Consider the following 144,179-nt stretch of genomic DNA (forward strand, 5'->3'; position numbering starts at 1 on the left):
TTATATGCTTAGAGGATGATTGCTAACGGATATCTTGGGGCGGGGGGGACAGAGATAAAAAAAAAAAGTTTCCAAAGGGATTTTTGCAGGATCTTGGAAGCGGAGCTAATGTCAAGCTAAGGTTGCTTTTTGCTTCTAGCAAAGTATTAACATCGAGGCAGCTGAGCTCCTTGAGGAAGGTCACTCTGCCTGTCTCAAGGACTTGTCAATGGGCTGCATGTTGCAAGGAAGTCTAAATTTTTCTAAATTTATTTTTCTTTTGCCTTTGTTCTGTGTGTCATTACTTGTCTTACCTCAGATATTTTATCAAAGATACTGATAAACAAGAAAGCCAACCAGTTTTACAGGTACTAGACCATAATTATTACGACTCTGATGCTGTTGGGGATCTTAATGAGGAAAGGAAAAGCACAGATAGAGGAGGAAATGGAAAGACCTAAAGAATCTATTAACTGCACGATTTCTGAATGATTAATCATTTACAATTTTTCCTTGAAATAAAACCCTTGACCTTGGCTTTGGCAAAGCAAGAGACAGTATATTTTCTTATCAGTGTGGTAGGAAATATCTATTACCACTTATAAAACTACTGCTTCCTTTCATTTCTCTTGTCTCTGATGGTTTTTTTCCTTCTAATTCCTACAGCTCAGAGCAGAAAAAACGATCGTAAATTTCCTCCAAAAGTACCCGATGACCTTTGCTCAGACTTGTTTTCCCTTTAGTTGAAACCAGGTGAGGCTATCAGGGGAAACCAGAACTTTTTCTTAGACTCTGGCATTACTCCTTGAAATACCACTCCCAGTGATATTTCCCAGCGATATATGCACTAACTTCCCTGCAGCACAGGGAGAGTATTTCCTCAAAGCTTCTTCACACCCTACCTCAATTAGGGCCTCACCTATACCCTCTGGGAACAAGTGTTTTAGAGGAATGAGATTGCCAACATCAATAGCATCTTCGGAAATGCTGGTGCCAGACCCCCTTGGTAGTCTGAATGGCGGGAATGGCCTCCCAGATAGCTTGGTCCCCTAGAAACGTGAAAAAACACAGCTGGTTCTCCTTCACACTTGAGATAAGCAGAGAGCACTGAGCCCAAGTCCTCAGCTCCCTGGGGTACAGCAGCCCCTCAGGGGCAGGACCACCCCACACCTAAGCTAGCCCAGAGCCTGCTCCAAGGCCACGCCCCCTTGGCTGCCCTTCTGAGGAGTTTCTGTTGGCTGCTAGAATCACCCCTGATTTCACTATTAGGTCAGACCTGGCATTCACTATAACTTCTTTATCATCCTCTTCTAGTCTTCAAACTCCTCCATTCTCCTTCCCCTGCTACTTGCCAAACAGCCAGAGAAACACTGAGTAGTTGTGTTGTACAATCTTCCCTAAAGGGAGCTGGTGAGGCCCTGAAAGCGGGGTGGCTTCCTGCCTTTGTGAATTGCAGGGTTGCCTCCCCTTCCCCCCTTGTGAAGTCTCCCAACACCTCTCCAACTGGAGTAAAAGGATTTTGGGGTCCTGACTTGGACATACTCCCTATAAAAAATAGGGATATACTCCCTAATAAATAATCCCCATCACCTTTTGTGGGTTCTGTTTTCCTGATTAGATGCTGACCAGTGCAAACTAGACCCTGCACCCTGACCTCAACTAGACTAGATTAGACCCTGACCTCAACAATGGCTATCTGCATGTGCTCCAGGGATTTGCTGGTGTTTGAAGAATGGATGGTCTGTTGTGGGCCTCCACAACATCCTCTGAGGTCCCTTGTGTCCCTTCTGGCCTTAGAAGGGGACTTGAGCTGATGTCAGCTACTACTGTCTATGATCCCAACCGTGTGCCTGCAGCTGACAGGTCCTCAGATTCTGCCTTGTTTCTCTGACCCCAAACCTCTATGATTCTCTGGCCTCTGAGCACCTCCAAGTCCCTTCTTCGGGGCACACGGGGTCTCTGAGGTCTCCTGCAGGCTGTGGTCCCCTGTGGCCTCAGGCTCGCATGCTCTCTCTCTCCCCCATTCCACTTTACTGCCTTTTTTCCTCTTTTTGGATATGGTGTCAATTTAAATACAGAGCGTCTAGAAGCTTGCAGCCTTCTCTAGGCTATTTCCATGGAAGTGGGCCACGACCTGCCATGTCATTATGTTCCCTAATTCTTTCATGGGTGTTTGCATACCTCAACCTTCAATCCTAAGAGAGTAGGAGAAAGCAAAGACTCTGTATCTCATTCTCCCCCCTTCCTCTCCTCCTCCCTCCTGTGTGTCTCCTCCTTAGATCAGAAACAGTCTCTTTTACTTCTTTGTCTAACTTGACAGAAACTTGCCCAGGATTATTTCCTTCTCCCCAAAGTGTTATTTATATTCCCCACTTTCCAGGGAATCATACTGACAGAAAGGAGGCTGCAGGAAAATGGGATTTCAAGTTGAAGGAAAGAGAAATGAAAAATATGTCTATTTAATATTTTAACATTTTACTCCTACTACATGCTCCCTCTAGTATATCTTTGTGCCCCTCAAAGGACATTTACTCTTATATAGGTCTCCTCTCTTTGTGAGTCTTTGAGAGCTAGACCTCTTCATTTACCCCCGGGGTTGGGGGTCGGGGGGTTGTGCCATTCAGTATGACGGCCATGAGCTCCACATGACTATTGAGCCCTTGAAATATGGCTCGTCCCATTTAAGATGTGCCCTGAGTGGATCAAATTACATACCAGATGTTGAAGACGGAGTGTGAAAAAAGAATGTAATATATTGCATTATTAATTTTTATATCGATTACGTGTTGTCATAACAGTGTGGATACACAGGGATTCATAAAATATGTTATTAAGATTAACTTCACTGGTTTCTTTTTACTTTTTAAATGTAGCTCTTAGAAAGTTTTAAATTCCACAGGAGCACAGGGCGTATGTCTATTAGTCAGTTGCCAGCTTCACGAAACTTAGGGTGGTAGCTACTCCTTGACTCTTGTACTCATGGCTGGTATCCACGCGCTTGCACAGAGTGCCCATCCCAGCTGTTTGCTGATGCTGTCAGTTTGGGTCAGTGACTTGCCATCAAATGTGACTAAGTACCTTTCCTGTCCCTTGATTGGATGGCCACTGGCTAGCTCGGCACGGGCGTATAGCACTCGTTGAGGGAATGAATACATAAATATCAGAAGGTACTTCCATCAGTTTCTAAAATTATCATGCCACTCTGACATGGCTGAAAAATACATAAATCCACCACACTGACCAGATTTCCATTCCCTGCCCTGTGACTGGGAAGACTAAGCTAGAGTGTTACGTTAACGTCAGAACACAGATTGTAAAAACGCCTGCTGCCCTATCTCTCGGATGAGAGATTTAATTTCCGCTTTCAAATGTGGTATCAGATGAGGGCAGGACACATCAGCACAGTGCACGGGAGTTGACTTCACTCCCACAAGTGGAGATAAGTGAGGCTACAGTGACAGGGTCTGAACAGCGGTGATTTAGACAGCATGACTGGCAAGTCCCAGGAGAAACTTCAAGGTCTCAAACATCTCCCTTTCTTTCCTTCCACAGAGAGCTCTTCCCTGCTGACTCCCTGTTATGGGCAGAATTTTCCACACTCCCCCCAAAATGTATATCTTGCACTCCTCTCCCCTGGTGGCTCAAAATGTGATTGTATTTGGGAAAGGGGTCATGATAGACAGAATTAATTAAGGTGAGGTCCTAGTGGAGTAGGGTGGGTTCCTAATCCAATATGACTGGTGTCTTTATAAGAAGGGGGAAATTTGGACTTGAATGCATACCCTGTGGACGTCAAGGCAGGGGACAGGGTGATGCTTCTCCAAGCCCAGTAACACCAAATATTGCCAGCACACCCCCAGGAGCTGGGAGAGGAGCGCTGAGCAGAGTCTCCCTCGTGGTCCTCAAAGGGAACCAATCCTACTGAAACCTTGATCTCAGACTCGTAGCTTCCAGAAGTGCACAATAATAACTTTCTGTTGTTTCAGCCACCCAGTTCACAGCACTTTGTTACCGAAGCCCTAGCAAATTAATATGCTCTCTCAGTCTAAATGAGATTCCCAGTTCTTTCTCATCTTGCTTCCTTCGTGCTAGTTATTAAATTTGTGGATTTTTTTTAGGTGTGTCTGTGTGTGTAACGTCTGCGTCCTATTTTTTTCCCAAGCTCAGTGAGACATCAGTGTCTGTTTTGTTCACCACTACATACCCAGCATCTAGAAATGAAGAGTCACCCCATAAGCATGTTACAATGAACACACGGACGACCACCGGAACCAGAAATGCGACAGTTACAGGACCACACAAATCTCTCTTCAGGTAAGAGGCACAAGGCCTAAGAACACACACTAACAGGTTGTCTCCGCAGCTGTCCTTCATATAAGGTAAAAGGTGGCATTCATCCATGACCTCTTCAGCTCAGGCTGGTTCATCAGATTAACTGGATGTTATCAGACAGGGACTGAGAGTCTGAGATTAAGTTCTTGAAATAGAAACCTGTGCCCCTGGAGACACCAGGCCTGTAGGAAGAATCCCAGGAGGCATGCAGTTTTCAAGAGGTAGAGAGGATGTACCCCTAGGATCACAGGAGCAAGTAAGCAGAGGGCACCGAGCACGTGGCAGTAGGAGGGAAGTCAACCAAAGGTAAACGAATGGAAATGATCACCGTAGCTACCCCGTACTGAATCTGAACCAAGTACCATGCCAAATGCTTGTCTTACATTATTTCATCCAATTCCCAACAGCAGACCCACCAGCAAGTTTTATTATTTCCACTCGACATAAGAAAACTGACATTTAGGGAGTTTAAATGATCTGACCAAGGTCACATCGTTAGTGAGTGAGAAGACAGGATTTTAAAACCAGGGATTTGCTGTTACGATACTCTCGCAGCTTCCCAGGCTAGCATACAGCTGCCCTAGATGACTTTCTTTCACACTGTGGTCACTAAAAGCTGAAAAACCCAGATACTTTAGAAAGTATTATTTACCCTAGTATTGTTCACCTATCTCCATCTCCTAGACAGCAAACATCTTGAGAGCGCAGAACTATGTATATACCCAGGTTTAATTAGCTGTGCATTCCCACTTCCTAACACAGGACCCAGCATATAGTGGGAGCTCAAAAATGTATGTATTATGGGGCACCTGGGTGGCTCAGTCGGTTAAGTATCTGCCTTCGGCTCAGGTCATGATCCCAGGGTCCTGGGATCAAGCCCCACATCAGGCTCCCTGCTGAGCAGAGAGTCTGCTTCTTCCTCTGACCCTCACCCCGCTTGTGCTCTCTCACCCTCTCAAATAAATGAATAAAATCTTTTAAAAATGTTTGTGTTATGAATAAATTAGATAAACACTTGTTGATCACTTATACATACTTGAAAAGAAATCCATCATTCTTAGGACCTTCTTGTCAGTGAAAGAGCACTTAGAAAAGTATTGGCCTAGAAAGAAGCATTTCTCTTCCAATTTTCAGTTTTGAAGTCCTGCAGTGTGGTTACATTTTTTGTGAATAAAGAAAAAGTCCTCCTCCTTAGTGGCCAAGCTGCCCTTGGCCCAAGCTGGCCTCTACATTATTCATCCTCTCTCTCCCTCTAGACTCTTGTACCTGACAGTCCATTCAGTTCCCTTTTGGTCACCTATTCCAATTTTTCTTGGCATTGTTTTTGTGAAATCAGGAGCTTTTTATTTTAATAAAATCTCCAAGGTGATCAAATAATTGATATTTTCAAATTAGGTCACTCTGAAAGGGAGCTAATTTTAGACAGGCAGCTACCAATGATCGACCTGGGGATAATTTCTCTCCCCTAATAAGGACATCAGAAGTCAACCGGTAGACAGACGAACAGGGTACAAAATTTCCATTCCCCAACCAAGGTCATGTGAAATCGCTTGGCAAATATCCTTTTGTTTCTTTTCCTTGCCCTTCCTTGCAGGGAGGACTGCCACATACCAACTGGAAGAGCCTTGAGAGTTGCCCGTCCCCAGAGAAGGTCCGAGTTCTCATTAGGAAAGAGATATGAGATCTTATTTTGCAATGGGATAGCTCACACATGGCTCAAGTCCTGAATAATTACCCACGCTGGGGTAGGCTCTGGAAGGGGAGGCCTTGAGGGGCAAAACCCTGGCAGAGTGTAATTTGCTATTTATGATGTTCTATCGCCATCTCCTGGAAGGAAAGACCAAGAACACAAAACAGAATGCTAGGATTTCAGGCTTCAGGGAAGTTAATTTTCTTCCATTCTCAAGAAAGGTAAAGACTGCATTCACTCAAGGTACAGGCTTACGTCACATTCCAGATGAATTAACATACTGTTGGGCAACCGGGAAAGCTAAAAGGCAAACGTTCAGAACTCCAGCGTGAGTTATTTGAGAACGAGAGATGACATCAAACCTGAGAGTGAGGAGCCCTTCCAGCCGCCAGTCCCCAGAGAAGGTCTGAGTTCTCATTAGGAAAGAGATACGCGATCTCATTTTGCAAGAGTCAGTTGCACCTCAGGAGCACAGAGAGATAGGAAAAGAATGATTTCCACACTTGGCTTTGGAAGTAATCATCCTTATCTTTGCTTTTTAAGTCTCAGAATTTGGCAAAACTGTTTTAAGGATTTTAAGATGTTATTAATAGGACTAAGCATTTTTCCAGATTAACTCTTTTTCCCAGGCTAGTTTGGGTTGGAGTTATTTACGCATATGGCACAAACACAACCAAATGAATTGAAGTGTTTGACTCTCTCTCCGCAAGATCCCATCAGTCTTCATATCTCAAAGTTTCGTTTACATAACAACAGAGGCACATAGTGCAATGCTTTAAAATATTGTTTTAAAACACAACTTTCTTTTGGTCGTTATGTCTTCTCCATCAATATCCTTGTGCAATAAGTGGAAAAAAGTCATTAAAACTTTAGAAGATGCGTTTTAGTCCAACCACTACATAGTCCCAAATTACAAGCTCCGTTCACACAATGAGGGGAACTCGGTGCTGTCAATTCCCATGAATCTTCTGTTATTTCTGAAATTGTTCTCCCATCCTGCCCCACTATCCTGACTTTTGAGAAGTTTTACAGCTTATACAACTCACCAACATACTGAAGTAGCTGATTTCCAGGGATTGCTGATTTCTTTTCTGAATAGACATTATGTGGATTCACAAAACATGGACTAGGCAAAACAGGCTTAGGGTTTTAGAGCTGGAAGGGACCTCTCCTTTGTAACTGATGAACGAGATTTGCTGGGGATACCTGATGGCCTATTTTGAAAGGGGGCAGGTTTGAACTATGAACACAACATTGAACTATGTCAGGCTTTTTTTTTTTTTTTTAATTCAACTTCTCTTGAGGGCTTACCCCACAAAAAGCACTGTGAGGAACCTCTAAAAGATTTCATTCGTAGTCCCAAAAAATTTGTCTGAATTTGACTGTGTTGTCTGAATTTGACTTCCCAAGCCACCCATAAACTGAAAGAAAAAGTATGGCAGTCCAGTAGAAGAACAGATAGAAAGAAGCCTCTTCCTTCCCTGTGCTCTGCCTCTTAACAGTGTGTCTCACGCAACTCAACACTTTGAGTCCCTAGGGTTACAGGGTTACTTGACAGAGCCAGTCACCCCATGGGAACTCTTCCCAAAGCTGATGGCCAGGAAGAGAATTAACCTTTGTGACTGCCAAGCTTCTTCTTATGGCAGGAGCTCTCCTCACACATCATCAGTAACAACGTTTCAGCATCCCAACCTCCTTGAATCCACATTTGGGGTCAGAAGTTCAGTTTTCATAAATAACCAAAAAAATTGAAATGCTTCACTGGCACACAGCCAAGTTCTCGGACACTTTTCAACCCATCCTGTCCTCTTTATTCCTCTTCCTCTCTCACACGGTGGAATCTGGATTGCTGTGACACTCGAGAAGTTTGGGATAAACTTCCTGTTCATCTTTCAGCTCCAGCTGAATGTTTGCGGTTTGCATTTGTAAATCCATGGAGTTGAGACATGTGACCAAGATACACAAGGGTTTGATACTATCAATTCAACAATTATCTTTTAACTTCCTGCAGCCCCTCCTGGATATGAGCTAGCCACACACTAACCCATCAGTAAGACTATGCAAAAGCAAACTGAGAGGCTGGCTACCTTCATAAAATTCATTTCAGACATTTCACAAATATATCTCCCTTGCCACTGACCCTTTCCAAGATTTCACCAGTCTTGCGGGTTGATTTTAATGATTTTACTTATTTATTTGAGAGAGAGAGTAGAGCCAGAGAGAGAGTGAGCCTGAACAGGGTGGGAGGCAGAGGAAGAAGGAGACTCCCTGCTGAGCAGGGATTTTTTTTTTTTTTTTTTCCCCATGCAGAGCTTGGTCCCAGGACCCTGGGATCATGACCTGAACCGGAGGCAGATGTTTAGCCAACTGAACTACCCAGGCACCCTCATGGGTTGATTTTAGACCATTTCTCATCTTCCAGTGTCACAACAAACTCAATTGCTAGCACACAGAACTACTAAACGTGCCAGGCTCCCTCAGGTCTCTGTGCTTCTCCTATACTCTTGCTTCTGCTTCAAGTAGATTCCCCTTGACATCTGGATAATACTTGCTTGTCCTTTAAACTGTAGCTCAGAAATTTCTTTCCCTTTATCTCCTCTAGGGAGTGTGGAGTTGCTCACCTCCATGCTCCTACAAGGAGGCCCTGTTGACACTTCCATCACGGTACCATTGCAAGCTAGTAAAGCTGTTTGCTTCCCCCTGCCCCAACCCCCCACCCCCACCACCAGCCATAGGCAAGGACCGAGTCTGACTACCTGAACATTTGGGACTGTGTCTAGGGCACACAGAGCACTATGGACAACCTGCCAACTCAGACGACTTTCTTTCCTCCTTCTCCCTCTTACCATCTATTTGGGGTTCTAAACAGTCCCATTTCCACATCAGCCAAAGTTTTGGACCCACGGAAGTAAATCTTTCATTGAAGTAGTTACAAATCCTCAGCTTTTCCAGGCCTCCCTGGAGAGCTACTAGATCTCTCTGAAGCCCACCAATGAATGGGCCATCCATACCCATGTGACCAGTCCCTCTAATATACAGGCACGTGGTGCTATGCCAGGCATACCGTTGACCCTCGAGTATTATACGAATCCAAATTTTTTAGTCATAGACCCAGAACAAACATCAGAACTTTCCCTCTTCTCCCATTACTACTCACTAAAAATCTAGGCTTCATTATTTTTTCTTCTGAAGTCAACTTTGTCTCTTTCCAGGGTAGAAATCAACTCATCAGTCCATATTTAAAATTTGTCACTGATGCTGGAAAGGCACCATTTCTATATCCAGAGAAGAAGGATATTCAAGCAGATCTCTTAACTTCTAAAGAGCATGTAACCATGGGAAATGACAGCTCCCCAAATTAACATGCTTTGGTGTCAATGTCAGAAAATTACAAGCTTGTTAGAATAAGGACTCGATATATAGTTTTCGGTATTATTTATGATATCAGTATTCCACATTATGAACTCTTAGCTTACTCCTTTTACCAATTTGATGATCTGCAGAGACTGGAGAGACATAAAGGTCAGAATGCACATATTTCAAAATGTCACTTTTTCTGTTTATTCATCACTAACACTTTGCTCAAATATTCCCTTTCAGGAAAGCCTTCTTTTTTCAGTCTCCAAGTAATTATTTTACTTTCAGTACATTTTTGCCATGTTATAATAATAGAGTAATATTTTAATATTGCTCTCTATATGTTTCCATTTCCTGTCCTCCCCACCACTGCTTCCACCTCCAAACCAGTAGTCTGGAGTCCTTTCTACCTGCTGCCCTTGATTGCAAAAGCCTGGCCTCTCAATTATAAAAGCCAGGACATTGGGAAAGAATGGCTTCTTTGTTTTTGTTTTTGTTTTATTTTGTTTTGCTTTGTTTTTTGTGGCTTTTTTTTGTTTGGGTTTGTTTTTGTTTTTGTTTTTTGCTTTGTTTTGTTTTGGAATGAGGGGAGTTGATTCTCTGTCTTGTTTTTAACTACAAAAACACTAGGACTTAAATATCCTAAGCCAAATCTTGGTGGACCTAGAGCATAGACTTTACATAATAAACCCTACAGGGTTACGACATGAGTTGCTACATTACTTCCGAAATCAAATAAGAGTTTGACTAGAGAGTAGAAAAGGGAGAATCAGAAGGACCTTGTTAGCATAAATTAAGTCAGGGGTCCTTGAGAAAAAGCCCAGCCCTCCAAGCCATAGACTTAATCCTGGAAGCAAGGAGACAACAGGACTACACACACTGCAATAGAAATCCTAGGAAAATGTGAGGGGATCCCAGAGCAGAAGCTTCTCAGATTGTTGTCCAGAAGGGCACAAGTCTTATGAAGAAGGCCACATTTAATCTGGCAGCAATGGACAGAGAAGATATGGAGGCTGCTGGGTGTGGCAGAAGTCCCACCAAGTTGCCCCCCTCCTCACTGGGAAGTGTACAGAAGTGGCTGAGAACAGCCAGCAGCAACCCAGAGCTTCTAAGGAATGCAGAGTGAAGGGAGCGGTGGTGCCAACCAGAGGCCTCAGTAGGATCAGAGTCAACTCAAGGCAAGTAATGACGGTAAGGACTGAAGCCCAAGGAACAGGCAGAGAACCATATCTCCAGAGAGACTGGACTGACGTCCAATGCCAGGAGGATGTATGAGGCCCTATCATTATCCGTTTCGGCTGCTAGAACAAACGTCATAGACTAGGTGGCTTATAATCAACAGAAATTTATTTCTCACAGTTCTGGAAGCTGGGGTGTCCAAGAACAAGACACCTATAGATTCAGTGGCTGGTGAGAGAGCTCTTCATGGTGGATGTCTATGTTTTCACTGTGTCCTCAAGTGGCAAGAGGGATGAGAGGGCTCTCGGGGGCTTCTTTTGTAAGGTCACTAATTTCATTCATGAGGTCTCCACCCTCATGACCTAATCACCTCCCAAAGCCCCCATCTCCCAATTCCATCGTATTGGAGGGTGATTTGATTTCAACATATGAATTTTGTGGAGCCATCAACATTCAGTCTGTAACAAACCCCTAGGAAATGTAGGCCCCCTGAGCTTCCTTTGAAAGAGACAGAGCCTTACACCAGAACAGACCAAGAAAGATTAGGCTTTCCATTACTCAGTAGAAAGGGAGACTTGGGACTTACATTAATTTTAGTTTTAATAAAATAAATTTATACTTTCTCAAGTAGAGTCTTTAAATATACTTATAAGTATATGTATACCTTTTTGAAGTCCTTAATCTATAAAAATGAAAATGCATTAACATCATTTATTCATTCAACCAAAAATTGAATATTCCAGGCACCGTGATGAAAGCTGGAGATATGAAGGTAAATAAGATGTCTTTAAGAAATTTATAATTTATTTAGTGCAGGAGACCCGATAATAACATGTGAGAAGTATTATATAAAGTCATGTGTATTTGTTTTCTGAGACTACTATAACAAATTGCCCCCAATTTGGTGACTTAAAGTAATAGACATTCATTCTCTCACAGTTTTGGAGGCCAGAGTCTAGAATGAAAAGTGTAGTTAAAAACAATATTTACTAAATCAAGAAATCCATGCACTAACAGGTAATTCACAAGTCATATAAAAAACTGTCCAAATAAGTTTCTATAATCTGCCAATCAAAATACAATGATTTTTTTACGTATTTTGTATCACCATACATAATTAAAATATCCAAACTACAAAGTTGATATGATGAAGCTGATGTTGAAGAAAAAATGATATTTTAGCAAAGCTCTATGCTTTCTCTGCTGCCTTTAATCAAGTGGGTTTTTTAAATGTTTCTTTAAACAAATTACTTTTTAAATCAATGTAAGGAGTATGCAATAGCATGAGACACTTTTGTAAACACATTTGCTAGATTTTGGGTGCATTTTATGTGAAAGTATTAGAATCTTTAATCAAAGCATTCAACAAATGGAGGATCAAAAAAACTTCAGCTTGCCAAATGTTTTAGGAAATTAAGGCTAAGTTTGCTAAAACAAAGACAGCAAGCAGAGAAGCAGTGAATTTAGTCCCTACAAAAGCAAGGAAGTGAACAAATGTAAAAATAAGCATTAAAGCGGTATACAGGATTAAATTTTGAAATCCCATAATTGCACTTCAAAAATGTCTTGACCTGGGGAAAATCTTTTGATGGGTCCCTATTTTTAATTGGAGGAATTGCATTCTGCTCCAGAATACAATGGAATATAGTTGAGATGCTTGTATTTTTGCAACAATTAAAATTGGTGAAACACTGGCCTGCCTAGGTATTCAGTCAGTTAAGCATCCCACTCTTGATTTTGGCTAAGGGCATGATCTCAGAGTCATGAAGTCAAGCCTGGAATTGGGCTCCATGCTGAGTTGGGTCCTGCTTAAGATTCTCTCTCTCCCTTTGTCCCTCCCCTGCTCACTCTCACTCTCCACTTGTCTCAAAAAAAAAAAAAAAAAATGTGAAACATTTCAAATAATCATAAAGACAACCACTTATAAAAATGTATGTCAAAGAAAGGTGTTCTGAATTGAAAGGAAAATATCTGGGCTAAAATTTTTACTCATTTTAATATATTAAAAAAATAGAATTGAGAAGATGTTCAACTTAGTGGAATTTGCTCTGAGCTTAGTAAGTAGCCCAGCACCTGGAGAACATATTCTCATTAAAAATAGGGTCTTGGGGCACCTGTGTGGCTCAGTGGGTTAAAGCCTCTGCCTTCAGCTTGGGTCCTGATCCCAGGATCCTGGGATGGAGCCCCACATCGGGCTCTCTGCTTGGTGGGGAGCCTGCTTCCCCCCCCCCTCTCTGCCTGCCTCTCTGCCTACTTGTGATCTCTGTCTGTTAAATAAATAAATAAAATATTTTTTTTAAAAAATAGGGTCTTAAGAGAAAAGCCAATAAAATGTCAAAAACTTCCAAGTTATATACCATAAATTCAATTTTGAACACTATAGCCAACTTTATGAAAATTTTAGAACCATATCGAAAAAAATGAAAGAAAAGGGAGAAACACAATATCATAGACATATAGACAGATGCAACTAAGAAACTAAAGACAATATAGTAGTGTTTCCAGAATAATTATGTTTGTGTATTTTAAACAGATAAATCAATATGGCTGCTTTAATACTTTTTAGAGAGACTTATAAAACCTAATTTTAATAGAATTGTTTTCTAGGTCCACCAATAAACATAAAACAAATTTGTCAATCCAGAAGTAAACCTTGTCAAAGTCACGTGATTTTAATTTTTTTTTAAATAATTACTTATTTTCAAAATAGTTTGGTTAATGAATCAGATTCTCACCTAAGCTCAGTCCAAGTTGCAACACTTGAGAATGGAAACACCTCAGGGAGGAAACGAGTCCCTTGGCTCTGACTGTATCCTGACAGTTCGGAGGACCAGAGAGGATTCGAGAGCAGTGAGCAGGGAAGCCAGGCAAGCACACCAGGCAGCTGAGCCTGTATCCATTTGACCTGTTGGATTTCCATGTAAACTCTGATTTAAAGAAATGGTTCTCTAACTAAAAATAAACCTGAGAACACCGCTGTGAGCAATGGAGTGTCAGGGATGAATTTTAATCAAGGGAGTAACATGATCAGGTTTGCATATTTAAACGTCACTCTGGCAACAAAAGAGAGGATAGGTACTTATAAAAAGTAAACAGTGGGCTATGTGGGTTTAGCACTGCGCTAAGGTTTAATGTCATGCCCTTGGCTTTGCCAATTACACACACACACACACACACACACACACATATGTATATGTGTGTGTGTGTGTGTCTAAAGCCTCTAATGCGAGATCTACACATTAAATTATGATTAGAATTCCATGAAAAGAAAAGTTCTGTTTCTGCAGACAACCTAATTGGATGTCAGATACAAATCAACAAGAACTATGTTACATAATGTGTTTCCTTTTTTTGATCTAGCTGCCTGGATGCTCAGAAGTAAATTAAATGTTTGACTGTAACAACTAATTTATTCTAGCTACTTGCAATACAAATTTTTCCTCTACTCTGTTTGTTTTGCCTTTTCCCCCCTAAATTGTTGTTTTCGACATCTTTTGGAAGTAGGCAATCTAGATGATAAGTAACAACTGTAAAGATTGCTAATGTTATATCAGGCCTACGCATGCCAGACAATGGTCTAGACTCTTTTTATACACATATTAACTCATTTATTTTCACCAGAACTAATTTGAAATTCTCTCTGGCTTTGGGATTAGTGAATTTATTTATAAAACATCAGTGATATCAAGGCCCTCTGTTTCTCTTTATCACCAAAATAAGCTTAACTAATCATTTCTGTGTTTAAAACCCATTGAAGTGTGCAAATAGCCAATTTCCAAAAAATAACTTCTGTGAACTAAAGAGATCACTAGAAGTTGCCTCTCTGATCTCCAATTCCCTCTTAGGTAAAATAAGTACAAAAATGATACTTAACAAGGATGTAGGGAGTTCCAGTGAGAAAACTAAAATGCAAAGTCATGTTGAAGATTTCAATGTGGCAAACAAATGCCGGTTATTGTTATTCTGAGAAAGATACAATAAAGAATTCTTTGTTACTGTTTTACATCTCTCATGGGCTACCGTGGCAAAAAGCTCTTCAGAATGCTTCCAGAATACGGCCGCTTCTCAGCACCTCTGCCCTGGCCCAGGACAGCATCAGCTCTTACGGTCATCACCGCCACTACCTGCTAGTGGGTCTCCTCCTTCCCATTCTATCCCCTTTGCACAAAGCAGGTGAGGAGATGCTTTAAACCTTCTGAGGCAGACAGAATATTGACCCCTCAGAAATGCCTCAGTCCTCATCCCCAGCCCCCTTTCATGGCAAAAAGGTCTTTGCAGATGTGACTAAGGTAAGGATCCTGAGGTGGGGATGGGTTATTCTTGATTTTCCAGATATAATTGCAAGTGTGCTTATAAGGAAGGAGGTAGGAGTGTCAGAGAGGAAGTGACAATGGATGGAGAGGTTGGAACCATGCCGTTGCTGAAAGGGGCAAAGAGCCAAGGAATGTGGGCAGCTTTTAGAAGATGAAAAAGTTAAGAAACAGTTTCTCCCCTGAAGTTCCCAGAAGAAAAGCAGGCTTGCCTTTGCTGTAACTTCAGCCCCACGTTACGGACTGAATTGGGGCTCCACACAGGAGTATGTTGGAGTCCCAATGCCTACTACCTCAGGATGTGACTTTGTTTGGAGACAGAACCTTTACAGAGATAATTGAGTGAGAATGAGGTCATCAGGGTAGGTTCTATTCCAAAAGGCCTGGCGTGTTTATAAAAAGGGGAAATTTGGAAACCCATATGCCCACAGGGAGAATGCCCTATGAAGACGAAGGCGGATGTCAAGGGAATGCTTCTACAAGCCAAAGAACGAACTCCAAAGATTGGTAACAAAATGCCAGGAGTTAAGGCAGAGGCAGGGAACAAACTCTTCTTCACATCCCCCGGGAGTAACCAGCCCTGCCCGACCCTGACCTCAGGCTTGGAGCCTCCAGAAGGGTGAGTTATGCACTTCTTCTGTTTCAGACACCCAGTTCTGGTATTTTGTTGCCGTAGCCTTGACAAACTAGTATACACCAAAGACCCATTTGGGATGTCTGGCCTGGCCTCCAGAGCTATAACATAATTACTTTGTATTGCTCTAAGCCACAAAATTTGTAGTAATTTGTTATAGCAGCAATAGGAAACTCATCCTTTCTCCAAGATTTCCCCATCAGAAGTCCTAAAATTTGAAGTCATCACCATAGATTACCATCTTCCAACCTAACTCTCCTTTCTGATTTAATCCCCTCCTTCTCTTCCCATCACTTCCTCTGTCCCAGACCCACTGGCGTCCTTGCAGTTCTTTGAACACCCATGCTCACTCACCCCAGGGCCTTTGCATTTGCTGCTTCCTCTGACTGAAATGCTCCTCCTCCCCTCATGCTCCCTTACTTCCATATGTCACCTTATCAGAGAGCCTTCCTTCCACATTCTATAGAAAATAGCACTACCTCCTTTCTCTGCTTTATTTTTCTTAGCATTTATCATCATTTGACATGTTTTGCGCTTGTTCATTTGTGACCATCTTCTCCCTTGGCTTCCAGTAGAACATAAGCGCCTTGAGAGCAGGGAATTGTTGGAATCAGTCCTGTGTCCCTACTGCCTAGAACAGGGCCGGGCACCTAGGAAGCATTCAACACATCATTCTTATTTGGGTGAATTCAAACTGCTGCTGTCTTCTGCCTCTGAAGTTCTTTCCATTTAAACTGTTTTCAGTATTTTTGTCTTTGAGCATATAAACAATGAAACCATACTTCTAGGATCATAAATCCAATATGCTCACTCCATGTGACCCTCATCAAAATAAACCCGAAGATGAACTCACGAGGAAAGCTCAGCTTTCCTGCAGAACTTCAAAACCTTTCAAACCAGATAGTCAAGAGGACAACGAGGCTGACCGCTCCTGACCAGAGAGACCAGTCAGATGTAATGACAGCCCTGGACTTATAATTAATCTCAAAAGGCTGCCTAGGCAATTAAGCCTGGGTTTGGAACTAGATGTTAAAATATTAATGCACTAAAACATTTTTAATGCATCAATAAAAGGGGGTAGGTTTGAGTTGTTTATAAGGTATTCAAAATTAATCATAGTTTTCAAAAGCTCTCCCATTTCCAACTTTAAATTTTACCTACTCGGTTGTGACTGAGGTGACAACATAGGCAGACTCGCATTGAGAGTGATAATGTGGGAAGACAGGCTGGGGAGTGCAGCTCAAAAGGAAATTGCTGCTCAATCCCACGCTCTCGTGATCTTCCATTTCACTTAGAAGTCAGATCAGGCTCCTCATCTGAATACAGGAGAAGATATAAGCACTTTTGTCTTAGCCATAAAATCACTGTTCTTTGTTTATTTGTATCATCGTGCATAATTGTATCATAGGCTTAGGACTTACAAAACCAAACATAAGCAAAGGAAAGAATGGATGTGTCCATTTCTAAACAAGCTTAAACAAAATGTCTTCCATTGCTTATCACTGCTGGACATACATCAATCCAGTACATGGCATAGAATAAATTCATCTCATGTCTGGAAAGATCCTTCTAGACTCCTCAAATCCCCAAATCTGTAATTGCCGTTTAGGAAGAGGCATCCTTCTGTCCTTCCCAGATATTCTCAAAGGAAGAGGAGGAGCTTATCTGATTGGTCAGAATACAACACATTTATTAATGTATTTCAAATAGCTGTTTGTCCTGTGTGAGTCTTTGGCTCCTGTTCATTCTCTAGAACAGGAATCATCCCTGATTCAGGGCTGCCCCTGGGGCCCAGCAGCCTCATTCTTTCCCATCACATGCCCACACCTGTTGGTCACTGATGAGAGTTCCTCTACTGGGAGGCCAAGCAGAGTTGGTAAGATTCCAAACTTTGGATGTAGGCTTGAGGGGAACTCAGAGGTCCCATTTAGGCCTCAAACTTAAGCTAAAAGCTCCCTCCATGTATACCACTGGGATACCGTATTGGCCTAGTCTCCCCTCTCCCCAACCGTGAGGTGACCCCTTTGTTTCCCATCTGTTATTGGTCCTTACATCTATCTCCCTCTTGCCAAACACTATTAGAACTCTGCCTTTTATTCCACTCTACATACAATCCTCCCCCGCTTCAGTGTAAAGGGAAATATACCGACTCTGACATGATCCCTTGGGTTCCTTAATGATCATCAGAGGACAGTAGCCATTGGCTAAGAACCACCTGGCCATTGGCAGGGTTCCCTCACCAGTTACTCCACTCTCCCTAATTTAAATGACAAAAATTACATTACAGCAAAACCACATGAACCTGTAGGGCTGCTGCTGCTTCTTCTTCTTTTTTTTTTTTTTAAGATTTTACTTATTTATTTGACAGAGAGAGAGAGAGATCACAAGTAGGTAAAGAGGCAAGCAGAGAGAGAGAGAGAGGGAAGCAGGCTCCCCGCTGAGCAGAAAGCCTGATGTGGGGCCCGATCCCAGGACCCTGAGATGATGACCTGAGCCGAAGGCAGAGGCTTAACCCACTGAGCCACCCAGGTGCCCCCTGTACGGCTTCTTGTGAGCAGACAAAACCACCTATGTGACATGCAAGAATGCTGTGTCTACTTTTTATTTTCAGTAATATCAACATTCTGTAGATTCCTGCACACAGTATTATGTAAGCATTAAATGTACTAGGAGGTAGGCAGCCTGAGATAGAATTCTCAATCCACCATCCTAAGGTATGCGACCTTGAGAATATTCCTTAGGACTTTGTTTCCTTAACTCTAAAAAGGGACTAATAATACTTACTTGATGGGGTTTTTCTGAGGATTAAACAAAAAGCATTTTGTACAACGTTTGCCATGTAGCGAGCACTCAGTAAAAGTTAGGAGAGATTGCTATTGTTGTCTCATTACCAAATGAATTAGTCTCAGCAAATACAGAAATGATGAAGACTTACTTAATAATGTTCTTAAAATTATTATCACATCTGGAAAGACATCTAAAAGTAAAGTGATCTTATAGTTTTATTAGCAGAAATAGCGTATATACTGAATAAAACAACCAACCAGTCATCACAGCGTGCCCCCATAATCCCAATGTCATGTCCTGAAGCCTCAGAGAGGGAAAAAAAAAAAAAAAATTGATCTCAACGCAAAAGAATACAAAGCCTGGCAAACCTGTTAGTTTTCTATTACAGTACAATAAATTATCCCAATTTAATGGCTTGAAACAATTCAAAGTATCATGTCACCTGGGTTAAGTGTCCAGGTTAGCTTGATACTCTTCCCTGGGTCTCCTGTGGCTAAAATGTCAGTCGCGGCCACAATCTCATCAGTGGCCCGGGTCCTCTTCCAAGTTCACTGGTTGTTGGTAGAATCAGTTCCTTGTGATCATAGGACTGAATTTTCATTTTTCTCACCGACTGTTGGCTGAGAATTACTCTCAATTACTAGATGCCACCTTCTTGGGCCCCTGCCACGTGGTGCCCTCCAGGAATAGTTCACATGACTGTTTGCTTCTTCAAGGCCAGCAGGAGAGCATCTCTCCTGCCTGGAATTTCCCTGACCTATAGATCATCCCCCCTTTAAAGGGCTCTCCTGATTAGCCCAGCACAATCTCCCTTTCAGTTAACTCAGTCAACTGATTAGAGGCCTTAATTACATTGCAAAAATCCCTTCACCTTTGTTATACAATATAGCTCAACCATGAATCACCGTGATAGCCAACACTTTTATAGTTCTTACCCACACTCAAGGGGACGGGAGTACATGGACCATGTGTACTAGGGGACAGGAAACATGGGGCTAATTTAGAATTATACCCACCACAATCTGAAATCAGATACTACAACCATAAAGCAGAATTCACAGACTTACTTATTCTCAGATTGAGTAAAAAATTGTATTTTTTTAAATAAAGATAGAAACTGAGAAATAATAGACTCTGGAATAAACATAGTGGGTTGAACACATTCACTTACCTCTTCAGTCTCCCCAAAATACACTTGAATGACAATAAAAGAATCAAACAGTGTAAAGCTTCCAGGACAAGGAGAATAAGGGAGCATGAACGAAGATGTTGACAAGCATTTGGAAGATGGAAATGGATAGAGACATGGTAAATGGCCCTAGTAGAAGAGAAAAAGCTGAACCCAGGTGCTCCCAGAGGCCGATACCAACAAAGAGAACCCCAGAAAGACCCAGGGATCAGAGGGCCCATATAGCCAGGAGCAGGTTAAAGAATGAAGAGGTGGCTGTCATCTCTATGAAGAACAGTTATACCCTTACATCTCCGCCCCCCATTCCATGTAGCAAAACAACATTTACAATGCCCACAAGAGATTCTGTATTCAAGGACAGCAGAGAAACTAAGTGACATTTTGTACATTGTTTTAATTAAGATGTCTCACCCCAATTACCTTCCCCAATGTTTTCAAAATTCTGAGAATACTTCATCCTAAAATTCTTCACTCAGCCAACCTATCTACCAATTCTAGGGGTAGTGTATTAGTTTTCTGGGGTTTCCAGAACAAAATCCCACAGACTGGAAGCCTTAAACAACAAAAATTTATTTTCTCACTGTTCTGGAGACTAGAAGTCCATGATCAAGGTGTCTCCAAGTCAGATTTCTCCTGAGGCCTCTCTCCTTGGCTTACACTTTTCACTGTGTCCTCAGATCGTTTTCCCTCTTTATGTGTGTGTGCCTTATCTCCCCTTGTGTGTCCAAATTTGCTCTTCTTATAAGGACACCTGTCAGATTTGGGTTAGGGCCCATCCTACAAATCTCATTTTAACTTCATTACCTCTTTGCAGCCCCTCTCTTCGATACGGTCACATTCCGAAGTACTGAGGGTCAGGACTTAGATATATGAATTTTGACTAATAGAGTCCAGCTCATAACAGATAAAATAAAGGTACTTTTATAGCAAGCCAAGTCTTTAAAAGGAGGAGGTGCTCCACCAAAATGAAGCTGAGGAAATAGAAGATCTAACATGGGAAAGAGGCAGAAAGGTTTTCCTAGAATGACAATGACAGAAGTCCTAGGACCAAGCCTGTGGAAGAGCAGCCAAACTGATCCAGGGAGACAAGGAGGGAGCCAGCATGGGGCAAATGGATGACATGACACGTTAGACTGCATTGAATGCGCTTCTGTGGTTCTAACAATGATAGGTACAAAGAGATCTAAGCAAACAAAGGAACTAAGCCATTATTAGATTCAAGGAAACCCAAAGTTGTGAAGGAAACAAGTGTCATCACAGAGTACTTCAGGGTTCAGGAGTGAACAATATTCATATATCCTAATCAGGTAAACCCAGAATATTAATTCAACCAAAAGTTGTGATGTAACATTTGGGGGAAGATAATAGGGAAAAAGTGGGAAAGGGGGTGGCCTAAATTTGTTAAATCCACATATTCTTTAATAAGAAGTTGGTAAAGAATGGCCAAAATTGGATCATAAGGAGACCACAGTTTAAGCATGTTAATGAGAAATCTAGAAGTAAATAGAAGAAAGAGAGATGAAAGTTGCCACCTCTGGAAATTCAGGGGTTAACAAAGGTGCAGCCAAGGGCTGACATTTTTATTATAAGTTTTAAGTTCTCTTTGCCTTTTTAAAACTACTTACATGCATCCCTTTGGTAATATATATATATATATATATATATATATATATATATATATATATGTAATTTTTAAAATATCTGAGACCAAAAAAGGAAAACATTATACAAAGAAAATATGAGAACATTGCCACAGGTAAGAATAGGAAGAGATATCCACCTCCTACATTTATTTTAATCATCTCAAAAACCATTATGGTGTAGAAAGTTACTTACTACTGAAATAATGGACATGCTAGTTACTATGTATTTGCCTCCTGTGCATGGGGCACCATGGAGACGAAGATGAAGAAAATGGTTGTGTCCTCAAGTAACAAGAGAAATAAACACAAAGAATAGCAGTTTAATGGGCTAGACATAAAACTGTATGTAGTTTTTTGAAATTCTAAGATATTCTCCTTTTTTTTCCCTATCATAAGAAATTGCTTAACTCTTTGCTATCTCACAGAGACCCCTGACGTCTTACTTCACTCTCCTCTCTTTCTAAGCCGACCTTAGATGGGTTTTTAGAGGGTGGTCCACACTTCCTATACCCATTTTTTTTCTTATTGCATTCAGCTTTCCAGTGCAATGAGGAACGCAGTATGGAAGCCCTAAATAAAAACCATTCACCATATCTTCAAATCTCTGAGTGCTTTTCAGACCTCTCGTTTGTTTTTGGTTTTGTTTTTGTTTTCCATTGACAACTCTGCTACCATTGAATATTTACTCTTAAAACTTACTTTCCTTGTGGCTTCAATGACACACTCTTTCCCAAAGTTTCCAAAGCTTTGCCTTTGAAATCTCTGGCCACTAACTCTTCCACCAGCTCATGAAATGCTGAGGTTTCCGCAAGTTTCCTACCCAGACTCACCTTACACCTCTCTCAGATGACTTCACAGCAATCCAAGCACTTCAAATAACTCCACGGTGACTTCCAATGTTCTCTTTTCCAGTCCCCGCATTCTTGACTGCATGTCCCGCAAACACATCAAGTATAATGTGTGTTTACTTGCAAAAACCGTCCCTTCTCTGGCATGCTGTCCATCTATTCATTCATGCCAGAAACCTGAGAATTAACCTCTAAAACAATTCTCACCCATTTCCCTGTAGGACACTAAGTCCCATAAAGTCCACCCCCTAAAAATTCCATACATGTCTTCCCATCTCCATCCTCACTAACGTAACTCTAGGCCCTTAGCGTTTCTTTAAGACTTTATTTAGACAGGGCAGATTTAGGTTCATAGCAAAAGTGAGAGGAAGGCACGGAGAGTCCCCATATTTCCCCTGCCCCCACACAGACGCAGTCTTCGCCATGATCAACATCCCCCACCAGAGTGGTACATTTATCAAAATTAATGAGCCTACACTGCCACATTATAATCACCCTAAACCCACAGATTACACTACAGTTCATTTTTGGGGTGTACATTCTATGAGTTTGGACCAATGTCTGGTGACACATATTCATCATTATGGGATCATAAAGGGTATTTTCACTGCCCTGAAGAATCCTCTGTACTCTGCCTAGTCATAACCCCCTGCCCCTACAAACCCTGGCGAACAGTGATCCAAATAATTTTGCGTCTTCCAAAATATCATCTCGTTGGAATCATACAACATACAGAATTTTCAGGCTGACTTCTTTCATCTTGTAATATGTATTGAAGCTTTCTCTAGGTATTTTCATGGCTTGATAGTTCATTTCCTTTTAGCACTGAATAATACTGTGCTGTCTAAATGTACCACAGTTCATTTTTCCATTCACCTACTGAAATACATCTTGGTTGCTTCCAAGTTTGGGTAACTATGAATAAAGCTTCTATATATAAATATTCATGTGCAGGTTTTTTTATGTAAATAAGTTTTTCAACTCCTTTAGGTAATTGCCAAAGAGCATGACTGCTACAGCATGACTGTAGTAAGGTATGCTTAGTTTTGTGAGAAACCATCCAAGTTTCCTCCAAACTGGCTGTCCCATGTTGCATTCCATCAGCAACAAATGTGAGTTCCTGGTGCTCCCCATCCTCACTAGCCTTTGGTGGTGTTGTGCTAGGTTTTGGCCATTCTAATGGACGGACAATGGTATCTCACTGTTGTTTCAATTTGCATTTTCCAAATGACATTTGAAGTGGGACATCTTATCATATGCCTTCTGTATCTCTTCTTTGCTGAGATGCCAATTAAGCTCTTTGGCCAACCTTTGGATTCAAGTTGTTTAATTTTTCAGAGTACAGAATTCTAGGTTGTTGGCATTTTTTTCTCTCAAGGCATAAAATATTTCACTCCACTCTCTTTTGTTGACATGTTTCTGAGCAGAAGTCAGCTATAATTTTTATCTTTGTTCCTCTATACTTAAGGTGGTTTTCTTTCCCCCTCTGGTTTTCTTTATCCTTGATTTACTTTAGTTTGAAAATGATATACCCAAGTGTAGTTTGTTTTGTTTTTGTCTTGGCATTTATCCTGCTTGATGTCCTCTCACCTTCTTGGAATTAAGTGTTTGATGTTATCTTGGGGGAAATTCTCAGTCTTCATTGTTTCAAATATTTCTTCTGTTCCTTTCTCTCTTTATTGTCCAGTGGTGTTCCCATTATGCATATGTTACATCATTTGTAGTCGTCCCACAGCCCTTGGATAGTCTACTCTGTTCTTTTCAATCTTTGTTCTCTCTGCTTTTCAGTTGTAAAGATTTTTATTGAGATATCCTCAGAGTTTCTTCCCTTAGCTGTATCCAATCTACTAATCAGCCCATCAAAGGCATTCTTCATTCCTTTTGTGTTTTTGATCTCTAGTATTTCTTTTTGGTTCTTAGGATTCCCAACTCTCTGCTTCTGTTGCCCATCCTTGGGTGCTGTCTACTTTATCCATGAGTTCTCCTGGCAAACTAATTATGGCTGTTTTAAATTCCCTGTCAGAGAAAGAAAAATACTGTATGACTTCATTTATATGTGGAATCTAAACAACAACAAAAACAAATGAAAAATAGAAACAGACTCACAAATACACAGAACTTGTGATTGCCAGAGGAGAGGGGGTAGGAAACAGATGAAATAGGTTAAAAGCATTAACAGGTACAAACTTCCAGGTATGAAATAAATAGGTAAAGGGAATGAAGAGTTTAACATAGGGAATATAATCAATAATATTGTAATAATTTTATATGGTGATTGTACTTATGGCTAGTGCTGTGTAATGTATGGAATTGTCAACCACTCTGTTGTAATTAAAATAACATTATAACCATAGTTCAATTAAAAAAAAAATGCCCTGCCTGATAATTCAACATCCTTGACAAGTCTGGTTCTGATGCCTGCCCTGTCTCTCCAGATTGTGTTTTCTGCCTTCCTGGATGCCTTATAATTTTTTCTCAATAGCTAGGCATGATGAACTGCAGTAAAGACGCTTTTAGTGATGTGGTTTTCAGGTGGAGTGGTGTGAGGAGAGAAGCATTTTGTCCTCCTATGTGATTAGGTCTCAGTCTTCGGTGAGCCTGGGGAATGTGAACTTGACAAGTGTTTCTCAGTTCCGCCCCCTTCAGGTGGGACAGGATGGCTGGACTGGCCTGTAGTTGGGTATGTTCCTTCTCCCACACGGAAGGCTAGAGGCAGCAAAACTGTGTATTTCCATTCTCCCAGGTTGGGTAGGTGCTCCTAATGACCCCAGCAGGTTAGTGTCTGGTTAATTAGTTTCCCCTGAAGGCAGGCCTTATTAAGAAGAACAGATTGCTCCTGGGTATTTCAAAATGGCTCCTTTTCTCTTCACCCTGCTGGAAGCACAAGAGTTTTCTCCAATATTTACTGTGAGAACCTGGCCAAACTCCTGGATGGAGGGAGCGTGGGGTCCCCCCTGTGACCAAGTTCACCTGGAAATCTTACCTCTCAGAGTTGTCTACACCAGGCTCCCAGCCATCCGCAGTTACCGAGCGCATTTCCCGACTCGGCACTCCTTCCAAGATGGCTTCCACTTGTCTCTGTTCAGGTAAGCTGTGACTCCTGGTGTTTGCCTGTCTCTCCAGTCTTAGGGGCAGCTGTTGGTCCTGTGTCCTCGTCTTTCTTACAGATCCCAGAAGAGTTAATTCTTCAGTCTCTTTAGCTCTTCAGGTGCTTGTCAGTTTTCATCTGGTCTGTTAAAATTGATCCTATTTTCCCTTTCTCCCACATTCTTTTTTTCCTACCCATCTTTCCACATCCTGCAGTTGAGGTTTCTCTTTCATTCCTCTATGCCCCTGCATATACTATTTTCATTTGCCGTTACTTCCTTTATCCACCTATCTAAATCCTACTGTGTGAGTTAAGATTCTAGTGGTGACTTGTGGAAGTAAAGAGAAATCAAGCTGGCGTTAATATAGAAAGGGAATTGTTTGGCTTATGGAGCTGACTTTGCAGGGTTTGCTGGTTTCAGGAATAACTGGCTTAAGGGCTCAAAATTTGTTGTTGGGATTCTGTTTTTCTCCTTCCCTCTGCCCATTCCTGCTTTTTGACATGTGTTGACTTAATTCTCAGTGACGCTGCTGCCCCGGCAAGTGGCTGCGATAATTCCAGCCTCCTATTCTTGAGGCTGAAGTCCAGCTAGAACGAGAGAATCTCTCTTTCCAGGCATCTAAGCAGCCCTAATTGACTCCAGTCATGTGACCACCCCTGACCCAATTGCTAAGCCTGGACAAACAGAAAGCATTTGTTGGCTTAGATCTGGGTTGCCGCATTTGTTGCCCATGAGCCTATCCCATCATCCACCAGACCCCAAGGACTAAGAATGGCAGAGGGATAGATCTCCCGCTAATACCAGGGGCTGTTACCCAAGGTAGGGTAAATGGCTGTTAGACAACTAAAACATGGTCACCCACTATATTATTTTAAGATTTATTTATTGAGAGAGGGAGAGAGCAAGGAGAAGGGACAGAGAGGGAGGAAGAGAGAATCTCAGCTGACTCCGTGCTAAGCATGGAGCCCAACAGGGTACTAGACCTACCCTGAGATTATGACCTGAACTAAACCAAGAGTCGCTTAACTGACGGAGTCACCCAGGTGCCCCCACTGTTTTATATTCTTAAGACTCAGCTTAAGCATCCCCACTAGCTGAGGACGCTCTTTGAGGTTAGAGGTTATATCTTTTTCATCCTTGAGCCTTAATGCCTTAAACATAGTAAGCAGTCAATAAGTATGTGCTAATGAAAAACGTGCCTACAGGAAAACAGCAGGGGTAACAACTAACTGCCAGGCGGAGTTGGGGAAGGTTTCAAAGAGAATGTATCACTCAGACAAGTCTGGTAGATAAGTCTGGCTGCGCCGGGAGTGGGGAAAATAGCAAAAAGGGCATCCAAAAAAGAATAATAGCTTATGAAATTGTGTGGACTAGCATGGGACGTTAAAACCTAAATCATCTAGATCAGGGGAAGTGGGAGATAAAGTGGCAGGACATGGGACAGGACAGGAAGATTGGGGGAAGCTTGTAAAAGACAAGAAAACAATAAAAAGCTCAAGATTTATATTTATGTCTAAGCAATGGGAAATTACCATGAGATTTTAAGTGAGGGATGAATACAATCAAATATTTTACTTTAGAAAAACAGCATTGGGGGGGCGCCTGGGTGGCTCAGTGGGTTAAGCCTCTGCCTTCGGCTCAGGTCATGATCTCAGGGTCCTGGGATCGAGCCCCACATCAGGCTCTGCTCGGCAGGGAGCCTGCTTTCCTCCCTCTCTCTGCCTGCCTCTCTGCCTCCTTGTGATCTTTCTCTGTCAAATAAATAGAAAAAAGAACATTGATTTCTTTCTTCTTCCAATCTGTCCTTCCCCCTACTGGGAGAGTCAAAACACCAATTAGAAGACTGTTATCAAATCAGGGCAGAGACTATGAGGGACATCAAAAGAAGTATTTTTAGGAGGTAGGACTAAGAACTGATAGTGACGACAACCATTCAGAGATGGATGCATGAGAGAATGTGAGAGATTATCAGATTGACCAGCTAGGAGACAATGCTATGAGCAAAGATAAAGAATACAGAAAAAAGAAAGGCATTCTGAAATCTGCCTCTTCTTTCTCCTTGCTTTTTTGTCCCATGCTGTTTTGTTTTGCTTTTCAATCCAAGAAAACCTTTGACCCATACCATGGGCATCACAGTTCAGCAATATTTCCCCCAAATTGATGAATATCTTGCCAAGACTTTAAGGACAAATATGGGGTAATGTTTCTCGAAACCTGTAAAGAGGAGTCCTGGTGAAAATTCTGCATACATTAATCATTTTTCCCAGGAGAGCATGAAGGGAAATAGAGAGTTGGAGAAATCTGAGCACACGACCAAGTCCTTGCAAAGGAGAAGGTAATGAGGGAAAGCAGCAAAGACGAGGTCTAATCCTCCTTTTCCCGCCAGTAACTAACTACCTTTTGCTATGGTTAGAGTATTGTGTCTCAGGACTCTTTGACAGGTCAGTCTGGGTACTAAATCTATGGAAAGAATTTTAAAGCACCTTTAGTAGAAAAATTAACTTCCTTTTTGGAGTCTGTGAAGACCAATTCCCTCTACACACAAGGGCATCACACTTCTGGAAAAGTAGGACTAAATGTTCTCCTGACAGCAGGATCTGCCTGCTTATCCAGTTTATAGCTAATAGCATCCTGCTGTTCAGGAGTTGGCCATGATGATAATACCCAGTATTAGTGGGAGTGGGGGCAATGGACGTGTTCAGCCTGCTGGTTCAGGTGGAAGTGCGTGGAGTTTTGCTGGCCATTTGGACACCACGTATTAAGTCGTCTTCCTGTGTGCATAAGCTTTTCTCCAGCAATTCCATTTTCAGGAAGTATTTATGCATATGTGCAGAAATTTACTACAAGTATGTCCAGGGTGTTCTTTTAATCATAAAGATTAGAAATACCTTAAATATCTAACAGTAAGGACATTTAGATTTTTTTTAAATAATGGACTTCAGACAGTGAATTTCAGTAAAGATACAGATGTATATGTATTGATGTGACAAATTCTTGACATTTTAGAAACTACATACATAACAGAGGTTATAATCTAGTGCTTTATTTTAATTTTTTTATTTTGTATTAACATATAATGTATTATTAGCCCCAGGTGTACAGGCTTGTGAATCGCCAGGTTTACACACTTCACAGCACTCACCAAAATCTAGTGCTATTTTTTGAAAGAAAAAAAGTGAACTAGAATACTACTTGGAAGTATTAATTATTTTCTTCACTCCCACCCCTGTAATTATCTCCCACTTAAACTTTGAAATGAGGGACCCCAATATACTAGGAGGAATTTTAGAATAAATTAAGAAAGAAATCAAAAAAATATATAAGAAATGCTTGTCTCCCAAGTTCAAGAGTGACAAGCATTCAAGAGTGACAATTTAAGTATGAAGAAAGTGAAGATTTGAAAATGGATCTGAGATGGCCAAACCAGTTTCGTCTTGTCCCTTTAAGAAAAGCCCTCAAGCTGAGGGGAGGGAGAGAAGATTCTAGTAAACTGGAAAAGCAGACTACACAGCACACTTCCTCTCCTCCTTGGGCTGAATTTGCAGGTGGACTCCCTCCCCCATTTGGAGATCCCACGGGAGAGTGACCAGTGCTCATCTTCCCGTCCGAATTTTGGGAAGTAAGTCCTCCATGTCCAGGTTGAGATGAGTTCTGCCTCACACGGGCAAGAAGAGGACAGTTGTATGAGAGTAGTCACTGGTGGGACAACCTTCCCCTCCCAAGTTCCCCTCATTACAGGAGTATCCCAGAAGGCACCCAAGGACTCAAGTGAGTGTATCCTTTTTGGCCCCAGAGAGTTGAAAAAAAGGTCGGTGGGTGGTGGGTCTGCGTGTGGTCTTACTGCCAGGACTTGGAAGGGTTCCTAAACACAAAGGGGTGGTGGGGTGAGGGGTCCCCACTAGGATTCAGTGAGCTCGCAGCTAGAGCTATTCAGATTTCTCATGGAGGGTGAAGAAAGCAACAGACAGAAGGCATATCTGCTTCTTACAGATATGGTTCAAGGTTCAAGGCGACATAGCTTACTTCTGCTCACCTGCCTACCCCCAACCTTCCCCCTAGGCAGGAACTAATCTGCAGACACACAGAGATGGAGAGAGGTTTGCAAAGGTAGCACACAGCTGGGTTGCAGCTTCCCATTGTCCCTTCCACACTGTGGAAAGAGCACAAATGTCTGGTTTCTCCTACAGCTTTAATCCTGGTACTTTTGAAAAACTTGCAGTATTTACAAAGAAAGTATAAAATGTTCCAGAAGCAATGAAAGGGATTTAAGTGGGTAAAATATGGAAAACTAAACATATACATTTAAAAAAAAAAAAAAAACGATAATAGCAAATGAGTACCTGCTTTTGTGTAGGGCAGCAATATAATTTTTATTCTTTGCACTGAAGACATCTATTAGAAATTGAAATATGGTTTGGGAAATTGAAGATTTAGTCTTTGCTTATGAGTTGTCGTCTCTGTGTACCAAATTTTGCAGCTTTTGATCTATGGTTGGAATTACTGGACTGTTTTTGGTAGTATCAACAAAACTTACATAAAAATCTTGAATAACCATTTGATCTAGTAATTTTACTCTTGGAAGTTTATTCTAACAGCAACCTCAGAACATGAACATTTTAACTGTAACTAGATAGATAAATGATTTTTTTTAATTTATACAAGAAGAAATTGAAACAATATAATTAACCAAAAATAAAAGGATCAATAAGTAAGTTATGTACATCCACTCCATGAACTACTAAAACGAAATTAGAAATGAGGTTTTTTTAATTAAATATATTTATTTGGCAGAGAGAGAGGGAGAGTGAGAGAAAGTACAAGCAGGGAAAGAGAGAAGCAACTCCCCCCAACCCCAGCAGAGAGCCCGATGTGGGGCTCAATCCCAGGACCCCGAGATCACAACCTGTGAAGGCAAACACTTAATCACTGAGCCACCCAGGTGCCCCTAGAAATAAGTTTTAATGAATGGGAAATTGATTACTATATAACAGTAAGTATAGACAGCATAGTTTAAAATTATATGTATTGCTTGTTCAAGATTGTATAAGAAAAATCAACGCATAGAAAATTCTGGGAAAAAAATCACAATACTGTATTTTAAAGGAATGAATCATAATTTTTTTCTTCGTATTTTCAAAATTTTGATGACATTACTATATTGAGAATAAAACATTATTTTGGACATCATATGTAAGCTTGCTTCTAACCATTAAAAGACACTTCTGAAGGGTGGCTGGGTAGCTCAGTTGGTTAAGTATCTGACTCTTGATCTCAGCTCAGGTCTTAATTTCAGGGTCATGAGTTTGAGCCCCATGTTGGGTTCCATGCTGGGTGTGGAGCCTACTTAAAAAAAAAAAAAAAAAAAAAAAAAAAAAACAAGGAATGTCTGGGTGTCTCAGTTAGTTAAGCATCTGCCTTCTGCTCTGATCATGATCCCAGGGTTTTGGGATCAAGTCCTGCATTGGGCTCCTTCCTCAGTGGAGCCTACTTCACCCTTTGCATGCCACTCTCCCTGCTTATGCTCACTCACTCTCCCCCTCTCTCTGACAAATAAATAAAATGTTTTTAAAAATAAAATCTTTTTAAGAATAAAAATGAAATAAAAGGTGCTTCTGAGTATTGTGATAATAAAGATGTTTTGTTAGAATATTTAACTTCATAGTGTTATCAATTGAAAATGAATTTTTATGCAACTTCTAATCAATTGTGGATGATAGTTTCCAAACTCCATTTATATTTTTTAATGGAACAACCTAGGGTATCACCTTCTATGGTTTCCTTTCAGTTAGATATTTTTAGCCCTATTTATCTTACGGAATCATGGAATTTTAAATCATTTCTTTTCTTGAAAGTATTTAAAAGCCTTATAGTAAATATATACTTGAAAGAAAAAATTAACTTCAATAAGCAAAAACTATAGAGATCTATAAAATAAGTCTATAAGCATTATGGAAAAGCCTTCAATTTTTCTAGATTTTGAAACATACTAATATCATGTTCTAAAGTTTCTTAATCTAGGAAATACTTTATTTGACTTTTAAATATCATATATTAAATATTTTCCCATTTCTATTACAGTATAAAAGTCCAACAGCTTAATATCACAATGGATGGTATAAACTATTTTTGATATTTATTTTTAGAAAAAATTCCTTTCTATCCCTGTTAATTACCTCAGTTCCTTCATAGTTAATTAGAAGTGGTTAGTGATATGTACTTATATTCCCACACCTGAGACTATTATAACAGTCACCAAAATAAAAAATGCTGACAAACTCATTTTTATAATTATTTGTCTGAAGCATTCAGAAATGTCATAGCCAATACTCAGTGAATATCAAATACTGGTAATTCTTTTCTATCAGGGCATCAGATCTACAGAGACCAGAGAATCAAGAGAAAAAAATAATTTCCACCACCACCCCTCTCACCACCATATCTTTGGTGGTGAGAGGGGTGGTGGTGGAAATTAATTTACTCAATTGACTAAAAAAAATTAATTTACTCAAAAATAGATCACAAGTCTTTTATCCTTATTTTGGTTGTTAAGGATAGAAAAGTCACATAAAGAGCAAATCAGAGAAAGATACTGGGGAGTTGTGGTGAAGGACAGGGGGCCAGCTGGGCCAGTGGGGTGGCCTGGGGTATATTTTGGTTAGAAAGGAAAGAGCAAAATAAGAGAAAGGAAGACACAGGGGTAGTCTCCAAAAAAGAGAGCCAAAATGACAAGCCAGGTCATTTGGGCACAGTATCAAAAACTCGTAAACCTCTGGGGTTTTATGCTTTATTTCAAAAATAATAGGCAAAACAGATGTAACTGACTTTCACTCCATTTACTAACCTAATCCTGACTACAGGAGACTTTTTATTAAGTTCTATGTTGTTTGGATATTTTTCCCATTGTAGGTGTTATTATCATTGTAAAATATATTTTAAAATATAAAATTATAAATATAAATTTTTATTTATATAAATGTAAATATAAATAAATTATAAAATATATATTATATATAAATTTTAAATATAAAATTATAAAATTTAAAACATTTTTAAATTATATATAATTTTTTGAAGCCCGTTAAAACTGACTTAGCCTGTAGGGCTATCCCAATCCTCTCTCCCAAAACACCATCTTAAAGGAGTTTTTCAATCTCAGATATAAAACATGTTTATAACTTAGACAAATAAGGTATCTGTTAAGAATCTGAGGATTGCCCGTGCCATCTGGACTTAAGAATAAGGTGTCCTGTTTTGCTCCATATCCAGCCCCCAACTTCTCACCCTCAGGAAAGGTCGATGACAGCATAATCATGACTTAGAGGATCTAGAGTCCATTCTGATGATTTTCAGATTGAAAATAATGTTTCTTTAAGCAATAACTTATTCGTAGAAATATACATTAATAATATTAAAAGAAACATAATTTACAAAAAAAAATTCTAGGCAAAAAGAAATGACAGGCAATGTGCCTTGAAACCTGGACAACAGTGCAGTAGCCTCCTGGGTGTCCAGCTTGCCTGCATCATGGCTCCCTAGTGAGGCGGTGCCAATGGAGCCAGACTGAGGATGAAGTTCATTAACAGGGAAACTGCAGAGACCATCTGACCCGTATTGATCCCCGTTCACACCCTAGGAACGGTAGCTGATGATGCAGTAAGACTAAATATATTGAACTTATAATAGGAACATTTTAATGTGGTCAAAACCAAAAAGGGAAGAAAAGAACAATTGGCTTGCAAATTATTTTAAAATGTTTTTTAATCACTTTATTTAAACTAAATATAAAAAACAAGTCACCCATTTGCCTGCCTACCTATGGTAGACACCAAGGTGTTCCCTGTATCTATCTGCTTGCCTTTTTTTCTTTTTCTTTCTTTTTAGATTCCACCTATAATAGAGATCTCACAGTATATGTCTTTGTCTGGCTTATTTCACTTAGCATAATGCCCTTGAGATCCATACATGGTGTTGCAAATGGCAAGATTTTATTCTTTCTTTTTTAAGCTGAATAATATTTCAGTGTGTGTGTGTGTGTGTGTGTCATGATTTCTTTATTCATTTATCCTTCCGTCCAACCTAGGTTTCCCTATTTTGACTATTGTAAATAATGCTGCGGTGAACATGGGGTTCATATATCCTTTTCTCAAGATAAATGCCCAGAAGTAAGAATTGATGGATCATAAGGGAGTTCTAGTTTTAATTCTTTTAGAAACTTCCAAACTGTTCTCTGTAGTGACTGTACCAATTTACATTCCCAGCAACAGTGCACAGAAGTTCCCTTTTCTCCACAGCCTCACTGACACTTGTTACTTCTAGTCTTTTTGATAATAGTCATTCTAATGGGTATGAGGTTGTATCTTACTGTGGTTTGATCTGCATTTCCCTGATGATGAAAGATGTAGAGAGTCTTTTCATGTATCTGTTGGCCATCTGTATGTCTTCTTTGGAAAATGTCTATTCAGAGATTCTGCCCATTTTTTAACTGGATTATTTTTTTTTTCTATTGAGTTGTGCAAGTTCTTTATATAATTTGCATACTAACCCCTTATCCGATACATGATTCGAAATATTTTCTCTCATTCAGCAAATGGCCTTTTCATTTGTCGATGCATTTCTTTGCTGTGCAAAAGTCTTTAATTTGATGTAGTCCTACTTTTGCTTATTTGCTATTGTTGCTTTTGCTTTTGTTGTAAGATAAAAAAAAATCACTGTCAAGATGATGCCAAGGAGCTTTCTGCCTGTTTTCTTCTAGAATGTTCTTTTTTAATTGGAGTATAGTTGACATATAATGTTGCTGGGGTTAATGTAGAACATGAACTCAGCATAATACCTGGCTTGCTAAAATGTAACACAGAGGCAGCTGAGGGCAGGGAAGGTTTCCGAGAAGGGTGCAGGCCTTTGGAATGCTGCGGAGAGTTCCCCCAAAGCTTTCTTAGCCCAAACAGCCACGCTGTGATCTAAGCAATGTATGCATTGTGTCGTAGGCTATGTTCAGCAGAACTCTTAGAACACAGATTAGCAGATCGTATCTTTCCCGTAAACAGATCCCCCCAGTTCCCGTAAGACCCCATGTCACACATCATGTGCTAGAGAAACAGTGATAAGGATTTGTGATTATCCTGAAGGACCCATAAAAGCAGGAGCAAAGGAGAGCAAAATGTCTTTGTCTCTGAGCGTTGACCCCCTTGCCTTCTCTCTTTACAGCAAAGTTTGGAGTAATCTTTCATCCATCGGTACAGGGATTGCTGGCCATTCCCAGCATTATGTTAGTTTCAGATGTATAGCATAGGAAGTCAACAAATATGTACATTATGAAATGTTCACCACAATTACCCACTGTCATTGTACAAATGTCAGTGTTATTGACTATATTCCCTATGCTGTACTTTTATTTATTTTATAACTGGAAGTCTGTCCTTCTTAATACCCTTTGCTTATTTCACCTGTGCCACCACACCCCTCTACCGTGAAAACCACCGTTTGCCCACTGTATTTATAAGTCCGGTTCTCTCTGTTCACTTGTTTGGTTTCTATTGTTAAAGATTTAGTTGGGGGGCGCCTGGGTGGCTCAGTGGGTTAAACCCTCTGCCTTCGGCTCGGGTCATGATCCCAGGGTCCTGGGATCGAGCCCCACATCGGGCTCTCTGCTCCGTGGGGAGCCTGCTTCCTCCTCTCTCTCTGCCTGCCTCTCTGCCTACTTGTGATCTCTCTCTGTCAAATAAATAAATAAAAATAATTTTAAAAAAAATAAAGATTTAGTTGGGAGAGAGTGTGACCATGGGGGAGGGGCAGGGGAAGGGAGAGAATCTCAAGTAGACTCCACACTGAACACAGAGCCAAATGCTGGCCTTGTTCTCATGACCCCAGTCGAGATGATGACCTAAGCCCACATCGAGAGTTGGACACTCAATGGACTGAGGCACCCATGTGCCCAGCTTTGCTTTTTAGATTCAAGATATAATTGAAATCCTACGGCATCTGTCTTTGCCCAACTGATTTCACTTAGCCTAATACCCTCTAGGTTCATCCATGTTGTTCCAAATGGCAAGATGTCATACTTTTTTGAGGCTGAGTAATAGCCCATTTTATGTATAATGTACATGCACGTACCATCTCTTCTTTACCCATTCATCCCCTGATAGATACTTCAGCAGCTACTTCAGTGTCTTGACTGTTGTAAATAATGCTGCAGTAAACAGGAGCGCATGTCTTTTTGAAATAGTGTTGTAATTGTCTTCTGAAAATACCCAGAGGAGGAATTACTGGGTCCTATATTATTTCTATTTTTTTTATTTTTTGAGGCACCTCCATAGCACTTTTCACAGCGGTTACACCAGCTTGCATTCCCATCAACAGTCCATAAGGGTTCCTTTTTCTCCACATCCTTGTGAACTCTTATTTCTGGAGTTATTTATATTAGCTATTCTGATTGGTGTGAGGCGATATCTCATTGTGGTTTTTGATTTAGATTTGCATTTTGCTGATGATCAGTGACCTGGAACATCTTTCATGTGTGTGTTGGCCATGTGGATGTCATCTTTGGAAAAATTTCTATTCCGGTCCTCTCCTCATTTTTGTTTTCAGTTGAACTATTGACTGTGGTGTTTGTTGTGGGTTTATATGGCCTTTATTATGTTGAAGTATGTTCCCTGTGTTCTCACTTTTCTAAGAATTTTTATCATGAATGGATGTTGAATTTTGTCCAGTGTTTTTTCTATATCTATTGAGATGATTTCTTTTGTTAATATGTACTACTTTGGTTGATTTGCAGATAATAGAACAATCTTGCATCCCTGGAATAAATCCCCCTTGATTGAGCTGAATTATTTTTTAAATGTATTTTTTAATTCTGTTTGTTAATATTTTGTCAATAACTTTTGCATCTATGTCCATCTATTCATCAGGGATATTGGTCTGTAATTTTCTGTTTCTTACTTTTTCTCCCCCCCCTTTTTTTTGGTTGTGTCTTTATCTCTAAAACGAGTCAGACTAAATGCTGACTTCACAGAATAAATTTGGAAGCATAACTGTCTCCTCTACCTTTTGGAATAATTCAAGAAGGATAGATATTAACTCTTCTTTAAATATTTATTAAAAACTTATCTGTGAAGCTATCTGGTTCTGAATTTTTTTGTTGGGAGTTTTTTTTTTTATTATTATTCAATTTCATTACTAGTAATTGGTCAACTCAGATCTTCTCTTTCTTCTTAATTCAGTCCTGGAAGATTGTATTTATAGAGTTTATTCATTTCCACAAGGTGGTTTAATTTGTTGGTATATAATTTTTCATAGTCATCTCTTATACTCCTTTGTATTTCTAGAGTGTGTGTTGTAATTTCTTTTTCATTTCTCCTTTTGAGTTCTTTTGTTCTTAATGAGCTTAACTAATGGTTTATTAATTTTATCTTTTCAGAAAACCAGCACTTAATTACAGTTGTTTTTTTTGTTTGTTTCTATTTCATTTACTTCCTTTCCGATCTTTACTATCTCCTTCATTCTACTAACTTTGGCCTTTTTTTCCCCACTAGTTTCTTTAAGTGTAAGGCCATATTGTTCATTTCAGATTTTTCTTTTTTTCTCAGGGTAGACCTGTATCTACCTGTATCTACTCTCTTAGCATGGCTTTTGTTGCGTCCCAGAGATCTGCAGCCATTGTGTTTCCATTTTCATTTGTTTCTGGGTATTATTTTATTTCCGATTTCTCCACTGATCCATTGGTTGCTCTGTATTGTGTTGTTTACCTTCCACGTGTTTGTGATTTTTTTCCCCTGATTGTTTTTCTTGTAATTAATTTCTAGAGTCATAGCATTATGGTCAGAAAAGATTTAGAATATGATTCCAATCTTCTTAAATTTATTGGGACTTAATTTGTGGCCTAACACGTCTTCAGTCCTGAAAAATGTTCCGTGTACACTTGAAAGTGTATATTGCTGTTTTGGGATAGAATGTTCTGTTTATATCTGTGAAGTCTGGTCTAATGTCTTGCAAAGCCACTGTTTCCTTATTATTTTTCTGTCTGCATGATCTATCCATTGATCAAGGGGGGTATTAAGTCCCTGCTAATATTTTATTACTGCCAATCTCTTCCTATAAGTCTGTTAATATTTGCTTTATCTATTTCAGTACCCCAAGTGCATAGATATTTACAATTGTTATATACTCATTGGATTGACCCTGTTATCATTATAGAATGGCCTTCTTTGTCTCTCATTACAGTCTTTGTCTTAAAGTCCATCTTGTCTAATATAAGTTGTATCCCAGCTTTTTTTTTTTTTCTACCTTTTGCATGGTTTTTTCCTTCACTTTTAGTGTGTATGTGTCTTTAGGTGTGAAGTGAGTCTCTTGAAGGAAGCATACAGATGAATCTTGTTCAGTTACCCTATGTCTTTTGATTGGAGCAGTTAGTCCATTTACATTTGAAATAATTATTGATAGGTATGTGCTATTGTCATTTTGTTAATTTCTGGCTGCTTTTATAGTTTTTCTGTTCTTGTCTCCTCTTGATCACCTCCCTTGGGATCTGATGATTTTTTCAGTGTTATGCTTGGATTCCTTCTCTTAATTTTTTATGTATCTATCACAAGTTTTTGGTTTGTGGTTATCATGAAGGGTACATGTTGGGAGAGTAGGCAGGAGCTGTGCCTCTATAACCCATGGGGAAATCAGCTGGATAACCAATTCCTTTGGCATTTGCATAGGGAACCCCAGAAGAACCAGGCCTATAAACAGGATTCATGATTTGAAGAACAGGCCATGTTGGAGGCAGCGTGGGCCTCAATGACCAGCATACGCCAGCCCAGAGTGGGCTTGGGGAGGAGCACATACCCTGGAGGCTTACTCCAATGGGTGGCTGAGCTGTGAGGCCCCAGTCTCTGCCACCACCTCCCCACACTATGCTTCCAGTCACTCCATTCTGTCCAGCCCACCTCTCCTCCTGGCCTACAAAGTTTCTGCTGAAAAATCATTTGATGGCCTTACAGTGTTTCCCTTGTATGTAAGTTTGCTTTCCTTTTGCTTGCTGCTCTTAAGATTCTCTATCTTTAATTTTTGCTATCTTAATTTTTATGAGTGTTGGTGTAGACATCCTTGGATTCATCTTGTTTGGGGCTACATTTTGACAGAAGTTTTAGGGTACTCTGTGTGTATAGTGTATTTTCTACTGCGAATAGTGACAGTTTTCTTCTCCCTACTACTGTTCCTTCTTTTCCTCACCTAAATGCTATGGCTAAGACTTCCACCATTATGTTGAATAAAAGTGGCAAGAATTTGGGCATCCTGGTCCTGTTCCTTCTCTTACAGGAAAAACATTGCACTTTGCACTTTTGAGTATGAGGTAATCACTGGCATTGCCATGTGTGGCCTTTAGTACACTGAAATACATTCCCTCTCCACCCAATTGGTTGAGAGATTTGGTTATAACCAGATGTAGAGGTTTGCTTTTAGATGCTTTTTCTGAATCTGTTGAAAGGAACATATGATTTTTGTGCTTTGTTTTATTAATGTGGTGTATCACATATGCTGATTTATGGATGTTCAACAGTCTCTGCATCACAGGAAGAAATCCCTGTGGATCATGATGTACGACTATTGTAATGTACTGTTGAATTTGCCTTGCCAATATTTTGTTGTTTTGTTTGTTACAGCGCTGTTTGCTGGGCATATTGGCCTCTATTTTTCTCTCTAGGGGGTGCCCTGGTTTTGCTTCCAGGGTGATGGTGGCCTTATAAGTTTGAAAGTGTCCTCACCTCTTCTCTGGGGACAAGTGTGAGAAGTTGTTTTCTTCAAGCACTAAGTAGAACTGCCCGGTGAAGCCATCTGTCCTGGATTTTTGTTGGGAGGCTTCTGATTACTGAGTCAGGCTGGTACTGGTACTCTGTCTATTCTAATTTTCTATTTCTAGAGGATTTGGTCTTGGGAGGTTATAGGTTTCCAGGAATTCATCCATTTCCATGGTGTCCCATGTTTTCTGAAAATAATTGCTTGTAGAAGTCTCTTATGACTCCTTGCATTTCTGTGGTATCAGTTGGAATGTCTCCCCTTTCATTTCTGATTTTATTCGAGGCCCCTCTTTTTTTTCTTGGTAAGTCTAGCTAAAGGTTGCGTCGAATTTGTTTCTGTTTTCAAAAAACCAGCTTTTAGTTTCATTGATCTTTCCTACTGCCTTGTTAGACTCCGTTGCCTTTATTTCCATGGGGATCTTCATTATTTCCTTCCTTTGCCTGACTTTGGGATTCATTTTTGTACTTCTCTTTCTAGTTCTTTAAGGTGTTGTAAACTTTGGGTGTTTGGGATCTTCCTGGTTTCTTGTGGTAGGCACATACTGCTCTGAACTTCCTTCCTAGAACTGCCTCATCGGTACCCCCATCAGTTTCAGTATGATGCCAGTCCATTCTCACTTTGTGTCAGGGTTTGTATTGCTTTGTTTAGTTTTCCTCTTGATTTCTTCCTTGATCCATTCGTTGTTCAGGAGCACGCAGTTTAATCGCTACATAGTTGTGAATTTCTCAGTTTCCTTCTTGTACTTCATTTTGAATGTCCTGGGACTGTGGTTGGGAAACATGCTTGACATGATTTCAGTCTTCTTAAGTGTATTGAAGATTGTGGTGTGGGCCAACATAGGGTCTATCTTGGAGGATATTCATTGTGCTTATGAGCAAGTGTGTACTCTGCTGCTTTGGGATGAGGTGGTCTACACATGTCCACGAAGTCCATCTGGCCTCTGTGTCATTTAAGGCTGATGTGTTTCCCTATTGATTGTCTGATGAATGACCTATCTCTTGATGTAAGTGGGGTACTAGTGTCCCCTGCTGCTGTTCTATCACTCTGTTTCAACCTTTTGCCCTTTAAATTTGGGTTAAGATATGTAAGATATTGGGTGCACAAATGTTTACAAATATCATCATATCTTCTTATGGGATTGACCCCTTATTATTATATAATGCACTTTGTTGTCTCTTGTTAGAGCCTTCCCATTCAGATCTATTTTGTCTGATAGAAGTATAGCTCCTTCACGTTTCTTTTGGTTTCCATTTGCATGGAATATATTTCTGCATCCATGCACATTCAGTCTGTCTGTGTCCTCACATCTGATGTGAGTCTCTTTTAGGCCACAGACAAATGAGTCTGGTTTTGCCAACCATTCAGCCACTCTGTCTTTTCTTTGGAGCATTTAGTCCATTCACATTTCAAGGAATTATCAAGAGGTATGTGTGTATTGCCATTTTGTGACTGACTATTTTCTGGCTGTTTTTGTAATGCCTCTCTGTTCCTTTTCTTCTGCCTTGCTCTGTTCCTTCATGATCTGATGAATTTCTTTAGTGTTATGCTGATACAGTGGATCCTTAACACCAGTTTGAACTGTGTGGGTTTATTAATACTTGGATTTTTGTTTTTGGTCAATATGGTGCTGAGTGTATTTTCTCCTCCTGATGATTTCTTTTAAATTGAATACAATTAATGTACAGTGTTCTATTAGTTGCAGATGCGCAATGTGATAATTGAACAGTCCTATGCATTTTGCTGTGCTCCTCAAGATAAGTGTACTCTTAATGCTTTTCATCTCTTTCACCCATTCGCTCCCCACCACCCTCTCCCCCTGCCATCTCCATCTGGCAACTATCAGTCCATTCTCTGTATTTAAGAATCTGTGTTTTGATATTTGTCTCTCTTTTCTTTGTATGTTCCCCTGTTTTGTCTTAAATGCCACATTTGAATGAAATATGGTATTTGTCTTTCTCTGGCTGACTTATTTCACTTAGCCTTATGCCCTCTAGGTCCATCCACGTCAGGCAGATGGCAAGATTTCATTCCTTTTTGTGGCTGCACACTATTCTATTGTCTGTAGATACCACATCTTCCCTATCCATTCATCTCTGATTGGATACTTGGGTTGCTGTCATATCTGGGCTATTGTAAATAATGCTGCAAGAAACATATGGGTGCATATATCTCTTAGTTTTAGTATTTTCATCTCCTTTGGGTCAATACCTAGTAGTTGAATTATTGCAGCCTACAGTAATTCCATTTTTAACTTTCTGAGAGACCTTCTGCAGTGGCTCCACAATTGACATCGCCACCAACAACACATGAAGGTTCCTTTTTCTCCACATCCTTGCCCAACACTCATTTCCTGTGCTTTTTAAGTTTAGCCATTCTGACAGGTGTGAAGTTGACATGTCTTGTGGGTTTAATTGGCAGCTCCCTGATGATTAGTGATGTTGAGCATCTTTTCATGTCTGTTGGCGGTCTGCTTGTTGTCTTTGGAAAAATGCCTATTCAGGTCCCCTGCCCATTTTTGTTTTCACTTAAGCTGTTAGGGTGTTTGGTGTTGAGTTGTATGCTTTTTTTAATCTATTTTGAATTTTAACTTCCCTGGCCTTCAGAATCAGCTGACAAATAGCATATTCTGGTCCTAGCCATAAAAACGAAGGCATCAATTTTGTGCAAATCTTTCCCTCAGGATATACCGATTCTGTTGATAGTGGCAGAAGTGGACCATGAAGATGACACCTCCTAAGATAAAAAAGAAACTGGCTCTTACTAGTTCCTTTGTTTTTCCTAGAGTATCAACAGGTCTCTGCCCCTACCAGTTATGCTTTAAGATTAGCCAATGAATCTCTTTCACATAATAATGTCTGGGGACCCTTCAAATGGCTGCTTTTGTGCTGAGCTTTAGGATGAGTAATTCATGTGTTAGCCTTTTAAAAGGCATTTCTCTACTGTCTCCTTTGGATCTCATCAACATAATGTGCTATTGGTTTTTAAAGCCTGATATTGGGGGGGGGGTCGTCCCTCATGTGCAGGTGATAAAAGTTTGGGTGTCTGATGATGGATAAAATTCTTCACTCCTCAAGGAGATGTTCCTTATTTATGCCTTCCCTCCCAATTGTGGGTTGTTGCACCAGGGGTAGGGGTTATGGTGAAACCATGTGTCAGCCTCTTAACACCCACCTTTATGTGGTCCCCTCTCCTTGTTGGCCAACGTGAATGAGCTGCTCCACTAGCCTTAAGGCCTTATTCAGAGCAAATTTTTTTATATGTACGTGTAAATCTGATGTGTGTATGGGAGGAGGTGGGTGTAGGACCTTCCTTCATTGCCATCTTGAACCACCCCCTTCTCTCTCTTTTCTAAATAATAGCATTCATTACCTTTTTTTGCTTTGTTTCATTTTTCTTAATGTGTGTGTTAACCTTCTTAACAATCTTTTGAGGCTGGTCTACACAATTCTATTTTACTGATGAAGAAACAGACCTAAGGACATTAATAATTTGACCAAAGTGTCACAACTAAGTAGTGGTAGAATCTGATTTGAACTCGGGTTTACAGGCTGAGCTTTCAACAACTGTTAAAATGTTTCTCATTAATGCATTAGAAAAGAACAAGAGATAACAGTAGCTGCAAGATGGCAGACAAATGTCACATACTATTTAATCAGTTTCAAAATTCTACTGAAATGACAGCAAACATTTGTAAAATATAAATATATATAGTATTTATATATTTTATAGATATTTTATATATTTATATTTATAATTATATTAATATATAAATATAATATATAAAATAAAAATATAAAATATAAAAGGAAATGTCCAAGTATTTCAGCAATTCTGGCAAATTTCTAGAAGACAGTAAGCATAGGGCATCAGAATAAAAGAAGTCACAAACCAGACAAAACAGGAATCCTTTCAAGCCAGCCAACTCCAGAGAGGACTCTAGGCAGCGAGGCGTTAAGTACAGAGTGGGCCTGGGATGCTGGCAGTATTTGGTTTTACATAAAGTCCTATCTGCCAACAGTTGTTTCAGTCAGCTCTTCCCTTTACCCTCCCCTACTCAGCAATCATAGGCACTGGAATGAAGAATAGCAATACTTTCAGTGTTAATAGGTGCTTTTTAAAGAAATTGGACTGTATTACAGGTATAAAAATGGGACAGGCTCTAAACATGGGAGCTGGCCACTAGATTATGCCCTCTTTGTCACTTGGCAGTAAGGAAAACATCCTGGAGTCCTTGACTCAGCCTACAAAACAGCATCCTATCATATAAAGGGAAGGAAAAAAGCAAGATATTCCAGTCAAAGGCATATTTTAAACTTGAGCAAAGCTATGAAGGTCAGGAACAAAGTGGTTGCTCAGGAAATACTTCTTGCCAGAGATAAAGGTGAGCCCTAGGTGTGACAGATGCTAAAGCTATAAGGGCAGACGAAGCCAGATCTGGAGATTGAACTTGCCCTGCAGGCAAAAAGGGACAACTGAAGGATGTACCCCAAGGTTGCAAAATGGTCAAGACCATTGTTTTGGCAATTGGGTAGAAAAAGGGAGTTGGGACTGAAGGCTCTCTGGTATCTTAATATAGCCATTTCCAAAGTGTGGCCTGGGAACTTATCAGAAATGCAAATTACTGGGCCCCACACCTACCTGCTGGACCTGAACCTCTGGAGGTAAGGCCCAGCCATCTGTTTTAAGAAGCCCTCCAAGTGATTGTGGTGCGTCCTTATTTGAAACCACTCTTCTAAGGAACACCTCTTATCTCAAGACATTCCATCTTGTACATGAACCTTTTCTGCCCCACCCATGTAGAATGGATTGTATCCTCCCTTGTCATCTCCTCTGTCTCCTACGCCTATTTACCCACAGAATTTTATGGTGCTTCTTTATGTCAGTTTCGCCATGGCAACCAGCACACCCTCTACCAGCTTCTGTCTCTCACCTGCCCTTGCAGTTCAGCAGGACCTAACAAAGCGCTTCGTAACTTAGCTTGCTGAGTGAATGAACACAAAAATACTTATTAGGAGGCCTTTGCAGTAATCCAGTCAGTAGATAAGGAGGAAACGAGGTCTTGAGTCAGGAGTAGTTGGGATGAACCTGAGAAATATTTAGGAAATAAAATGGGCAGGATGCTAATAAGAGCTAACAATTATCTAGCACTTACTGTGTACCCAGCAGTTTTAAGGGCTTCGGGAGTATTTCTAGTTAATCCTCACAATAATCCTATGAGGTAGCTACTATTTTTATCAATGAGGAAACTGAGGCTAAGTAATGTATCCGAATCAAACTAATAATCAACTGACACTCAAACCCAGGCCACATTTGGCAACAGAATCCTCATTCTTTGCATTATTCTGCCTCCCGACTTGTGCTGAGATTTCTCAGTGGTTGGGTACAGGAAGTGCCTTCAGCGAAGACCTAAAGACAGGAAAAGCCAGGAGAAGATGCTGAGTCCAGCTTTAGATATGTGGTGTCTGAGATGCCTTTACAAGGTGTCTAGCAATGACTTGATGTAACGGTCTGAAATATAGGATCATGGACTGGGCTAGGTATACAGATTTTTTTTTTTTTAAGATTTTATTTATTTGAGAGAGAGCACAAGTGTGGGGAGGGGCAGAGGGAGAAGGAGAAGCAGACTCCCTGCTGAGCAGGGGGCTCAATGGACACACTTGAGTCTGTGTGTGTCCCAGGACCCTGGAATCATGACCTGAGCCGAAGGCAGACACTTAACCAACTGAGCCACCATGGGGCCCCTAGGTGTGCAGATTCTAAAATCAACATGCAAACAATGAAGAATGGATGAGATGACCTAGGACGTATTTATTGTAGGTATTCCCACTATTCAAAAGTTCATGTTACACAACTGTGCTTATCTGAAAGACCTACATTAGTACCTGTTCTCACTAACCAGAGAAACCCAAAGAGGACTTTTGCATTTGTGGAAAAGCGAATAATACCCTTCAGTGGTAGTTTCACAGGAGCAGTTCCAGGGCAGTGCACACTGTCACCAACTCCCTCCCTGGTACCCATGCTCGGCACCTCTGGTCAGGCTGCCATAGCTTTGACCCATGTCCTTGGGCAACTGTGCTTTCTCTCCACTTATATTTTGTAACTGTTAGCAAGATGTGTCCTAAGCTATTAGAAAAGCCCAAGAGGTTATTTTTGGGTCTCGGGACACTCACAAATGTTTCCGTACAAGTTCACAAGAGTTGCGTCTTCATTTTACCCCGTCTCAACTTAAAAAGATTTCACAGGAAGCTTGCTTTCAGATAGAAAGGGAAACCTGTCTATACGAGCCTGGGGACTGAAAGTGCAGGGGAACGGTATTTGAGGGAACTGAGGATGCAGTGGCCTCACAGGTTTAAGGAAATTCTAGGAGACTGTAGAGTCCTAGAAGCCAAGGGAACAGGTAGTCTCGTGAAGGGAGTGATGAACAGTATTAGCATCAATGAATTCAAGTAAGGAAAAGACTGAAGGCCATTTTGACATCTTAGACGTCACTGAAGTTGGTTGCTGTGATGATCACCAACAGATGGAAGAAAGCCAGATTAGAATGCGTTAAGTGAAAAGAAGGCAAGAAATTGGGAAAGCAAATCTCTGCCTCTATAGTTACAGGACATCTTGTGGACAATGCAATAAAAACTTTTTAGATGAGACCTCAGTGTACATTTGAGTTGAGCAGATGGAACCACTGGAAGTGGCATTGAGAATAAAGGGAAGAAATGAGGAACCAATTTAACAAACCAAAACCTGGGAGAGGTTGGTCTTGAGCTACAGGGCAGCAACACAATCTCTGAGATAAGGACATGAGTGAAGACAAGGATGGATATGAGAATTTTAGGTGAAGGGACGACCTTAATTTTACCGATAAAATGAGATTAATGGTAGTCCGCTGGGTATGGAGAAGAAACCTAAGTGTAAAACTTAAAGGAAGATTTAGGGAATGGAAGAGTAAACATCCTTAAATGCCTTAAGAGGACAAGTAATTTTATAAACCAGGTCAATGCTAGGTGGAAAACGGAAGGCTAGGACGGACTGAGAAAAAGTAGTGGAAAATCCCGACTGCAGGACTCCATGAAGTCAAAGATCAGTTTAGGGCCAGTGAGCACAGAATTTGGACAGGAAGTTGTAGTTAAGAGTAGGTTACCAGAGGTTAAGTTTGAATAGCTCTGAATCCAAGTATCTGAGCCGTAGCCCTCAGAGTGTTTGGTTGAAATAAAGAAGTTGATAAAAGTAAGAATCATAGGGTTGGAATATGGAATAAAAGTACCTATGTATATATGTTAGAAGATACCAACATAGCTGGCACTTTTAGAGTGTAGTTGTTTGGAAAAATACACTTGAAATGGCAGAGGTGGGGGGAGGCACTTAAGGTAGGTGATCTATTTCTCATTGGCCTGAGTGCCAGTGTTAGAAATGGCCAACAAAATTTTTTATTCTGGAAAGGTTGAGGGTAGCTATGGATGATAAAGAAGAGAGGAGTCAGTCACTGACACCAAGTGAAGGAAAAGCTTGAGAGAAACTCACTGGCAGGGTGTTTGAAAACAACTTGTAATAGAAGTAGGAACATCTAATTTTGAGTTGTGGTGGACATGCAAAGTGACATACCTCCTCTACCTCCCTTGCCTCTTTAAAAAAAAAAAAAAAATCAGAACTCAGCTGAGCTTACTGTTTTCACAAATGCCTTGTGAGTGTTCAGTCGTTATATATGGCCACGACTTCATATCCACCAAAATGTGACCAGAAGTGATGTCATTGTCAGGCACAAGCACTAGGAGAGAGAGATGCGTTCACTTTCCCTCTGCCACAGCAAGGGACAGCATTCCAAGTGGTATCCTGGTCCTACCGGGTCCCAACGAGATGGGAAGCCAACCCCCCATGCTACCCACAACAGACATGTAGAATAATTTGTCGTAAAACCTCTATTTTGGAGAATGTTCATATTGCAGTATTAATTGTATATACTTCCAATACCCAGGCAATGGCTCTCCTGTCAGTTTTTATTTCAAACATCCTAACTTCTCTCCAAACTGTACTTCCTCAGCATAACCTTCCCTCACTGCATTACTGTCCCAATTCAACAAATGTCTTCCCTCCCATTTAATCCATTATCTAAACTACAGCTAATTTTTCAAAAATACAAATCTGATTACATGACTTCCTAGCTTTTAAGTCTTTCTATGGATTTAATTTCAGGGATGCTGGCAAGCCAAACTGTTTACAAAGCCCCATATAATCTGCCTTCCCTCGCCTCACTCTCTTGCAAACCACAACCACTCAGTTCTAAATACACCATGACCCCGTGTCTCTATGCTTTCACCAGCTCTGTTCCCACTGGGGTACACAGCTTCTTTAGGTTTGTTCTGAACCCCAGACGACGAACCTCTCCAGTACAAATCGTACAGAGTGTTCTGTTTTCCCTATTATAACACTATTTCATAGTAATTATGCAGGGTGTCTTCCCCAGTATCAAGCACATAGTAGTAAAGAGTAGGAGGTACCAAGTGTAAGGAGAGGAAAAGGTAATTAGCTCTGCCTTGGATTCATTTACGGAAATGGAAGCATGGGAACAGATCAGTCTTGACTGCAAAACATGTGAGTAGGGCTATGGCGGTACACAGATCGGCAGTGGGGCTTCTTATCTCAGCGGCAGCATGTGGTCATGGGATAAGGCTTGACTGTACTTTAGAGGGTGATCAATGCTGGAACGAATTTCGGAATCCTTTAAATGTACATTTTAAGGGCTGAATGATTTTCAAGGTTATTCTGGACTTACACAGTGGGCCAATCAAGCTCATTAGTATTTCAATAACATCATGTAAAAGGAAAAGAAACCTTTTTTGGGTCTATGTCAGTTCTCCCAAGTGGTACTGAGAAGGTTAGGAAGCTTCACAGACTACTTGCTCCGCTGTCTGGTTTTAAAGAAGAGGCAGTTTTGTGGTCGTTCTTCTGCCACATGTCTACCATCATCAGTCTTTAAAATCCTATGTGTGGGCATCAAGATTCATACAGGAGCATTTTGTCTCCTTACATCAACTACTCCTAGAAAAGTAGCAAAAATCTGCTATAGTCAGCTTGAGTTTAAGAGGGGCTTTCAAAATTCAAAAGACCACTGTTTGGCAGGACTTCACATATTATAACTAAACAGGAAACTACCTGTACTGCAAACAAGTCATTAGTTCAATCAAGTAAATTAATACACTACTCTCTTGAATAGAGTATGAACAATTTTGGAAATCTATGCATGAAGAACTCAAGGAAAATATACCAGTTGCACAAGGCTACCGTACCTAAACTTCATTTTACATAGCACATTGATCCCAAAGCACTCCCAACTGCTTCATCCTCCCCTGTCCAGTAGCAGCCCCTTTATACTCCTGCCAACTGTGCACAAAGCATTTGGTAGAGAAAAACAGTGCCTCAAGGGATTTAAGACTATCCAATCCATCAGAGGTTATAGAGCAGAAACCTATTTCCACTAAATCATGAGTTATACTTAATGATTAGGAAGAAAATAGGTTCATTAGAAGTAGTATTTAAGAAGATGGAGACAAGAAGGTCTGAGGTTGTACGTGTACCGTTCTGTTGGTTATAGCTGTAATCTCTGAAACGGGGGTTTTTAATTGGGGGCTATTTTGCATTAATCCCCTCCCCACCAATGTCCACTGTGGGGGACATTTTGGCAGTATCTGGGCAATTCTGGTTGTTAAAATACTACTGTTATCTAAGTGGGTAGAGATAAGGGAGTATCTTAACAATGCACAGGGTGGCCCTCCATGACACGGAATTATCTAGTCCAAAATATCAACTGTGCCAAGGGTAAGTAATCCTGATCTAAGAACAACATGTATTTTTCCTCTGAAGTCTAAATCCTGGAATGGATTTTATATCTAGAATAAGGATCCAGGAGTTGTTTTGTTGTTGTTGTTGTTGTTGTTGTTGTTGTTGTTGTTTTCCCCAGCCGTTTTAGGAAAGCCTTAGTTCATAGATCATAAGGATTCCAAACAAAATACACATTTCCAAGTCTTCTAAAAATATGACACTAGGAGTATAGTAAGCTATTACCATATTAAGGTAGTTAAGGAAGCAGTGGGGTTTATACTAAAAGCAGAGTATCTGCAGAACAAGTAAAACAGCTATTAATAGGGTAAGTACAGAGTATATAATAGAGTAATAGGGTTAGTACAGGCTATTAAAACAGGTTATTATGGTACCATACATTACCCAGTTCTGGAGTACAATTCTTTAGATTTATGTGTGGGGGGGAGAGAGAGAGCATTCTAGAATAAAATCAATGTGCATCAACCATTAGTTACTGGTAATGGCTAAATATACACTAATTTTCCTAATCTGGAAAAATTTTAATTCACAGAATGTAAGCTTTTCCTCCAAGACCTAAGTAAAAGAAATTTGCCAAAATCACCACTGATAATCATTTAAGATCAGAATTAAAAGGTATGAAGAGGTCATGGTATTAAGACTCCCTCTACTAAAAATTTTATTCTGAAACCTGACACACACTGACATCACAGGATCTAACAAAGTAAAATTACCTGCAATATTCCCTCCAGTAGTTTTAATTGAAGTTGGCTTTTATGTCCAATGAAAAATCACAATTTGTAAGCGCACAAACACGTTGCTGATAAATCTTGCTCTAACTTGCAGTAGGTGTTCACGAAATCTTATTTTTCTAGTACTACGCAGCAATTTCACTCTATCTCTTTAGAAAATGGCCTTATTTTGTAAGCTTTTGGAAGCCTGCCACCAAATACTTCTGTGTTCCATTTTAACCACCAACCAAAGGTATCAAAGGAGTTTTGTATTTAATTAACTGGAAAAGTCAGTTAAAACCAGAATATCCTTTTTCCAAACAGTAATATGAAGTGGTCCTGTATTATCCATTTTTCCATTCTACAAAGGATTAAATAAGATTTTAAAAAGATAGGACTCTAGGGTGGCAGTAATTTGAAAAGTAAAATTCAATTTAAGAAGCTAGAACCCAAAATCTGCGGAAAACTTTGAGCTCCTTAATATCAAAACATTTACTAAGCATAATATATACAGAGAATGGCAGTTAAAATTTATAATTTTTGGTAAAATTTAATGTGGGCAGAAAATGTTACTTCAAATTTTTAATTAAGTATTGCCATCTACTTTGTCATGTGGCTAAAGTTTACATGGCTTATCAACTGAATGTTTCAATGACCAGGGATTTTGAGTATTTATGAACTTCGATCATGCCTATGTATTTGCTGTCCAAGAGTGATCTATATATAAAGATACCAAAACATCCCTTAGAACTGGTTAAATTAGATATGCCCCTATTATTTACCATTTACCCAACAAAAGTGTTAGGGAAAAAAAACTGATTTGGTTAATTATGGATACATAAATTTTTTTGGTAAATATTCAAACATTTCATGAAGTCATCATACTCCTATCTTTTAAACATTCTAATTCCCAGTGGTTAGGAAGCTTCAGCCATCACTAATGTGAAGACCTGACCACCTTCTTAAAAATTATCATTCAGTGCTATTGATTTTATATGCAAATTTTTAGGTTAGGCCTTGTCATACTAAATTTCCTTTCCACTTTAGTTTCATAAAACAACCTCAAAGTGCAACACCCCATACTAACCTTAAAGCAAAAAAAAAAAAAAAAAAGTAGTTCTGAATAATTGTGTCCTCAAGAAAAATCAGCAAACAGCTGTTTTTCTAGTAACCTGTAGCTCTCCTGAGAGACCTGCATACGGAAACCTAATCAGAAAGTCCTAATAATACGTGTATGACAGGTAAGAGTAGTGTGAGTGGCAGACTATGACTGGACTCCCGTGCCTTGCAACTTCCATTCTAGTATTAACATGACCACTACAAGTACAGTGTTAATCAGCAGGACTCAGCATTTAAAATGAGTTCTTAATTTTGTCAAATTCTAATTTTGTCAAATATATATATGTAAATATAGCTCTCTCTTAAAAACCACTAAAACCGTATCTACTACTAATATTAAAAGATACTTTCAGCTATGTCAGAAAAATTTGCCAGCTTCCAAGACTTAAAAACCACACCATCTTGGAAGTTAAAAAAGAAAAAAAAAATCCAATACATGAAAAGTATCTGGATTTAACTTTAGACAATTAACTAAGACATTCACACAACATATGCATGTCAGTCTCCTATATGGTCCTAGAGCCTGCAGTATTGTAATTTATTGTGAAACCATGTAACCAAATACTTAAATATATCCACAACATCTATACCACGGTAATGCATAGTACATAATATACTGACATCTCAAAATAAATTTCTATTACAGTTTTATGCAAATTATGGTATAAGAGTATCACCTGCCACATTTTTGAAATGGCACCAACTTCATGTAACGTTCTATGTTAATGTACTAAAATCCTTACTGGTAATGATGTCTTATGCATTATCATCTGAACATTTGAAATCAAGCTGTTAATCTAATAACCACAGTATGTTATCAATTAAAATCACTGCATATTTGGATGTCAAAGCAGGAAGTTACACAGCAGGAAAAGTATTTCTAATTCACAGTTTCAAAAATAAAGGGTGCAGTTTTCAAATATCTGATTGCTTAAATTGGTCAATTTAACAACTGCCTCCTTCAATACATGTAAACTATGTTTGCACAGCATTAGATGTCTTTTATTTCAGAAATTAGTTCTTACTGTTACAGGAGCACCACAAATTTGAAGAAGAGGCTACAGTGTGAAATGAGTTCACTGAAGGATATGTTAAATAAAATTTTAACTACAATATAAGGTACTGCAAAGCTTTGTTTCCCCCCAGCACAGACCCCTTAATCAGGAAAAGTAGTCAACACTTACCAAATACAATATGTAAATTAGCTCTACAAGAAGTGGGGGGGGGGGATCTAACTCAACTAAAAGAAAATACTGTATTAGCTAACAAACCTGTGATAGTCAGCTTCAGAATTTTCCTAAAAATAAAATTCAAAAGCATACACAGTATTTGTATTCTTTGATAAGGAATGCAGGGATCCAAAGGGAATGAAAGAAAACATCTGGTTTTAAAAATTTCTAAGTGGAAACACACACACACAAATGGGTAACTGAGAAAAACTGAGTACTTAAATATTCAAATTTTAAATGTGTAAGAAAATTTATAATAGAAAAAGTGGCAAATTGTTATTGTGACTTGATTTGCTGAAAACATCTGCAAATTCACACTGGCATTAAGAAAACCAAAGTTTCAAAAATTTACTCCCCCCTCTCTCTCTCTCTCCAGATATGTTTTCTGTGCAAAAATAAATATCTGAAAATTGCACTAATACAATAATACTTATTTTAACTTTTGATATTATGAATAATCTGCACATGCTGCTTTACAGACAATACATATTTGTAAACTTGTTCATGCAAAATTAGTGTGCGCAACAGGGATATCATTAATCCCCATACTTAAAAAATGATAAACCTTATTTTCTTTTTTAAACTGCCAAACCCTTTGAAATGTAACAAATCTTACACAGATATTCTTGTCTGCCAGCTAAAAATCAATTTATGTTGCTGAAACAAAGTTATACAAGAAAAACATGGTTTTCATCTTGTAGAATTTTTGATTTTTAAAAGAAAATTTATAAAAGAAAGAAATTCATGGTCACAAAATTTTAACATTTTAATCCTAAACATTACAGGGCAAATAGATACTGGACCCTATCTCCATAAATCCTAACTTTTAGTTTCCATTTTTTAAATGTTGCCCTAACCACTAAGACATTAGTGGTTTTACAACCTCTGGAGATTATGGAAATACATGTCTCTGAAAGAAATGCTACAAAAACAACAATGGAAGAGAGCCAAACTGTCTCCATGAAGGGGAAAAAAAAAAAAGGAACATTTTGAAGCCTTAAATACTTCTTTCCATGTCTTATGATTAACCTGTCAATTCAGTGCATCATATGGTCAATATAATGGTCCCCATGTTGAACAAACATCTAACTAGTGTCCATTGATTCCAAGTTAGTAGATGATGAATCTTTTTGGATACTTTCAAAGATGGCCGCCAGCTCAGGGTTAGAACTGATCTGTGACTGGAATTCACTCATCAGTGGACTCTTCTCTGCTTCTGGAATGGTTAGCAGTGCTGCTACTGCTCTCATGGCAGATCGCTTTAGTTCATCTTGCTTTTCAAACTCCTGCTTTACTGAGTTTGCCTTCACCTGTAACATTGAGTAAATTTATACTGTGTGTTATAAAGACCACTCTTGAACAAAATTTAAGCATGTAGAAATTTCTGGTAAATAAAGCAAAACCATTGTTTTATAGGTCCAAAAGGTACATTCTTCTACTCTAAACACAGTTATTTTTTTTAAACGTTTTAGCAGTAGCTGTTCTTCCTTTGAGGGAACATTTTATAACAAGCCCCTTAAAAAACAAAATCCAGAGCCATCGGGTTGAAACAGAGTGGGACGCAGAGCCTTACCTGCTTATCAAGTCCTACTCTGGCCTCCAAGAAAACTTCTCTGGCTACCCTGTTTATTCATTATTCTTCATCATGTATTGACCAATCTTGTGTCTTAATATATATAGTTATTTTTGTATGAAAAGTCCTGTTTTACCTTCTGAATCTAAAAATTCTGACTTTCATTTTCAAGGTCCACTTTAAATGTCATCATTCTCATAGGAAGCTTTCTATGACTCCCACCCCTACCCATCTCCACCAGAATTCACCATTTCCTCTTTCATGGTCCTATCACTCTTTATCCTGTATCCGTATTCCAACATATGTATCATATTGTTATTGTTATAACATTACATAAAAGCTTGTAGAAACAGCATTTAACAGTGCTAAGTTTTCTAACTGCTACATAGGGGGTTAGCATGGTTAAATTTGGAAAACCAGAGTACAGAATCAACTAGGAATTTTGAATATGCCCAGTCCGGCCTCAGGTGATGTCAATCAATGATTACCTTAGTTGTACATGTGGCACGTAATGGCTCAACAAGTCGGTCCAACCTCTGCAGTACTGCACTTGGACAAAGAGTGGAGAGTCTCACCAACATTAAAAATGTTAGCATCTATTAGAAATTAAAACAAAAAGTTTAGACTTTGCACTGTTTTCTAAAGACAATATTCCAAATTCTGACAAAGTTTTGAACCTTATCTGAGGAGTATTAGTTAAAAGCATTAGCCAGATCTAACCTATAATGCGGTCCTAGAGTACAGAACTAACAGTGGTTCTCAAGCTTGGCTGCACATCAGCACTGCAGAGCTTTAGAAATATGCCCAAGTCCTCAGTCCCTTTCCCAGAGATTTTTCCCTGTCAGGATATGGCCATTTATACATTATTTTTTAAAAAGGTCGTGTGTACCAGAATGGAAAATCACGGAACAAGAAAATAACTAGGAGAAAAGCTTCAAAGTAAGTTTCTCGTGTCTTAGCAGATATCAAAAAAGACTGGTTATTCAGATCAATCCAGTAACCCATCGTCTTTTTTCTCTTTAGACCATAAGCTGTAGAATGAAACAGGAGGATTCTATTACTTCTTTTGGAGATTTGTTCATTGAATTCTTAGAGGATCAGGTTACTAGCACATATGGAAACATAGCAGTTGGGATTCTGATAGTATGCTATTACTGTTCAGCTGCCCCCTTTGCCCTGCTTGACTAAAGGAAGGCCCCAAAGAGAACAGACACAATGCACTTCTTATTAAAATCACCCTTTTATAGTTCATATTTAAAACCGACATGAGCAAATAAAACAGTTATGAGTAAAGTTTACGCTCTAAACCTAAGCAACAGTGATTTCTCTCTAGTTGCTTCTACAGACTGCTCTCTGCATATGCAAAGCGTCCTGTTGTGTTATCCTTTGACAAAACTCTTGATACTAAACCTATAGTATCCTATTGGAAAATAAAAATCCTTCATTACAGTAAATAAAATGCTTCATGCAGAACAGCGCTAAGGACAGTCCAAAGAATTAGCTAAGACCATGATGGGAGACTACTATCCAATATTAAGACAGGACAAAAATATCACACATTATACTCTAAAGAGCAAAACTTGCCTGGACTCTTGAGTAAGGGAAAGCTCTAGAAACTATGCGCTAAAGCAAGCTGGCACAGAATAGTTCTTAGGCTTGACTTGCTCCTCCAATGAGGTTTCTGGATTTTACCTGTATGGCAACTGGTGTTACATTGCATCACTATTACTTTTGCATATTATAGTTTACAACAAACTTACTAAATTCATGACAAGCAAACCGATTTTTTTTAAATAAACAATTACAAGGGTGAAAGTCATACAGCAATCTTCTCCACTATAGAAAGTCACTATAGAAGTCTTCTTCTAAAACAATCTATAAACAGCCACAAACATCTTACCTTAATATCATAATGGTCCTTCAAACCATCTTCAACATGATTTAGAAATTCAAAGATATCTAGTCTATCAAGACAACTGTCTAAAAGTGTGTACATACACTCAAAAGCTGCCTTTCTAATATCCAGTCCATCATCAACTGTATGCTTAAATGGACCCATTTCTACCTGTTGAAACAAAAAAGAATGTGTGGATATACTTAAAAGTAAAAGACAAGCTTAGATAAACAGTAATGCAACTAACTTACCTCTCTTATAAGCTCCTTTCTAACTTTTGTTTCATTATAAAGATGTGGCAGAACAGTATCTAGAAGATCCCTTATTAATGATGGTTTATTATGTGCTGCTGAATTGAATGTGACCAAGGCTACTCTTCTTACATTCAAATCTGGGTCTTCCAACGTTTTTAGGAAATCACCTGAAAATCGTTAAGAAGCAATATACAGTCACTGTAGCCTTAAAACAAAATAGGTATGTTTTTTCTAAATGGATAAATTTATTGTTTATATTGTTGTCATTTCTTCAATGCAGGTCATGGAAGAACATGACAACAGAATAAGAACATGAAGATAGATTAGATTAAGTGAACCACAGAGCTGCTTTTGGCAACAGGTAAGCTACCAATTAAACACAATTACATTCATTTATTTATGAATGTAATTGTGTTTAATTGGTAGCTTACCTGGGTGGCTCAGTTGGTTGAGCGACTGCCTTCGGCTCAGGTAGTGATCCTGGAGTCCCAGGATCGAGTCCTGCATCGGGCTCCCGGCTCCATGGGGAGTCTGCTTCGCCCTCTGACCTTCTCCTCGCTCATGCTCCCTCTCACTGTCTCTCTCTCTCTCTCAAATGAATAAATAAACACAATTACATTCAGACATGATAATCGACTCATAGCAGCATTCTATAATGAAGAGGATATGGCATGAGAGAGCCCAAAAAGTTCCCTAATTACTTCTACAGATATATGAAAAAAAGGTAGGCTACACAGAGAAGTGATGGAGCCAGCAGCTACAAAAATAAATGATTCTACTCAGAGTTCAAAATTAGTATTTTCACTGAAAGCAACAAAAATTGAATTAAAAACATTGAGTTCAAAAGAAGATAAACAGGATTAGGACTAGATCCATTGCTTGATAAACTGAATACAATTAACAAGTATACAATTTATCAGATGATAAAGAGAAATGTGCCTTCAAAATTTCTTTATTTCTATCATTAATGAAGAATATATGGGGGCGCCTGGGTGGCTCAGTGGGTTAAGCCGCTGCCTTCGGCTCAGGTCACGATCTCAGGGTCCTGGGATCGAGTCCCGCATCGGGATCTCTGCTCGGCAGAGATCCTGCTTCCCTCTCTCTCTCTCTGCCTGCCTCTCCATCTACTTGTGATCTCTCTCTGTCAAATAAATAAAATCTTTAAAAAAAATATATATATGAATCGGTAAGAGGGTTAAAAATACTAAAGGAGAAAACTGAAACCTAACATAGGACCCAAAAAAAAGCAGAAATAAGCTGGTTGGTCTTGCAAATGGGAACAAATTATAGTGCAAAGATGTTTGGAGTCACACAGATGGTAATCCAAACTGCTTCATTTGCCAACTATATGACTTTTGGCAAGTTATTTTAGGCAAGAGCCTCAGTTTCTCAGTTTACAAAATGAGAATTATAAACCTGTTAGGCTACACAAGTAGACTAAATTGCATGTATACTGCCAAAGAGTGTTTGGGACATCCCTAGTATTCACATGGAGTTACTGTTCATCATTATAGAATCTCAACCCTACAGTCAGCAATCCTTTGGAATACACAGGAAGAAAAGAGGTGCCAAGACTTGAATATATCACAACAGCAATTTGAATGAATGGGAAGGAAGTAAACTTTAGACACCATATACTAGTAAATTCAAGGCTGACCACCCAAGAAACTTCTGATTACAAGAAGTGTTCAGGAGATACCTTGTAATCAAAAAGAATTTAGGGGCACCTGGGTGGCTCAGTGGGTTAAAGCCTCTGCCTTCGGCTCAGGTCACGATCCCAGGGTCCTGGGATCGAGCCCCACATCGGGCTCTCTGCCCAGCAGGGAGCCTGCTTCCTTTCCTCTCTCTCTGCCTGCCTCTCGGCCTACTTGTGATCTCTGTCAAATAAATAAAATTAAATTAAAAAAAAAAAATTTAAATATACCAGACTAAACCTTCTTACCCCTCTGTTTGCTTACAATTATTAAGATAGTAAATTAGAATAAAGTATTTGCTTTCAGAAAAGCATCTATAATATTGCTATTATTACGGACAAATGGTGATATGCACTAGGATTACCTATCCCCAACTCTTTGGTTTAGTTATTACAATGTTTAAAAAGCCTCCTAGGTGATTCTGATGTTCATGTAGTCACAAATAATACAAAACAAGATCAAAATTCAATGAGAATGACCATCATTTGATCAAATAACTGTATCAATGACACACAAAGGTTGACCTGTCAACCTGGATATATGTCTCTAGAGATGTGGCACAGGACTCTTCACCTTTGTCCTATCTTGTACAACACAAAAAAATGTCAAATACATCAAAGTGGGGCGCCTGGGTGGCAGAGTTGGTTGAGAAGCTGATGCTTAGTTTTGGCTTGGGTTGTGATCTCAGGGTTGTGGGGTCAAGCCCTCTGTTGGGCTATACACTCAGGGGAGTGTCGGCTTGGGATTCATTCTCCTTCTGCCCCTCCTACTCATGCTGCCTTATTCTCAAAATAAATAAGTCAAACCAAAAACAGGTGAGGAGAACAGAAGGCAAAATTCTTTATTTCTAGGCCCCAACAATAGCATCCATTTATTTCTATGTGCCTCTTATTCTGAACTAATAATCCATTTCTGTAATTCTTTAATTTTTTTTTTTTCCCCCTTTCTGGCCTACTGCAGAATGGCCCAAAACTACAAAGCTTCTTTGCCATATCCATCTATCCACTTTGCTGGTATCTCCATTGCTCTGTCTTCAGGCATACACCAAACTAAGCTCTGAAGGTTTTTAGTATTACCCACTCTAGGAAAACTGATTATGAAAACAACACAATGAAGTTATAAAATCATTAAAAATAACCCTAAAAGGGACGCCTGGGTGGCTCAGTTGGTTAAGCAGCTGCCTTCGGCTCAGGTCATGATCCCAGCGTCCTGGGATCGAGTCCCACATCGGGCTCCTTGTTCTGTGGGGAGCCTGCTTCTCCCTCTGCCTCTGCCTGCCACTCTGTCTGCCTGTGCTCGCTCTCTCTCTCTCTCTCTCTGACAAATAAATAAATAAAATCTTTAAAAAAAAAAATAATAAAGCGATTATGTTTAAAAAAAAAAAAAAAAAAAAAAACCCTAAAAGCTAATTCTTGTCTTTGTAGATATAGAGACAGCCCTAGTCTCTGGCTCTCTCTTAATTCTACTGTTTTTTATTCTTACATTGTCTCCACAGATCTCCTTGGGAGCTGGAGGGTTTATAGGTAAGAACAGAAAATTGGGGCTCTAACAGATCAAATCAAGATTAATTTTCTGAAGACATCCCAGTGTATTTATTTGCAAAATTATCTGATAACTTCAAACTAAAGGTTGATAGAATATAAGTATGTAAGATCACACATTATCAATTATCAGACCCTTACACGCATTTTATTTTAGTTCCCTGGTAATATTTAGTTACTGAAATTATTACTCAGTATGTTTATCTTTGTTTCCACTTACCTATGCAGTTCTTTAACAGGGGGTCAATAGGTTGTGGATGATCAGAAATAGTAAACTTCACAGCTGTAACCACTGAGCTTCGGGCATATGATGAGCCTAATTAAAAAGAAATTTTAAGTCTACTGGTATGTAAATTCACTAAAATCCATGGGCAGCTTCAGCATTTTCAAACCACTTCAACTGACATCAGTGTCCTCAATTTCTTAAAATTCTCTCTGGTCAAGAGGGGAGGTACTGGGGCACCTGGGTGGCTCAGTGGGTTAGGCATCTGCCTTCAGCTCAGGTCATGATCTCAGGGTCCTGGGATCCAGCCTGCATTGGGCTCTCTGCTCAGCAGGGAGCCTGCCTCCCCCTCCCCCTCTGCCTGACTCTCCACTTATGATCCTTCTGTCAAATAAATAAATAAAATCTTAAAAAAAAAAAAAAGAGGGGAGGTAAAATTTACCCATAAAATATAATCCCATTAGATTTCAAAGAAATAATGTCTTCTGGGAAGGAAAAGACCTAGGAGAGCAACAGTGGAGATTCTAGCCCTCACAAAAGGGAAGTGTTTAAACCCATAAATAGCTGATAAGATCTTCAAATGTTTTCTTTAAAAAGCAGTTTCTAAAGAAGGCACTACTTTTCTTACCCACTACTTGGTCTAAAGGAATTGACACTAGTAAATCCGAAACCAAGTCTTCTAGGATCCTTCATTTGAACTATGTTCACTAATTTTAGTATTAAAATTAGTACTACCAAGGCTCCTTTGTACGTACTAATTCAAGAAACATCTGTCTTTTCCACATTTCAAGATAAAAGAGTAACATTAAAATATAATGAACAAAGGAACTACAACAGATTTAACCATGATCCTACTACCCTATCCTTTTTAAACAACGAAATGTCATTTGAATATGGCTCCACACTGCAACATAAGGCAAGAGGTTCTACATGTAACACAATACAAAAAGGGTTTACTTCTGCATTAGGCATCTTTCAAGGTTACCAACTGCCAATAAAATTTTAAGAAAATCTAGGTACCCACCTGATATCAAATACCCCTTAAGCCGTGGAAGGAGAGTTTCTGGATCAATTAGAGTGAGTTTCCCTAGACATTCAGCAACAACATTTCTGGTTCCTTCTTCTGCACACTCACAGTGCTTTAGCAGTAAGGCCCAGATGTTTTCAACATATGGTTTAAGGCCCACTACTGACGCAGAGCTAATAATTTCCTTCAAGGAATGAAGCAGAAGATACTGCCTTTTGGGCTGACTGGTTATTTCTTGTAAGACAAACGGTAGATACTCAGGAAGGTTGCCCACACTAATGCTGCCTAAAGCATAGGAGGCGGCTGATTTAACTTCTTCGCTAGGAGATGAGAAGGCTTCTAATATTACAGATTTTAGTTCCAGCTGCCCACTTAAGTCAATATGATGCCCAACTTCTCCGAGAGAAAGCAGAGCTAAGAGACGAATGGAATCTGTAGACCTTGAGTTCTTGACATCTTGAATAAATTGACCTACTACAGCTGGTCCTTCTTTAGGGCATGCTCGAGTAAGGGCAGCTACACATTTGGCAATAGAATAGTAAGACTGCTTGTGAGTAAGAGCGGTGCTCTGCGAATAAACTGGACCAGTCAGCATGCGCAACAAATCCATGTATCCTAGATTATTTGTTCCAGTGACAACCAGAGCTTGGAAAAAGTCTAGCATGGCGCTAAGAGCTCCCCCCTGTAATAAAGGTGATCTCACAAGTCCAATAAGTTCATTGAGAATGGATCCACTTATCTTTGAAAGGGAGGAGGGATACACTTTTGCCAGTGTGGTAAGGAAACTGATAGCCATCTGTGAAACATGCATATCACTTTCACTGATAAGAGGTGGGAGCTCATCTAGAACTGCATCAATCATGGCAGCTGTCAAGCTGTCACTGTAGTTTTTAATTAGAATATCTAGGGCAGAAAGGGTACCCAGTTTCAAAGCTCTCTGGTTTTTCCTGAGAAACGATGCAAGGATAGGAACCCCTTCTCCCAGGACAGGCCTCAAATCTATCTTCAAAGGTGACCCAGCAATCAGTGTCAACGCCTTCACTGTAGTTAACCGGGTAATTTCATTCTTTAGTCTCTCCAAGAATATCTGAAGTGTATTAGGTAAATCAGAACCCAAATTGTCTCCAAGGTTGCAAATAATTTGTCCCATACAGGAAATAGCCCTTTCTTTGACCTCCTGATCAATGTCAGCTGCTTTTAACCTCTTAATAGTACAGGTAAATAGATCTTTGATATAAGGAGTTGCATCAAACGAGGAAGGCTGATCTAAAGGACGAATTACTTTCACAAGTTGTTGGGTAACAAGAAGTGCTTCAGATGTAATCTTGTAAAATGGGTCTCCGACACAAGCCACAACTGGAGGGACCAAAGCCTGAACATGAGGATGGAAGACTTGAGGAGAGTGGTTACAGAGGATTACATAGAGACACGACAAAGCATCAATCTTCAAATTTGATGAGCTTGATTTATCATTCAGTGAGAAAATGATTCCTAAAAAGCCAACAAAAAAATAATTTTTATGTAGTCTTAAGAAAAATTAAAAACTAATCCCTAAAATATTAGTAAAGTTTCTACTTCATCATACTGTATCTCTAAAGTAGTAGAAATTCCACAATCTACGATAAACATTAGAGGTAAGGTAAGATTTTTAACTTGAAAATTTCTAATTTATGCGTTTGAAATGGGTCTATGTGCAAATTAAGTTGTCACAAATTACCTTTTGAAGGAAACAACTGTTTAAACTTATCAAAGACTTAAGGAAATCTCTAATTAGTCCCCAAAGTGATTTACTATTCTTTTATTCTTTTCATACCTGGTACGAGTACAGGAATGTGCTGTGTTAGGGCCCCAGGTAATACATTTACCAGTTCAGTTAACATGTTAAAACAACACTGTCGGGTCTTCACACTTTTTTCTTTCATCTGTTTGTGCAGAGCTTTAACAATGTTGGGAACCTGTAATTATTACACACTCATTAGCTGTTTTCAGCTAGTGGTATTTCCTCAGTACACTTAACACAAATTATCAGAGATGGGGAGAGAGGGAAGAATTTAACAAGACTGTTTCATACAAATTTTGTTGTACCTATTACATATGGTCTCTTGGAACTATTTGTTTTATACTCGTAATAAAGAAAAGCTATCATTAGCTTTCTACAGAGCAAGAAAAGTCTTCCTTGATTATGAAATGCACAAGGCTAACTAGAAATCAAACCAAATAATAAACTTTCAACCAAACTTTAAGGAACAAATTATAAATGGCTTTTTGAACAAAAATAGCACAGATATCTGCATTGAAAGAAAAAGGACAAATCATGGAAAAGAAACCATTAAATGGGTCTTTGTCTTTGCTCTGACAATCAAACAGACCTCACTTCAAAATGTAGCTCCAAGGAGCAAGGTTATGATTCAAAAACATCTGCTTCTAAACTTTGTAATGTGTTCTTAGTTGGTAAAACCTAAACAGATTATTTACTAATCCTACAGATAAGAGGATATACACAGACACATGCCAAATCAGTGATCTGAGAGCTAGAGATAAAAGAAAACCACCTAATTCATTACATCATCATAATTTCCCACATTTTTATCTGACTTCTATACACTTTTTCTCATTTCCTTCTGCAATTAACCTTCAGTGTTCACTTTTAGGTTCACCATGATTTTTTTGTTAATTTAAACTCAGTCTCACAACTGTTTTTGTATGTTATAAAAATGAACAAATATGTATGCCACAGGGCTGCTGTAGGGATTAGATATAAGATAGGGAAATGCCTAGCATGCATTACATAGTAAGTAGAAACTATATAGCTCTAATCTTTAGAATCTTAGAAAAGAGGTCCTGAAGTAAAAAATATCTGTACCAGTTGTTATTAGTAAATTAAGTCCTTACAATGTACTAGGCACTAGACCATTTACATAGGCCACGTCATTTCTCACTACCGTGGGTAGTGCATTCTAAGTAAATAAACTTATTACAAATGAGAAAAATGAGGTGTAATAAACTGGACTAACTTGTCCAGGATCACACAGCTAAATCAGGAGCAAAGTGAGGTATGAACACAAGTAGTGTGACTCCATAACTCTAAGATTTCTCTGTTAACATCAAAGATAATATTAAAATAATTTTAAGATTCAGTAAAATTATCTAGTAAAATCAAGAACACCTCAAATCAGAATAAACTATAAGTACCATAATATTAATGTATATAAACTACTACATAAACATATCCCAGAAGTCTGCTCACTCTTCTGAAGATGTTCTGGGACTCAGATTTCCATATATAAAAAAAATTTAATTTTGTATTTACAAGCATGATTTTCAACCATACTTAAACTGACCTGACTCTGAAGCATTGTTAAAGGTGTTTCTCCCTGCTCCATTGCATCAGGGTCACAGAGCCAACTCTGAACAGGACGAGTTTGCTTCAAAAGAGAAAGGTATGCATGGAAAACATCTGCCTTTACATTCTCTTCACGCTCCTTAAATCTGGATATCAGTGCAGGAGAGACAGTCTTGTAGAATTCTGGAAGCATTTCATGCCTTGTGCTAACTACAGCATCCAAGCACTTGGCAGCTGCACGTCTCACTTTCCAACTCATGTCATCGTCGTCACTATATTCATCATCGCTCCCTAAAAGAAGTTTTAATGTTAACAGGCTATTAATTATAAGAAAAGTTTATCATTTAATACAGAAAGTGAGCTGTTACTCAGTTTTATAACTTTTCACTGACATACAGCAACAGAGAAATTTTTTTTTTAAATAGAGAAGCTTTAAAAGAACAAGTACTTAACAAGATTATACAAATTTACACATAAATCAACCTTAAAGAATCCTGTTTTAAACTTGTTAATCATCTTATTTATTGTGCGTAATGAGCAGCTTATCAATCTTTATGGTGATTAACATGTGAAACTTCTTTACAACATAAATATTTGTAAAATCAGCCTTTAAAACAGTATGAAAAGAAGCTCAAAGGACTCACCTGACACTATAGGAAAATCAAACAATCAAAGAATTAATAAATAAACCAGGATATAAGATTGACGACTATAGATGAGATGTTTAAAAAAAAAAGCATGGTTACCAATCCCAGGACATGCTGGGGAGAAAAGGAATCTTGATATCCGCTTTCTTTGTGGCTCTAAGGCTTTTCACTAAATTTGATGATGGGCTATTAGGAAAAAACATGTGTACTTCCAACGTTTCAACATATTCTCTTAAGGTAGTTTAAAGAAACTATACTTCTGCAACAAGAAAATTCTGCTAAGAACAAAGCACCATGTAAAAACTGAACACCATCTTCTCCAAATTCCTGTTAAACTTAAAACAATGTTTCAATGCTATCAACTCCATTTCACTTATGTATACTTCATTAACTTTCATGTCGTGTGAAATCTCTGAAAATTATTTCCTTCTAACACTATAAAGCTGAATCAATTGGGTAAGTAACAAAGTCAGAAGGATGATAAAAACACCAGCAGTTCTCAGGACAGTCTAAAATTATCAAACAATAGCCCTGAAATGCTGATTCCTCACTGGGGGAAAAAGATGTTGCCTTTGCATTGGCTTATATTCCAATGAGCTTAGTGACAGCTAAATGTAGCCAGCTATGCCTTAGAAAACCCTAGGATTACATAACAAAATACTAACTAAACCCAAGGCATTTGACTTATTCACCAATACATATGTGAATAAAAATTAGAAGGTACTGTATCAAAATGGACTATTTAAAAGCAAATTAATAAATGAAGTTTTTCCCACGGCAACCCAACTATGGGAATTATTTTGCAGAAATATATACTTTGTTGAAAAAAGGGTTATTAAAACATTAAATACCTAATTACTGAAATTATGTTGCTTTTATGTTACAATAACAGTATGGGAGAAAGGTAGTTATTAGGTATAATCCATTGCAAATAGATGAAACAGCTGAAGGACTTGGTTAGTTATTCTACAAAAGTACTTGGCACATGAAAAACCAATAATCAAAAACAGGAAACATATACTGCCTAATGGTGTTTCAAAGGATATTATCTATTACAATCCCTCCAGTAATACAGCACATTTACTGAGTGTCTTCTATGTGTCAAGCACTATCCTAAGCACTAGAATAAAGGAGTCAATAAAGGGGCTGAAAGTCTCTGTCTTCATGAAATTTACATCCTAGTGGGTAGAAAATAATTACAGTATGTCAAAAGCAATTAGTTTTAAGAAAGAAAATAAAAATGTTGAGAAGGAAGACTATAAGGAAGGGGAAAGCCCGGACATGTGAGACTGAATGAAGAGGGTGTGAAAGTAATCACGTGTAACCCCCAAGCTTTTGGCATGAGAAACTAAAACAGGGGTACCATTCTGAGATAGAAAAGGCTAAATAAACAAGTTAGGCAGATTGGGGGGAGGAGGGGGATGTGGAAAGATTATTTTAGACACCTAACCAGTAAATCAATTAAGCAGATATATATACAAACTTGAAATTCACAGGAAAGATCTGGAATAAAGAAAAATTTCAGTTTTCAGTATACTGATATTAAACGCAGGAGACTAGTTGAGATTAACAAGAATATTAGAGTATCACAGAGAAGTCCAAGCCCTGGAACACTCCAAAGTTTGGTGATCAGGGTTATGAAGAACAACCAGCACAGGGACTGAGAAAGAGTAATCACAAAAACAGGACTAACATCATTACAAAAATAGGACTAGTATCAGGAGAGTGTGGTATCCTGGAAATTATATGAAATGCTGCTGATATGAGAAATAGGCAAACATCTGAGGTCACTGGTGATCCTGTCCATCACTTAAAGACTGGATTCATGAGAGAAGGACAAAAAGGAACTGAAGAGCATTCTTTTGAGTTCTGTTTTGAGAGAAACTGGGCAGTAGCCACCAGAGTGTAATATCGGGTTAGGAGGGATTTTTTTATAGTTGTTTCTGTTTTCTTTTTAAAAGATAAATTATTGACTTTGGAGGAATATAAATTTATTCAAAGAATCAAATTTAAAAGTATGAAAAATATCATCAGGAAATCCACCAACTCACATACCTCATCACTTACCCATTTAATCATCTCCACTATGATTCTTTTAATCCTAGCAGAAACAACTAAACATGAGCAACCTGTCTGTCCTTGAAAGTGCTATTCCTTTCCAGAGTAAATACTACAAATCATAGCACAATGACATCAATCTTCAGAGCCTCAGAAATGTTTAGATGATTCATGAAAGTTAAATGGAGCCTCAAACAACATTTAGGAGTTTCCAAGAAAAGTACATATAAAACCAACCATAACTGCTGAATATGTGTATCTACAATACAGTTTTAAAATAACATTCATTTTCCTCCTCACAAATACCCCTTGTAGAAAATACGAATAAAGAACAAAATTCTCTTGGCTAGCAATTATAAATGTACTAGTAAGGTTTTTTTCTGTGTATTTAAAAAAATAAAACTGGGACATAACTTCCATTACCCACCTTTTCACTCAACGTATTAGTAACTGCTTTAATATTCTTCTAGATTCTGAAAATGTTGCACAGCAGTTAAGTACATGGATGTCCCATAATTTATTTAATCAATCTGCTCTTGTTGAATACTGAGGTCATTTTCCCTTTCACTAGGTAAGGATCACCTCCATCTATAACACTGGGTCTTTCATGAAAATTTAACCAATTCCCTCTATTTAATTTGAACTACCTTGGTCGTCATCATCACCACCATCTGCATCCATGGCATTTTCATCTTCATCTTCATCATCATAATTATAATTTGGATCATAGGTAAGATATTTAAGACAAATATTTATAATGGTAGAAACATGAGGATATACTTCCTTAGGACATCTGAAGAAAAAAAATAAAAGCTGCCTTGAATAACTGCACTCTTCTCCTTGATTCACTATCTGACACATTCGATTACCAGATTTTTTTCTTCCTTATAACACAGCATAGGAAAGTGGTTCCCAGTCTTTCAAAACCAATCACTTCGTGTATTTTAAAATATTTACTTTTCAAATTACACTTAATTTTATGATGAACTTTTCCCATTCTAACATCTCTGAAGTCAGGATGATTCTTACAAGTAACTGATATATATAACTGATATATATAATGGTTAATGTTAATGTGGTGAGTACAGAGAAACATCTGTATATACTCTATCTTCTCAACATAAGACTAGAAGACTAAGCCCAAGTGAATATGCTCTTCAGCAACTAAGACTGTTTGTGAAAATGCCAGTGCACATACATCTAGGCTTGGTCTCCCAGCTATATGCTGAGAGACAGAACATAGACATGCCCCACAATAAAGGAATAACTTATGTTTCTCAATTAAAACAACAGAAACAAATCCCACAATTTCTGATTTTAAAAATTTGGTATAACCATAAGCTACTTTTTTTTTTTTTTTAAGATTTTATTTATTTATTTGACACAGAGAGAGAGATCACAAGTAGGTGGAGAGGCTGGCAGAGATGGGGGGAGAAGCAGGCTCCCAACGTGGGGCTTGATCCCAGGACCCTGAGATCATGACCTGAGCTGAAGGCAGAGGCTTAACCCACTGAGCCACCCAGCCGCCCCCATAAGCTACTTCTTAAAAAACCATGAGTGGGGCAAGGGATTACTGCAGATAACTACCAGTGAAGTCTCAAGACACTATGCTATATACCAAACTGTCAATTCTAGCCAAAGGCAAAAAAATCTGCTCCTCAGCCAGTATGGTTTTCTAGCACATAACTGATGATTTTAATATTAGAACCAAGGTTTCCAAATGGAGACTCACTACCCTAGCAAAATGGATGTGACAAACTTCAAAAAATGTTGGAAAGATATAAAATTCACTACATATTTTTGGACCGGTAATTTTTACCCTGCTGCTCTTTAAGACTACATTATTAAATTAAACCAAAAGATAACCATAAATACTTTTCCAAATTCTTTCAAGTCCTAACAATAAAAAGGAAACATATCAAATATAAGGACCATATTTTGAAATATAAGATCACCTCTACTTCAAATACTGCACTGGTTATCAGTTACTGTTTAATAAGAATTTATTCTAATCAGACATCTGAAACCAAAACTCATCCTGGCTGTCAGTAAAATAACCCATTTCTCCTCACCCACCTACTCTAGATCTTAATTATTACTCTGTTCTCAAGGGAAAATTTTACTTGAATATAGAGAGATCCTAAAAACTTACCTTCTCACAAATGACTCAAAGGCTTGAATGCAGTACTCTCTTAATTCATCATCATCTACATTACAAAATTTTACCACCAAAGGAATTATCTTCTCAAGGTATTCACCTAAGAAAAGCATATTTATTCTTAAAAACATTCTTTTTTTTTTTTAATTGAAGAAAATTTTGAAGTATTTAAACATTTCTTACCTATTCTATGACCAGCTTGCCTACTAATTGCAGCAATACATTGTATATAGGTTCTTGTTGTTGACATTGAATCATTTTTGGACAATTCTGACAACAGATGTTCAATAAGATCTACAAAAACTATATTTCCACAGCTCATAACCAGATGGCCAAGAGCAATAATGGTTCTTTTCCTCACTGCAAGTCTAGGGCTGGTCAACTGGGGGAGCAGACAGGTCAGAATTGAAGGATGGAAATTAACAAGAAGTCCTCCTTGCCTTAAAATAAAATAAAAAAGAAAGAAAACCATAAATAAATTCAAGAGGTCTGAGCACTACTGAAATGTCCGGCCTCTGACCTCAATGTATTCAAAGAGTAAAAATTTAGATGACGCTAATCCAAATTCAGAATTAGATTAAAACAATACTTTCTCTACCAACCCAACTGAAAAGTTGAGTCAATAAGTAAATGCAGTTTTAAAATCTGTATCCCAAAATTCACTTCCAGAATCTAGAACCATATCCCCTTCTATAAGATATCCAACCAACATGCTTGAGAATTCACCAAAAAACCAACAATCTTGTCACTTTTCCAAGATCTGTAAAGTGTTTTCCCTATTAATAGCTTTTTCTCTATGATAGCTTTCTGGGGGTTCAAAATCAAAATCTCAAATCTCAGAACCTCTTGACTACCCCCTCTTCCTATGGTCTTTCCTCAACATATCTATGTACTAAGTTGCATTGATCCTACTGGTCCAACCCTCTTCCAAATCATTTCACATGTGCAGTTTAGGCAGTCAATAGTAGTTAAACATCTGTGTGCCAGGACCTTGCAACTGATCCATCAACACATAAAACAAAAAGTCTGAGTATTTACTACCTACAAAATTAAGTATAAATTTCTCACCTTCTTCAACATGACCACAACCCATGAAAATGATTTCCTACTACTTTTCTATTCATTCTATGTATTTTGGAAAACAAGAATACAATGTTTCCCAACTCCAAAATGACTTATGCTGATATATTCTAAACCTGGGCATGTATATACCTGTGCCCTACCCATTCTTCAAAACTAAATTCAAATGTCATTTTTTCCAAAACAAACTTCTCCTATTTTAAATCCCGAAACACACCAAGAGTCTCAGTCTCAGTATTTAATTCCACTTTTGTTCTTCTCTCCTATAGCAAAATATAAGTTCTTGTGTGTACCAGGATGGTAGCGCTCACCTTCTACTGTAAATATGTACCATAGGAAGGCACTTAACTATTTCCAAGCTGCAGTGACTTGGGCACAAGTGAAGGCACAACAATGAAGACGTAATGATTTTGAGAATTAGGGATACACTATAAATGGTAGGTCTTTTAAGGTATTTTCCCCTTTGGAATTGATTATATCTTCCTATCTTTCAGATAGGAAGGAAAAGCAAACAGAGGACTTCCAGAGGAAAGCAAACAAGGAACAAATTATAAAGCCAAGCTCCATCCTCCCCAAACATACAGTATCATCATGGCTGCTGAAATTTATGCCATTATTTTAACTGGAAAATTTGCTACTCCTACCAGCACATCTCTTATTTAATAGAGAAATCCCAGTTATCAAGATCTAAGAGTAAAACAAAACATAAAAACTATGCTGACATATTCAAATCACAAATTTTATTACTTTTCAAAACTATAAAAAATGCCTTCTATGCAATATTATGTGATAAATATAATTAGCTTATTTCTCCCCTCCCACATATTTATAAACAGCCACAATTTAAACATGGACAATTTCAGACCAAATTATATTTATCAAAAGGTGTTTTTAATAAATGCACATAGTTTTTGTATTACAAATAATACAAATGATAGGCATGTTTACCTGCTCAACATATCAGCCATAATATCCAAGGCTTCTAGCTGAACAGAAACATCTTCCTGCTTTGCTATTGCACTGGTAAGACGTCCAGTAATCTTTTTACATACATTAGCAGCTAATGCAGAGCCTGCATGAATAATAAACCAAGAATAATTTCAAGGCAAGTATAATGACTCTACCTTATATTCATGGTGCTTACTAGATAGTCAACAACTTTAAACGATTATAATTGAGACTGACTTAAGAGATCCATGTCAGAAAAGTAAGTATTTCAAAATGGGTTGTTTTTAGCCAAGTAATTTATTAGACATAAGCAGAAATAAGAGATAATAACTGCAGAAGGAGTACATGACACAGGCAAAACAGTAACAATTCAATAGACTCTACTGGACAAGTATTCTATATACTGACATGACTGCCGACGATGGAGCCAATAGGAGCTGTAGTGTTTGCACCTCTAGACTGGAAAACAGAAATGAATTTTCTTCTACTTGAATACTCTTTACTAGCAACCTAGACTTTAAAATTTCAGTGAATTAAAAACCAAATATATTCTGAACTCTAACAACATGATCTCTTAAAAAAGAGAGAGAGCTGTAAACCTGTAAGATCCTTCCTATTCCAATCCAAAGACTCCAAAACTTCATTATGATGAACTAGAAATGCTGTTCCAGAGAACTCATAAATCAAGGTTATTCTATTTTGAAGTAGATTTGTCTTATTACTGGCAGGTGGGAGAAAAAAAGAACAAGAAATTAATCTAAACGGTTAACAGAATTCGTTAGAACCAGAAATCAGCTAAAAACAAACGTTTCAATGAAAAGAAATGAGGAAAACATCAAGATAACTAATACAATTATAAAAAATATTTTACAGAAATAATAAGAGTAAAGTCACACTGATAAGAAACAGCTGAAAAAGCATCATCTTTCGATTAAAAGATAATGGAGGATTTGAATCCTCACCCAAATAGGTAATCACAACTTTGGGTGCATTAACCTAATCTCTTTGCTTTTCAGTTCCCTCACCGATAAACTATGAATATTAGGACCCATACGGCTGATGTTTAGACTTACTGAAATAATACACACCAATCTAGCATGATGGCTAGCATAGCAAAAGATTAATAAATATTTGTTAAGTAAATGAGTAAAAACTACATACTTAGACTACACTATTTATTACCAGTCTACATCTCTCCATGAAGTAGATAATAATTTTACTTCACCTGTAGATAAGACCATCAACAACTTCAGCCTGCTGATTTTAGCCAACAGCTTGGTAGTCAAGATCAATTCTAAAATTTGCATTACCTAAATATTTGTGTCAGAGGCCAAATTAACAAATTCATTAATTGTCATTTAAAATTTTTTAAATTACCAAAGTAGCTAGAGTCAGCCTTCATAAAGATACTAGTAAACTAGACTATTTCACAACTGTCTTAAAACAGTATTATGTTTTACACATCATAAATTCTGATGCAAAGCAAAATTAATATTGAAAATAGCTAATCAGAAATAACTCAAAGTTTTGGTTACCTTTTCCCTTAATGCACAGGTTAGCATTAACTCTATTCTGTAGTCACGGTAAATACAACAATAAAAAATCTTGCTATTCCTAGAAGATACTTAAATTCAGTCAAGATAATATTCATTTAAAAGTGAAAACTGATTTTAAGCAAAAATAAGACTCTGGACATTTTTCCTCTTACTTGTTCAAAGAGATCCTTACAAAAATCCTCTGATAGACACTACTCCCCTTCCCTGGCCAGGAGGAAAAAACAAATGAAAGGAAGAACAGCTCCAGGTAAAAAGGAGCTAGGAAGAAAAAAGTGCTCTTGCTTACCACTGGAAGCTGGAGGAAGTTCTCCAATTACTGTTTTAAGGCCAATACTTGAAATATCTCGAAGTTGTTCCTTATCAGAAAGCATGTTAGTGCAGAGGGTATCTACAATCGTCTCTACTTGGTATTCTTTCACTTTACTCACTAAGGGACCAAGACTGTAATATAAAATAGAAAAAAAATTAATTTACATTAAATACAAAAACAAAAATAGACAAAAGCATTAATTTTTTCCGCCAAGCAACTATCAACACAAAGTAAATACACTATGCCTGTATCATCCATTGTATATGAATAAGGATGTAAAACAAATTTGGACTGATAAGCTCCTTGCAGTTGGTTTCCAGTTTTCCCACTGATATCCACCATGGTTTCATGAAACTTAAGATGCTTTTACCTCTCCCAATCCTTCATATATACAAAACATTTTTTAGTACTAAAAAAGCTAATTAGGAGTCTGCTCCTAACAAGGATCCTATGGTTTACCTGAAACAGCAATTCCAATAGATCACTTTGTCAACTCTGATCCTGCCTTCCTCCTATCATCTATCACCAACTCCACCTTGTGAACCAAAAGAATTCACATTCCTTCTATTTTCCTGTTTAAATTTTAAAAAGCATCAAACCACTGGTTACAAAAAGCAAACAAGTTAGTACTACTCTGTGTTCCCAAAGAACCTTGGATATTCTGTTCATATTAGTGTTTTATATTATTATTATAGGTTTGCATGAAGGTCCACTGATTGTCGACAGAGAAAAAAGTTCTTCCTTAGTGCCCTTCCCAAAGAATTTAGCACATAGATGCTTAGTACATGAATTTTCATTGAAGAGCCCTTATATTTAAGACTATACTGAATAAGAAAAGTAATGACCCTATCTCCAAATATTTACCACTGGTTGATAAGGTTAAGAAATTCACAAAGCTATTTTAGAAATGAAATGAAGATATGCACCACTCTGCACAATTTCTTTTTAAAAACTCTTAAATTCTATATTAGTATTTACAGGACAGAAGACTGCACCTAAGGACATATTTTTAGGTACTTAGTTTATAGGATATTGTTAAAAATGAGCATTTTAAATGGAAAGATCAGAGACCAGAATGAATAGAATGCATATTAAAAAAAAGGAATGGGAAGCAACAGCAAAAATGAATTACTGGGTCTTCATGAAGATAAAAAGGTTTTGCACAACAAAGGAAGCAGTTAACAAAACCAAAAGACAACCCAAGGAATGGGAGAAGATAAAAGAACTTATCATACTCAACACCCAAAAAGCCAAATAATCCTGTCAAGAACTGGGCATAAGACATGAACAGACATTTCTGCAAAGAAGACCTACAAATGGCCAACAGACACATGAAAAAAATGCTCAACATCACTTGGCATCAGGGAAATACAAATCAAAACCACAATCAGATGCCACATCACACCAGTCAGAATGGCTAAAATTAACAAGTCAGGAAACAACAAATGTTGACAAGGATGTGGAGAAAGGGGAACCCTCCTACACTGTTGGTGGGAATGCAAGCTGCTGCAGCCACTATGGAAAAAAGTATGGAGGTTCTTCAAGAAGTTAAAAATAGAGCTACACTACAATCCCACAATTGAACTACTAGGTATTTACCCAAAGGATACAAACATTGTGATCCAAAGGGACACCTGCACCCCAATATTTATAGCAGCAATGTCCACAACAGCCAAACTATGTAAAGAGCCCAAATGTCCACCAACAGATGAATGGATAAAGATGTGGTGTGTGTGTGTGGGTGTACACACACACACACACACACACCCCCACACACAGGAATATTACTCAGCCATCAAAAAGCATGAAATGGCACCATTTACACTGATGTGAATGGAAACAGAGGGTATCATATCATGGTAAGTGAAATAAGTCAATCAGAGACAATTATGGTTTTACTCATATGTGGAACTTAAGAAACAAAACAGAGGATCATAGGGGAAGGGAGGCAAAAATTAAATAAGACAAAATCAGAGAGGGAGACAAACCATAAGAGACTCTTAACTATAAGAAACAAACAGGGTTGCTGGAGGGGAAGTGGGTGGGGGAATGTTAACGAGCACTGGGTGTTATTTGCAACTGATGAATTACTGAACTCTACATCTCAAACTAATGATACACTATATGTTAAGTGAATTTAAATAAAATAAGTTTAAAAAATGAGGATGAAAAGAACTGTTTGACACAAAAGGCATATAAAAGACAATAGGAAAGGTAGGCCCCTGGGACATTATGGAGAACCTTTAAAGTTAGGATGGCAAATTTAAATGTGATGTGGTAAAACTGGGAGCCAATGCATTTTGTCAAGCATTAGTGACATGATAAAACTAGTTTAATTGAAAGAAATGAAATCTTGCCATTTGCGATGACATGGATGGAACTAGAGGGTATCATGCTTAGCGAAATAAGTCAATCGGAGAAAGACAACTATCATATGATCTCCCTGATATGAGGAAGTGGAGATGCAACATGGGGGGTTAAGGGGGTAGGAGAAGAATAAATGAAACAAGATGGGATTGGGAGGGAGACAAACCATAAGTGACTCTTAATCTCACAAAACAAACTGAGGGTTGCTGAGGGGAGGGGGGTTGGGAGAAGGGGGGTAGGGTAATGGACATTGGGGAGGGTATGTGCTATGGTGAGTGCTGTGAAGTGTGTAAACCTGGCGATTCACAGACCTGTACCCCAGGGATAAAAATATATGTTTATAAAAAATAAAAAAATCCTTTATTAAACTTAAAAAAAAAATTTTAAAAAATAGATTAATTGGATAAATGTCAGATCAACATTTATCAAATACAGATGTTCAATAAACTAACTGCTTGACTGGAGAAGCCATAGGCAGTGCAATTTGGGAAATTAAGAGAAGAAAGAAAAATGAAAAGGTTGGAGAAATCCAAGAACAATTCAATCCAAAATATAGCAGTGACAAAAGACATGGCGTATGTGTAAAAACCTAACATGAAACAATGAAAAAATTGGAGTGAAAATAAAGGGGATTCTAAAAATGAATGTGAAGAGTTCTAGCTTCTGGTAATGGCAAAACAGCTCTGTTGGACCAACCCTTCTGCAGATAAAGACTGTAAACTCTCTAAAACTGTATTTTAGAAAAACAACAATTTGAATGCCAAATAATGATGTTAACTAAAAACAGAAAAAGGTCTACCTAGAATTCCAAATCCAGTGAAATTATCCCTTGAAAATGAAAATAAAGGGCACCTGGGTGGCTCAGGTGGTTAAACAACTGCCTTTGGCTCATGTCGTGATCCTGGAGTCCCGGGATCGAGTCCTGCATCGGCCTCCCTGCTCAGCGGGGAGTTTACTCCCCTCTCTGACCCTCCCCCTTCTCATGCTCTCTCTCTCTCTCTCTCTCTCAAACAAATGAATAAAATCTTAAAAAAAAAAATAAAGACAATTTATGATAAAAACTGAAACTCTAAAAAAAAAAAAAAAAAACTGAAACTCTACCACTACCAAATCTATACCACAAGAACTGCCAAAGAAAATTCTTTCGGCTAAAGAAAAAGTAAACTAGATGGTTACTTGGATTTACAAAAATCACCAGAAATGTAAATATGTGTACATAAAAGGCTTTATTTAAGAGACTACAAGGAGTGCCTGGCTGACTCAATGGCAGAGCATGCAACTCTTGATCTCAGGGTTGTTAAGTTTAAGCCCCACATTGGGTTTAGAGATTACTAATAAGTAAGTAAATAAGTACACTTAAAAAAATAAAAGACTATATGATTTTCCTTCAAACTATAAATAATACTGTATTACAGATATATATACACACAAATATAAAAAAAAAACCAACAGCACAAAGACAGGAAGAAAGTAAATGGGAAAATGTTGCAAGGTTTATATAATTTGTATCAAGTGGTACAATAATAACCTTCAGTAGACTGTCATAATTTTAAGATGCAATTTATAATCCCTAGCCGAGAGTGACAATTCAAAAAACACTAGGAGATATCTAAAAAGTCAAAAGAGGGTATCAAAATTAAATATAAAACAGATGCCCAACCTTTTGGTTTCAGGAACCCTTTTAACACTTTAAAAATCAATGAAGACCCCAAAAACTTTTATGTGGGTTCTGTCACTACTTACCATATTAAAAATTAAAAGTGACAAAAATAAACCTATCACATGTTAACATAAACATTTTTTTAAATATTAACCTTTCTCAAAAAAGTGAGAAAAATAGCACTGATATCTATGTTTGCACTTCAAAAAAAATGGATTCTCATATTTGACTTTGTATTCGATCTGTTGTGATGATCACATCATGCGGCCTCTGGAAAATTACACTGTGCACTTAGAAGAAAACGAGGGTCAAAGGGAAAATAATTATTCACGTGATAAACTTTGACATTTTCAGGGTCACATGATGTTCCAGGGTCCCCCGAATCAAACTTTGAGAACTGTTGTTATAAAAGAGTTGATTAACCCAAAAGAAGGCAGGTGGGGGGCGGGGAACACATCAAGAGCAACAAAAGCAAAATGAAAATAAGAAGAATGACACACCTAAATCCAACCGTGCCAAATATTTGTAATAAATGCCAATGAACTATATAAGCACTCCTATTAAAGGGCAAAAATTATGAGACTGAATCAAAGCAAGAATTAACTATTCACTGTCTATAAAAAACATCATTTAAAAATAAACACAGATTAAACTGAAAAATAAAAAAAGGTACACTATGTGAACACTAATCTTAAAAAGTTGGGGTGACTTTTCCATATTAACAAAGAAGAAAATACACTTGTAGATAAGGTATATTTAAAGAGAAACATTTTATACTCCTAAAAAGGTCAAACATCAGGAAGACATAAATGTGTATGCATTTAGTCATTAGTTTTAATATACATGGAACAAAATCTGACATTACCAAAGAGAAAAACAGATAATTTGACAATCATAGTTGGAAAACTTAAACACTCCACTCTTCTGGGTATTTAATGCCAAAAACAAAAAAAATCACAAAGAATATAAAATCTAAACTTTATCAACTACTTTGACTTGACATTTCTAAAATATTATGCCCCTCTACCACAGAATATACTTTCTTCCAAGTATACATGGGGCATTCATTCACCAAGATGTATCACAATACCAAACCATAAAACAAATCCAAGTAGACAAAACAAACATCCTGAAATTTTAAAGAATATGGTTCTCTGAACAAAATGGAATTAGATTAGACAGCAATAAAAATAAACATCTAGGTAACTTCCAAATATTTGAAAATTACTTCTAAATAACCCAAGGATCAAAGGAAAATCACAACAGAATTAAAACTATTTCAATCCAGGGGCACCTGGCTGGCTCGCTCAGTTGGTGGAGCATGCAAATCCTGATCTCGGGGTTCTAAATTCAAGCCCACACTGGGTATAGAGATTACCTGATACCAGCAGAATTTGTAGAATGTAGCTCAAGAAGTAGTCAGAAAAAAATACATACCTTTAATTGCTTAAGAATTAGAAAGGAAGAAAGTGAACATTACAATAAAAGAGAATCAATGAAATAAGGCAACAACAACAGAGAAAAAACAGTTCTTTGATAAACTGGTAAATCCCTAATTAGATGACTTGAGGGAAAAAGGAGAGAAAACACAAATTACCAAAATCAGGACTGAAAGAGGGGGATATTCACTAATGACCCCTATTTAGGTAGAAAATCCCAAGGAATCTACAAAAACTACTGTGACTTATAAGTAAGTATGAGATACTATGGTTCACTGTTAAAAGACAATATTGTTATGATGTTCTCTTCAAAAATCTCTATAGCTTTAACACAATCCGAATCAAAATTTGAACAAGCTTATTTAGAAAAAAAAAAACAAACTGAAACTGACAAACCGATTCTGAAATTTACAATGGAAATACAAAAAACCAAAACTAAAAAACCAAAATTCTCTTGGAAAAGGAAGAAGGAAGCTAGACAACTTACACCACCTTACAACAGACTTGTATACATCTATACCAGGGGTTTTCAACAAAGGGCAATTTTTAACCTCCAGTAGATAGCTGGCAATGTCTGGAAACATTCTGGGTTGACACTCCTAGGGAAAGAAGGAATGCTACTAGCAAATAGTAGCTAAAGGCAAGATCCTACTAAATATCCTACAATGCACAAAATACACAGGTAAGCTCCTCACAAGGAATTATCACCCCAAAAAGTCAACAGTGGCAAGGTTGTCTAATACACTACACTACAACAGTTTTGTACTGGTATAATAATACACAAAAACTCCAATGAAACACAAGAGAGTGAAGAAATAAACCCACACTTTCAGTCTACTGATCTCTGGTATCAGTGCAATTCAATGGGAAAAGCAGTTTTCAATCAATGGTGCTTCAACAATGAGATGTCCCCATGAAAAAACTGAACTCAATTCCTATTTCACAAAAATTAATTCAAGACAGATCACAAGACTAAAAGTAAAAGCTGAAACTGTACGGCTTTTAGGAAAAAAAAAAGGGGAGGAAATTGTTGCAACGTAAGATAAACAAAGGCTTCTTAGGACATGGAAAGCAATTACCATAAAAGAAAAGCTGAAATTAATTTATAAGATAATCAAATGAAACTAAATTTAAAACTAAATTTAAAAACTTAAGCTCATCAAATTGGGAGAAAGTATTTATAAAATATATGTATCAGGGGCGCCTGGGTGGCTCAGTGGGTTAAGCCTCTGCCTTCGGCCCAGGTCATGATCTCAGGATCCTGGGATCAAGCCCCGCATCAGGCTCTCTGCTCGGCAAGGGAGCCTGCTTCTCCTTCTCTCTCTGCCTGCCTCTCTGCCTACTTGTGATCTCTCTCTGTCAAATAAATAAAATCTTTAAAAAAAAAAAAATATATATATACATATATATATATATATATATATATATATATCAAAGGGCCTATCTGGACTATATGAAGAACTCCTACAATTTGATAATAAGAAAACCACCTCTGGGGCGCCTGGTGGCTCAATGGGTTAAAGTCTCTGCCTTCAACTTGGGTCATGATCCCGGGGTCCTGGGATCAAGCCCCATAACAGGCTCTCTGCTTGGCGGGGAGTCTGCTTCCCCGCTCTCTCTGTGCCTGCCTCTCTGCCTACTTGTGATCTCTGTCAAATAAATAAATAAAATCTTTAAAAAAAAAAATAAGAAAACCACCTCACTTAAAAAAATTAGGAAAAGTCCAAAAAAAAAAAAAATCCAACACACAAAACAGCACTGGACATTACTAGTTATCAGGGACATGTAAATTAAAACTACACCTATACACTTACTAAAATGGCTAAAATTAAAGAGTGACAAAACCAAGCATGGATGAGAATGTGGTGACAACTGGTACTTTCATGTAAAATGATGCAAATACTTGGGGGAACAATTTGGCAGTTTCTTAAAAATCTAAATGTAGAACAGCAAATCCATTCTTAGGTATTTATCCATTAAAAAGACCATTTCCTAAAAAGAACTCATATAAGAATGTTCATTGTATCTCTATTCACAATAGCCAAACTCTAGAAAGAAACCAAATGTATGAACAGCCTGGTTATCGAGATGGCTACTAATCAATGATAGAAAGTCAAAAAATACTAATACACCCAACATGGATGAATCTCACAGATGTGAGGAGTATGTCAGCTAGACACAAAAGAGAACATACTGTATAATTCCACTTATATGAAGTTCTAAAACAGGCAAAACTAATTTAAAGTGAACAGTGACCTTCAGTAAGGATGTTGTATGTGAGGTAAGGATACCATTATATCTTTTCCAAATAGTTATCCAGTCCTTTAAAAAAAAAAAAAAAAAAAAAAATCCGGGGCGCCTGGGTGGCTCAGTCAGTTAAGCAGCTGCCTTTGGCTTGGGTCATGATCCCAGGGGCCTGCTTCTTCCTCTCCCTCTGCCTGCTGCTCTGCCTACTTGTGCTCTTTATCTCTCTGTTGAATAAATAATAAAAAGCTTTAAAAAAAAGAATCCAACTTTCTATCACATACTTTCTATTTTACTCCACTTGTCCATTAATGCCTCACTACTGCACTGCTTTGATTAGAGAAACATAATAGCCTCTTTTCATATCTAGTAGGGTTAAGCAACAACTCCTACTTCAGCAACTGTTACACTTTTTCAGTTTTCTTGACTATCTTGAGAAAACAAACTCCTGCCCTTCTCCCTCCCACCAAAATATACCTTAAAATCAACTTGTCTAGCTTGTGAAATAATTTTTTACAATTAAGTTAGCATTGAATTAGCTTGAAGAGAACCAATAACTTTGTTGATTTATCCAATCCAAGGACATGGAATGTCTTTCCATTTGTTCCAAGTACATTTTTTTAGGGGTCAAGAATATTTTAAAGTTCTCCTTAAGTTTTGAAAAAGATAAAATTGTAACCTTACCTACACTATTCAATACCCTCACTCAAGGTCACCATTGTAACATTTCTTGTTACATTTAATTCCTAGGCATTTTGTCTTTCTGTTGCTGTAATAGATGGACATTTGATTCCATGAGATCTTCCAATTGATTATTGTTTATATGAGAATTACACATTTTTCTTCATTACCTTCCCTGACTTCCCATTACTTCACTGACTTCTTACTGTCCACATGAAATTTTTTTCTTGACTGACTTATTTTCATGTACCTTTTCCAATTCTTATGCATATCATTTTATTCTCCCTTGTCCTATAGTGGCTAATACCTTCAAAAAGAATGTAGTCGAGGGGCGCCTGGGTGGTTCCGTCATTAAGCATCTGCCTTCAGTTCAGGCCATGGTCCCAAGGTCCTGGGATCAAGCCCAGCATTGGTCTCCCCTGCTCGGCGGGAACCCTGCTTCTCCCTCTCCCATTCCCCCTGCTTATGTTCCCTCTCTCACTGTCTCAGTCTAATAAAAAAATAAAATCTTAAAAAAAAAAAAGAATGTAGTGGATAAAGAAAACCATCTTTGATTTGTTCCTGACATTAGTGTAAAGGTATCTGGTAATTAGTGTAAAGGTATCTGGCTTTTGGGTTAAGGTATGTGTATGTGTGTGTACGCCTGATGTTCAAAAAGATCTTATCAACTCCGTTATTAAATGTTTCCCTAGAAACAGGTAGGGAATTCTACCAAGTGAGATAAAGCGTCCCTGATCCGTTCTTCACTCCAGTGACATATTGAGTATGATGATGGTCTTCGGAAGGTGTTTCACTCCTAATTACATTAAGTAGCCTAAGTAAGTGTTGTGTTTTGGTGTCTTTGTTTTAATCAAGCATCAATGTTGAATCTTAATAGTGCCTAGACAACTGTTTTTTCTTCCTCTTATCTACTAACATAATGAAATATATTAAACAAAGCACATAATACTAAACCGCCCTCATTCCTGGAATTAATCTCACTTGGTCATGGTATGTCACACTTACTGTATTGCTGGATTATATCTGAACGTTTAAACAGTCTGTAGTTTTCTTTTTCAGTGTTATCCTCAGTCAGGATATGTTATCAGTAATTGGTTTAAATAAAAGATTGGGAAGTTTTATGTACTGGAATAGTACTAGAACTCTCTGTACTGAATTATCTGTTCTTTGAGGTTTCAAAGACGTGTGTTAAAGACTTCTGGGCCTGAGTTTCTTTTGGGTGATGAGTTCTTTGACAATTTTCCCTATTTCCTGATAAGGCTAGTTAGTAATTTATCTATTGTGATTTTCCCTCCTCTAAAAATCAGTTCTTGGGTTTTTATCTCCTCCTATATTACTTTTGTTTTTATCTTCGTTCCTTTTTTTCTTGAATATATGCCATTTCTTCCCCCCCAATCTGTTACGTTTTAAGAATAAAAGGTCTTCAAAAGACCAAAAGCTCAGGTTCCTAATGAGAAGATTCCTACACAAGTGAGTAAGACCTATGTACCTCTCAACTCTCAATTTCGGACAAAGACTACCTTATATTAACCACTTTTAAAAGCTGGTAGATGTTCATATATTTTGAACAATATTTAATTTTATTAAGCACAGGCAAAAAAATTAAAAGATGAAAAATAACTAAAGTAAAATTATACTCACTGCATTATCCTCCAACTTACCTTTTTAAGACTTATTTTAAACTTGCAAATGTCCCAAGTTAAAGAAAATTGTACTGCATGTCTAGAAACTCTATGCTGACCAATGATTTCTCACGTTTTTATAGCAGGTATGTAAAACCTAAGCCTAAAACAAACTTAAAACCTTTGTAATAAAATGCAATGTTGGTACCTGGGTGGCTCAGTCAGTTGAGTATCCGCCTTCCACTCAGGTCATGATCCCGGAAAACTCTCTGCTCAGTGGGGAATCTGCTTCTCCCCCTCCCTCCACCCTTCCCCACTCCTCCTTGTGTGTGCACGCGCGCGATCTCTCTCTCTCTCATAAATAAAATCTTTAAAAAAAATTTTTTTAAGTGCAATAAGGGAGGCATAATGAGGCAATGTTTTACTTAAATTGTTGCCTAATTATTACAGGACATACAAAATGATATAAAATTCCAGTGTTTGTTATATGAAACTAAAGGCTATACTTTCTAATAACTTACTATGTAAATTGTTAAGGTTTTCTAGTATTTGATACACATAAATGAAATAAATCCATTAACATAATTTACTGAGAGCTCAAATTCTGTACCCTATTACTAAAAGTAGTCAAACTGTCAATACCATGTCTAATAATATGCTCCTACTGCACTGTACACAAAGACAATTGGAATTCCCACCATTTTTAGGAAAAATTCTTTGTAAATGCTGTATCCTCAGTCTGAATTTGTGCTAACTATGATTTTAAATGCTGCTGTTCTTTATAAAGTCTTATTATTTCTTACTTCCCTTGATCACTGGTTCTTATATTTTCATACAGAAATGGACAGAGGCAGGTAGGCCTTCTAAACTGGGCTAAAAAAAATCAGGTCAAACAAGTGAGATAATCACTCTGTCTACAGTTTCCATTACGTATTTCGTATGAATCAAAATACCATAAAAGACTTTAAGAAATGTATGGGACATCTGGGTGGCTCAGATGGTTAAGCATCTGCCTTTGGCTCAGGCCATGATACCAGCATCCTGGGAAGTCTTGCATCGGGCTCCTTCCTCAGTGGGGAGCCTGCTTCTCCCTCTCCTTGTACTGTTCCCTTTCTCCCTCTACTGTTTCAGCTGCTGTGCTCTCTTGCTCTATCAAATAAATAAATAAAATCTTTAAAGAAAAAAAAAAAAAGAAACTTTAAGAAGTGCACCATACGTACCATATACAAACATTAAACATTCACCACTCATCCGTAAATTCTAAAGGAAATTCCAGAAAGACATAGTACAAGACTAAAATAATTTACCAACTATTACACTGAGTCTTTTAATGGGGCTGGTAGGGGTAGGAAGCAAGTAAAAAACACTTACCATTTGACAGCTAAATTCTGTACCTCTCCATTTTTATCTTCCAGTAACTTCAAAATCATTTTCACTACTTTCCTTTCACTGTCATCATCCAACTTGATGGAATCTTTCTGCAGTTCTGTCATCAAATCATTTGTAGCCATAAACCTATCAAAAAATTAAATTTGTTGATAATTTAAATTTTTTAAGCACAAAGATCGTATCTTTCAAATCTAATGCTATCATCCTTACCTAACTATCTTAAGTCCTAACAAACTCTTTTAAATAAGGTACCATCACTTTAAATTATCTTTCCCAGGTCAGTTCTATTTCAAGTTACTGATAGGATCTACCATGAGTGCTCTTTCATTTTCATAATTAATTGTATCACTGCTTTTAAGAGCACAAAAACTCCTCTTTACCTTTTCCTTTGCATGTGATTTGAATTTTATCTAGGAAGTCTTTAACTACAAACATAATACCTTCCTATATAATATTCTCTATTGGATTGATGGGCGGGGGTCACATATTAAAAAATTACTGGGAAATTTCCAAAATACAAATTCTCACTTCCACTCCAACTCCCATCACAAGGTTTATCAGGTGTATTTTCAAGATGGTGAAGAGGCAATTCTAGAACGTTGTTCCATCTGACATCCAGCCCCCTCAAGAACTACTGCCAAAGACAAGTTTCATACTGAATAAATAGCCTAACAAAAACCCCAGAGCGATCAACTGTCTAATCTCAGCTTCAAATGAAAGGGTTGAATAGGAAACAAAAATAAGGTAAATAGACTCTCATTTTTTTCTCATAAACCTCACTAGCCGATTGTTTTTTAAAAGTAATTTCTCAAGAGTAACAGATAATCATACTGAAATAATGCCTCCCCAATCTGTCTGAAGGCCAAATGAATTTTGCCCCTAATTCTGGCTCTTCTCTACCTATTGAAATAACCTAACTGCAGTAACAAATACTTAAATGCCTTTTTCATGTATCTGAACAGATCAAGTTTGAGTAAAAGTGTACTATTTATATTACATATAGAAATGTCAAAATCTGTCTTCAATTAAATCAATCAATTAAAAAACACTATTGGAGCTGAAATGATAAACAGCTATGCAGATAGTCTGGCAATACAGGCAATAAACTATGTGGTAAGGATTGGCAAAACAATTTATTAATTTAGCAATTCACTATTTGTTATTTAAAGAGTTAGTATGTTCATTTAATGTTAATTTAATGAAGTTTTAAACTACAATGCAAGCACAATTCCTACCAAGTTTTGTGAAACAGCTTAAAAAGTCTGTGTTCAAATTGGGATTATACAAGGTAAAGTAAGCATGTACTTCTTTTAAAATGAACACAGTTGTAATTGATAGCCCCTCCCCATTTTATATGACAAATGAAATTAAAACCACACAATATTCTAGAAAAAAACAAAAAACTGAGTAATAGCATATTAATGCAGGAATTCTACACACAAAGCATTAAAAATAGCCATTTTAGTTCCATAAAATCATGAAATAAAACCAGAGTAGTTAGGACCTCTAAAGACCCCTGAAATGCTCATCATCTGGTTGAAGAGAACATGGCCATTAATTTAGGTAAAAAGGTAAATAATCCCAATGCAAAAAGTTGTTTTAAGGTTCTGAAGGGCGTCTACTGGTAAACAGATTCTTTCCTTTATTTGCCACTTACTTATTCATTGCCTATTATGCTACAAAGGCTGGACTATGAGTGAGCAAAGGATAGATAAAAAGTAAATAAACCTTGGCTCCTGACCTCAGAGAAGTCTACTGATTTTCAAAAATCTAGGATTAATACAAAACCACAGGATATCACCTCACACCAGTCAGACTGGCTAGTATCAAAAATACAAGAAATAACAAGCACTGGCAAGGATGCGGACAAAGGGGAAACCCTGTTCCCTGTGGGTAGGATGTAAAATGGTGCAGCCACTGTGGAAAATGGCATGGATGTTCCTCAAAAAATTAAAAATATGAATACCATACAATGTAGTAATTCCATTGCTAGGTACCTACCAAAACCAAAAACAAAACACTAATTCAAAAAGATACATGCACCCCTATGTTTACAACAGCCAACATATGGAAGCAACCTAAGTGTCCTCTAACAGATAAAGGGATTAAAGAACAATGGAATATTTTATGAAATAGCCACAAAAAAGGATGAAATATTGCCTCTCAACAACATGCATGGATGGGCCTAGAGGGTATTAAAGGGGATTAAGAGTCACAAACTTCCAGTTATAAAATAAACGGCAGGGATGAAAAGTAAAGCACAGGGAATATAGCCACTAATACTGTAATAATTTTGTATGGTGACTATACTTAGCATGGTGAGGACTGTGTAATGTAGAGAATTAGAACTGTCAAATCACTTTGTGGTACACCTGAAACTAATATAACATTGTATATCAACTATACTTCCATGTTTTTAATTTAACAAATTGATGACTAACGTTAAACATTTTTGAAAGTTGAAATGAATTCCAGTAATATCAGCAATAGGTAATATTTTTAAAAATCAGAAAAAAATGGATTGAGATAGTATGAAGTTATACTAAGAGTTACTTTTTAAAAGTGACCCCCAACCAGAAAGTTCTAAGAATTTCTTCCTTCTTTAATTGGATATAAAAATTTGCACTATAAATCATCCTGTTAAGAAGTTGTTTAACCAGATAAAAAGCTGTTCATGGCAGATTCAAAAGCCAATTTGTAAAATGTCTCTTAAGCACGTAATAATGCTCTAGGCATGGTGTTAAGACCTAAGATGATAAGACAGACCCGGTCCCTTCCTCCTCATCTTTTCACTTACTATGGCAGACAGGCAGGTACATGGACAAATCTCAATCTTACAGATTTTTAAAAATATTCAAGGACATTTGACACTGATCACACCAAAGAACTGACAGTTAGTTTGGATTTCAAAAGATTAACAGGGGTGTGCCTGGGGAAAGCTGGTTTGGAATTTTAAATTTTTATTTTTGTCTGTGTTGGGGTGGGGGTGGTGGCAGCAGCAACAGTGCCGAGGGACTAACACTTTCGAGTGAAAGGCTAAGAAGCAGTTAAGTGTGGCTGGGACAGAGGCAGGTAGAAAGAAATCTAACAAGAAGATGGAAATGTAGGCTGACGTCAAGATAAGAAAGATCTGATATACTCACTGACTATGTAATGAGAACCTATTATCTATGTATCAGGTACAATGCTCACCCCTGTATAAACAAGAGATGGCAAAAGCAAACAGGTCCTATTGTCTTGGAGCTTACAATACAATCACAGAGACATATTAGTTTTAAAAACTACATATATGGGTTAATGATATATGTAATTATGAACAGAGATAAATGCTAGGAAGGGAAGGAAAGGAATAGGGCACAAAGAATACTCAAAGGTTTAATAAAGTAACCTGATGTAGGTTGCACTAAGTGTCGTGCATCAGGAAAGACTGAACTCTGAAGCACAGGCAGGAATTTGCGGGGAGTGGGGGTGGGAAATGACAGACATGTAAGCAAGGGCCAAGAGACTGAAGAGAGTTGGGGGTCTTTATTTATTGTCTTTATTCTAAGAGCAATGGGAGGCTATTGAAAGGCATCTAGGTCAGAGATGGGCAGTATACTGAAATGATCAAATGTGTATTTCAGAAACATTACTCCAGCTACACTATCATCAGAGTGTAGAGAGAACCAATCCTCATTTACCCAAAATGAATGGAGAAAGTTAGGAGAATTACTGTAGCAGTCTAAGTGAGAAATGATGGTAGCTACAATTAGGATTATGACAATCTATGGAGGGAGAAAAATGGACATACAATCAATTCTTACATTACTAGCAGAGTAAATGCCTTCTTGTTTCAACTCACATACCATAAAAAGTATCCTCTAGCTAGTGCCACATCTTTCACGTTTGTGCTTTTTGTTGCTGGTTAATTCTACTGCTTAAAATGAGCCCCAAGCACAGTGTAGTGCTGTCTAGTATTCCTAGGTACAAGAAAGCTGTGTCTTTCAGAAAAAAAATACATGTATTAAATAAGCTTTTCTCAGGCATGAAGTAATAGCGCTACTGGCTGTGAGCACAATGTGAATGAATCAACAACATATATTAAATAAGGTTGTCTTTAAACAGAAATAAACATAAAACAAGGTTATGAACTGATCAACTGTGAAAATGCTATGAGTAGAGGCTCACAGGAACCTACCACCATATTTCCCCTAGAAGTAATGGCTCAGTATCACTAATTCAATGTTTATGGTAACTTGATAGTACTACCTACAGACAATAATGAGAACCAACTATCTGAGTTTTAAAAGGTTAAAGTAAGTCTTTGAAATGGATTAGATATGGGGATGGGATGGGATGAGCTAGAAAACAGACAAAGAAGTAGGAGGAAAACCACGGGACTTGGGTGTTATAGGCAGGTATGTATATATCCCTTCCAGAGTCTTACTGTTACCGAGCCACCATTGTCGTATCAGATGGTTCAACCACTCACAAGAAGAAAAAGGATTAATAAAGCTGGCTCAACTACAGACTACACGGAATGGCCATTCCTCTGATCCTATTCAACAAAGTCTCAGCAACAGTGAAGATGCAGACATCATAAATCAATGATGCCCTGCAGCTGGTCAAAAGGGAGGACTAAGAAAAGGGAAAAAACAAAAACAAAAACAAAAAACAGTAGCCCTACCGTCCAGGAACTGATAGGAGGCTCATACCTATATCTGAATGTTATTCCAAACTGATCTGATGCTTACAAAGAAAGTGTACTGTTTTCCTAGACATCAACAACCTCACAGAACAACCACTTCAGACAAGTCCACTTAACACAAAATACCAAACACATCTTCCTCTCTACTCATTAAGTGACTGCTACTTCTTCACCAATTACAGCTTTTCCTCTGCTTTAGTCTTGCCCTCCTCGTATTAAGATGTCAAACGATGGAATTGTCCCAACTTTCCAACAATACAGTTTGGAACTCCACTTCCTTAGAGCCTTCCCAAAATTACCCAAATGAATGGGTCCTAACACTCTTTAACTGAGACTGCCCATAGCATGTGTTCTCTCTCCCTCTATGGAAATAAACCCGATCTGTGACAAGGATGCCTATTTTAGAGAATTTCAAGAAGGAAAGAGTGATAAACAATGCTTGTCTATCAAACAGGTAAGCAAATAAAAGATCTACTAAATTATTTACACAGAGCTTGTTAGAAACTTGGGGAAGAGTAATTTCAATGATCTTAGTGCGCAACAGCTAAGAAGTTTAGAGTTTATCTTGTAGTCAACGGGAATTAGTGAGGAAGGCAATGATCAACTGTGGTATTTGGAAAGAAAATTCTAATGGAAGAGTTAACAAGACTGGATTAGAAAGAAGCCTGAGACAGGAAGACTCATTTTGAGAAATACTAATCAGGAAATTAAATGAGAGAGAAAAAGGTAGAAAGGTGACATCGACGTTTTTCCAACTGGGACATTTGGTACATGGTAATACGATGGGACAAACTAGGAAAAAAAAAAAAAAGGCTTAAGGTGGGAGAGCGGAAAGTTAAAATGCTAACTTTCAAGCTTCTAAGGCAGTCCCAGGTGGGCATAACCTACAGACAATGCCATCTCACGTATTCAATAAATGGTCCAGGAGTACCATCATGAGGAACTGTGCTAGGCTCTGCAAACACAGTTATGAACAAGACAGTCACAGTACAGAATTTATACACCTGGCTTATTCCACTGGACTGAAAGTTCCTTGAGGGGAGAACTTATTCATCTTTAGTAAATCCAATGCAGAGATGTGCAGAAACAATGGCAGAAATAGATACCTTGTATTGCACAATGAGCAGTCTCACAACCCTTCCCCTCATACATATAGAAGCACAATTTTACCCGTTACTAACAGAAATCTAAGTAATTAAGAGCCAACTGCACCATCCAGTGAGTTATCTTTCAAGGAACTCATACACACACCACCACTATCTCATTTTTTCTAATTTATTCCCTTGGAGTATTAATTTAGGAGGGTCTTAATATTGTTCATGTAAGTAAAATTAATTTTTAGTCCTCTTCTTTCCAGTTTCCTCAATGAAGTCTATTTTTCAATGGTGAGCCTTCATCATTGCTTATAATCAGTGTTAGCAGTACACCTTTATCAAGAAAAATCACATAAGTGAAATCCAGTAACTTACCGCCATCAACCTGCAAAGTACCTAAAGGGTGCCCAGAAATCACCTTCTTAAAAACTCTACAAATCGATTTCCTCTGATTAAAACTTACTTTTCTTCAAGCACAGGTAGTACAGAGAACTTTGCTAGTATTTATTGTTACATTATTATAAATACCCATACATTACTTTCAGCTATGTTATAGGATCCTGAAGTCCCTTCCAGCTCTAAAAGTGAATTCCATATGAGGCCTGAGATTTTTTTTTATTAGCATTTACAGTTTCCAAGAAGAAAATACCTGCTAATATCCAAAACACATACATACATAAATTTGGTAACATAAACCATTATCAAGCTAGGAAATTCTGCAATGTAGTAATTATTTTAAGATTGTATCAAATGGTATTTTAAAAAATTGACTGACAGATTTTTACAATGGTTTCTGGAAGAAATTTCTCAAAATCGTTACATGTTTTTCTCTTAACTGTAATTAAAATCCAACTAAAACTATCACCTGAGAACCCGCAAGTCCAAAACAGTGGAGGACTCAGTTTGGTAAAACAAGTTCCCTACGTAGCCTCAAGCAGTTCCCTAAACAACCAGCTCCAGTCAAGATTATCTACTTGTATAGTGACCTTTCACACCTGCGCTCATTTTCTCTACCTACAATTTCAAGACCTAAGTCACATGACTCCACCAACAGGAATCTCCTTGCTATTATCTTCTCTACTTAAGACTGAGAACTACATATTGCTCTGGGTTATCTTTTTGTAAAAGTGTCTTAACCATTCAACAAGTATGTAAATATTACTGAGGGCAAGCACTAGATCTTAAAACATTTTGCAGTCCCTCTCAGGGAATTACTTAAAGTGTCTTCTAGCACAAAATACTCCTTAAGCCTGAGAGGGAAATGAAATTTAAGTTTAGTCTTATGTCCCCTAGTCAAAACCCTGGAGAAGTAACATAACACAGTAGCTAAGAGTTCAAGCTCTGGGGGCACCTAGGTGGCTCAGTGGGTTAAGCCTTTGCCTTTGGCTCAGGTCATGATCTCAGGGCCCTGGGATCCAGCCCCACATCCGGCTCTCTGATCAGTGGGGAGCCTGCTTCCCCCTCTTTCTCTCTGCCTGCCTCTGCCTACTTATGATCTCTGTCAAATAAATAAATAAAATCTTAAAAAAAAAAGAGTTCATGCTCTGGGGGTTGGGGTTGGAGTTGGGGGTGGTCTGGAAACCCCAGATCTAATGTCTAACTCACCCTGGACAAGTATTTAATGAACACCATCACACCTGAGTTTCCTGGACTGGAATAGAGATTGTTAGTATCCACTTTACTAGAGTTATAAGGATAAACAGGATCCAGTATATAAAGCTGACAGTAAGCATTAATGTTAACTACTATGTAGATAAAGATAGAACAGTGGTAAATTTTCTTCAGCTCCTTAGTCCTTGGAATACTTAAATTCAATTGGTGGTGAAACATATGAGCAAACCTTAAGTTATCGCAACCCAGTTTTCAATATTAATATTCATAAATAGAGCATTCACATGGTTTATGCACATTAAAGTTTTCATTCTGGTATCTACAGAATGACCTACCTACTAGTAGTAAACCTTAAAATATGGCCTTCAAAGAGTGCAGAATACTAAAACATGAAAGAAAAAGGACATCAGATGTCCCTCACCAATAAATTGAACCCATGATTTAAATCCTACAAAATGATTCTTTTAAAAATGCTAACATCTGAAAAATTTTTAGCCTGTACCCATTTCTTTACTTTCCTCATATGAATGGACTATTTATTCAGACACCTAAAATTTCAGGCCTATAAGGGACCTTTTGTAATCACCCAAGAACAAGTTTCTCAAAGTAAAAATTTAGTCCCAGATTAAGTAGTCTCCCCAAGATCTCACAGACAGTTCCCAAGAAAGAATCCTACTACACTAGAACATATGACTAGAGCCCATATTTTGTGACCGGTAAGTCATAGTCTCTTTGGCGTCTAGCATGAGAGGAGTAATTTTTTTTTTCCTTTTAGATATATTACTGTTTTTGTCTCCCCTTAGCATAAGTAGAGTGGTTTGCACTAGATATCCTGTAATATTAACTCTGTCCTCAAGATCTTTGTTAGTAGCTATTTTAAAATACATAGCAACTAACTGATATTTACACCAAAATAAACAAATTCCAAATGAGAAAGTAGAAGGGATAATTTTAAAATAGAACACATATATTCAAATAAATGCCTATACTGAAATTATACAGAAAAATATTCAAAATACTTGATTTTAAATGCTTACTATTTTAGTTAATCTCTATCTGTAACTTAATATACAGAGTAGTTTCAAAGACTTGTCTGTTAACTGGATGGCTTCAGCATATTACAAGTCTTTAAAACACAGTTAATAAAAATACCTTAAAAATGCCAAATAGCTGGAAGTCACAGTTCATACACTTAACTTCTTTATCAACTATTAGAAATATATCAATATTACACTTTTAGAACAATCTTCCCAGCAATGTTTTGATTTACTCTAGTTGAACCTGGTAGATAATTCTTATCAAATTCAACACTGACTACAGCTTAACATCAAAGCATTATTTCTTTCATATAATTTATTTTAAAAAGAAAACAAAATCATGTATAGATCATCTTTACAAGAAATTAAGTAGCTTGAGTCAAAAATCACATATGCAGTATAAACAGGGCTTGATCTGTTTATTCTAAGCATATTACCCATACACAAGTCTACCCAGTTGAACAAAATCATGCCATTACAGTATTACAGCAAAGTGGTATCTTTAGTGTGAAATTGAATACAATCAGAATGATATTTAGTACTTTTACAGAATGAGCCAAATTGACAGAAAGGCTGGCGGGGGGGGGGGGACGGGGAATCACACCACACATTCTACACAGCTGAAAGTTCATATATATGTGTATATACATTCCACTCAAATGTGTATTTAAATTTCAGTGTCTTGCACTGGGAGCAAGCGAAGCTCCAAAGTAAACGGCATTCTAATCCTTAAAAAACACACAAACAAAAACAAAAGCAAAACTTTTATTTCCTCCAATAAACCTTGATTTTGATCTACACAAATCTAAAATACCAAAATAACCAAAGAGAGCCATGTCTCTTCCAAAAAGTCACAACACTAAAATTTTTCATATTAGCAAATTGGATTTTAAAATTTTCAAATGCAATAATTAATAACGTCCTAGGCAGCAAAACTTTTTAAAAATCATTTCTGGCTTTGAAGTCACAGAACCAAAACTGTATTTCACTGACCATGTGAATACATTGACACATCAATTTAGTTAGGAATACGATTATTACAGTTTTCATGCTTCTCTTTTCACAAATAGGAAAACCCCTTCCTGGCAGATGTGGTCTGGGCATTTTCAGGCATTCAGGTATTAAAGGGTACTGTGCATATACACACAAATAAAACAAAATAAAATAGGCTTCAGCTTCAATTTTAATTGAAGATATCTGTTCTTTTCTTTAAAGTGCTCACAAAATACAACCACCAAGCCTTAGAGAATAAAGCAAATATCAAAGAAATAAAAAAGCTTTTTTAGACTGGGAGCTTATTTATTTTGTGATGGGACAGGAGGTGGGAAAGGAATGTAACCACCACTGTAGCACAAAAAAAAAAAAAAAAAGAGAGGGAGAGAGGCCAAGATAATCTGTAAAAATATAACAATTCTTCAATATACATATTACCAAGGTTTGGAACAGTCAGTACTAGTCTCCTAGAACAGAACTGCCATAAAAAAGCCTCATATTCACCACCCTCATTTTCGAAAACTTCCATCAGTAAGATCCATTTGCTTGCTTTACGTTTAAGGTCCAGAAATTCACCTTTCTAGCAGTAGTTTTGGATATAAGGAAATGAGAATGAAACCCCGAATTTCTGCTTAGTTTTCACCTGACAAGGAAAAATGACAGAGATGCTGGCGGGAAAACCCTGCGAGTCAAGTTTCCTCATCCTGGCTCCCTCCCCACCCCACCCCCTTCTTCCCACCTTCACGAAAGGAATTGTCCAAAGAAAAAGTTTATAACACAATCCGTGGAAAGCTCAAATAAAGCAGATCGTTCAAGCTGAATGCACCTAGGCCCACTCCATCTGCGGGAAAAGAGGCGGCAGCTGGGGCCCGGAGAGGGCAGCAAGCCTCAGCCCTAGCCAGGAGGGCGGCCTAGCGGTAAAGGCGGGCTGGCCGGTAGGCCCGGGCCTCCTGGACTCCAAGCCTAGAGCAACTCCCTTGCCCACAAGGGTCGGTGATTCTGCCCCTTCACACACCTGGGACGCGAAAACGTCTCGGGATTGGGGGTGGGGAGCAGGGAATGCAGTGAAGGCGTCTGGGGACGCAGAAGGCGCCTCGGACCCGCAGCGGGCAACGGCCTAGAGAAACGAATGGGGGGGAGGGGGTTGGAAGGTGGGAGAAAAAGGAACTTGCGGGATCAGGGAACGGGTGGTGGGCCGGAGAGCTCGGGAAAGCTCACAAACCGGCTAAGGCCAAAGGGGTGGGGCAATGCCCGTGTGAGGGCCAGGGCCGCGGATAGGGGACCCCAAGGTAGGTTTACGGTCGGATTTCGGCCTCACCTGAAGTCCTTGTCGCTGGATGTCATTTTTTCCAGCAAATTGGAAATGTGGTACGAGGCGCTCGCCATGTTGACGGCCTCGATCCCGCCCGCTGGCGTTGCTGGTGCTCCTGCCCGCTGCCGCCGCCGCTGTTGCTGGCGCTCTTCCTCTCGCTCGCGGCGGCTCCCGCTTCCAGGGTCGCAGCGCGACGCCGACGCTGACTAGGGAGGCGCCTCGACCGGCTGCCCCCTCCTGGGAGAGGCGTGGGCCTGTCCTGGAGGAAGCAGAGGCTACGGGGTCGGCCTAACCACGGCGCCGCTCGCTGGGAACCGAGCTCATGGGCAGCGAGGAGTACAGCAGGGCCTCTCCGCAGAGCCAGACACCTCCACTCGGGTCGGTCTCGCTGCCACTCTCACCGCACTCGCTCCCTCGGGCAAGAGGCCAAAACCCGCCTCCTTTGCTCCGGGGGCGGGGGCGACAAACGCGGGACGCCACGGAGAGCTGAGGTCAGGGTTCATGGAGGTCTCCCCACGCACGCGATTGAGACGCTAGTTAAAAGGTAATTCTGTTGGCTGAGGCCTCCGTCAGTCTTCGCGTGAACCGCCTTTCAGGAGGCATGACAACGACCAAAAGGATTTGTTCTCGCGAGACTTGAAAGCGACGGTTAAAGGACGGGGGGGTGGGGGAAACAAGCGTGCTGTAATCTGAGAATAACTTGCCTTTTTCCCGTATGACAGTAAAGGAAAGGTTTACGATTTTTAAGGGGTAGAACGCCAGGAGTAATGCTAGTTAAGGGGTAGCGTGGGGACCAACATAAGAATTATCAGAAAGAGCTTTCATTCGAATCGGACGCGTGGCCTACTTTGCCTTCACCACGGTGAAATAATGTTGCCACGTGAAAACCACAAATCCCAGAATTCAGTCGGGGTATGTCCCTGGGTCAGGATGTGATTGGCTGAAGGAACTTGGAGCTTCCTCATTGGCTCCACGCGAGGAGTGAATGCTGGGATTTGTAGTCTAGACAGTGAGTTGTGGTGGATAAAATCTTTGGCTCCCCGCGCAATTGGTTTCGGCCGCGTATTCGGGTTTCCTCATAGAGCCCCTTTTGCTGTTGTGGGATGTCTGCAGAGCTAGGCTGCTGCGGGTTGGGCAGGCGCAATGCGGATCAGTTAGTGTTCTTGGCAGAGATATAGTAGAGATTTCTAGCGCCGATCCTGGAGAATGATGGTAGCTTCATCCTCAAGGCAGATGAGTCTCTGCTGGGGACAGTCTCTCTTTGCATTTAAGAGCTCCCTAAAGCAAGAAAGGCCACGACTGTTGATGGTGTTCAGACCTTTTCGTTTTATTCAGAGTAGCTAAAGGTCTACCCTCTGTAGTTAGCTCGTGTGGATTTGTTAATCTTGCACCTGTGTTTGATTGTTCCCAGAGACATACACACACAGCAGTGGGAAATCAGATACCAAATCATTTGTTTCAGTGCCCACGTTTTCTGTGTTTAATTGGAATTGGAGCTAGCTCACAAGCCTTTCTAAAAGAAGAAAGAGAAAGCCCAGTCAAGAGTCAAGGAAAATTGTGTCTCAATCTGTTACTGCTCCTGTTAAACAAACAAAACACCTAAATAGCTACTTTCTTCCAAATATTAAATCTGACGTTTCTCCACTGTTCTTTCCCATAGTTCCCAAATGTTATTGTGTGTCTATTAAAAGCCAGACACTGTTATAATCAATAAGAGTTAAAACGGATGAAATGTGATCTGACCTCATGATTCATACGTGAATTTCCCCCTCATTACCCTTGCCCCAATGTATCCTTTTACTTAATGCTATTTCTCCCCAGTAGTACCATACCTCTTTACTCATTTTACCCAAGTCAGCCATTGTTAGGTTCCCAGCGCGCTTCATCCACAATTAACTCCCTTCTGCTCAGAACAACCTTTCCACAATATTTAATAAAAACTATGCACATACACGCCACACACAAGCTGGTCATTTATCTTGTGTGGTCCCCAAGGCTTAAAGTCTCAGTCATCTGGTGATAACCCCCCCTTTTTTTTTAGCCTGAATCCAGTCAGACACCCAAGTCATGTTTTTTCCATTTGTGTGTAAATCCTTCCACTTATCAGTTTTCAGCTGAAGTAGAGTATTTGTAGTCAGATACCTTAATATAAATCCTATTTACTGCCACTTATTAGCTGTCTTAGGCAATTCACTTCAAGGTCTCTGCACTTCGGTTTCTTTATGGATAACACTATGATCATCAGGGTACAGTATTACCCCATCTGGCTGTTTTAAGAGTCAAATGAGCTATTGCCTGAGTCTGCCAGTAGTGCTATAACTAAACTCCTTTGATTGGGTGGCTGAAACAACAAGAATTTGATTTCTCATAGTTCTGAAGGCTGAAAATCCAAAATCAATGTAATAGCAAGGTTGATTTATCCTAAGGCCTTAGCTTACAGATGGTGGCCTTCTCATTGTGTCTTTGTGTAGTCTTTCTTGTGTGCATACACACTAGTATTTCTTACTCTTCTAAGGATACCAGTCCGATTGGATTAGGACCCCCTTCTCTTAACTTCATTCAACCTTAATTGTGTCCTCATTTCACCTTGTATATCTCTTTAAAGGAACTTTCTTCAAATATTGTCATATTGGAGGTTATGTCTTCAACATGTGAATTTTGGGGGAGACACAGTTCGTTCTATAACAACATCCCATGTAAAGTGTTCAGCATATTACCTGAAATGTAATAATCTTTATAAATAACCATATTTCTGGTAGTTACAGAGGTCATGGGAAACATCTAACAAAAGTCAGCTATTGGTGGTAGTATATTCCCTCAGTCTTTCACTTGTCCCTATCCCAGACCTTTCTGTTTAGAGTTTTTTAAAACATTGTTTTTTTTTTTTAAAGATTTTATTTATTTTTTTGGCAGACAGAGATCACAAGTAGACAGAGAGGCAGGCAGAGAGAGAGAGAGAGGAGGAAGCAGGCTCCCTGGTAAGCAGAGAGCCCGATGCGGGGCTCGATCCCAGGACCCTGGGATCATGACCTGAGCCGAAGGCAGAGGCTTTAACCCACTGAGCCACCCAGGTGCCCCTAAAACATTGTTTTTATACTGCTCCTCAGCAATTTAAAAAGTTCAGTGGCTCTCTACTACTGAATGAAGTTCAAATGTTTTGGCAATCAGTGTCCGCCTTCATCTGTCCCTAGCCCTTTTTTTCTGACCTTTCTCCCACTATTCTAATATAGAAATTGCTCCCATCAATTTTTTTGAGTTTCTCAAAGACCCAACTCCAAATTTTTGTGTATTCACTATTATAATAACCTTACTTCCAGGTCAGGTGCTACGCTGATTCATTTAATCCACATTTTAAGTATGAGAGGCACAGAAGACTTAAGTAACTTGCTAAAGGGGCAGTCAGGATGAAAACCCAGGCAATGTGGTTTCAGAGCCTATGCTCCAAATCTCTGTACTAAAGCGCTTGTCCCCACCTGCGATGCTGTTCACGTCCCCTATCTCTTTCTAGGATCTTGAACCAACAATAGTATTTATATTCTAGCTTCCAATCAGAGTGTAAATTCCTTAAGAGCATAAACCAACTTTAAACCACTTCTGCTTCTTTCAAGTACTTAGCCCATGCCAGATTCGTAATAGGCACTCAAAAGTACTTAATTTTATTCTGTATTCTTGACCTCTTAGAGATTTGATCTATGTATCACTGAATATAGCTGGTTACTAAACAGTGCGGAAATGCTTTCCTTTAAGGATCTGTAAATGCTAAATTAATTTTAAGTGCAAAAAAATAATAAGCCTACATAAGGCTGCCCTCCCAATAGTTTTCTTTAGTCAATGGTCATAATGGAAAACTGAGACAAGAAAAGAAGAAAAATGGAGTCCTTCAGCTCTTGGAAGTTTCTTCAGATATCAACCAGTAGCTTAGCTGAAGTCACCAACATTGATTGAGTGATTGCACTGTTCCAGGCAGTGTACTAGTACTGGGGAGGCAAAGATGAGCAAGACATTGTCCTTAATTTGGGGGGACATTCATATTGACCAAATCTTAAATTTCATATAATTTTTTTTGTGTGTTTTTGCCTAATGGAACAGATCCTGAAATTGTCTTTAAAATGTTAATATGGTAAGGGGCACCTGGGTGGCTCAGTAGGTTAAGCCTCTGCCTTCGGCCAGGGTTATGATCTCACGGTCCTGGGATCGAGCCCCACATCGGGCTCTCTGCTCAGCAAGAAGCCCGCTTCCCCCCCTCTCTCTGCCTGCTTCTCCGCCTGCCTCTCTGCCTACTTGTGATCTCTCTCTCTGTCAAATAAATATTAAAAAAAAAAAAAAAAAAAAAAAAAAAAATGTTAATATGGTAAGACTGAGGTGAATTGCTTATTGCTTTTCCCTCTCCCACTCCCCCACGTGTGTTCCCTCTCTTGTTGTGTCTCTTTCTGTCAAATAAATAAAATCTTTAAAAAATTTTTAAAAATAAAGTAAATAAAAATAGGGTATTTAATGCCTAAAGTTTTCAACTCGAGGGCTTCTAAGACAATAGAAATGTCTCATTTTATACATATGTGGAGGGAATGTGTGGAAAGGGACCTCGAAGAATGTGGAACAGCAACAAAGACAAGTTTAAAATGACAATGACTCTTGTATAGAGAAGTGAAAGGTCTGAAGGGGTATGACAAAAAATGAAGTTTTCTTTGTCTGTTTTATGGCTATTGAAACCTAAATAAGAAACGTGCAATTTCCCAGTGATTTGAGAAGAATGTTATTCAGTTCAGGTTATTTTTCTAAAAGATGCTTGAGGGCTTGATCTCAATTTCCACCCTTCACCCCATTATTACAAGGAGGCTTTTACCGTAGCATTTCCCAAACTGTGTACTGGTCCCAAACACTAACAAACACTTTCCATAGATATCAATAGAAGCAGATACTATTGGGGTGTATGTGATGGAGAGTAGAGTTTTAGTTTAAGAAACATTTAGAAAACAGTTTTTCTTAAACTCCAGAGAAATCTCAGGACATTTCATAAGCTGATGTGCTGTGAATACCCAAGAGGAATATATAGAAGCCCTATGGACTGACCCTGTGTGTTTCATTCCCTCTCCTCCTTTACAAAGATAGATTCATATGTTGAAGAACCAAATTCCAGTGGTATGTATTCGGAAATAGGGCCTTTGGGAAGTATTTTGGTTTAGACAAAGGTCATAAGGATGGGGGCCTTATGATGGAATTAGTGCCCTTATGGAAAGAAACACCAAAGAGTTCTTTCTCTATTTCTGGGCCATGCAAGGACATGGAAAGAATGCAGCCATGTGCAAGCCCAGAAGAGAGCTCTCACCAGCACCCAATCATACTGGCTCCCTAATCTGGGACTTCCAGCCTCCAGAATTGGGGAAATAACTTTCTGTTGTTTTAAGCCACCCCAGTCCGTGGCATTTTGTTATGGCAGCCTGAGTTAACTAATACAAGTGTGTAGGTACCTGACACATTTGTGTATACAGTTTTTTAAAGTCCTACCCATTACCATCTCAAAGAATGAGAGTACGATGAAACATTGGAAATCATTGTTCCATGGGTGACTTTTCCTTCTCCTGCATTGAATGCTGAATGGGTGACGGGGAGGAAGAGAGTCTTGGCAGAAAATAAGTTCATTCAACATTCATTTTAAAACAACCTTCTGCCAAGTAAATGTGGATTGTGCTTAAGTCATAGATTTGCCATAAACTGAGTTAAAGGACATAAAGAAAATAGAGCTGCACTTATTCAACCAGTTACTAATTTCTGAAATAGAATTCTCTGTCGAATGTCAAAGCTGCTATGTTAATAGTGGAGGAAAAGGGCAGCTGTGATTCATGTTTCAGCAGAGACAGCTTTGCACACAAATAAATAAAATGTGCCTGTTACAGAACATTCGTTAATAATGAATTCATCTTAGATGCAAAAGGAAGTAAATGCTGTATAAGATTGATCTTAAGAAGATTTATTTCTAATTGTTCGGAAACGATTCAACAGCTAGACTTTTTCCAATGATCTACTTTCTTCTAAACAACTGCTGGAAGCTCTTGGTTAATTTTTAGTGGCACTCTAAATCAAACCTAATTGTTATTCCATGAAGGGATTATTCTTTAAGAGTTAGAAATACATTTGCAGCATATTAGAGAAAATGACAAATATTATTTATATCACAAAGGTGCTTCTTTTAGAACATCTACCATTTCATTCATACTTTTGACTTTTATAATAATATTAACCATTGTGTGTCATTTTAATATCATAACACCTTCTGATATACATTTTTAAGAGGATTGTCCAGGATTTTCAGAAAACTGAAAATATAACTTTATAAATATAAAACTGGTTATCCGTTTTTACAGAAGAATGCAGAAGAAAATGCTAGTATTAAGCAAATGCTGCCTTTTGCTTTAAATATAGATGCCTTGCCAATGGGGTCTTATCCCATTGCTTAAAAAATGTATTCTGCTTACTACCAGGTACAAGTTTTGACTTTTGAGAAATGGCATAAAAGGGTAGTTAAAGGGAAATCATGAGCCAACAACTTCAGAGATTAAAAAAGAAAGTACAGTAAAATGAAGCTGGAAAAATAATTTTAATGAAAATAAATTGAATGAAATAGTCCTGGGATTCTTTCAACCATGGATATTTATGCAATGAAATCAGTCCATTATTATTTATTTTAATAGGTGAAATGGTAAAATTATTGCATTCTAGAAAAAACAACTGCTGGTTTTATAAAATACCTGCTTTTTATTAGGGTCCAAGTAAAGAAACTCAAACTCTCTTTGCATTTCATGGAAACCTCCATAAAAAATTTGCATAATTTCCTAACAAATGTGAGAGTTTTGTTATAATGGATATAGTTGTTAACACTTAAGATGTCTCACAATCTAGAATTGGTTTAAAGGAAAATGTTTATTGATTGGGGCTAACTATTGCTTTTAACAGTACAACAAAGGCTTAAAACAGAAGAAAATACTTGCAGAAGATATATTTGACAAAGGACTTGTATTCAGAACTCATACAGCTCAAGAAGACAGAAATTCCCATTTTAAAATGGACAAAGATTTGACCATCACAAAAGAAGCTACAGAATGACAAACACATGAGTACGTGCTCAATATCATTAGCATCAAAGGACAAAGTAAAGCTACAAAGAGACACTGCTACAGAGTTTTTAGAATATTAAAATCAAAGAGGTTGATCATACTAAGTATTGGTAAGGATATGGCACACTCATATACGAATGCTGGAAATCAATTTGGCAGTTTCTCAAAGTCTAAGCCTACATCTTCCATACATCCCAGCCACTCCATTCCTGTTTCTACACAAAAGACAAAGGACATTAGTGTTCTCACCAGATCACTTCCTAGTAGTGCCAAACTGGAAACATCCCAAACGTCTGCCAACAAGCCAACAGATACACACTTTGTAATATATGTACATAATGAGATACTTCTTAGCAAAAGTGGGATGAGCTATTAATAAGCACACCAGCATGGATGAATTTCAAAAGCATCATCATGAGTGAAAGAAGTCAGAGGAAAAAAGAGTACAGATTCTGAGTCTATTTATATACAATTTTAGAAATTGCAAACTAATCTGTAAAGACACAAAGCAGATCAGTGGTTGCCAAGGGATGAGGGTGGAGGACAGATCAAGGCTCCAAGATAGGTTTGGAATTGATGGAAATGTTTGTTATTTTCATTGTGGTAATGACTTCACAAGTGTACACGTATGTCAACATTCATTAACCTGTACCCTTTAAATGCGTGCTGTTTATTGGATGTCAATTATACCTCAGTAAAGATGCCAAAATGATGATAAAAATAGAAGCTAAGTTACCTAAAAATAGACCACTTTTTAGAAATATAGTCAGAATAACTTTAGTTTCTTTCATGGATTTTCCCCCAAAGAGAGCATTTGCTCTAAGGTAGAAGAATCAGGATGCCTGGGTGGCTCAGTCAGTTAAGTGTCTACGGTTGGCTCAGGTCATGATCCCAGAGCCCTGCGTCAGGCTCCCCTCTGAGCCCAGGCTTCTCCCTCTGCGGGCTGGTCCCCCTACTTGTGCTCAAAAGTTCTCTGTGTCTCTAACAAATAAAATCTTAAAAAGAGAAAGAAAGAAAGAAAGAAGAACTCGGTCACCACTGGAGAGCAGGAGATATTTACTACAAAGGATTTGTATAAAAAAGAGTATGTAATGACCATATACATGTTTAGAGCCTTGATGAGAATTTTTAGAAAGTAGTGATACTGTATTTATGACACTTAAAAATGTTGATGTGAAATAACTTAGCATATATATTTATAAACTATTAATGACAAACATAAATCCAATCATTTTGCCTGTGCTCTAGTCCCATATGTCCAACTGTTCTGGTACATTTCTGCTCAGATACTGCACAGCCACCTTAAACCCAATTTGCCATATCATGCAGCAGGGTGATTCAGAGTACAGGCTCTAACTCAGAGACCTGGGTTCAAATTCTGGCTATAACCACTTATTCTGTGATCTTGGGCAACTTCTTTTAAATGAGAATAGTGCTAATAGTACCCAGGGTCATACAAAGCTTAAATGAGATGAATATAAAATGCCTGTTACCGGGTACCAGGGTGGCTCAGTTGGTTAAGCAACTGCCTTTCACTCAGGTCATGATCCTGGAGTCCCAGGATTGAGTCCCATATTTGGCTCCCTGCTCAGCGGGGAGTCTTCTTCTCCCTCTGATCTTCTCCCTTCAATTGCTCTCTCTCTCTCTCTCTTTCTCTCAAATAAAGTAATTTTTAAAAAATGAAAAAATAAAATTCCCATTACAGCTACTTTATAAATATTAACTATTATTATTTAAAAACAAAATTTGTTTTCACCAAAAATTTAACCCTCTTTCCTATCACCATTTTTTAATTAATTAATTTATTTGAGAGAGAGAGAGAGCATGAGTGGGAGGGGTAGAGTGAGGGAGAAAGAATCTCAAGCAGACTCTACACCAAGCACAGAGCCCAACATGGGGCTCAATCCTATGACCCTGAGACTGGGATGTGAGCTGAAACCAAGAGTTGGATGCTTAACCGTCTATACCACCCAGGTGCCCCACCATATTTCTTTTCTTTATTTTTTTTTTCTTATATTATGTTAGTTACCATACCGTACATTGTTAGTTTTTGATGTAGTGTTCCATGATTCATTGTTTGCATATAATACCCAGTGTTCCATGCAAACTGTGCCCTCCTTAATGCCCATCACTGGTCTCACCCACCTCTCCCATCCCCCTCCCCTCTAAAACCCTCAGTTTGCTTCCCATAGTCTATAGTCTCATGGTTTTTCTCCCTCTCTGACTACCCCCACCCTTCATTTTTCCCTTCCTTCTCCTAATGTCCTCCATACCATTCCTTATGTTCCACATATTTTCCTGGCTTATTTCACTTAGCATAATCCCCTCCAGTTCCATCCATGTCAATGCAAATGGTAAGTATTCATCCTTTTTGATGGCTGAGTAATATTCCATTATATATATATGGATCACATCTTCTTTATCCATTCATCTGTTCAAGGGCATCTCAGCTCCTTCCACAGTTTGGCTATTGTGGACATTACTGTGTGAACATTGGGGTGCATGTGCCCCTTCTTTTCACTACATTTGTATCTTTGGGGTAAATACCCAGTAGTGTAGTTGCTAGGTCATAGGGTAGCTTCATTTTTAACTTTTTGAGGAAACTCCATACTGTTTTCCAAGGAGCCTGTACCAACTTGCTTTTCCATCAACAGTGTAAGATGGTTCCCCTTTCTCCACATCCTCTCCAACATTTTTTGTTTCCTGCCTTGTCAATTTTTGCCGTTCTAACTGGTTTAAGGTGGTATCTCAATGTCATTTTGATTTAAATTTCCCTGATGGCTAATAATGTTGACCGTTTTTCATGTGTCTATTAGCCACTTGTAAGTCTTCTTTGGAGAAGTGTCTGTTCATATCTTCTGCCCATTTTTTGACTTATTATTTGTTTTTTAGGTGTTGAGTTTGAGAGGTTCTTTATAGATCTTGGATACTAGCCCTTTATCTCTAGTGATATTCACAAATATCTTCTCCCATTCCGAGAGTTGCCTCTTTGTTTTGTTGACTGTTTCCTTTGCTGTGCAGAAGATTTTTACCTTGAAGAAGTCCTAAAAGTTCATTTTCCCTATTGTTTCCCTTGACTTTGGAGACATGTCTTGAAAGAAGTTGCTATGGCTGATGTCAAAGGGGTTACTGCCAATGTTCTCCTCTAGGATTCTGATGAATTCCTGCCTCACGTTGCAGTCTTTCATCCACTTAGAGTGGTGTAAGGATCTGGCCACACATTTTTGTGTATGGTGTAAGAGAATGGTCAGGTTTCATTCTTCTGTGTGTATGTGTGTGTGTGTGTGTGTGTGTGTGTGTGTGTGTGTGTGTGTATACACACACACACACACAGATTTTCATAGCTCCCACAAATATCCATTAGCCTGAAAATCTTGGGAAAATATTTGAATTTTGTATTTCCTTTATTATCTATATTCACTTTAACACCAGCTCTTCAAGAAAATATCACTTCGATCTTTCCTTTCTAATAAGCTCCCAGTACACTTGGTCTCTCCAGGAATTCTTCAGCTCATTACTGTCTCATCATTCAGTAAACCCTGACCACACTAGATATTAGCTGGGTGATTTAGGCAAGTTGCTTAGCTTCAGTAAGCTTCAGTGTTCTCCACTGCACACTGGGGGTGGTAATATCGACCTCATAGAGTTAATGTGAGGATTAAACTATATAATGCACTAAAAATCCTTTTTACTGTGCCTGATGTAAGAGTAAATGCCTGCCAAAGGGGGTTACTTTTACCATTTCCTAGTTCTTTGATATTTACAACTTAAGAGCATTTTAGCTTTTTAAACTGCCACATCTCACTGTTGCTTCTCTGATCTTGCATCCACAAAGCCTCCAAACCCTTCCACACGTGCACTGGGCTCTGGTTATTCCACATACCACCCTCCTCTACTGCATAGAATCACTATTCTCAGCTGGCTCAACTTACAATCAACTGAAACGCCCCTAAAAAATACCAATGCGCAGGCCACTCTAAGACCCATTAAATCAAACTCTCCCCAGGTAATTCTAACCTGCAACTGCTATTGAGGAGCACAACTTTGTTTTCCTGGTTTAGGTTTGGTTTTGTTCACATTTTGCTTTGTTTTGTTTGGGATCTGTACAATTTTGCTTCTGTTTCTGAAGATGTTTTTGGGTCTTGATTTAACCTCTTGCTGCTCCTGAGTTTCTGCAAATTTAGGCATCGTGTCAGCCAGATCCTTAACCAAATCACTTGTAAAAATTAGAGAATAAGACAGTAACATTTTCCTGGAGAATTCACCGTAACAATGCATCAATTCATTAATCAGCATTTTGGGGAATATTATCAATCGAGTACCCCAATTATGAACTTGCATAACTTCACTGATAATATTTCTTGATCTGCAAACATCACTCCTTCCAAATCTTTTACTTCTAAGGATACTATAAGAGAGCCTGTCAAAGGACTCTCTAAAATACAGATGTGTATTATGATCCTATCTAAAAATGATATGTGGTTTTTATCAGGCCTGATTTTTCTAGTAAACCTGTTCTCTTCCTGATCACAAGTCCTTTCTCAGTTCTTCTTCTTTTTTTTTTTTAAAGATTTTATTTATTTATTTGACAGAGATCACAGGCAGAGAGGCAGAGAGGCAGGAGGAAGCAGGCTGCCCACAGGGCAGAGAGCCCAATGTGGGCTTGATCTGAGGACCCCAGGATCATGACCTGAGCCAAAGGCAGAGGCTTTAACCCACTGAGCCACCCAGGTGCCCCTCCTTTCTTGGTTCTTAAAGACTCAACAATTCATCCTAGAGTCTCATTGGAAGTCATAGCAAGTTCTCAGTCTGATAGTCGGCAGCATCTTTTTTTTTTTCCTTTTTAATCTGAGGCTTTATTTTTCTAACTCTATAGTTTAAGGCCCTTTCAGTTCTCTCCAAATTCCTGAAGATTATCAATAGCCACTTAGTAGTCATCTACAGCTTTTTGATAGATTGAGATGATGGGGGTTTTTTTGCTTTCTTTTTTTTAAAATTTTTAATAAACATATAATGTATTATTAGCCCCAGGGGTACAGGTCTGTGAATCACCAGGTTTACACACTTCACAGCACTCACCATAGCACATACCTTCCCCAATGTCCATAACCCAACCATCCTCTCCCTACCCTCCCCCCAGTCACCCTCAGTTTGTTTTGTGACAGTAAGAGTCTCTTATGGTTTGTCTCCCTCCCGATCCCATCTTGTTTCATTTATTCTTTTCCTACCCCCCATGCCCCCCACGTTGCATCTCCACTTCCTCATATCAGGGAGATATGATAGTTGTCTTTCTCTGATTGACTTATTTCACTAAGAATAATACCCTCTGGTTCCATCCACGTCGTCGCATGGCAAGATTTCATTTCTTTTGATGGCTGCATAGTATTCCATTATATATATATATATATATACCACATCTTCTTTATCCATTCATCTGTTGATGGACATCTAGGTTCTTTCCATAGTTTGGCTATTGTGGACATTGCTGCTAAAGACATTCGGGTGCACGTGCCCCTTCGGATCACTACGTTTGTATCTTTAGGGTAAATACCCAGTAGTGCAATTGCTGGGTCGTAAGGTAGCTCTATTTTCAACTTTTTGAGGAACTTCCATGCTGTTTTCCAGAGTGGTTGCATGATGTTATCTTTTTAATATATTGAGCTATTTTTCACCCAGTACTGGGGATGAACTAGACCCGGTGGGTATTTCTTTGCTATTTTACTCTCTTGATCTCCCTTTCTTCTTATTACTATTTATTTTGTTCTTTCCGCATGATGATAAAGCTTCACAGGAAAAAGAAAACACAGAAACATGCTTAAGGAGTTAGTAAAGACAGTTAAATAACTCAATTTAATTGTTTCTATTCAGTAGCATTATGTCATTCACCCCAAGGGGTGGCCTTATACCCCATTCTTGTTTCCCTAACTCAAAAACAAGTCCTTTTTTTTTTTCTATTAGTAATTTTCGCAAGCCTCAGCATCTTGTGGACTTTTAGCCTCACTGACATCATTCCCATATATTCCCTACTACTTCTCCGAATTATTTCTCTTCCCTCCTCCTCAATGAATTCCCCTTCCTCCCTCTCTTCCCGCTACCTCTCCTCTCCCTCTTGCTGCTCCTCCTCTCATTCCCATTGTTGTTTTTGCTCTTCTTCTTCTTGCCTTTCCATCATATTTCCTTTTCATTTTTTTCAAGAGTCCTTTAAGTATGAACTTGCTGGAGAATTCTTCATGGATTCACATCCATCATTTATATTTCTCCCCTTCCCTCCATCAATGTAGATGAGAGGCAGAAAACTTTTTCTGTAAAGAAGCACAAAGTGACTATTTTAGGCTTTGTTTGCCTACAATCTGCATTGTATCTGCTCAACTCTGTCATTGCTCAACAAGTGTGACAGAGATAAAACTCTGTTTATGGACATCTACTTATGAATTCTACATACATTTCACATGTTATAAAATATTCTTCTTTTGATTTATTTAAAACCACTTAAAAATGTAAAATCTATATTTTTAGCCACTGAACCTTATAACAGGTAATTTTACAGAATTCTCATGTAGGCTGGAGTGTGTCAGTTCCTGCCAGAGAGGGTCAAAATGTACAATATACCCTACATCAACAGGGAAAATGTGATAATAGAATTAATCGCATAAATAAACTCAACTAGCTCTTAAATCCACATTTCCATTGGATCCACTGCTACGGGTTGAGTTGTGTCCCCTCAGAAGGCTCATTCAAGTATGCATCTCCGGTATTAATAATATATGATGACTAGATTGGGCAGGCGGGGTCCTGTAGCACACAGCACAACGCCTTGTACAAAATGGGGAATCACAAATGTTTGGTAATTTGAATTAATAAATGCAAAACAGCCACTCAGAGTATATGCATTCAAAGCATCAGTATTCATGGGGCACCTGGGTGGCTCAGCCAGTTGAGCCTCTGACTCTTGATCTCAGCTCGGGTCTTAATCTCAGGTCTGTACCCTGTGGGTTTGTACCCTGTGTTGGGTTCTGTGCTGGGCATGGAGTCCACTTTTAAAAATTTATATATACTCATATAATTTAATAAGTCCTTTCAATGGCATTTAAAATTCAGATTGTTCTTTAATATATGTGTGTTATCTTTTGAAGGAAAAGAATATGGGAAAAATATAGGAAAAAATATCAAAGGACTACAATAATGTACTATTCTAAAGAAAAATACTGGAAAACAAGAGAATACAATTTAAGTGGAAAAATACTTGAAAGAAAATAAATTCATTGCTTGAGAGATGCATGGTGGCTCAATCAGGTTAAGTGTGAGACTCTTGAGTTCAGTTCAGGTTATGATCTCATGGGTCATGTGGTAGAACCCTGAATCAGGCTCCATGCTCCACAGGGAGTCTGCTTGAAATTCTCTCCCTCTGCCCAGCCCCTCATTTAAATAAATAAATAAATCTTTTAAAAAGAGAGAAAAGAAATTCATTACTTGAGAGAAAAATGAGCTCATTCTGTGATGTACACTGAAAACTTCTGTTTGTTGACTTTTTCTAATTCACAGTAGACAGTTAATGATGTATATTAAAAATAGAGAAGAATTCTGCAGAGGAAATTCACTGCCAAATAGTAGCATTTGTATACCCTTCTCAAGAAACACCAAGGATTACTGGCAGCACTAGAAGCTAAGGGAATGGCATAGAACAGCTCCTTCCCCAGAGCCTTCAGAGAGAACATGGTACTATTGACAGGTTGATTTTGAACTTCTAGCCAGAACTATGGGAGAATAAATTATTGTTGTTTTGAGCCACCCAGTTTGTTTTACATTGTGATAGCAGCCCTAGAAAACTAAAACAGAGGCAGATAAAAATTCACCCTGCAAATGATGATCTCTCAGCCTCAAGGTTTATAAAGGTCTCTTCTTGGTATCTGTTTATCTCCTCAGGGATTCTCTCTCTTCTATCCTCTCCTGCTTCCCAAGATGGCATCTGGCCATACAAGAAACATTTATATGTCATGGCTGCATTAGGAAAGGAGGGGCTGGTCTTCTAGGACCTATGGTTGATCTCAGTTAAGATTTCTCAACCCAACTAAGGTTTCTTAACCCAGAGTCCTGGTGTCCAGTCTCACAGCATTCATTTTGGTGCAGCTTGGTCTTCTCATTTCTGGGTGTCTTTTCTAGCATTGACTGAGGTATAGTTGGTCCTACCTGGTGTTTTGGGCCTTATACCTGCACCCATTGCTGATGAACAAAACCTTTCCCCTGACTCTTATTCCAAAGTGCCTATTCTCTATGGCCTGCCCCCATTGAGGCCTGTTTTGTTATCATGGTCTCCTTCCTATTTACACTATCCCCTTGTAGGCTCAGGACCTCTCAGTTACTTTCTCTGTACTAAGCAGACTGTCTTAGACTTTGGGAGGCTGCCTTTAGGTCGACCAAGCTAGGCCCCTCCCTCAGCCTTTCACCTGACATCTAGCCTGATGTGTGTGGTGCTACATTAACCATGGTTTCCCCCGAGAGGCATTAGAAGTATTTTCAGCCTGCATCTGAGGAAGTCAGTTTTGGCTTCAGACATGGAATTCTCCTAAACATATCTGGGTATGTCTGCTGATGTGTTTTCCTCTGAAATTCACCTCTAGGCTGGGGATGAAGAAAGCCACCCCTCTCCTTGTTCCACCCCTTAGTAGCAGGCAGACCATTTCCTTCCCAGGGTGGCAGGAACTTTTCCACATTACAGTCTCATTGTTTCTTCTGCATATTCTGTATATTCAAGTTACAGTCAATCCTTTAAGCTTTGCTTCTGGAATAAAATCTAAGCTTTGACAATGGTGAGAAAATCCTTTTTTCTCTCTTGAAAGCCATATTTCAAGACTATAAATTTTTTAAAAGTCAGATTTGGAACTCATGGCTAATCAACGACTTCTTTTTTTGAAACTCTACTTTCTCCTTTTCCCAGAGACAATGTGCCCATAGGCAGGCCAACTCTACCTGGCAGAAGGACTATGGAAGGTAAAGCTAAATTGTTTAAAAAGGAAAATATCCCAGGTGATATTTTAAAACAGTTCTACACAAGAGTCACTCATGACTTTATTGTCAAAATTGTATTTTTTTTGAGAGCTTCCCTAATCTGTTGAGCTTTGTGTCTTTTAAAGTCCAAGAATTGTTTTGTTTTGGTTTTGCTTCTTTGCTTCTCTTAGACGACCTTGAATTGACTTTACCTGATGAATACAGCTATTTGGGCTCCTATGAGTTAGCCTTACTCTTTCAGTTTTAGAAGCTTCTCTCTAAGCCTTTTAGAACAAGTTCTCAAGAGCTACCCTGGGCGCATTCAGAAACTCTTCAGAAGCATTCTCAAAAAAGCCCTTTTCTACCTAAGCTGAAATCCCAAGGCCAGACTCATCTCCTGTGACATACTTTCTCCTGTCTCTGGAGGGAATCTCTGTCTTCCTGGGCATCCGCTGGTATCCTGCAATCCCCTCCACTGGCATTCCCAAAGGTCGCAACAAAGGAATCTCCATTGCTTCTCCTGGGAAGCCTCAGTCAAAGAGGATTTCTGATGGCCTATTCTGACCCCCCAGAATTCTTGAGAAGGGTATGCAAATACTACTACATGGTGGTGAATTTCCTCAGTAGAATTCTTCCATATTTTTTATGTGCATCATTAACCATCTACTGTGAATTGGGAAAAATCAAAGATGAACAAAAATTTTCGATGTACATCACAAAATGAGCCCGTTCACTCAAGCAATGAGTATCTTTTAAGTATTTTCCCACTTAAATTGTAATCACTTGTTTTCTAGTATTTTTCATTAGCATAGGACATTATGGTAGTCCAATGATTTTCTTCCATTATTCCTTTCCATATTCTTTTCCTTCAGAAGATAAAAATATACTTAAAGAACAATATGAATTTTAAGTGCCAGTGAAAGGACTTGTTAAATTATACGTGTATGATTTGAATGCATATATTCAGGGTAGCTGTTTTGCATTTATTGATTCAAATTACCAAACATCCATGATTCCCCATTTTGCATAAGGTGCTGTGTTACATCTACAAGACCATACCAGCCCTTTAAGAATCCCAATCTGGTTATTAGAATTCACAAGGTATGGTATGGCAGAGGGGCATGGACTTGGAAGTCAGATGCATTTGAACTCTTCCTAGATCTGCTGTTCACAAACTGTGATCTTGGACAAAATAGCTGTTATTATTATTCAATCAGAGGATGAAAAGTCCCACAATGTTCAATGTGTGAACTGAAGGGAAGTGACAAGTTCTGACTGTAGTAAGGAGGGATTTCAAAATACTTGGTAAAGATGGGGTGCCTGGGTGGCTCAGTGGGTTAAAGCCTCTGCCTTCGGCTCAGGTCATGATCCTGGGGTCCTGGGATCAAGTCCCGCATTGGGCTCTCTGCTCAGTGGGGAGCCTACTTCCACCTCTCTCTCTCTGCCTGCCTCTCAGCCTGCTTGTGATCTCTGTCTGTCAAGTAGATAAATAAAATCTTTAAAACAAAAATAAAATAAAAAAATACTGGGTAAAGAAATGGACTTAGAGGAGAACTTTGAAACATGGGTAGGATTGCCGAGGGTGAAACTGGGGTGGGGCCAGGAGAAAAAGAATATTCTTTGGTTTATAAATAAAACACGCGAAGTTTAAAAGTAGGTGTGTCTTATTTTTTGACTCAACCATTAAATTAATATAAATGTTGTTTTATGACTATGTGTAAATGTGCCATTTTGTTGTTTGTATTTTTATGAGATATCCAAGTGAATACGCTGTGAAAATGTTCTGATATGATAAAACCCAAAGTACATGCATTTTTTGACTCGCTGTTATATATAATTAACCAAAAGTGATCTTTAAGGTAAACAATTAAGGAATTCTATACACTAGTCCTACTTTTATCCAGTAAGTTCTTTTTACTAACCTTGTATTAAAATCTAGGAGCACCTGGGTGGCTCAGACCTGCCTTCAGCTCAGGTCATGATCCCCGGGTTCTGGGATCGAGCCCTGCACGGGGCTCCCTCCTCAGCAAGGAGTCTGTTTCTTTCTCTCTCCCTCTGTTCCTCCCCACAGCTTGAGCACGCTCTCTCTCTCAAATAAGGAAATAAAATCTTATAAATAAATAAATAATCTTGCATTGCTCCAAATCTATTCACCTGGCTTTTCTCAAACAAGGTTAACTCTATTTCAAGCAGAATGCTTAACAATTCAACAAATAGCTGAGATACCAGGGAAGTTCCTATTCACTGTCGCACACAATCTCTCTAGAAATGTTGTTCCTAATTAAGTGTCAGTCTTTTTTTCAAATATTCCTTAATCTTGTTCCTAAAAATTAAATACATTAAGATAATTGCTAATCAGGAGACCCGTGGGTTCAAAAGAAAGGACAGGCCAGGCTGTACTTGTCTAGTCCAGACCAGCAGTGTGCTAAGTGGGAGGAGGAGGGAGTGCTCAAAACCACCCGCTGAGCTCCAGCTGGAAAACAGGACAACTTAGGTTCAGGTACATATTTTTAAAATTCAACTTGTATAATTTTTATCGTGTGCATATTTTATTAACATAATAATATATACGTATACAATTTGTAAACGGAGACATTTACCTGTGTTGGGGGGACGTGCTGTTATTTTTAACTATTAGGGATAGGAAACAGAAAAATTGAAGCACTTGCCTTTGAATGCCAGGGCTGGTCACACAGCAGAAATAACCCGAACCTACATCATTTAGACCCTAGGTGGTGGGTTTATGAGCCAGATGTGGACTTTCATACTTGCTTCACCATTGTTGGTGGGGTTGTTTTCTTAAACAACAACAACAAAAACAAAAGTGCTCTGTATCCCTTGGCCCTAGTTTTAGTAAATATCGTTGTACTGTTTTGATTGATCGGCTTGCGATTGGCAATAGCAAATAATTAATAGTAACTCCATAATTACTACAGTGCTATCATTTATTGAATAATTTTAGACCTCAAAGAAAACATAATGGGTAATGGTAACTGGGTTCTTTTACCTGACTTGGTTTCAGAAGAGGAGGACTTTAATCTCAAGCACGGAAATAATTTGTTAACTTTCCTTACGGGAAACCTACCCCCGCACTCCCTAACTTCCCTACTACCCACACAGACACACACAGACACACACACACACACATACACACACACACAGGCTGTTAGAGATACTCTCAACTCCTAGATCAAGAGCCACACTCTCCATTGACTGAGCCAGCCAGGTGCCCCTCTGATCCTATATTCTGACTTTTTCCCTGATCCTGTATTCTGACTTTTTCCCTGAAAATTTAGTTATGAGGACTTTGAGACTATTTTACATATTCTTTTCACCAGAAAGGGTAGGAATTCTCTGGGATTAAAAAAAAAAATAGAGAAAGATCTTACAGCCACAAACATTTGGAAATCCTAGGTATAAAGGAAACTAATTTTCTTCTTGGTTTTCAATTTCTACCAACACACGCTATCGTTTGTTTTACATGATGAGCCCACTGCCTGAGTACACATAATCTGAGATGAGAGGGTTTATTATCCACTTTATAAGAGATAAGACACACCACATTTATTTAGGTTGGGCCCTCAATAGAGGTGAGCCATGACACTTCCTTCCACTCTTTTCAGAAAGAAGCATTGAGGCCTTAAAAGGTGAACTCAAAGAATGTAATTTCCATCCTAGTTATGGTATTGTTTGAGTGTTATCTAACACCAATCTCTCCTAAAATTATTTCTGGAAGAGTAAGCTAAATTTCAGCATGAAAAACATCACCTAATATTTTTTTTTCCAAGGGTGGGCCCTAGTACCACAAATTGTTAGAATACAAGGTGCTTAATAAAATTTTTGAGTGATAATATAAAATATCGCACTTATTCGTTCTAGTTTATAAACAATAGCTATTGTGTACACGATGGCTTTTGAACAACTACATAATTATATATGAGCATTGTACGATTTCTTAGATATAAATGTCCTCTTTAAGTTATTTGAAGTTCCCCAATATGTATTTATTTATTTATTTGTTTACTTATTTATTTTGTGGCAAGAACATCTGAAGGCACAGAAGTAAAATGCGTCAAATTGTAGCTGATGGCAGTGATAAGGCTCTGGAATTGGACAGAAATGCATGAGTTAGAAAACAGAATCTGGCACTTAATCAGCCTTATTTTATACAAGAACAACGACCTCTAGTCCAGGGTGTGTTTTGAAGCCCAAATGGAAACGTGCAGGTACAAGACTTCACACAGTCTCTGGCACATGGGAAGGTCCTCACCTGGAGGGGGCTATTAATAGTGATGTTGTGCTAATTTGTCGGAGGTCTTAAAACGACTGTACATTCCTTCCAGAGACTGAGAAAGATTGTGGAAAATTAGCAATTGTGTTTGTGTCTTGGAACAAGGCAGTTCCTCTCCCTCCAAATGTTTTCTGTCTTCATCAGCCGTATCCAGCCTATCATTCAGAAATGGAGCAAACTATTCTCAGCAGTTAAAACACTTTATTAATGTCATCCCCATGGAAACTTCTGCAGGAAAGAAGTCATGCTGATCAAGGGTAATTGATTATATTAGAGTCAGATACAAAATTCAGCTCTCGCTACATTTCAGTGTATGCCTGCGCCTTTACACCCATTTGGGACTCAGCCAGGCCCTTGCATGGTCTGGCAGAACTCAAGAAATTAGGAAGATACCAAGCCCATTATGTTCACAAGCAGAAAATCTTTCTTCCTTTTTATCTCTACCAAATCATTTCGCAAATCTTCTTCATAACACGCACACATGTTTTCGCATTTGTAAAAATTTGGGCCAATAGACAACCAGTTCTTACCTCCAATGTAATAATGAATATAGTTTTGTCTTTATTTTCAGCAATCGCAATAAAAGAAAATTGAAATGTATCACACGGATTGCTTATGAAGTGTTTATTTATATCAGAATTTCTTTATCATTAGCTCCTTGGAGAAAACCAAGGGCTGGCAGAGAAGCATGAAGCAAAAATTTTAGGGGCTCTCGAGCAATGAAGCAATGAAAATATCATCAGTTTACCAAATTTTATTTATATATAGCCTGCCAGGGAAGATTTACATCTGGATACTCTTGGGTCTATTTTTTTATTTGTTTTAATATTAGCTTTTTAAAATATACCCCAAATAATTCAATATATAAATAAGATCATTATGGCAAAAAGAGAAACACGATTCCAAGTTGAGATACATTTATAATCTTTCTCATGTATGAAATGAAAACTAACCTCTGTCTCATTAGGAACAAAGATAAGCATAAATCACTGAAAAAAATAGAGTTGTTAATAAAGAGAAATATTTAAAAGACATGATGAAGTTTCTGCTTCATTGGGCTTTTCAATAGACATCTGTAACTGAAGTTCAGTAACCTGAGTGGTTCTAAAGTCTGGTGGTAGTTAGGACCGGTTAGAGGATTAGTCTTCAGTGCACCTTGGCGCAAATCTTGTACTCAGCTGTGTTTTCCTTTGTTGCCGTTGAACAAGATTATATAATAGTGTGGAATAGTTGTTCCTTGCTTGAGTTTAATGACATCACAGAGTTTTCTAGCTCATGTTGGTCAGCTAGCTCTCTACTTGCTCCTGGGCTGCTATCAAGTTCCTGATTCAGATGAATTAGGTGCTGTGATACATGCTGCAACACACCATTGACTCCAATAGTTCTTTCCTCAATCTGAATTATTACAAAAGTGAACACATAACTGTAGGCACTTAACACAACTCATAGAGAAGAAAACTATCGTCTAAGCGGGGGTTTTCAGATATATTTTTCCAAGACATGCATTAAGAAAAACATTTTATTTTATTTATTTGTTTTTAAAATTTTATTTATTTATGTATCTATTTGAGAGAGAGATAGCAAGAGAGAGCATGAAGGGTGGGGCGTGGGCGGGGAGAAGCAGGCTCCCCACCCAGCAGAAAGTAGGACTCAGGGCTTCATTCCAGGACCCTAAGATTATGACCTGAGCTGAAGGCAGATGCTTAACCAACTGAGCCACCAGGCGCCCCATACTCAATACATGCAAATTTATAGATATGTATACCCACACATGTGTATGTGATACTTTGATTTATTTTATATATATATATAAACATATATATATATATAAAATCTTTCCTTTCTGGCATAGAGCTCCTTAAACTCTTAGAATTTCCTGAGAGGAGGGTGATAAAGTTATCTTTTGTTCTTTTGATGAGGTGACTTTTGGAACACTCCTAAGGATGGGGGTTGGTTGCCAGTGGAACCAACCATGTGATTAGACATTTGGAACTACCCCACTCCTACAGCCCAACCTCTAGGAAGAGGAGAGGGACTAGAGTTTGAATCAATACCAATAGCCAATGAGTTCATCATTTATGCCTATATAATAAAGCCTCCATAAAAACCCAAAAGAAGTTCGGGTCCAAGATGGTGACATAAGAAGACCTTAAATTCACCTCCTCACAAAACACACCAAATTACACCTATACATAGAACAATTCCTCCTAAAGAAGAATTGAGAGCCAGCTGAACAGTTTCTGCAACACAAAAGACAGAGAGAATGGCCAAAGAGAATAGTGAGAGCCAGAAACATGGTAACAAAAGGAATGCCCACACCCCTCACTCCCACCCCACCCTCATACCTCTCCTCCTCTGCACCCCCCCACACACACTCTGCTGCAAACTGCTGAGGGTTGGGATAGTACTGAGGGGACCAGGAACAGCTGCCTTGATCTTTGGGCACAGAAACAAAGCCACAGTTTAAAAATGCAACTAGCATAGAAAAGAGAAAGCCCCAGAACTTCGCCAAATGAGGTGCTACAAGAATGCTCTCTGTTGTCAGAGGGACTGGAGAAGGACATGGTTTACATTCCTACTTCACCTTAGAAGCCTACTGGTGGAGCAGGGTCAGGACCACATCACTTGGCGGGTCTGGTCTACACAGGGAGCCAGCTGCCTCAGCAAGTGCCAGGTTCACAAGTCCACACCAGCCCTGGTTGCCCTAGGGCACAGAATTTAAACCATGCACATTTTGTTTTGTTTTGTATGTTATTGCTTGTTCATTCCTTTTCTTTTCTTCTATTTTCTTTGTTTATTCTTTCTCTCTCTCTCTCTTTTTTTTCTTTAAAAAGCCATGGTTTAAAAGAGCAACTAGTATATGAAAGAGCCAGCCCTAGAACTCGGCCAACAGGTATGTGTGTGTGTTGGGGGGAGGGAGGGTGTTTTGGAATGCTCTCTGGGTGGGAGGGACTGTCGGACGGAGTATACGTTTTCTCCACCTTGAAAGCATCAACCCCGTGTACCATCTGGGTGCTGTAACTGTCCTGTTGCTTCTAGCCCGCACTAGCCCAAGACTACCAAGGTGGCCACCAGGCGGTGCACACCAGAGCTCCCCTGATTAGGGCTTACTGCAGCCCCAGGCTTTGTGTCAAGGTGACACAGGCACAAAGCACCCCAGAACACTCCAGGCCTCCACAACATTAGCTTCAGATGGCTTGTGAAAGCACCCCTGGTGCAGAGCACTCTGGAACCTCTCAGCTGACAACTGCTTCAGATCCAGCTACCCTGCCAGGGTACCCCCTGCCTGGAGAGCTCTGGGACACTCCTGCCCAGGCTGATCTGGACTCCAGACACCTAGCCCAGGCAACCCCTGTGCTGCACACCTTCTGACACCTTGGTTTGTACCTAATTCAGCTGTTGCTATCTTGCCAGATGATCCTCAGTTTGGAGAACCCCAGGACAGCCCAGCTTGCAGCTCCTTCAACTTTGGTTGTTCAGGGTGCATTTTGCTGGGAGAGCCCAAGGACCACACCAGCCCATGTCCATTTTAGCTTTAGCTGTCCTGCCAGGATACTCCCTGCTCAGAGTGCCCCCAGGACCTCCCAACCTGTTCTCTGCCTTGGCTCCAGCCTCCCCTTCAGCTTATTACCTGTGTGGAGAGTCCTGGAATACCCTGGTTTACATACACTTCAACTTCAGCTCTCCTGCCAAGGTGCCCTCTGTGTGTAGAGCCCCAGGTCCCCCCAGTTTGTACCCACTTTAGTTTCAGCTATCCTGCCAGGGCGCCCTCTGCACAGAGACTTCAGGGACCTCCTGGTCCACACACCATCTCAGCTCTAGGATCCCCACCAAGGCATCCTGCACAGAGGATCCTGGGACACTAAGGCTTGCACCAGTTTCAGCTTCAGCTGTCCAACTGGGGGCCCTCAAAGTATAGAACCTCAGGACACTTGGTCTGCATTCCCTTCAGCATTAGCCGGCCTGACAGTGTGCTTACTATGTGAAAAACCCCAAGTCCCCCAGCCTGAGCCAGCCACAAGTCTAGCCAGTCAGTGAAAGCCACCAAGCACACACAATGTACATAGGAGATGACCATATGCAAGACTATTCCCTCAAATTTAGGAGAAGTAGCTCTTCTGCCTACTCCATAGAAACAAAGAGAAAGTCAAGCAAAATGTGGTGGGGGGTGGGGGGGAGAACAAAGGAATATGCTCCAAAGAAAGAATGAGAAAAAAACTCAGAAAAGGAACTAAATGAAAAAGAGATAAGTAATATACCTGGTAAAGACATTAAAGTAATGATTGTGAAGATATTCACCGGGTTGGAGAGAAGAGTGGAAGAACTCAGTAAGAACGTCAATAAAGAGGTAGAAAATGTTAAAAATAACCAATCAGAGTTAAAGAATACAATAACAGAAAAAAAAAACCCCACACTGAAGGAATCAACAGTTGACTAAAATAAAGGCTGCAGAACATATCAGTAATCTGGAAGATGGGTTAATGGGAAACACATAAGCTGAATAGCAAAAAGAGAATTTTTAAAAATGAGAATATGTTAAGGGATCTCTTGGACAACGTCAAGTGAACAAACATTCACGTTGTAGGGATCCCAGAAGAAGAGAGAGGAAGAAATTTTTTGAAGAAATGTTTGAAGAAATAATAGCTGAAAACTTTCCTAACCTAGGGAAAGAACTAGACACCCAGGCCCAAGAAGCACAAGGTTCCAAACAAGAGGAAACCAAGGAGGTCCACATCATGATACCTACTAAATATAACGTCAAAGTTTAAATATAAAGAGAGAAATTTAAAAGCAGCAAGAGAGAAGCACAAAGTTACCTACAAGGGAAAATCTACATGCCTATCAGCTAATTTTTTCAGCAGAAATTTTGCAGGCCAGATAGGAGTGGCATGATATATTCAAAGTACTGAGAAAAAAAAAAAACCCACAACCAAGAATATTCTATCCTTCAAGGTTATCATTCAGATTTGAAGGAGAGATAAAGAGTTTCACAGAGAAACAAAAGATAAAGGAGTTTATTACCACTAAAGCAGCCTTATAAGAAATGTTAAGGGGACTTTTTTAAGTGGAAAAGAAATGATTATAATGAGACATAAGAAAATTGTGAATATAAAGATGTAAAATATGATAGCATATGTATAAAATGTGGAGAAAGGAGTTAAAAAAACAAGGAGAAAAGGAAAAGAGAAAGAAGATTTCTTTCTTTCCTTCTTTCTCTCTTTCTTTCCAACTTTCTTTCTTTTAGAATGTTTCAACTTAAATGACCAAAATTAGTATAGACTGTTGTTTACTTTGGATGTTATAGATGAACCTCATGGTAACTGCAAACCCCAAATCTATGATAGATACACAAAGAGTAAAGAGAAAGAAAATCAAACACAACCTATAGAAACTCACTAATCACAAAGAAAGAGAGCAAGAGAAGAAAGGAACAGAGATGAACTAAAAAAACAACCAAAAAACAAGTAACAAAATGACAATAAGCACATACATATTAGTAATTACTTTAAATTGTGTAATGCTTCAATCAGAAAACCAAGGATGGCAGAATGGATCAAAAAAAATCAAGACCCATCTATATGCTCCCTAGAAGAGACTTACCTCAGATCTAAAGATAAATAGCGACTGAAAGTGAAGAGATGTAAAAACATTTTCCATGCAAATGGAAGTGAAAAAAAAAAAAAGTTGGAGTAGTAATACTTATATCAGAAAAAATAGACTTTAAAGACTGTAACAAGACACAAAGGAGGTCATTACATAATGATAAAGGGATCAATCCAACAAGAGGCTAAAGCAATTTTAAATATCTTGGCACCCTTACCCAGACTCATCAAGAACAAAAGAGAATAAACCCAAGTAAATAAAATCAGAAATAAAAGAGAAGTAACAACTGACACCACAAAAATACAAAGGGTTATAAGAAAATACTAAAAAAATTGGACAAGTTAGAAGAAACATATAAATTCCTAGAAATATGCAATCTTCCAAAACTGAATAAGGAAGAAATAGAAAATCTGAACAGACTGATCACAAGTAATGAAATTGAATTGGTAATCAAAAAATCACCAAAAAATAGAAGTCCAGTACCAGACTGATTTACAGGTGAATGCTACCAAACATTCAAAGAAGAGTTACTACTTATACTTCAGAAACCACTCAAAAAAAAAAAAAAAAAAAAAAAAAAATAGAAGAAGGAGGAAATATTCCAAATACATTCTATAAGGCCAATATTACCCTGACACCAAAACCAAAGACACCATAAAAAAAGAAAACTACAGGCCAATATCCTTGATAAAAATAGATGCAAAAATCCTCAATAAAATATTAACAAGCCATACACAACAATACATTAAAAAGATCATTCACCACAATCAAGTGGGATTATTCTGGGGATACAAGGATGGGTCAATATTTGGATATCAATCAATGTGATACACCACATCAACAAAACAAAGGATAAAAACCATATGACTATCTCAATAGATGCAGAAAAGGTATTTGACAAAATTTAACTTCCACTCATGATAAAACTCAACAAAATGAGTCTAAAAAGAACATACCTCAACATAGTAAGGGAAATATATGAAAAACCTACAGCTAACATCATACTCAATGATGAAAAACAGAGCTTTTCCTCTAATATCAGGAAAAAGACAAGGGTATCCAGTCTCACCACTTTTATTCAACATAGTACTAGAAGTCCTAGCCACAACAATCAGACAAGAAAAAGAAATTAGAGACATCTGTATTGGTAAAAAAGAAATTAAATAGTCACTATTTGCAGATGACATTATACTATACATAGTCAATCCTAAAGACTCTACCAAAAAACTACTAGAAGCAATAAATGAATTCAGTAAGGTTGCAGGATACAAAATTAATATGCAGACATTGGTTGCATTCCTATACACTAATAATGAAGGAGCAGAAAGAAAAATTAAGAAAACAACACCATTTACAATTGTACTGAAAAGAATACAATACCTAGGAATAAACTGAACCAAGGAGATTAAAGACCTGCATTTTAAAAATTATAGAACATTGATGAAAGAAATTAAAGATGACACAAACAAATGGAAAGATATTCCATACTCATGAATTAGAAGAATTGATATTGTTAGTGTCCACTTTGCACAAAACAATCTATAGATTCAATTCCCTATCAAAATACCAAGAGCATTTTTCACAGAACTAGAGCAAATAATATTAAAATTTGCATGGAACAAAAAAAAAGACCCCAAGTAGTCAGGGGCACCTGGGTGCTTCAGACACTTAAGCATTTGCCTTTGGTTCAGATCATGATCTCAGTGTGCTGGGAAAGAGCCACATGTTGGGTTTCCTGCTCAGTGGGGAGTCTGCTTCTCTCTCTCTCTCCCCTGCCCCTCAACCCCAACTAGTTCTCTCACTCTCTCTCTCAAATCAATAAATAAAATCTTTTTTTAAAAAGACCCCAAGTAGTCAAAGTAATCTTGAAAAAGAACAAGACTGGAGGTGTCACAATCCCAGGGTTCAAGATATACTTCAAAGTTTTAATAATCAAAGTAGTAGACCTAGGAGCTAGGTCTAGGAAGTCAAAAAGAACATAGATAGACACACACACTGGTACAAAGCAGGCATATAAATCAGTAGAACAAAATAGAGAGCCCAGAAATAAACCCATGGTTAAACAGTCAATTAATCTAGGACAAAGGAAGCAAGAATATGCAATGTAGAAAAGACAGTATCTTCAATAAATCCTGCTGGGAAACTGAACAACAACATTTGAAAGAATGAAACTGGACCACTTTTTAACACCATGCACAAATGTAAACTCAAAATGGATTAGAGACCTAGATGTGAGCCCTGAACCCCTAAAAATCCTAGGAAAAAAAACACAGGCAGTAATTTTTCTGACACAGACCATAGCAACATTCTTCTAAATGTGTCTCCCAAGGCAAGGGAAACAAAAGCTAACTATTGGGACTGCATCAAGATAAAAAAGCTTTTGCACAGTGAAAGAAACAACGAACAAAACAAAAAGGCAATGTATTGAATGGTTGAATGGGAGAAGATGTTTGCAAATGTTATATCTGATAAGGGGTTAATATTTAAAATATGGAGAGAATGCATACAAATCAACACCCAAAAGACAAACAATCCAATTAAAAAATGGGCAGAGAAACTAAATAGACATTTTTCCAAAAAAGACATACAAATAGCCAACAGACAATGAAAAGATGCTCATTATCACTAATCATCAGGGAAATGCAAATCAAAACCACAATGAGATATCACCTTATACCTGCCAGAATGGCTAAAATCAAATAGATAAGAAATGAGTGCTGGTGAGGATGTGGAAAGAAAGGAATTCTCATACACTGTTGGTGGGAATATAAATTGGTATAGCCACTATGGAAAACAGTATGGAGTTACCTCAAAAATTAAAAATAGAAATATCACTTAATACCATACTAATATTTCTAATATTGGGTATTTACATATCCACCCCCAAAAAACCCACTAATCTGAAAAGATATAGGCTTATTGTAGCATTATTAAAATAGCCGAGATACAGAAGCAACCCAAGTATTCATCAGTAGATGAAGGGGCATGGAAATATGACATGATATATATTATACACACACACACACACACACACACACACACACACACACACAGGAATATTACACAGCCATAAAAAGGATGAGATTGTGCCATTTGAGACAACATGGATGGACCTAGAAGGTATTATGCTAAGTGAAGTTAGTCAGACTGAGAAAGACAAATACCATATGATTTCACTCATATGTGGAATCCAAAAAAAAAAAACCCAAAAACCCAACAACAAATGAATAAATGACAAAAAGCAGAATCAGAACTATAAATACAGAGAACAAACTGATGGCTACCAGAGAGAAGATGGGTGGGAGTTGGGCAAAATGGGTGAAGAGAACTGGAAGATACAGCTTCCAGTTATGGAACAAATAGATCGTGGGAATAAAAGGCACAGCATAAGGAATATCGTCAATAGGATTAAATGGCAATTTATGGGGACAGATGGTAGTTACACTTGTGACGAACATGGCATCATGTATAAACTTGTCAAATCACTATGTTGTACACCTGATTTTTTTTTTTTTTTAGAGAGATAGTGCACATGCAAGCAGGAGGGAGGAGCAGAAGGAGAGAGAGAATCTTAAGCAGGCTCTGTGTCAAGTGCAGAAACGGATGTGGGGCTCGATCTCACAACCTTGAGATCATGGCCTGAGCTGAAATCAAGAGTCGGCTGCTTAACCACCCAGGTGCCCCTTTGGTACACCTGAAATTAATGTAACATTGTGTGTCAACTATACTCAAACAAAACAAAACAAAATAAAACCCAAGAAGACAGGGTTCCGAGAGCTTCTGAGTTGGTGAACATGTGAACATTCAGAGAGAGAGGTGCCCTGGAGAATGCGTGGAAACTTCTTGCTCTTTTCCCATACCTTACTCTATGCATCTGTTCCATCTGGCCGCTCCTGAGTTATATCTTTTTATAATAAACCAGTTATCTAGTCATGCAAATGTGTCTTTGAGTTCTATGAACTATTCTAGCAAATTAATTGTACCCAGGGAGGGGTTCTTGGGAACATCTGATCTATCACCAGGTGGTTAGAGAAGTGCAGGTAACAACCTGGATTTGTGATCGACGTCCTGAGTTGGAGGAGGTTGTTGGAATCTCCAAACTATGACTAGTTGGTTAGAAGCACAGGTGATAACTAGGCATATAAGTGGCATCTGAAGAGGTTAGGAGGCAGTCTTATAGAACTGACCCCCTACCTAGGGGGTCTGATGCTATCTCAGGATAGATAGTATCAAAATCAAGTTAAGCTTTGGATGCCCAGATGGTGTTCAGAGAATTACTTGGTGTTATATGGGGGAAATCTATTCCCTCCTTCTAGGAGCTAGGTCTAGGAAGTAAAAAAGAACATAGACACACACACACACACACACACACACACACACACACACACACAATGTGAAACTAAAGTTTCATGAAACAGTACTTACACTTACCATAGGCAACACACTTTAAAATTTTCTCATCTATTCTATTTTTTCTAAGTGGTTGGGATCCGCTGATAGATTGTGACCTGAAGTTTGGAAAACCCCCTTCTCAGGAGAGTCCCTGAGAACTTGCTGCTTCTGCTAAGAATCTGCTGAGTTCGTCACTGTTAGAGCACAGGGGTAAAGACCTTCCCTTCTGCTAGGCATTTGTATAATTTCTGTATGTCAGAAACCAGTAGGAAACAGATTTTTATCTACTCAATGGCAAATAAGCCCAGAGATGTAGGCCTATGGTCTATTTAACTATAACCAAATAACCTTTACACCAATACTTCTTGACTACATTCTGATGAACTTGTTAAACATACTGGGAGCTATAGGGGGGAAAATAGGGGAAAATACAAAGTACTTTAAAATAAAAATTTAGCATTACCTCTGCTGCTTGCAGAGTGACACCTGCAAATATTTTGCTTAGGGCAAAAGGAAGGGATACTGGCTCCTTGTCTGATGTCAATTTAACACAGCAGTAAATGGTGTACATTCCCATTTTGTCCCACCATGGGCAAGATCTGTAGTCAAGGCTTCCCCCCACCCCCTCACTTTCTAGATACCATTAATTTGCAATCTATTTGTAGTCCATGGTTAGAAATAGGTTTTTCATATAGCTGTGTGTGCAGCTGTCGACCAGAATAAGGGAAAGCTTATGTCTGCTACAGCAGAAGTGAGAAGAGGCAGATGCGGCAGTTGGATGGAGGTTGGATTCAGAAAACTGGGGTTTGCAGGTTCCACTCCTTGATGAATTACACTGCCTTGGGGAAAAAAAAAAAGCATTCACCTTCTCTGAGCCCCAAGATCATAAACATGTAGGGTGCTTATCATATGCCAGGCATGGTCCTAGATTTTGACAAAGATGACTAAAGTATAGTACATATCCCTAAAACAGAGATGACAATAATGTAATACTATTCTTACTTATTATCAGAATTAGAACAAACAGAAAATACCCTGTACAATGTTTTACCCATTTTAGGATTGTTTGTTCATTTCCTTTATAACTGGAATCATCTTATTGTGAAATATAAACCGTGTTTGGAAAAGTGCAAAAACAGATATGTTCAGCTCACAGAATTTTTAAAAAGCAAACATTCTTGTAACTGTTACCCTGATACAGAAATAGAATACTGCTATTATTCCAGAAATCTCTACTTTCTCCACCCAATCACAACCCCTCGCTCTTGCTAAAAGTAGCCATTTGCTTGATTTTTACAGGTATCACTATCTTGGTTTTCTTTATATACACACACTTTTTAAGAAACCACGTAAGTATACATTCTAAACATTGCAGTATGATTAAGCCTGATTTTAAACTTAATATGCAATGTGGTCTAGCTGGCTTTTTTAGCGATCACATTATTTTTTACATTCACCCACACTATAAATGTGAGTTGTAGCTAATTCATTTATATTGCTGTATAACATTCAATTCAATAAATATGCCACCTTTTCCTTTCTAATCCACTTTATCTTTGATAGATGCTTGGTTTTTTTCCACTAGTTGGCTATTACACAAAATTTATGTTGAAATTTCTTGTATATGTCTTTTGGCACATCTAAGTTTGCATTTCTGTAGAGTATATACTTAGGAAAAGAATTGCTGGTCATGGGACGTACGTGTCTTCATTCCTGCTAGATAACATGTACTATTCTCAAAAGTGCACCAATTTACAATCTAATCAGCAATGCGTGAGAGCTACTTTCCCACCACTCTCTAACCAACTCTTAGTACTATCAGATTTTTAATTGCAGCTAGGGTATGCAGATTTCATTTTAGTTTAAATCTCACATTCCTGATTGCTAATAAGATGAAGAATTTATCAGCCATTTGGATTTCCTTTTATGTAAAGTGCCTGTTTAAGATTTTGGCCCATTTGAAAATTGGACAGCCACATGCAGAAAAATGAAATTGGATCATTTCCTTACACCACACACGAAAATAGACTCAAAATGGATGAAGGACCTCAATGTGAGAAAGGAATCCATCAAAATCCTTGAGGAGAACACAGGCAGCAACCTCTTCCACCTCAGCCGCAGCAACATCTTCCTAGGAACATCGCCAAAGGCAAGGGAAGCAAGGGCAAAAATGAACTATTGGGATTTTATCAAGATCAAAAGCTTTTGCACAGCAAAGGAAACAGTTAACAAAACCAAAAGACAACTGACAGAATGGGAGAAGATATTTGCAAATGACATATCAGATAAAGAGCTAGTGTCCAAAATCTATAAAGAACTTAGCAAACTCAACACCCAAAGAACAAATAATCCAATCAAGAAATGGGAAGAGGACATGAACAGACATTTCTGCAAAGAAGACATCCAGATGGCGAACAGACACATGAAAAAGTGCTCCATATCACTCGGCATCAGGGAAATACAAATCAAAACCACAATGAGATATCACCTCACACCAGTCAGAATGGCTAAAATTAACAAGTCAGGAAATGACAGATGCTGGCAAGGATGCGGAGAAAGGGGAACCCTCCTACACTGTTGGTGGGAATGCAAGCTGGTGCAACCACTCTGGAAAACAGCATGGAGGTTCCTCAAAATGTTGAAAATAGAACTACCCTATGACCCAGCAATTGCACTGCTGGGTATTTACCTTAAAGATACAAACGTAGTGATCCGAAGGGGCACGTGCACCCGAATGTTTATAGCAGCAATGTCTATAATAGCCAAACTATGGAAAGAACCTAGATGTCCATCAACAGACGAATGGATAAAGAAGATGTGGTATATATACACAATGGAATACTATGCAGCCATCAAAAGAAATGAAATCTTGCCATTTGCGACGACGTGGTTGGAACTAGAGGGTATCATGCTTAGCGAAATAAGTCAATCGGAGAAAGACAACTATCATATGATCTCCCTGATATGAGGGAGAGAAGATGCAACATGGAGGGTTGAGGGGGTAGGAGAAGAGTAAATGAAACAAGATGGGATTGGGAGGGAGACAAACCATAAGTGACTCTTACTGTCACAAAACAAACTGAGGGTTGCTGGGGGGAGGGGGGTTGGGAGGTGGGAGTGGGGTTATGGACATTGGGGAGGGTATGTGCTATGGTGAGTGCTGTGAAATGTGTAAACCTGGCGATTCACAGACCTGTACCCCTGGGGATAAAAATATATTATATGTTTAAAAAATAAAATAAAATTTAAATTAAAAGAAAAAGATTTTGGCCCATTTTTTTAAAGCAAGTTGTCCGTATTTCACAATGATGATCTCTTGGTTATATATGTAGTATAAATGTTATGCAAATGAATTTTCCCATTTTGTACCTTGCCTTTTCACCTTTTACTGATGTCTTTTGATGAATAAAGGCTCTTAATTTTATTTAGTCCACTGTATCAATCTTTTTCTTTAAGTGACTTTTTTTTTGTCCTAACAATGTTTTTTGAAAAGTTCATTTCCCTCCCTGTACTCCAGCGCTACTTCTGTGATAAATCAAGTGTCCATATACATGTAGTTCTGTTTGTGTGTTCTCTTTATTGCTTCATCGATGCATGTATCTATATTGTAACAATCCCACAGATACATGTCTTTACTAATCTTTATCTATTTATTTAAACAGTTACTGAAAAATTATGTTACAATTTTTTAATATGAATGTCTATTTTTCCATTTTGCCTTTGGACCTTGTATCAATTTTTGTTTTCTATATTTGGAGGCTAAGTTATTAGATGTATACACTTTAAAATTGGTTATACATTTCTCATGAATTAACTGTCTTACCATAAAGAAGTATCCTTTATTTCTAGTAATTGAAATTAAAAATTTTATTTTCATATCTTTCACATCTTTATTTCTTAAATGTGTTTCTTATAAACAGCACCTAGTTGTAATTGTCTGAAAATCTGTCTCTTGACTAGATCATCTTGTTTACTTGCATTTCATGCAATTAAGGATTCATTAGTTTATATCATTATCGATCTATTGCCTCCTTTGGTCCAAATCCTTCATTGCTGTGCTTGTGATATTGAAACATTTTTCTTCTGACAGCTGGCATGATTTTAGCTTCATCAGGTGAAGCCACTGGATACAGAATGAAGGAGAATACAGAGGTCAAAAACATGTAACATCCCCCCTTAGACAGCTTCCTCTGACACTTGGAATATTCGCAGGGAGTTCTACCACTAGGACACCTCACTGGACTCTTTCATATTTTAACGACTTCTTTTTCCATGCTGTTTCTGGTGTTGAAATTTTCACATTGCTTTCTAACTTATCTGGGTGTCAGACTGCTTCCACTACTAGGATATAACTTCTTTAAGAATAGGGTCTATGTATTTATTATCTCTACTCTGCAGTGCTTGTTCTATTCTAGACATTGTTTCATGTATTTGAATATAGTAGATGTTTTGCCAGCATTTACTGATGAAACAGCAAATTGTTATTACCATTTTTCAGGAGAAGTAGCTGAGGATCACAAAAGGAAAATAATTTACTGATGGTCACATACCTGGTAAGTGGAATGGTCAAAATTTAAACATAGAATATGTTTCTTTTCTCTATTCTGTGCTTTTAAGAAATAAGGATGCTTCATGCCTAGAGGGGCTTTTGTTATTTTGTTGCTTAAAGTAGAATCCTCCGTTGAATTTAAACTCAATATTAGACAATAAGGAAGAGTCTTATGTAGCACTATATGCCAAGCACTTGGCACACATTCACTGATAGGACAGGTATCATTATCATAATGCTACAGGGTAAGTCACTGAAACCCAGAGAGGTGAAGTACAACTTCTCAGGTCGCACAGCTTCTAAATGGCAGAGACAGAATCCAGACCCAGTTGGTCAGGCTCTTGGATCTATCCTCCTGATCATTAATAAATATACTGACTATTAGGTACCTAAAAAGGTAAGAAAACCAATATAACAAATACTAGTGTACCTATTTTTCAACATAGGAAAACATTATCCCCATGTACTGATCACATTCTCCTGTATTCAGTGGCTTTCATTTGTTTACATAGCTTTAGTTTATAGATTGATAGATAGATGATGAATAGATAGATGGATAGACGATGAATAGATATAGATATAGACATATAGATATAGATGTGTGTGTGTGAAAATACTGTATAATATATAATATTAGTTTCCACATAGGTATATTTATATAAGTGACATTTCTCAGCAAATATTTAAGCATCCACTCTCTGCCAAGCACTCTTTTAAGTACGGAGAATATAGTAGTGACAGAACAAAATCCCTGCTCTCATGAGATTTAATTTTGGAGTCAGAAGACAGACAATAAAGCATAAACAAAGCAATATATAATATATCTGGCAGTAATCAGTAAAAAAAATAATGCATTGTAAGGGATAAAGAATGATGAGACTGTGGAGCAAGATAAAGTTCTCTTTTATCACGAGATATTTGAGGAGATATCTGAAAGAAATAAGAGAGTGATGTCTTATATTAAAAAAAAAAAATCTTGTCACTGTGGAGAATAGATGGCAATGAGCCAAGAGTGGAAACAGGGAGACCTGTTACAAAAAGTTCAAGTAAGAGATAATGATGGCTTTGATGGTTGAGGAGGTTATAAGTGGTCAGATTTTGCTTGTATTTTGAAGGTAGCATTTATAAGAGAAATACTCTGTAATTTTTAAAAATTTATCCATATGTTTTTAGAATCAGGATTATATTAGCCTCATAAAATAATCTTGGCAGCTTTTGTTCCATCTTTAGGGAAATTTGTATCAATTAGGAACTAACTTTTCCATGAAGTATTGGTAGAATTAACTGTAAACCAATTCAGCCTGGGATAAAATTTGGAGGTGGAATGGGGTGGGGTGGAGGTCTTTGACTACGATTTCAATTTCCTTAATTCTTAATGTTTTCTTCAAATTCTTTTTTTTTAAGAAGACAGACAAAGATATCACAAGTAGGCAGAGAGGCAGGCAGAGAGAGAGGGGGGAAGCAGCCTCCCTTGCTGAGCAGAGAGCCTGATGCAGGGCTTGATTACAGATCCCTGAGATCATGACCTGAGCCAAAGGCAGAGGCTTTAACCCACAGAGCCACCCAGGCGCCCTTATCTTCAAATTCTTACATTTAATTTTAGCATCATCTTTTTCTTGGAATTTTTCCATTTCATCTAAATTTTCAAATTTGTTAGCAAACCCTTGTTTGTATTGTTACATCTGCATTTTATCCTTTTTCTCATTCAGTATGTTATTTTTTTTTCTCTCTTTTGTATTAGTTTTGCCATGCCTCTTTTCATTTTTGTTTTTATTTTTAAGAGAGAGCTCTCCTACTCGTCTCCCCCCACCCTCACAACTTTCGGGCTCTCTCTCAAAAAAAAGAAAAATGAAAGAAAGAAAGAAAGAAAGAAAGAAAGAAAGAAAGAAAGAAAGAAAGAAAGAAAGAAAGAAAGAAAAAGAAAGGAAGGAAGGAAGGAAGGAAGGAAGGAAGGAAGGAAGGAAGGAAAAAAATTGGGGGAGGGGGGAGGGGAGCAGAGGGAGATCCCTTTAAGAGAATCTTAAACAGGCTCCATGCCCAGTGCTGAGCCTGAAGTGGGGCTCAATCTCACAAACCTGAGATCATGACCTGAGCGGAAGTCACGAGTCTGCTATTTAACCAACTGAGGCACCCATGCGCCCCAGTCTTGCATGGTTCTTATTAAACTTATTTTCTTCATTTTTGAGAGAGAGTGTGTGTGCAGGGAGGGAGCAGAGGGAGAGGGACAAGCAGACTGCGTCCTGAGCTCAGAGTCCAATGCTCAGTCTCAGGACACTGAGATCATGACCTGAGCCAACACCAAGAATTAGATGCTTAACCGACGGAGCTATCCAGGTGCCCCTCTTAATAAATTTTTTTGAAGAACAAGGTCTGCAGTTTTCAAAAATCCTCACTGATTTTTACTATCATTGTCATTTTTGTCTATTTCAGAGTTTTATGACTGTGAGAAGTAGTATTTTTTGTTTTTCTAGCTGTTCTCTAATGCTTTCCCTGACTTCACCCCCCACCCCCCACCTTATATTGAAAGCTTAGCTAATATAGTCTCATGGTTCAAAAGCTCAAAAGTACAAAATATTTTACACTGGGAACCCAACTTTCCATACTAACGCCCATATGCTCGATACTTCCCATGGTACCCACAGGTGAGTTTCTGTGTCATTCCAGAGTTTATGCACATACCAGTCAATATAAATATAGAGTCTCATTTTCCCACTTTTTAATTAAAGGTTGCATATTATAAATGCTCATCTGTACCTTTCGTTTCACCTAATATATTTTATAGATTTTCCATAATAGTACATAAAATATTTTCTAATTATTTTTTAGAGCTACATATTATTTGTATTTCATTCCATCATTCTCCTATTGATATATTTTTGGGTTGTTTGTTGTCATTTTTGGTATAAATGATGTTTGTCACAGACATCACTTGTATCTTTTCAGCCTCACAAGGATCATTTTTCACTATTTTGTTTCCCCTATTTACTCCTGTGATGACCCATCTCACACGAGCTGTGTCTCGACTCCGACCGGACAGTGCCTTGTCCCTTGTCCAAGATGTGTCTTTCATCTTTTGTTCCAGGGAGCCCAGTTAAAACTGAGGCATGAAAAGCACTAGGACAGACTCAGCTCTCATGCCTTTAAAGCAGAATTGCAGGAAAATAAATCTTCAAGAGAATGGAAGACAGTGAATCCTAGAAGAAAGGGCGATGGGAGCCAACAGAGAAGTGATCCATCCTTTCTCCCTCCCAGGACTGCGTGAAGCACAGCAGTTCCTAGGCTCTGAGGATCCTACAAGATCAAGCAGTGAGTTTTCCTTGAAAACAGGTGGATAGTCTGCTCAGTAATAGACCTTGTACTGGTTTTTCTACTTCCTTGTCTCTTTCATCTTGCCCTTCACTCCTAAGCTTGCATTCTCCAGGAAAGTAGCAATGTGGGAAGGCTGGCCCAGGCTCTGTACTTAAGAACTAAGATTCTAGAACCTGGGATAGCAGACCTCTCAGGATTGGATTTTGGAGCTGTGTTTCTCTCCTGTTTGATGCCATAGGTCCCTATTGCTGGTGGCCAGTGGAGGTGGCAGTAACTCCTGTTTGCCATAGTGTCAGAATCATTAAGACTTTCATCCAGGTTAACTGGGATGAGATACAGTGGAAACTGAGGCTCTGGCCTATGCTGTGGCTATAGCACATCTCATGTCTCAAAGGATATGGCAACAATTACAGACATAAGGATTATGGAGGAGATTGGATCCTGTTCATGGCATTAGGCAATTCAAGTAAGGTCACACAGAGTCCATTACCACCGTGAGAATCTGAAGGGCACCTTGATGGATATTAAGCTATTGCTTTTCAGTTCCAAACCCACTTGTCTATACCTTATTTTTTATTTTTCATTTAAATTCAATTAGCCAAGGTATAGTACATCATTAGTAACTTTTTTAAAAAAGATTTTATTTATTTATTTGAGGGAGAAAGAGAGAACACAAGCAGGAGGAGGAACCTACTCTCCACTGAGCAGGAAGCCTGATGCGGGGCTCAATTCCACGACTCTGAGCTCACGACCTGAGCCGAAGACAGACGCTCAACGGACAGAGCCAACAAGGAGGCCCCACCATTACTTTTTGTTACAATGTTCAGTGCAGGTTACTTTGTGATGCTCTCCTTGTTTCCGGTTTAGCAGTGGGCTCCCTGTTAGGTTTTTCCAAAAGGAAACACTAGAGGGAGACTGAAAACCTGGAGGAGGAGAAACAACCAGCTCCTTCCCGTTTTGTGTTCTGTGCCTGTCAACCTCACCTTCCCAGATGTCCCAGCTTCCAGACCCCTCCTCAGAGGCTGAGTTCCTGCTGCAGGGAGGTTCTCCAAGCTTTTGGGTTTTAATAAATCCAACCTCTTTCCTTTGATCCCCAACCCTGAGAAGGGCAGCTTCCTTCTATCCTATTGCTTCTGTGTTATCTCAATATTATCCTTTTGCCTTTTCGATCTTTCAGTATCTATTTAACAAATGCCTTATGATACACTGCCTCTGTTCTATAGCTGGACTGAGTCAAATAAATTGAAAGGGGTACCCTTTTCAGACATTATGGATGTAATGTGATATTTTGCACATCTGAAAGTGGTTCTTATAGTTTACGTGGTTGGTTGACAGAACTGGGTTTCAATAATGATCTGCATTCATTGAGACGGAGATGCAGAACTTTCCCCCATTAAAGGCAGGGGTAGGTATGTAAGGGTTTGGAGGATAGAGACATTAGAATGGATTTATCATCACTGATCTGTGCACTAACTTGATCTACCCTCATGATATCATCTTAGATGACTCAGAGGACACTTCCTTCACTGGGGTTTTAAGCAATATGTTAGTGAGGGGAGCATAAGTATTCTAGAAAAGCTCTGTGGTCCTTGTCATCTGTAGGCCAGGCAGGATGTTGAGAGATGCTGTTCATTGCAATGGGTCCCTGATATCAATGAGAGTGCTGGAATCCTGACATAGTAGAGTCAAGTGGCAGCACGTACCTTAGAAATAGTAAGGACACATTTCCAGTGATGAGCATCCCAGATAAAGGGATTATCAAAATGTGTGGCCACCTGCCACAGAAATGAAACAGATAGACATACTACTAAAATGTTACTTGAGGGGTGCGTGGGTGGCTCAGTGGGTTAAATGGCTGCCTTCAGCTCAGGTCATGATCCCAGGGTCCTGGGATCGAGCCCCACATTGGGTTCCCTGCTCTGTGAAGATCCTGCTTCTCCCTATCCCTATAGCTGCCCCTCTGCCTACTTATGTTCTCTATCTCTCTGTCAAATAAATAAAAACCTTTAAAATAAAATAAAATGTTACATGATCTGCAATACAGGAAAAAAAAATAATCCGGGTCTCATGACCAGAAAGCTGACTTGACACTGCAATGGAGACTCAAAGCCTCTCAGCTAGACTTGCAGACCCGAGCCAGTTCACAAACTCTGACTGAAGAGAAGAGTGAGTCTAGAACACCTCACCGGCTCAGTCAGGAGAACACGCAACTCTTGATCTTGGTGTTGTGTGTTTTGAGCCTCATGCTGGGTGTAGAGATTGCTTAAAAGGAGGGAAAAAAAAAAAAAGAATAAGTGGGTGGGTTCTTGAGAAAGTATTCTGCAACTTGGCCACAGGTATATACTGTAAATCTTCAAAGTTTCCCTCAGTGAGACACTGCCATCATTTATTTACTATCATGATTGTGCACTAAATGAAAGGAAATACTCAGATCTTGGCTCAAACAACTTCTGGAGTAGTTTATAAGAAAACCCTCAACTTCTACATCACAAGGTAGACTGTGCTTAAAATCAGCCCTGCATCTGATTTTAAGGGTGGCAATGGAACAAAGGAGACTGACTACAAACTTGACAGATATCTTTAAAAAAAAAAAAAAAAGATTTTATTTATTTATTTGAGAGAGAGAGAGAGAGAGAGAGAGAATACGAATCGGGTAAGAAGCAGAGGGAGAAGCAGGCTCCTGCTGAGCTAGGAGCCTGACTTGGGACTCTATCTCAGGACTCTGGGATCATGACTTGAGCCAAAGGCAGACACCCAACCAACTGAGCCATCCAGGTGCCCCTTGACAGATTTCTTATGTGAAAGACAGGACCTTGGCAGAAAAAGAATAGGGTCCTGAGATTTGGAATTAGGGCATTTAGATAGGTTAGCCTGAAAGTCCTGTAATACCTCAATACTTCTAAACCCTCTAGACCGACAAAAGCAGACCTTCCCATTTATTAGGGAGAGAGACCTTCTTCTACCCAGAGACCATGCAGTGAATTCACCTAGTACCACATTAGGTGATGCAAGTTATCAGCACACACACCCCACGTCATTACAATGTGCTGAAATCTAGGGTCAGACTTTAGTGCAAGTTGAATGTGGAAGTAGTCTGCTCTAGGAAGAAATAGCTTATGTATCAAGGGAATTGAATAATATGAATCACATATACAAGTATAAACCAGGGGAACATGTGAGAGATCCGATCTTTAGAGCATTGGACTGGGTAGGAGTATGACATATAAGGCTGGATAGGGCTATTTATTGACATCCATCACTTGTGATTCAATGTTTTGGCAAAGGCATCTGGACCCAGTTCTCCCAATCTGCTGGGATGGTTCTCTGAGGTTTGGATACAGCAATAGCCTACGTAAGTGAGCTGTAGATGCCAGAATTTCCTTGCATGAGATTGGGAAAGGGGGCTCAAAGACACAGGAATGTTAGAATGGATTCATTACGTAATACCCGAGGACCCGCCACCTAACAGTTCATGAGAAGTCTTGAAAGGCAGCCCCTTTTTAAAGGCAACAAAATGTACTTGTGAAGGCATCAACAGTATCTTTGAGAAGTGTAACGGTTGCTGTCTTGTACAGGCTGGAATTGAAGATGTGAGATGCTGCACTGAAGTTGTGATCCATAGAATTCAGGAGGATAAAGGGATTAAGAAATGGCGGATTAGAATGGCCAAAATTAGCAAGACAGGAAACAACATGTGTTGGAGAGGATGTGGAGAAAGGGGAACCCTCTTACACTGTTGGTGGGAATGCAAGTTGGTGCAGCCACTTTGGAGAACAGTGTGGAGATTCCTCAAGAAATTAAAAATAGAGCTTCCCTATGACCTTGCAATTGCACTACTGGGTATTTACCCCAAAGATACAGATGTAGTGAAAAGAAGGGCCATCTGCACCCCAATGTTTATAGCAGCAATGGCCACGGTCGCCAAACTGTGGAAAGAACCAAGATGCCCTTCAACAGACGAATGGATAAGGAAGATATGGTCCATATACACTATGGAGTATTATGCCTCCATCAGAAAGGATGAATACCCAACTTTTGTAGCAACATGGATGGGACTGGAAGAGATTATGCTGAGTGAAATAAGTCAAGCAGAGAGAGTCAATTATCATATGGTTTCACTTATTTGTGGAGCCTAACAAATAGCATGGAGGACAAGGGGAGTTAGAGAGGAGAAGGGAGTTGGGGGAAATTGGAAGGGGAGGTGAACCATGAGAAAAACAATCGGAGGGTTTTGAAGGGGCGGAGGGTGGGAGGTTGGGGGAGCCAGGTGGTAGGTATTACGGAGGGCACGTAGTGCATGGAGCACTGGGTGTGGTGCATAAACAATGAATTCTGTTACACTGAAAAGAAAAAAATAAAATAAAATGGACAATGGATGATGAAAAAAAAAATGGCCGAAGCCAGGTGGCAGCACTGAATCATCAGAGGCAAAGTGGACCTAATTACTATGATGAATAAGGTCAACATATTTCACGGTTTGTTCAGGGTAGTTTTTGCCAGTTGTCCCAGTATAATTACTAACAGTGCCATGTTTCACTCTTGAAAGTGCCCTGGTTTTGACAATAAATCTTTCGTTACCCTAGAGTGGAATGACCAGCAGGATGCCTTGATCCATAGAGATCTAGGGTGATGGCTATTAGATCACATTTTTGGTGTCAAAAGAGAAGGACAATGGACCACAGTGTTACTTGATTTGTAGAAAAACAAAAACAATTTTTAAACATGAGAGCTGGTGAGCAGTAGGCTGATGTCAGTTATAGGAAATCACAATTTCTCATTCAGTTTCCAGAGCTAAGCCTGTTCATAGACCCAGAGCCAACGGATTGAAGCAGAGAATGTGTACCCTTGAGGAAGTACCCTGCAATGTCGTCACAAGTATATATTTTTCCAATCTTCCCCTTAAGAGACTTGTGATTTTTTTTCCAGGATAAATGTCCACTGAAGGAAGGAGAATATTCAGAATTTTTGAGGGCCAAGGATAAGGTAAAATTTACGCAGTCTGGTTGATAATAGAGTCCTGGCCCAAGTCCACCATAGAGCTGATCATGAGCCCACAGATTCATATTGCAGTCATTTTCCTGAGCCTGAATATGTAATTGGAATAAATATTCTTGGCATAAACAGAATTTTTACATTTGACTGTAGATATGTGAAATAAGGACCACAGTGCTGTTAAGAACCCAAAGGAAAGTCCCTGAAACTGCCACCAACCCTAGGCAAAGAGAGTAAATCAGAAGTAATACCATCCAAGAGGACTGCACAGTTTAGTGGCACTATAAAAGACTAAAAGGATTCAGGAATAGCATTCCCTATAATCTCAAGGCTTGATTCTTGCTCCTTTAAAAAACATGGGTAGGGGCACCTGGGTGGCTCAGTTGGTTAAAGCCTCTGCCTTCGGCTCAGGTCATGATCCCAGGGTTCTGGGATCGAGCCCCACATCGGGCTCTCTGCTCAGTGGGGAGCCTGCTTCCACCTCTCTCTCTCTGCCTGCCTCTCAGCCTACTTGTGATCTCTGTCAAATAAATAAATAAAATCTTTAAAAAAAAAAAAAAACATGGGTAATGGGGGATGTTATCGGAATACTGTAAACCTAGACAAATTTGTAGTCCCAATTGCAGCTGCCGTGCCAAATATGGTAGTTATAATGAAGCAGATCAACATAGAACTGGCATTCGGCATCTGACCATTAATTTGGTAAATAAATGTGCTTTGCTTCATCTCAATTAGTAGAAAGGATCCAAGTCATAACAAGGATGTATGTATAGCAAGGACAAACTTATTGTCTTGATCTGCACCTACGCTAACTTTCTTACTGTCATAATGTGTCTACATACTACTAGTCATTTTGATATCTCATGGAACATCATCACTGGTCCACTATATTGATGACATCATGCTATTGAATCTTATAAGCAAGAAGTGGCAAGTACCCTGGATAATGCCACCCTGAATAATGCCCTAATACTAGAAAGTCTAAGGAAAGCCTCTGTGGAGATTCAGGAACTTGCCATATTGGTAAAGTTTTCTGGGGTCAATGAACAGTATTGGGATATCCTCTTCTTAGATGAGGAACATATTGTTGCAACTCACACTTAGACTGCCACAAGAAAAGGAGCACTGTGTTTGGTGGGCTTCTGGATTTTGGAGTATGTTGGCACTGTAATACAGAATACTGCATTGATCCATTTGTTGGATGACTTGGAAGGTTTCCATTTTTTAAGAGACCCAGAGTAAGAGAAGGCTTTGCAATAGGTTCAGATAGAATGCAAGCTTCTTTGCCACTCAGGTCACATAAACCAGCCATTATGTTTTCAGTATACAAGGTTTTCACATCTTCTTACAGATTTATCCCTAAGTATTTCATATCTTTGATGTTATTTGAAATGGTGTTTTTATTTCAATTTTCAGTTGTATACTGCTGGTATATAGAAATACAATTTAGTTTCACATATTACATTATACTCAGGAACCTTGCTAAACTCACTCATCAGTTGACTGGATGCCATATATTAAAATGTTACCTTGTTATGTGTATATTTTTGTATTCCTAAAATATTTTTGAGATTTGTTCTGGGATCATTTGTTTAGATACAAAAATAAAAACAATCTGATCTTTTCATGATTTGGTTCACAGGTTCACAGTAGTGCTCAATGGAATTATTTTCACCTATTGAGGCAACTTTCTGAGATTAGTCATTGCCCTGTGAATTATGGTTTTGTCCAGTCTGACTCGTGGGAATAGGTGCTATTACCAGCCCTTTGTGAGTACCAAGCACTATTCTCTAATGCTTTTACTTGGGTTTTATCCTAACATTAGATGATTTCTTCACATTGATGAACTAATGAATACTCTGTTGACTACTTGAGGGGGATTCTGCAGGTGTTAGAATTCTCTCTCTGTGAAACTCTCTCATCTCTAGGACTCTGGTCTGCAAACTGACCATCTTGGTCCACTCAGACTCTCAGCTTTATCTCCTCAACCCAGAATGTCCACTAAGATTAACCTGGGTCCCTCTTCTGGTGCTATGGCCTGGAAACTCAGGATGATAAATTGGGGTAATCATTGGGCTCACCTCATTTTTATTTTCTCAGAATTGCTATTTTTCATTGCTTAATATCCTTGAAAACCATTGGTTCATTTATTTTGTTTTTTATTTTGTGGGGGATTATTTTGGTTGGGAGGGCAAATCTAAATCCTATTACCCTATCTTGGATGGAAATGGAAGTCTCAGAAATGAATTTTAAGAATACATTTATTACATTTTATCTGAGATTTATAAGTGTCTTATAGCTTAAGGATTTTCATATACTCTAAAGTGATAGCATCTGTTAGTTGCCTTCCTCCACATCCAAAATCCCTTTCCTTTTCAGTAATAAAATACAGATTAAAGACACACCTAGCTAAAAGACAGTTCTCATTCTTCCTTGTATCTGGGTGTGAATATTTGACCAAGTGTTTCATAAAGTTGTTAACAGTAATGTTTAGAACTTCTGGGATTCTCCTTAATTTGTTTCATTCCCCCATCCTGCTGATTAAAACTCAACAGAATGACTGGAGCTGTGATAGCCATCTTGGTCCGTAAAGACAATTGGCTCATCAACCTGCCTCCATCTTGAATTCAGAACCAGAGAATAATGTATTTGAGAGAGATTCCATTACTTATCTTCTCTGAAACTGTACTACAGAATTTTGACATATATCATGGCCATTCTCTCTCTCTCTCTCTCTCTCTCTCTCTCTCTCGTCTGCTCTGAAAAGCGCCTGTGTTCCAGTGCATAGATTCAGCTGACCAGACAGCCACGCCCAGTTAAATCATTTACATGCAACCAATCACAGCAGGTAGAAAAACAAGTATTATACAGTATGTGTCCCATTTACAAACCCTTTATTTATTCAACTTCTCAATGTCACCTCTACATTTTCATTTTGAATGTGGTTCTTTAAGTTTCTAGGGTGGGAGGGCTGTGTTAGGTAAGAATGTTATTTATGTCAATTTTTTTTAAAGATTTTATTTATTTATTTGATAGAGATCACAAGTAGGCAGAGAGGCAGGCAGGGGGGGGGGAAAGCAGGCTCCCTGCTGAGCAGAGAGCCCGATATGGGGCTCCATCTCAGGACCCTGGGATCACAACCTGAGCTGAAGGCAGAGGCTTTAACCATTGAGCCACCCAGGCGCCCCTATTTATGTAAATTTTCTTCTTCTCTGCTATTTGTAGCTCTAGCAACAATTGCTTACTATATGCTAGAAAAAAAGTACAGGGATAAGATAATCCCTTTCCATCCTGTGGGATCCATATAAGGCTATAATTTTGTGGCATTGGCAGAGACTCCCTGAGAATTTCTTAGCCCTGGGGATATGTGTAATTCTTGGACCTTGTAAACAAACTCATTCATAATTCGCTATGTATACAATTTAATAGGACTGCCAAGGCCTGTTTGCTTGGTTATGAATTTATGTGTACAAATGACAAATACATAACACAATTTCTTTAAAAAAGGAAAATGCACTTTGAATCTTATATTCTCACATGCTTGGCAAGTGGAGAAATGTATCTCAAAGAGAAATATTTAAAAAACTGTAATGTAGATTGCAAAATGAATTATCATTGAAATATTGTTAATCAACGTATACTATTAATTGATTCACCTATACACCACACATTCATCGAGAACGCTTGCTTTCTTTCTCCAGCCTCTTTGAGTGGCTTTTTATAGCATTCTTATCCTTCAGCTGTCAGCTTGAAGCCCATCTACTTAGAAAGACCTTCCCTTATCATCCTATCTAAAGTTGCCTCCCCTGGTTACTATTTATCACTTTACCTGTTTTAAGATTCATTACAGTCTATAATGATCTTCCCAACAACAACAACTGAGCTTTATGAGGTCAGGGATGTCTTTCTTCTCCTTCTTCTTCTTTTTTTTTTTTTTTTCATCTTGTTCTTCACTGTGATCTAGAATCTACCACAGAGTCCAGTACCTAGGATAGTATCAGTAAAATGTAGTTGGGTAAGTCATCTGAGTAAAACAGTGAGCTCTTACTGTGCGCTAGGTATCATTTAGCTAAGTGTCCTCAATTTACTCAAGGTCTTATAGGTAAGACAGATTTGTAAATAATAAATATTAACAATATTATAAGTTTTATAGGGTTGTGTGAAGGTGGCTTTGCAAGCACATAGACAGATCTTCCAACTCAGAACTTCTCAACCTCTGCCCCAGTGATATTTGGAGCCAGATAATTCTTTGTTAGGGACAGTAAGGGGCTGGGGGATGGGGATAGGGGGAGAGCTGTCCTGTGCATTGTGGGATATTTAGCAGCAGCAATGGCTTCTACATACTAGTTGCCTATAGAACCCTTCCTCTGAGTGGTGACAACTAGAAATGTCTCCAGGCATTGCCAAATGTTCCTCGAGAGCAATATTGCCTTAGGTTTATAACCACTGACCTAAGTCAATCCATATAGTAAGGGTTTGAAGTTTAAATTTGTTTTCCAGTTCATCTGCCCATTATAATAGAAAATTTGAAAGGTACAGAAGCAAAGAAAAAAATTCATAATCCTACCTGATTATGTCCTGGGATAACCATTATTTTAACATATTGACATATGTTAGAACCTTTTTTTTTTTTTTACACATTTGAAGTACAAATGTGTACTTGTAATGGGGCTTGAACTCAGGACCCTGAGATCGAGAGTTGTGTGCTCCACTGCCTGAGCAAGCCAGGTACCCGTTGACCCATTTCTTTCAACTAACTTAACTCTGTATTTTCTTTCTTCTTCTTTTTTTTTTTTTTTTAAGATTTATTTATTTGAGACAGAGAGGGAGAGAGAGCACCTGTATGTCCCATAAGTACAGGGAGGGGCAGAGGGAGAGAATCTTGAAGCAGACTCCTCTCTGAGCAGGGATCCTGACATGGGGCTCCATCCCATGACCCATGAGATCATGGTCTGAGCCAAAACCAAGAGTCAGACACTTAACCAACTAGGTCACCCAGATGCCCCAGTATTTTTCCCTTTTCATAGATGAGTTCACATACATTAATATTGTATGACTTTGGCATAATATTATTCTTCTGTAATTAAAAAATCTTCATGTAAATGATTTTAATAATTACAATTATATAGTATAATTATATATATATAAATATAACATATATTTAATAATATATCACAATCACCTATATAATATTCCATAGCGTGATATTATAATTGATGTAACTATTCTCATAATATTAGGTGTTTTTAATTCTTTCAGAATTTATACCAACTTACTCTACTACCTGTGGTATATAAAAATGCAGATTTTATTGTAACTTTACTTATATTATAATCTTTAAAATGTTTGCTAATTGATGGACAAAAAGTTCCTCACTTTTGCCTACATTTGCATTTTTGTTAATTCATTTGCTTTACATGTTAATATTCTTTTATTTTGCTTATTCTTGTATTTTCCTTAGCTATTTTGATTATGTCTTAAATTCTTTATATGTCATTTGTTAAATTTATGTCAAATACTGCAGATTTTTAAAAAAATATGGTATTTAACATTTAATTTGGTTTATGGTATTCTTGAAAAAACAATGGTCAATATTAAGGTACATGTAAGTTTGATCTTCTTGTTTATGATTTTTTTCCATTGAGTTCAAGTTTGGAAGTCTTCTGCACCTAGAGGATCAGATAAATATTTATTTATACTTTCTACTGCTTTAAAAATTATGTTTTTATATATATATTTATATATATATATATATTTATATGTGTGTGTGTGTATGTGTGTGTGTGTGTGTGTATATTTCACTCTGCCACTCCTGGAATTTATTTTGGTATGTGGAATGAGATCAGGCTAAACTTGATATTCTCCCAAATAGCTTGTCAATTGTTCATGACATTTTTATTGAATCATCTTTTCTTCCCCTAATTTGTGTTGACTCTTTTATAACAGAATTTGTACACATACTTGTAAGTGCTCTTACAAACTAGGAACAATACTCTCATACAAGAATGAAACCTTATAACACATGTTTTATTTTTTAAATTAAAGTTATTGTGGTATAATTTACATACAACAAAATGCAACCATTTAAAAATGTACAGATTACGGTGCCTGGGTGGCTCAGTTGGTTAAGCATCTGCCTTCAACTTAGGTCATGATCCAGGGGTCCTGGGATTGAGCCCCTGTTTCTCTCTCTTCCTCTGCCCCTCCCCACCCCTATGCTCTCTCTCTCTCAAATAAAATTTTTTAAAAACGTACAGATTAGGGGTGCCTGGATGGCTCAGTCATTAAACGTCTGCCTTCGGCGCAGGTCATGATCCCAGGGTCCTGGGGTCAAGCCCTACATCGGGCTCCCTGCTCAGCAGGAAGCCTGTTTCTCCCTCTCCCATTCCCCCTGCTTTTGTTCCCTCTCTTGCTGTGTCTCTCTCTGTCAAATAAATAAATAATCTTTTTAAAAAAAGTACAAATTAAAGAATTTTGACAAATATATATATTCATGTATACACTATCACAATCAAGATACATACAACATTACTACCATCCTAAAAGACCCTTGTGCCCCTTCCTGATCAATCCCCAGCCTGTACTCCTGGTCCTAGGCAATCCCTGACATGGAGGACCTAGAGATTAGGTTTACTTTTTCTAGAATTTCATATATATGGAACAATACGTTATGTATATTTTTGTGCCTAACTTCATCTAAAAGATTCTTCCATGTTACTGAGAATATCAGTAGTTAATTCTTAATTGTTGAAAAGTACTATATTGTAAAAAACACAATCTTTTTTATCCATTCACCAATTA

At 38.5% G+C, this 144,179-nt stretch overlaps 1 protein-coding gene across 1 annotated transcript; it reads right to left on the reverse strand.

Annotated features, from left to right (window-relative positions):
* Window positions 1-52,672: 52,672 nt before the first annotated feature.
* LOC111142147 (cullin associated and neddylation dissociated 1) lies at window positions 52,673-94,510 on the reverse strand. The gene is made up of 15 exons (XM_022495134.1): window positions 94,151-94,510; window positions 83,393-83,536; window positions 71,985-72,139; window positions 70,143-70,266; window positions 68,298-68,554; window positions 68,109-68,214; window positions 66,604-66,749; window positions 63,250-63,542; window positions 61,722-61,863; window positions 59,906-61,399; window positions 58,879-58,974; window positions 55,421-55,590; window positions 55,176-55,340; window positions 53,764-53,871; window positions 52,673-53,012 (listed from the first exon to the last, which is right to left on the reverse strand). The coding sequence occupies exons 1-15, from the start codon at window positions 94,216-94,218 to the stop codon at window positions 52,788-52,790; spliced, it is 3,693 nt and encodes a 1,230-aa protein (XP_022350842.1). The 5' UTR covers window positions 94,219-94,510; the 3' UTR covers window positions 52,673-52,787.
* Between the last annotated feature and the right edge of the window lie 49,669 nt (window positions 94,511-144,179).

This window comes from Enhydra lutris, unplaced genomic scaffold (genome assembly GCF_002288905.1).
Source record: "Enhydra lutris kenyoni isolate GAN:26980312 unplaced genomic scaffold, ASM228890v2 scaffoldscaffold7, whole genome shotgun sequence".
NCBI lineage: Eukaryota > Metazoa > Chordata > Mammalia > Carnivora > Mustelidae > Enhydra > Enhydra lutris.

Bases quoted from the DNA above. Each gene is read 5' to 3' on its own strand.
- LOC111142147 (XM_022495134.1), bottom strand. From the start codon at position 94,218: ATGGCGAGCGCCTCGTACCACATTTCCAATTTGCTGGAAAAAATGACA. The intron at 55,341-55,420 runs GTAAGTTAGTTG...TTGTTTCAACAG, and splicing joins GAAAGGAGCTTATAAGAGAG to GTAGAAATGGGTCCATTTAA. The intron at 53,872-55,175 runs GTAAGATGTTTG...AATTTCTAATAG, and splicing joins AGGACCATTATGATATTAAG to ATGCTAACATTTTTAATGTT.